At 34.9% G+C, this 144,179-nt stretch overlaps 1 protein-coding gene across 1 annotated transcript; it reads left to right on the forward strand.

The window, feature by feature from the left end:
- Positions 1-35,619: 35,619 nt before the first annotated feature.
- LOC149569226 (succinate dehydrogenase [ubiquinone] flavoprotein subunit, mitochondrial-like) lies at positions 35,620-112,760 on the forward strand. Its single transcript, XM_089821976.1, has 16 exons — positions 35,620-35,881; positions 35,963-36,130; positions 38,308-38,395; positions 38,811-38,957; positions 39,057-39,197; positions 40,724-40,809; positions 40,930-41,022; positions 41,113-41,176; positions 42,269-42,412; positions 42,886-43,073; positions 43,265-43,439; positions 80,245-80,415; positions 88,826-88,895; positions 89,050-89,170; positions 89,278-89,315; positions 112,299-112,760. Exons 1-16 carry the CDS (start codon positions 35,771-35,773, stop codon positions 112,399-112,401), a joined length of 1,908 nt encoding a protein of 635 aa, XP_089678102.1. The 5' UTR covers positions 35,620-35,770; the 3' UTR covers positions 112,402-112,760.
- Positions 112,761-144,179: the final 31,419 nt, after the last annotated feature.

The following is a 144,179-nucleotide window of genomic DNA, read 5'->3' on the forward strand; positions in this document are numbered from 1 at the left end:
CAAGTCAAGATTTTCTAATACTCTCTAGCAATTGTATTACATCTAACAATCCTATGGACTTAGGTTGGTTTAATAACCATTTGTAAATCCTTTAATAGGGTGGCATTCCAAGTGAATGTTCTAAAGTCCTTTAACCAAGCCCACTTCTAACAGGGTGGATAAATTCTCTAACAAGGTCACATTTAACAGTGTGTTGTAAGCCTTTAACAGGGCAAGCCTTTCATAGGGCATCACTTTAGAAGAGTGAGAATTGAGTAGCATGTTACCGATGGTTTTTCCCAAATTGGGTTTCCACATAAATCATTGTGTCATATGTTGATTTCTTATGTGTTATACTTGCATGTTGATTTATAGTAACTTGCTAATTAGATGAGTTAAAGCTTGGATGAATGAATGGTCGAATGGGTTCACTACACTTAGAGAAAAGTTTGAATAGGACATTTGGACCTTGAATAACTAATTCACCCCCCCTCTTAGTTATTCTAAAGCATTCCTAACATAATAAATAATGATTTATCATTTAAAATAGCACACATCAACAATCATTCTATGGAACCTCATACAAGACATGTCTAGAAGAAGGGCCCATAAATATATCAAAAGATTCACAATGTTGATAACATGTAAGAACTATACAGGAGAAGAGCTTTTAATAATGGCTTCCTAGTAATAGGTCATATCCTTTGTGATTTCAAAACTAGAATAACAAAAAAAATCATCCTTCTAAACCTCAAATGTTCTTGTCACAAAAAGGGAACTTAATAAACTAAATAGTAGAAAGGAGGTTCATAGAGTGCAAAAAGAGAGCATATGTCTACAAAATTATGAGTTCAAGCACAATTTTAAAATTACCTACAAGTATTGTCAAGAAATTACGTCACAAGTAATTCTTAAAGAATAAATAATAGATAAAAAAGGAGAAAATACAATAAGAAACACAATCAACATAATTGAAGGCCTTGCTTTACTACTTTAAAATAAATAATAGCATTTATTGTTTTGCATAAGATTCTTAGAGATTTACCATTAGCATTCAGAAGAAGGTACAATGAACCCATGGATGCAGGAACAAAAAGGCAAAAAAGCTTCTATTGTAGCTAATATACAGAGAACAAGGGAGTTAAGAAACCCTCATGGTTTTGTGTTGTAAGTAAAATGTACAATAACAAGAAAATCCTCTCAAAATATAAAAACCCTTGGACAACTAAAAAGTTTTTAAGAAATATCCCATGAAATGTTAAAAGCATTTAGAGAAAAATGTAACTATATTATAGAGAACCCTTTGAATCAATAGGGCTTGAGCAAAAAAATACATACAAAAGCATAAATTAGGGGTCAATTATATGTAGATTCACTAGTTAAATCCACAACAAGAATCTCATAGAAATAAAATATAAAATTTACAACTAATACTCGTAAGCAAGAAGAAAATGCAATCTTTCATCATTTTATTTAAAAATAAAATTTAATTCTTTGACAAATGCACACACCTATTAAGGAAGGTCTTTTCTTGCAATACAAATCCCCATGAAATTCCAAATCAAAACCCTAAGGTGGTGGCTTAATAGGGAGATGACTTTGGAAACACCAAGAAAAATGGAAAGAAGAACATAGTTATTTCATTTTTATATGCTAGATTATGATTTTCATTAAATTGAATTGATAATAGAAGTGATAATTTTTTTTCTTCTAATTTGTATAAAAATTATTAAAAAGACCATGTAATTTGATTTTAATACTATACATTATATTTTGTTTGTAACTTAATTTAATAGATATTTTTATTATCTATTAAATTAAATTACAAATAATTTATACCATTAAAGTTGATTTTTGTTTCATTTCATATATTTAACATTTGGGTACATATCAGTATTTATTAATGTTAAATATATTGAGTGATGTAAGTGTGATTATATTTAATATTAAGTAAACCTTATTTACCAAATGTTAAATTTATAAAATATAATAATGGTATAATTAAAAAGTCGTCTATATAAAATATTAGGTTATAAATATAGAGCCTAGGTTGATTTAACCTTGAGTTCAAGTTATAGAGCAGTTTACATTGATTTTTTCGGACTTGGAGTTCTATTTCCAATATAGGGAGGTTTAGTTGCTTCAAGTAGTGGTAGGACATTTGAGGCTGATTATTTAGTAGTTTGAGTTCAATTGGGCTTTAGTTTACCTTGAGTTCATGTTCACATGCTTGAGGAGCATTTGAGGAGGATATTATGTAGATTCTTTTAGTTTTGCATCTTTTTATGCATGATTTACATATGCATATAGATTTGGATCCTCTTTTCAGAGTTTTGAGGGGAAACTCATCATTCTAATCACTTTTAATTTGTTTTAGGCTCAACTTCCTATAAGGTTCAGGTCTTAGGATTTTTCTTAGTTCTTTCTTCTTTATTATTTTGCATATTTCAAAATTAAGCATATTGATTATAGCTCACTATTTTCATACTTCTTGTAGCAAGTTCCTTTGATATTGATATAATACAAATTGGTACTTCTCATATATGGTGTGTTCTTGTATTGATCTTAAGGGTTTTATTTTGTTTTTGTGTTTTTGAAAAGCCTCCAATTATTTATATCAAGGTATTTAATCTTTTGCATGTTAGGTTCATTGATTTATTTTGCATATTGTGTTGTCAAGTTTTAATAACTCCGATTGTGGATATCAATCCCTTTCCTGGGAGTTGCAAATCAACCTTTATTTAAATTGGTCTATGAATTTGATTTGTATGCTCACATACTTGAAGGTCTTTCCATGTTTTGTGGGATTGTTAGTTCTCATGCTTTGCATTTTGGGTCCAACTCTCATGACAACAATACTTGGCACACATGGTGAGACCTTGAACTAAATTTCATTTCTACTGATATGTTGTTTTATTGTTGTTTTGGTGTGAACAACAAAGTTCGCAATCATTTTCAAGGTATTTTACAACAATTGGTGACTCCAATTTTATGGTTTAGCAAGTCTAGTAATTGCAACTTACGATAAAGGTTCATACACACCAGTATAATGAACATTTTTAGTATTCAAAGTTGGTACCTATAAGAGACAGAGATTTAACAACAAGAAGAAGAGCTAGATTATCAAATTGAGTTGGAAGATCATTTGTTCTTGATACAAAAATTTCTATAACAAATTTTATAAATCTAATTTATTTTATCATAATGAGGAGTTTCCTACACATATACTAGAAGAATTTGTATTTTCAAACAATTTCGTGGTGTTGAGTACATCTGGATCAGAATTACTATTGGTAACAGAACAATTACTAATAACTACAATTCTTATACCAATGGTAAATTAGGTACAAAATCTTGTCACTAATGTAGTTATTCAAAAAAAATGAAATGGTTCATTAAGAAATAAATAAATTTCCTTTTTTCTTATAATTTGGGTATTCCACTAAATATTACAAATCATCGTGCGATTCTTGCTTCTACATTGAAAGGTTAATAAAAAATTTGGGTAAAAGATCATGTTTTAATTATTGAACATATTATGGAGGTAGCATCTTAATGTAGGTTGTGTTAGTCCACATATGGGTAAATATACGGGGGGGGGGGGGCGAGGGCGGAGAAGTGGCACAACATTGAATCAATATATCCTAAATAATATGAACTTTTTTTATCCATCTAACTTCACACTAGTCTACAGGTTAATGCTAGCCATAAATAACTAGTTAGGATTAAGAAAAAATAGTAAGGACAAATATAGCCACGTATAACATAATATTTGTCTTGTGGAAACCCAGTTAGGGTAAAAACTATGGTGTGTGAGTTGATCCTCACGAAGATTACACTCTCTTGGATTGTGCTCGATCAAAATCTTATCTCTATTAAAATATTAGAAAGATCATGTTAGGTGTCACCCAGTTAAGGGATTTGAATAAGACCTATGAAGATATTTCCCTTTTAGGAGTAGTCTGGTTAGAGGACTTAAGAACACAAGTTAATGTGTTACCTTGTTAAGGGATATAGTACAAAGAACCTGTTAGGGTCCACCCTTGATGAGATTTTCTATTTTAGAGATTAGTAATTAATAGAGGAATGATCTAATGAAATAGCTTCTACACTTAGCTTGAGTATAGATTCCTTTACTACTTCTTAGACCTATCTGTAGTTGTTCTCTTCTCTTCTTCATCTTTGCAACTTCAGACACGATCACTTGCATGCTTGGAATTACTCGCTCTTGCACACTTTCTCACTTGTAATGTTCAAGCTTACTAACTTCTCCTTAGCACTCTAATACTAGACACTATGTTCTTGATTTCTCACTGTCACACTTCTCTCTTTGAGATTACACCTTATCTCAAATCCCTTGGCTCTCTTTCTAATAATTGATCTACAATCTTTTTATATATAAATAGAATTCTCTTTTTTTGTCTTTTTGTATTCTTTTTTGAAACCCTAAATTTCAAATTCAAAATTTGATTTCTCAAGCCTATTCCTAGCTTGTCCTCCTATCACTTTTATGTGTCACTCTTGTCAGATGCAGCATGTTCATACAAGAGTTGTAGATGATCTATGATTTCAATGGCTTACATTGTTGGAAATAATTCAAATTTGAATTCCTCCAACTATTCCTCATTGTGACAATACTTATCATCATTAAATTCAACAATGAGTATACTTCTACCTACTTCATGATGTGACAGTCATGGGTATCCTACTACATGCTTCCTCATTCTGACTCAGCCAATCCCTTTTTTATGGATACTAGTCATTTTTATCTTTCTTGCATACTTCTCATCCTCCTTCACATTCTTACTTCACTTAGCATGACTCCATCTAAGTGGTTATCCTTTGTCATCACCTCGTGTTCTTCCCTTTCTCTGGTCACCCTTGTGAACTAGAGTTGTACATACAATTTCAATGTGCTTCATTAATCATAGCTTTGTACTAGTCATCATTCCTTCTTCACCTTGACATCAATGATAATTAAATTCACAACTGAGTACATTGGTCACTCCACCAACCTATCCTTAGGATTTTAGTTAGTTATTCCAATAGTTTGCATCAAGATATTGAGCATGATGATGAAATAAACCTATTAGATGCTTCTCTTAGGGAAAAGCTAATTAGTGGTTCACAAAGTTACCTATTACTTTAATTTCTACTTAGGATGAATCAGGGTAGCAGTTAAAGTGACAATTTGAAGATAAGTCTTATTATTTGTCTCTAGTGGTGAAGTTAACAACTATTAAGTGGAATACAAAGAAACTTTGTTTTTTTAACTAAAGATTTAGGAAAACATGGAACAAGATTCCAGTCTTGTTAAATCTATCAAATGAGTATGCATTTTTATTTTATTCAAAGGCACTTAACAATAATCTTTCACCACATATTCAATCTATGGGAGGAAGATCATTACCAATAGCTTTTGAGATTTATATATAAGATAAAAATAGCTTAATACAAGTTGGAAAGTTGGCTCCTTGACCTTCAATGCCTACTTTTGCAAAAATACAACCAATTCTACATATTATTTTGCAACCTATAGCTCAAGTTTTGGCTTTTTCGGCCTTTAATAGCCAATTAGCATCCTAAAGTAATGTTTCCTTAAACAATTTTGAAGAGTTTGAGACTATGATGGAACAAAATGAAAGGCTAGAATAGACAATTCAAAATTTTGGAAATGAAATGGTTAAGATGAAAAAGAAATTTCCAATGGGTAATAGGTCTTACCAAGTGCCTTATCAACCAAACAAGCCCAATTATCAAGCTCCAAATCAATTTCAAGAAAGGAATTTTAAGTAGAGGAGTAATCATCCCTATACTCCAAATATTACAAATACATCTAAAGATATTATTCTATCTCATAATAATATAGTACAAGATCAAGATTGGTGTAATGCATGCAACCAACAACCCTTTTGGACTGATTATGCTTAAACACTTTATAATTAGATTATTGGCCTCACTAGTAGCATATCTTCATATGTTGATCCACATCACAAGTGCCTCTAAGACAAAGATGTTAAACTAAAAACCATCTTGATGAATACAACATCTCCTACAAAATGGGGAACCATAGCATATAGAGAACTGTCATTTAGTATTTCAAATCATGGTGCCATGTTTCAAAAAGAAATGGAAATGGTATTTAGGGCCTCATGAACAATTTTTTAGTTGTATACTTAAATGATATTATTATTTTCTCTAAAAATTATTATGAATATTTTAAACATTTAGGGTAGTTTTTTGAGAGATAGAGGTAATATGGAGTTTCGTTGAACCCCAATAATTGCATAGGTTTTGTCCAAGCATGGAACAACAAGTGATCCTGAAAGGGTGTCATACTTGCCTTACCATTACCAACATACAAGAAAGGTTGGTAAATATTTCTTGGAAGGATATACTTTTTCATGAGGTGTATTCCTAGCATTGCAGCATTGCTAAAACCAATGGCAAAGATGCTTAAGAAAAATGTAGGTTTTAGTTGGACAAATGAGGGGAAGGATAATTTTGAATAGGTAAAGCAAGCGTTAACTTAAGCTCACACTTTAGTCAAACCAATTTTTGAAAATTATTTCATATTACATACATTTGGCATTGATGATTCGATTTCACCAGTGTTGGCTCATAAACATAATAATGGTCGGTGTAGCCAATTTCATTATTTTGCAAGGGACTGAAAGAATATGAGAAAATGTACACTTTTTGTTGAAAAATATGTCTTCACTATGATTAAAATCCTTAAGAAGTTTAAACCACTAATTTTGGACAGCACAATACATTTATTGGTTGTCCATCCAAGCATGAGAGATTTTATATTAAATAAGGACCTAAAGACAAGAGAGCTAGATGGATAACTTGAGTGATGGATATGATGTTTAAGTCAATTTTATTAATATTTTTAGAGCTAGGTTGTATGCAAATATCTTGTTACAAGCATTGATGACAGTCAACAAGATCAAGGTAATATTTTCCTAACTCATGATGTTGCATATCAGAATGCTATATCAACAAAATCCATGAGTTGGATAGCATAAATTTAGCATTGCCTCAATATTGGTGAGTGTACACAAGGACTGAGAAGCTCCAAACACATGTGTATTAGGATAAATGTTATTCCTTATGTCATAGTCGATGATATTCTATTTAGAAAGGGTGGTGATGGATTATTGTTGAGATGTATTGAATTAGATCAAATTGATAGAGTTCTAGAAGAGTTACATAGTAGACTAGCAAGTGATAATTTTATATCCAGAACTAAAACATAAAAAATCACGAAGGATGGTTATTATTGGCCTAATTTGTATAAGGATTCATTCACATGGGCAAGAAACTATTTAAAATGTGCATTGTTAACTAATATATGGTATTAGCAACATTACCCCTACATCCAATTCAAGTTGAGCAACAATTCATGAAATAGGGACTTGATTCATTGGTCCCATAAGTCATCCATCGAGTTCAAGGAATAATTATATTCTAGTAAAAATAAATAATTTTACAAAGCTATTACATTAAAGGATAAAAAGTAAAGTTTAATTTATAGAATTTATTAAGATTTGGTGGCACATTTTGGTACACCAAATTCAATAATTATTTATAATTTTTTGGCCTTTTTAGGCACAAAAATCACTGATCGGGTTTTTAGGTAATAACATCTATCTTATCACCTCATCCAATTATTACCCATAGGCTAATGGACATGTTGATCGACAAGCAAGAAACTAATTTTCATAATAAAGAGGACAATCATAGTGCATGTCACAACAAGGTGAATTTGGCCTTGCGAGCTAACAAAATTACACCAAAGTGGTTTACATGTAACTAACCTCATACATTGGCTAGTGTAAAACAAGATAAGTTGCATATTTTTGTTGAGTTGCCTAATTTAAGCTTGCTTAAAGATTTAGACCTAATGTACCAACCACCTATGGAGTATTGGAAGTTTACTTGGGAAACTGAGATACTGAGGGCAGGGGGTGAATCAGGATCTATAAAACTTTTATCCTTCAAAACAACTTTACTGCATTTACCATATTGACCATCTCATATCTAGTTTATGCATAACATAAATCAAATGTTGTAATAAATCTAACTATCAATCACTTCCATGAAATGTAAACATATAATACAAAAGATTTGGTTATCTAACAACCCTCCAAGGTGAAGATAAAATTGGGGTGGGGATGACACCCACATATCTTCACTACTGCAGCAACAAAGTTAACCTATTAGGGTTACAATTTTGATCACTTATGATGATCTATCCTATGAGGGGTCTACCCTTTAAAATATTTTAAGTCTATTAGGTCTTACCTTGATTAAAGGATTTTACACTTACAATGAAGTAAGGATTTTGTTCAGAGATTTACAAAGGTTTGTTAAAACCACTCTGTTAAGAGATTTTCCCTGATTCAATCTATTAAAACTGACTCAATATCTAATCCTTTGGTTTACACTTATAATTGTTGATTACAAATTTCCTCTTTCCAATCTCTAATCTGATCTCCAATTTGATATAGCTTTGCTCAGTCCTTCACTGCTTCATTAGGTTGCTAAACTCTATTCTTCACAACTTTCACATGCAACATGCAAAACTTAACACCTTCACACAATACTTCACTTCCTTCACACACTTCATAATCTCTTCAATGATAGCTCACTCCACACTTGTTCAAATTAAGGTTTGGATCTGCCTATTTAAAGACATTTGTAGAGTCTTCTAGCTACTTCCCTTTTTTCCTCTTCATCTGATTGGTTTTTATTTCCTCATAGGGATCGATGATCCATGTTATAATGCATAAAAACCTCTGTAAAAAACTCTATGATCATTAATTGTTGTATTTATGTTGACTCAAAATAGTTTACCTCAAAGTTTCTAACATTCCAAACTTTTATGTTCTCTTTGTGTTACTCGACACTCACTGTTTCTACGATCAATCATACCTGTTCTTTCTGTTGTTGCTTGGCCTTAACTATAATCGACTTCTTTTGTATAACTTGACATCAATATGCTTTATCTTCTCGGTATCACTAGGTTCAGCTTATACTGAAAGTACTCGGTGACCAAATACTTTCTCAACTCCTATAGAGCTCAACATATATATCATTATTTACAAGTCTTTACATGACTCGGCCTATATAGAGTAGCTCGATCATAGTGATGACCGACTAACTTTGCCTTATATATGACTAAGTGTTTGATACTAATAGACAACAAGACTTAGAGATACCAACATGGAGGTAAGACTCACTCAACTAACTAATTTAGAGGAACAAAGGAAGAATTTTTTTTAGAAATTAGAAGAACGTCATGACTAGATGAAGAAAATATTTGATAGAAAAGATGTTTCAAGAATTTTTATTGAATGTGACTTAGTGCTCAAACAAGATGAGATAAAAAGTAGGATGTAGAATTTTGAAAATATTTAAAGTTTTATATAATTTTTCATGGGTCATTTTTTATTACAACATGCAAGGAACACAATAATTTTTAGCTATCTATTATGGAAGGAGAGGATTTACCCATCCAAGTCAATTGGATACACTTAAGTACTACTTTTGAGCTATTTGATAGTTTTCAAAATAAGTGTTTCAAGACATAATCATTTTTTCTTTCTATTATTTGGAGCTAGTTTCATATATGTGAACATGCATTTAATCTATCACACTAAAATAAATGGCCATCCATAAAAGAGATTATGGAGTTAATTTTGTTTCTTTATATAATACATGGTCATCTATCTTATTATCATACATCATCCACATGTTCCTTTTCAAAATTAGTTGTGTACTAGTAATAAAGTGTTGGTGACATCACTCCTAAGATTTTCATAATGACCTAAATAAATATTAATCATATAAGGCATGAAATATACTTCATTGCCTAACATCACAAGAATTTATTCAAAACATTACAATTTGATGCAACAATATCATCTTGCAGTTAAGATTTTTTAATTTTAGTTTGTTTTTAGCTAGTTCTTTCAGTTGTGTGTTTGAATGGAAGTTAACTAGTGGAAAATACCTAACAACATCAAGAATATTCTCATCATATTAACTAGGATCTTATCTCAACTATTTCATACCATACACATTTTTTTCCATGTAAGGCTTGATACCTTCCTAAGTTCCATTTTGTTTTAGTTTTTTTTATCTTTAGTATTTTTATTTTAGTTTTTCTAATAGTTCTATAGTAGCAATTTAATTTTGGAGAGGTTTTAATGTGTCTTCAATTTTAATTTCAAGTGACTCTATGCCCAAGTGCATTCTAAAGGCAATAGGTATGATATTGTTTAGCAAACAATTACCCCAAGATTTCACCAAAATCGTTATCATTTTTTTAGTATCCACCTCAAATTGACTAGGTTGGGTAGTTGATCAACTTAGTAAGATACATTTTAAGTTTTAGATGTTTCCTTGTTTGTATTGAACTTAAGTGCCAAAAGTAATTTAAAATATAATAATTTTTTTTAAAAAAAGATTAATCATTTCTTTTATTCATAAGATAAATCATACAAAATTATGTAATTATGTTAAAAAGAAAATTCATAAGCATAGTTTAAGTCAAAATATTATTCTTATAGGTCTTTTCATTTAGAAATGAAGAAAAATATAATAAACTACAATAATACCACACAAGTCATGGCTTCCCTTAAAATCATGTAATGAAAGGAAAGAACTGAAAAATACAAAATTCAAGACATAAGGGATAAGATTTTAGATTCTCCATTACTTGGTAGTGGTGAGGTGTTGAATTTGGATGATTGATAGAGCCTGAGTCTCGCATCCTTGAGTTACTTGAAAGAGAGAGAAATTAATTAGTCATTGGTGACTAAGCAATAGAGGATCTAAATCAAAATAAATGAAGAAAGTAAAGTAGAAAGTAGATGTTCTTTAAGATAACTAGTTGCTTCCATGTACAATTATTGGTATGAAGATCAAGAAGCTATTAAAGGGACATATTTATCATTTAATATGTAACATTTTAGCTAACATTTTGTTATTGAGATACTTGGAGACATAGTTTTTTGAACGGACATGATTATTTAGTGTGCAACCTTCTTACCTACACTTTGTTTCAAAGTTGATTTTAGAGACAAGTTAATTTAAGGGACATACTATAACTATGTGAAACATTATAACTTACATCGTGTATTAGATCTAGTTAAAGACCTAAGTCATTTAAGGGACACACATATGTATCAAGTATAAAATCTTATAACTTTTATTATATTTTGGAACAAGAAAAGGTCACGGTTGTTGAAGGAACACAATATTTAATTGTGAAATCTTTCAGCCAACTATACAACTACAAAGAGATTTTTAAGAAAGCTTACATAGGTAGATATTATTTAGTATTGATGGAAAGGGACCAATAATTAAAGAAAACAACCAAAGAGCTATAAAATAAATCAACTATTATGATGAGATCCAAAAGTTCATCAAGTTGTTAAATATGGAACATTATTAGATCTATAATCAACTAATCAACAACTAAAAGATCACTAACATAACATTCAAAGTTTCAGCTATCTCAAGGACTTTAGTGCCAATAAATATTACATTAAATGCATTGGAATTAGGATGGAGTTTCATGAACAATTATCTAATTTCTAAATGCCCAAATGATAGATGCTCAATTCACTTATAATGATAAAGAATGACAATGAATGATTATTAAGAGAAATCAACGAGACATTATAAGACAATAGTCACACATATGGGATCAACTTCACAAATATACATCTTTAACAATCAAGTTATGTGTTATATGAACATGTATCCTATACATAACATGGAAATGATAGGAGCATGTATTAAATGATAATGAAGGCCAAAATAGTAGTACAAGAGTGAAGGTACAGTTTCAGGCATCAGGAGAGCAACTGCAACACCAAGAAGGGTTGGTAATAGATATAATACAAATATAAAGACATGAACCTATGAACCCATGAAAATTATTTGTAGAACAAAAGTTTAGGGGCCAAAGTTCTTTCTAAGTTCAAAGATCATGACAAATTTACACCATATATGATACACTAGAGCATCAAGTGTCAATGGTTAGAAACCAAATTCATTAAAGACCAATAAAGTTGTAGACATAAAAGAAGTTTTGAATAGTTATAGATTACCATGCTAATGAAAAGAATATTAAAAAAGGAGAGAAATTATTATTATTGCATTAAGACAAGTCTCTTTCTATCAAACACATTCATGCATGTTTTGTCAATTTTGAAAGGTAGTTTCCATCAAGTATTCAAAGCAGTGTTTCAAGGTAGTATTATAGAAAGATACAAAGCCTTAGGTCATGAGTATTTGGTGTCTACAAGAGTTTAATATTACAAGTCTTACATGGAAAAGGAAGTGAATGTATTCCTTAACAAGAGAACAAAGGCTTTTGTTATTTTGTATATGGACAAAACAAATAAAGATACGAGTTCTTACTAATAATAATGAAAAAGAATTTAGATAATAAAATATTACTATGTCTACCATATTAAATATTATATTTAAGAAATTAAATAATATTATATTAAAATAAAAAAATCATATATTACTTAATATTATCTGATATATTAACATATTTATATGATATTTAATAATATATAATGTGATATTCAAAAATTTATATTAATCAGAAAATTATAGATAATATAATATTTCATATTAATACACATTATAACATTAAGAAATATTAACTATTGTAAAATATTATATTATCTAAAATTATCAAAATGTTCTACTTAATATAAAAGCTAAGAAGGTAGTTAGTATGTTATTAAAAATGAATTTAGTTTAAGAGGGAAAAGTCGGGGAATAATATGAACATTTGAAGTTTTTGATTTATGCATGACACATCGGATATTTAATTAGGCTTGGTATTGCCAAGCCTAGTTGGTCAACTCGAAAAATGTGATTTTGCCTCGTTTAGGTGACTCATGGACTTCGAGGAGGTTTTGATGACTTTTAATCTAATTGAATTCATTGAAACAAAAAGGGTCTCTTAAGGATGTTCTCATCTTTCCAATGATATAATTGTTGTCAATATACAAGTTTGATAAGTAATTACTACTTATTTTTAAATGGAGATACCTATAAAGACATATTGATTGAAAAACAACTATAACTTTCAAACCATAAAATATTTTTGAAATCTGAAAGATGTGTCACATTCTATGATTTGCCTACTACAATGAAAAATAAATAAATTTAAATTTGGTAATGTTTTAAATTAGTTAAGGTGGCCAGACACATGTAATTTTTTTCATTCTGAAAACATTGTAGCAAAAAAAATCATATAATTAATCATTTTGTTGGAATAAAAATACCCAAAATATGTGTCACATCCAGGCATGAGTCTACTTATTATATCTAGAATCTTATAAAGAATATTATCTTTTGATTGTGATTAAGGTGGTTAGATATACACCTACTTTTCATTTTTGTTGTAAATTTTTTATATTACTCTATTAAGATATGAATTTTTGACCAATTAACTTTTTTTTTGAGATAAGGCCTAGTAGTTTAAAAACTATATTCAATTTTCTATAGATTCTATGCTTGCAAATTTTTGATATAAAGTTCATAACTAGTTCAAATTTGCATGTCAAATTGACATAACCCTGATCTATTGATTTTTCGCCACCACTTAAGACTATAGTTTGGGCCCTAATGATCTTGCACATACCCTCTTTTGTCTTGCCTCTAGAGGAAAAATTGCTTGCCACAAATCCAAAGTCCTTAGATGGCAAGAGTCAATAGCTAGTTGGATGGAAAATATAGGATGGTTTTGGGCATGACCCAAAACTATTATTCAACATCTAAACATTATATTTGTAATATCTTCCTCCACTAAGAAAATGTGGGTGTGGTTGTACTAAAATCTTGAAAGGAAGTGTGAAAAGTGGAAAACCCACCTTTTGTCCTTAGCATGTAGGGATTAGATTATTCAAAATGTTTTGGCCTCTCACTTCATTTATTTTGCTTCCTCTTGGCCTTTTTATAGCTATCAAATTGAGAAACTTGCCAAAATCATGAGGGACTTTCTTTGGTCAAATGATCTTGGTAATAAAAAAGGAACTCTAAAAAATGGGATTGGTGTTGTATGCCTAAGAAGCTAGAGGGCCTGGGGATAAGGGATCTTAAATCCCATGGTATGACATTAGCTTCATAATGAATTTTCAAATCCATTACCAGCAATGAGCCATGGAAGGCGCCCTTTAGAAATAATATTCTAATCTCTTCTATTAAAAAGAAAAAAATACTAGAGAAACCTATCATTTTGTGACATGATTATGGGTGACTTCAAAATTAAAGTTTTTGGTTCAAGGTTTTTTGCCTTTCTATGGAAATAATGGATATAGGCAAGGGGATTTTTATGTTTCAAAGATGTTGTTGATGTTCCCCCCTCCTTCTCTATTATTAATAGATATGTTTGGTGGGGTATCAAACTAAATAGAAAAGCCCTTTCTTTGACTCAGAGATGCTAAGCTAAACAATGTAATAAAAAAGGTATCTCTATGGTTGGGGATATGTGATCCAATTAAATGCAACATATACAGTGATTGTCAAAGTTATGAGCATCTATTTTATAGGAAAATTATTTCTAGGTATAGATCTTACTAAGATTATTAAATGGAAATATGGATCACCTTTAATAGAAACTATAACAAATAAAATGTATGGCATGAAAGGAGGATTCTTTTATTCTTAAGCATTTGAACTACAAATGGGGCCTTGAATAACCAAACTCCAAATTGTATTTTGTTCTTGATCTTTGTTGGCAACACCCAAATAAACCTAAAAATATCTTCTTTAGATGGATCCCTTTGCTAAAGAAACTTTCTATTGGTCATGTTTCAAATTCCCTTTGTATTTCACCTCCTTGTTGCTCTCTCTTCCTTATACCAAAAACCATCAAGCACAATTTCTTTGATAGCAAGTTTTGTATTTTGGTTTTGTATTTTCTAGGTAGATCTATTTGTTAGAACTCCAAGTCACATTTTTATTGGATATAAATTCTTGATGGATGCTTTGATGCTTTTGATGTTAGTCTTAATAAGTTCTAACATGTTTTTATAGTTGAAGTTTATGGTTTTCATTTGGAAAAAGAGGAATGATGAAGCCTTCCAAGGTATTATAAGGAAAATTACTAGGTTTTATAAAAGAAACTCCCATAATATCTTATCATGTCACAGGTTTTAGCTATACTAGAGATTCCAAAAAGAAGATCTATGATATCAATGCATGAAGGTGCACTCCTTCTTTACAAAGATGGTGTGCCCACTACTTCCTTACATATAATGAAAACCTTGATGATAAATAAAGAGAAGCACTTAGACAATTTGCGAAGGAGAAAAGAATCAACATTGAGGAGCAAAACATTGAAATCATAAAGACACATGGACTAGATGCACCTAACTAGGAGACTACTAACCTCTAATCTTTGATCCTCCCTTGGGAGCTTTTTCTACAGATGTTGTTGAATGCAACAATAATATAATTGGTCTATGGGACAAATGATTCTTTTTTTTTTCCAATTAGAAGATGCATGAACTAGATGGATTATTTCATTTGATATTGTAAATATAACTATGATAAACTCCTCATAGCATAGGCTACTTTACTTATGGTAGCATATACTTTCTTATCATAACTATATTATGTAGTTAATTTTTGGTTCTATCAATTCTTGAATGATCTCTAATATATATATACAAATAAAATAAAATAAAATAATGGTATAATCTATAGGTTTAGTGTTAGGGTCCAATTAGGGAAAAGGTTAAATTAGGGTTAGAGTTTATTTATGGATACAAGAGAAATATTTTATATATGGTTATAATTAAAATAAAATTAGGTTCCAAATAATATAAATGTTATACTCTAATTAGGGTTGGAGTATAATTGAGGTAATTATGTAATTTATAAAAGAGTTAGTGTGTACTTGAGGTTAGGGTATAATTCTAACCCTAAATGTAATATTAATCCCACATCTAACCCTAATCTTAGTTCTATCTATAGACCTAATTAGAACTCTAGCCCTAACCCTAACCCTATTTATAATGTTATATTAAGCCTCAACCCTATCCATACTCTAAATTCTACCCTTTAACTTGGACTTAACCCTCAACCATAAGACCAACCCTAATACTCATGATACTAACCATAGTGTAAACCCTTATCCTAATTGGAATCTTAAAATTTACTCTAATCATAACTATACGAAAAATCCTAACCCTAATAACAACTATAATACTAACCTTGATGTAAAACCTTATCCTAACTATAATCCTAATACTAAAATTTGAACCTATACCATAATCACAATCTCAAAGCCTAAACCCTAATTCTAACCTTAAAGAAAACCCCAACCCTAGTCACAATATTAACCATTCAATGTATACTCTAACTCCATCCATGATACTAACCATATTTTTTATTATAACCCTAATCTTGGCCCTGATCTAACCTTAACAAAAACCCCAACCCTAATCATAATACCAACCATGATATATACTCTTACTCCATACATTATCCTAACCATAATCTTGATTATAAACCTAACCCTAAACCCTGAAAATAATTGAAACCCTAACCTAATCATAATACCATCCATGTAGACCCTTAACCTTACAATACCACTAACCTTAACCCCTAATCCTAATTATAAAGCCTAATCCTAATTCTAATTATTAATCCTAATCTGAATACTAAACATTGACCTTGATGCTAAACCCAGACCTAGTCCCGATTCTAATCTTAATCCAAACCCTAACCAATCATAATTCAAACCATAACCTCAACTGTCAACCATAGCCATAACCCCAATCCCAATCCTAAGCCTAGTCTAACTTTAATTTAAATCCTAATACAAACCTTAACCCTAATCCTAAGTGTAAAAATAAATGTAACCCTAACCCTAATCACCATACCCAAAACCTTGAATCTAATCCTAACCCTAACCATGATGTATAAACATATCCCAATCCAAACCATAACCCTACACCCTAACTATAATCCTAATTCTAACCCTAACCATAACCCAAATCCTAAGCCTAACTATTTCTTGAACTAGGATTAACCCTAAATCTAGTTGTGTAACTAATTCAAAACCTTAACCTAACCCTATTGATTATTCATACCATAATCTTAACCCTATATTATAATTATAACCATAGTCTTACCCCTAACCAAATCCTAACTTAAACCCTAATCAAAATCCTTACCCTAATGCTCAATATAACGTGAATGATAATCCTAACCCTAATCATACTTCTAACCTAAGTCCTAACCCTAATGATAATTTTAAGCCATTTGCTAACTATACCTCAATCCCTACCCAAACTATAATCCCAAACCTAATTCTAAATCCTAATCCTAAGCCTAATAAAAAAACTCTCTCTATTCCTAACCATGATATAAACCCTATCCCTAATCCCAATCGCAACTTAAATACTCATTCTAGCTTGAATCATAACATAAACCCTAGCCCTAGTCATGATGTAAACCCTAGCCCCAATCCTAAGGCTAACATAGACACTCAATCTAACCCTGATCATAATGAAAACCCTAATATTGTCCCTAACCATGTTATTAACTTGATAATTATAATCCTAACATAAGTCTAAACCCTAATCATAAACCTAAACAAAATCCTAACCCAAATCATAACCTTGACAAAATCTAAATACTTAGCCTACTCCTAATTATAATTCCAATCTCAAAACTAATAATAGTTCCAACCCTGCCCTTAATACTAACCAAAATCCTATTTCTAACCCAAAACATATTCTAACTATGATCCAAACCATAACCTTGACTATAAACCTAACCCTAATAATAAATCTTAATATTGAATTCTAACTATAACCATAGCTCCTACCCTAACCCTAAACATAAACCCAAATAGGAAATCATAATCACAAATTCTAAAACCTAATTCTAAATGATAAACCATAGACCTAATGCTAATCCTAACTATGATACAAACCCTAACCCTAATCTCAACTCTAACTTTTAAGTCTAATAATAACCTTAATTATATTATTGTGTTTAATGCAACCTTAACAATAAACCCTAGCACCCCAACCATAAGTATAAACCCTAATACTATATCCTCATAATCATAATCGTAAACCTAAACCAAATTGTAATGCTAATCTTAACCTTGACCCTAATCTTAACCCAAAACAATAGCCTTGAACAAATCTAAAACCTTACCCTACTTTTGATTATCACTCTAATCCTAACCCTACCCCTGATACTAGTCAAAACCCTATTCTTATTCCAAAATTTGTTATAACTAGCTTAGATATCTTTATACATCTATCTAAAACACACCGAGAGATATCAATCTTGAGGCACCTATTTCAATAAATAGTTATTGAGAATAGATAGGCACCTTGAGATTGATATCTCTCGACGTGTTTTAGATAGATGTATAAAGATATCTAAGCTAGTAGCATCCACAGCGCAACATGTAAAACTAAAATCAATTAAATTTTTAATTTGAAATATTCTTTTTAAAGCATGACACTTATCATATCCATTATGTTTTATAGATATTGAAATATAGTATATACAATGAATACAATTAATCTCTTTCTAGAGATTTCAGTCGTTCCTCCTCTGCTTTGCTTTTGAGAACTTGCTTCCCTGTCTTCATCTTTTCATAACGATCATAAGAAAATGATGGTAAAATTCAAAGTCCATCCAAAGACTTAACTTGTGATATAGCAACAAATGTTAGTCATATCCTTTCTCTCAATCCAATGTCAACTGTTGCCTTGGAAAGTGTTAATCCTTGTGATTTATGGATAGTTAATGCCCAAGCCAAACGTAATGGCAATTGACATGTGTGACCTCTTTGTATTGGAGAAATGGGAATTAATTTTGGAGCTCTGTCTTCAAATGGCATTCCAGAGTAATTGTCAAATTCAACCATAACATATGTTGGTGGATCTGGTGGGGCATTTCCAGGTTTGTATATGATATTTCAAATGTATCCTAGAGCTCCATTGACAAGTCCTGCTTCAATCCATAAATTAGATGTTAACATGACCCTTGCATCCTTAGCAAGCAATAATTCAATATCTAGTTCATCATTTTGATCTCCCCTTGGATTAGTACTTCATTCTTTTGATGCAATGTTGCAGGCAACTGGTTTTTTTAGTGAATGTAATTTCTTTCCATTATGGTTATGAACATTATCATTTGTTTCAAATAGATGAATATTATTATCAAATTCCTCTTTAACATTTTGGGGTAATGAAACATTTGTCCTTGTCATTAATAATTTCCAATCATCTATAGTTGGAGTTGCATCTCGTATATTAGTGAGTAATTGGCGAAACCTTTGTTGGTCTTCACTTTCACCTTCTTGTTTGAACACCTTATCCAAAGTAAAAATAGTCTTAAACTCTTCCCATAATAACTTTGCATGAACATTACTATCATAAGGTGGTTTGTCATTAACAGGAGGTAGTTGTCCCAAATCTCCTACGAAAATAATCAATCTTCCTCCAAAATTCATATTTGAATTTTCTAGAAAATCTTGACATAATCTTGAATCTATATTTTGTAACAAATTTTGACCAATAGAACTCATTTCATCAATTAATATGTACCTAATATGTTGAATTTCTTCTTGTAATGTTGTGAGCCTTGTGCCTTGTAAGTTAGAAAAATTGTAAGAGGAATTCTTAGAGTTGAATGAATTGTTGATGCACCAATGTTAAAAGTTGCAATTCCAGTTGGTGCTAATAATAATAGGGGAGAACGTTGTGGTGTTGATGCATCATAAAGAGCTTGATGAATGGGTTGAATTATATATGATTTCTCTATTCTAGTTGTTCCTTGAATTATCATACATAATGGCATGACGTTTTCACCTTGATTATAATGTGTCATAATAATATCAAGTGCTTTCTTTTGCTTAGCACCTAAAGTTTCATATGATATACTCATCATCATATCTTCAGGTATAAGTAAATCATTTTGTTTCATAGCATTGATAAAATGTATTGCATTATTTTTGTATTCTTCTCCTCGATATTCTGTACTCCATGGATTTTGTTTGTCGATATCTCTTCTTCCCAGCATATCTATTTATGTTAGATCCATCATTTGTCCACAATGTAGTTTTGATATTATCTCCCACTCATGCTCAATTATATTTTGATTATTTGGTGATTCATTTTCATTTTCAGAATCATCATGAGTTTCAACATTATTTTCAGATTCATTTTCAATAGTCCACCTATCCACATGCCATGGATTATAATTAAGGGACTCCCAATTGGATACAATTGTAGTATCATCTACTCCAATATCTCTTTGTATATTATGAAATGGTTTGTATAATAATAACTCTAACCAACAAAAATCAACCCATTTCTATGAGTTTAAGGAATATTTGTAAATCTTCGAAACACTCTCACAATAGCTGCCATTGTCCTTGCTTGCCATTTATTATCCCATTTCTTCTAGAGTTATAGGTCCAAGATCTAGTTGCATCTATTAGTGTGACACTTTCCATTGCATATGGTCTATCCATATATCCTTCAATGAAATGTTTTAGGTGAGCTTCATCATCATTTTCTTCATTCTTTATCACTGGCTTGAACACCTCTCTTGAAACATTTAATATAACAAATACTCTGCTACTTTCTACTAATGGCAACTCTAATAACATATGGCATGTTTCTTGTGCACCAATGTCTCTTTCAATTAAGGTTTCAGTTAGTAGTCTCTTATATGCCTTTGATGTTGCTTCATCTAGATTTTCAATATTTTCAAGTCTTACCAACATTTGATGATATGTCTTAGAACTCTTTTCTGCTCTTTTTGCATACTTCACAATATAATTCATTACAACATATCTTGAAAGAATAGGTTGCCAATCTACATTTGCTCTCCACAACTGAAGTATGGTACGATTATGTGTGTTTACAAGATCATCATTTCTTGTTGGTTCATATATTTTATCTCCTGTTGTTGGATCTTCGAATAATCTTGATCCATCCAAATGTAATGGCCATGGTGCATTGTACCTTAAAAATAAAGAAAACTATTAGCTTGTACACCATTTTTTCATTTCTTAGTAAAAAAACATATGAATCTATATAATTATCTTACCTACAAACCATTTTCCCTCTTTTTTTACAAAGGCAAGCACCCTCTTTGCATATTGTATGGCGTTCAACACAATTGAGAAACTCTTCATAATCATGTTCAAAGTCTACTTGGTTTAGTTGTTGTGTATTTCAAAGGCATGGATGTTGTGTAAAATTTTGTAGGACCTATTATTGAAGATATAACATATTTTATTAAGTAAAATAAAAAAATAAGCATAATATATGTTGAATAGCTATAGAAGAATTGATATCATACCTGTATGTTTCGTTGATGTGGATCTCCCCTTGGATTCCATGCATGTATAATAGAATCAAAATGTTTTTGAACTATCTTGATTTCATCATGATTTCTCCAATTAAGATTGTCTATGTTAGGTGCTCCCTCTAACTATATGAATCCATGCACATGTGGTGATCCTCTGTGTTGCCATTCATATGTTGACCAACAATCTTTTACTTTAATTCCCTTTAGTAGTACTTCCTTTGAAAACATTTTATATCTTAGATGCATATAATATGTGGCTAGTCAATAATATTTTGTCGTTGCCATTTTTGTGCTTCTTGTGGATTAGATGGCTCTATTCCTAGCATTAATGCATGTAAGTCGGGCCAATACATATGCGCTGCACTCAAAGTAAAGAAAATTGTTGGTGTTCCAATTTGATGCAAGAGATCACTTAATTCAGCTCGACATTTTTCCCAATAAGACCTTGTACCCCTTAGAGTTGTACCAAAATGCATCAAGCAATCTGCTAGATGTGAGTGAGGGACATTTTCTATATGTTCTTGTAACTCATTGATTGTGATTGGCATATCTTGTAAGCTCTTTTTGGAAAATACTATTGATGAATTTTGTGCACGATGTCGCATGATCATATTCATCGTATAATACCTAAATCATGGGTGTTGTCCAAAGCGATGATCTCCATATCAAAGTAAATGCTTAAAAAATTCATGAAGATAGACTCTTCTCAATCTTGGTTCAATCCAATTGCATCATCCATCTAGAAATTGTGTTGGAAAAGCCATATCAAGTAATCCTTCTGTGACAAACTCTTTCACTGGAGATGTTCCAATTCGTGGCCAATCAATTAGTGATCCAGGATCTACATTTGGGTTATTTATCCATGCATGAATTAGTTCCATCTCTCTTCATGCATTTGGTGGTTTAGAGGCCATTGATGTAGTATAATTGAAAATATTTCCTTGATCCATCTCCATTATTGGACCCCCAAATACATATTCATTTGCATCCGAATCAAATTCCATATGAACTGAGTTTAACTGATCAAAGATGTTATCATCTGAATTAGATGTAAGCTCACTAAATGCGTTTTCATCAATTTGAACATCTCTATAGAACTTATCATGATTTATTTTTAATTGAAGTGCTCTGTAAACCCTCTCTTTATTGACTGTAAAATTATAACTTGTTCCATTTTGATCCTTCTTGCGAACAATGATAATAGGTAAATCTTTTATGTGATGTGGTAATTTTTTGGCTATTTCTCTTACTTCTTGTGGAAAACTTATGGTATGCCCTTTATATTTAAATTGACCTCCAGTTGCATGTGTAACTTGAAGAATGGGGTTGATACGTGCTATCAACATTTCTTCTATTTGTGTTAGATTAGAAAGCTCTAATGGTTGTGGACTAGGATCCATCTTCTTTGATGCTAAAAATTGATGTTCATTCTTTTCTTGTCGACATCGATGACAAATAGGGCCTTTAGGGACTCGTGCAACCTTCATTGAAAGATAACTTTCTTGACAAATGTAGCACATACTGGGCATAGCAAGTTTATCTAGTCCATTTCAAAACATTATTTGTAATGTCCTCAAGTCAATCCCATTATTTTGAATAGTATTGATTGTCCCCTTATCCATTCTATTTTTTGTTCTTTTCAATTGTCTTTATCTTCTTATTTGTGATGTGAACTCCTATTGTAAATTATAATTGCCCGAATCAACATTCATAAGATCCTCTACTCGATCAGTTGGTGTTTTTAGAACACGATCTATTGTCATAGACTTCATCCCATTGGAACTAAACCCACCGTTTTCATGAGATTGAGCCTGTCCTTGATTTGAGTCACGTTTACATAGTTGTATTTGTTATATTTCTCTTTCATTCAACTCGTCTAGGCTCATAGATCTTTTTGTTTGTCTTCTCACTATATTTTGGTTATCTTGAGATGTTTGTGTACAATGTGCTCTCATCTTATCTGCATGTTGTCTCGTTTCTTCTTCAATCTCTTCCACTGTCATAGTTGCCCTACGCTTGACATGTCTTTCTCTATCAAGTTGGTTTTGATGATTCCTTTCTTCTTCTCTTTCTACATTAGTCATTTGTTCACGTCGTTGTCTCATATAATTTCGTGCATATTCTATGTGTTGTATTTGTTGGTCACCATTTCTAGGACTTTTAACTTCCTCTCTTTGAGCATTATTCCCTTGTTCACGTCATCGTCTCATATAATTTTGAGCATATTCTCTTTGATACTATCTTCGTTGCTCCTCATTCTCAAAATTTAGTCTTGGACGAGGCATTTTAGAAAATCTGAATGTGATAACATTAAAAATAATAGGATTTAAACTAGTAATCTTTCACAAACAAATAAAACATAAAATATATTGAGCTATATATTATTAAAAATTATGGCAGTAAAGATTAATGTATTTCATAAATAAGTATGATTTTCTCATAGTAAATTATGGACAAAACCTATCTTTGTATTACAATTATAGACAATTAAAATGGAGATTAATATAAATCTTAATCTAAATCATATGATTTTCTCATAGTAAATTATGGACAAAACCTATCTTTGTATTACAATTATAGACAATTAAAATGGAGATTAATATAAATCTTTATCTAAATCTATCATCGTTTGAAAGATATAAACAAATTTAATATACACAAAACACTAAACTATACTCTAATTTTATTAACGTTAACACTAATTCAACTAAAACCTAAAGCCCAACTTAAATACGCCATAATTTAAGGAAGTTTTTTTTAACTATTAGTTTGACTCTTTTTTTTGTTAAAAGTTTGGTTTTTTGAGTGTTTTGGTTTTGGATAGAAATGTAAGAGTCAATAATATCAAATGTAAGCTTTGATAGCTTAGTTGGTTAGAGCACCCGTATACTTCCATTCATTTTGCATTTATTCACCATCATATACTTCCATTCATTTTGGCAATATTGTTTTCATTTTTCATCTTAGAGAGGAATTTATCAAGTTATGGTTGTATTTGTCACAAGATTTCAATCCTTTGCAATTAGACACTATCGGACAACTCCAAAAATATTATATAAGACATTGATATTTTTATATGTAGATAAAGACTGGATCAGACACAGATAAGACATGGATTGATCAACTGTTCCATAACAAACTAATATTTAATTACACTCATGTTTTCAGTTTTTTTTCAAAATTAATTTTGTTTGTTGTCTAGATGCTTTAAATGCTTGGATCTCTAATTGTGCTCCAGTCTATGCCTGGTAAAATCAACTGTAATGCCTTTAAATATACCCAATGTATTGCTAATTTGGGAGAGAATCTGGTAGTGAAGAAGTTCAGCTAGGATGTTAGGGATTCTAATCCATCTAACGATATGGAAAAGAGGGGTGTGAAAAGTTTCAAAATTAGATTTCCAAGCAAAAGCAAAATAGAAAATCCTTTATAAAATAGAGTGGGACCATAAAGAAATTGATTTCTAAGGTAGTATAAGCAACATACTATAATTTTATTAACATTAACACTAATACAACAACTTGTATATAACATCATTGATAGAGTGAATTCAGGCATAGACGTAACAGGTGGGCTTTTTATTTCCATACTCCATTTCTTGACTTAGTCTCATTCTGCAGCTTTTCAACATCACAGTCCTATAATGTTGAGGAATCTTGCACTATTGTATTAAATATGAAGGTATAAGTTTGCAAAATTTGAATGTATGTGGAAAACATTCAATGTGGTCTTCTTTTAAAATAGAACACCTAGTGCCCTTGCTGAGTGATTTTAGTCTTAAAGCATTGGTCCCCAGAAATCAAGATATTATGCTGCTAACTACGTTTATCAAGAAAAGAAAACTTCAATATCAAAGGTTTATACTTGCAAAGATGTTAGATAGAGCCGAGGTGTCCTTATTAGAATTTAACCACAGAAAACATTAGGCCAAGTAGAATTGTTATAGCAGCTTTAAATGGTGCAAACTTTGAATGGATTTGAAAAATATTTAGTATATGTTTTGTGTCTCGTTTTGGGTTGATCTTTAAATGTGAAACCATCTCCCAAAATTCCACATAATTTTTGGTCTTTTTTATTCAAGAGAGAAAACATGACTAAACGAAATGTAGAATTTTTCTTATAGCAGTGATGAAGTGAATATAATTAGAGAAAGCAACTTTCTGATCCAAGCCTTTGAGGGAAGAAGAATACAACTCACAAAAATTGAATGAAAGTTGGTAATTGTATGGAATATAGAAGGTATATTTATATATTAATTTTACTTAGTCGGCTTTTAATTTTTAATATTAAAAACTTAACATTAACATGATCACAACACTTCATTCTCCCATTCTGCCACTGTAGGTTACACCTCTCAGCATAATAATATAAAAAACTTAACATTAACATGGTCACAACACTTCATTCTCCCATTCTACCACTGTAGGTTACGCCTCTCGACATAATTATAATCCATACACTAACCTAACCATAATTTTACACCTCACCCTAACATAATTCTAACCTTGACATTAAACTCTAATTATGACCATAAACCCAACCTTAACACTAAACCCTAATCTTAATCATAACGATAAATTTAAACCAATCCCTAATCCTAATGCTAACCATAGCCATGTTATAAACCCTAACCTAATAGTACTTGTAATTATGATATAAACCCTAATCCCAACCATATTTATTTGTTCAATGTGTTATGTGTGCCGCAACTAACTCTAGCAAATATATAATCTATACATAAAATACACTGAGATATATTGAGGCATTTAATTTTTCATCATTCAATTTATTAGAAAATATTAAATTAAAGAAAAATCAACACTTCAATACATCTGAACATATTTTTTATATAGCTTATATACTTGCTTGTAATATATCCCCATCTTCTTCCTATTATTCATGCTACTTGTGATTTTCCTTTTTTCCCCTTGCCTATTTAATTTCTTATAACACTTTATCATCATTCTTGTCAATATTTTAAAGTTACTTTTCCATTAACATTTTATTATAATTATTGTCAACCTTTTTTTATAAAATGTAGTTTTTTTAAAAATAATGATTATTGTTTTTAATCTTTAGTTATGAATTATTGAGGCCACAAACAAGGACCTCACCCCTAGCATGAACACAAATGCTTGACCTTATTTGGCACGAATGCCCAACATCCAAAATCGTAGGCATGATAACCCAACAATGACAAAAGGCCCACTTGCACAAAAAACTAGCAAGAACAAGGAGCACAAGCATTAACTTCCACAAAAATTTTCACATGAATGATAGTAAAAGCATCAATGCTTAGGCTTAAACTTGTGAGTACATTCAATATGAAGACAAATGCCTACAATTATAATGACCTAGGAGTGATTAAAACCTTGATGACCACACCAATAACACCACCACTACTTTATCATCACACTATAGCTACATGAACTCAAAATTTTAATTAAAACTTTTTTTAATATATTTTTATGTTACAATCTTATCGATTGATACATCTACTTATCTTTATATTTTAATTATTATAATATATCTAAGTTGAATATTGTTTTGATTGTATTGTATCCAAGTTTCATTTTCTATCTTCACAAATATTATAATTACTTAAAACAAGAGCTCTAATTGAACTGGAGTCCCTGCCTTATGAAAATGGTGGAAGCGATAAGAGGGAACTAATATGAGAAGGCAAAACATGGCTGGAGTGAAGTATGTTATATAAACCTATAGTATAATATAGAGCAACAAAATTTATGAGCCTAAAAGCCTCTCAACTTCATAGTTAAAATAGTAACAGGGACTATCCAACCATATCATCTGATATAGCTATATGTTTTTTGATGCCTAGAAATACATGTGGTGTAGGAACTGTTACAAGCTAGAGTTGTCATTGCACCAAAAGATTGAATTGTTAATGCCCGATACAACCACTAGACTTATAGAACACAAGACGTGGTTAAGCCATGTCACGAATCCCGAAGGGGAACATTGGCGGTTAGTTTAACAATCCCCCCCTTAGCATTACCCAAGGAGATTCAAATCTATGACCAAGCTTTGATACCACTTGTTACAAGTTAGAGGAGTTGTTGCACCAAAAGATCGACCTATTAATGCCCGATATAAATAACCACTAGACTTATAGAACACAGGAGGGGGTTAAGTTATGTCACGAATCCCGAAGAGGAATGTTAGCAGTTAGTCCAATAGGAACAATATATTTACTACTTGATGCTTGTATAATACTCAATAAATAGAAGTTAATATTGAAACACATAATCACACTAAATATTTAGAAAGTTATAAACTTTAGACTTATTAATCTTACAAAGAATTTTGAACTTTAAATCTTTTATTTTAAATTATTTAATCTTACATGTCATAAATTATAAAGATTTGAAATATTCATGTGCAAATGATCATACAATCAAAATTATATGAAAATAGCATACTTAAAACATATGAATTATAATCAATTAAAAATAATATAAAAAGGTTATAAATATTTTAGATATATTAAATTTTAATAATCAAATATTGACAATATATTTTATCTATATATTTTCAAAAATTAATGTTAGATATTTAAAAATATAATTAATTTTTTAATGATTAATTTTTTATGTATTAAGGGAATTCAAACTCAAGACTTACTACATGAGAGGTTCACAAGTTACCATTGTGTTGTAGGCCCCTGGCTTACTTAAAATATATGAATTATAATCAATTTAAAAGAATATAAAAATGATTTTAAATATTTTAGATGTATTAAATTTTAATAATCAAATATTGACAATAATTTTATATTTAAAAAAATTAATGTTAGATATTTTAAAATATAATTTATTTTTTAATATAAATTGTGTTCATCTTTAATTATTAAATTATGACAATATATTTATATTTGAATAAATTCTAAATTATGTCACACTTTGAGAAAGGAACTGACATAAATTTAATTATATATATATATATATATATATATATATATATATATATATATATATATATATATATATATATATATATATATATATATATATATATATATATATATATATATATATATATATATATATATATATATATATATATATATATATATATATATATATATATATATATATATATATATATATATAATTAAAAAAATCAAATTTATAATTAAGCCAATAGGCTTCTCCTATGGAGCTATAGCTCTAAAATAGATATTTTGTTTTGTCTCACTACATTCAGTTGTCTCACATAATAAATACTCAATAGTCAACTTCGTAGGACAGTACATCTAAATTCTTTTTATCTCGATTCTCAATTATGGATAAGAATATATAGCCACATTTCAAGGGATAATGATTTGCTTTATAAAATAGATATTAAAGATTATAATAAATTAATATGATTTAATCAATGTGGCATACCATAACCATCAAATACGAGTGAAGGATATAAATGTAAAACAAAAAAGAAAAATGTCATGAAGCTCAACATCAATGCCGAGTCATTAAAAACATTTGTGTCAATAAGCAATTGTTGTTCCCATACAACAGTTAGAGAGGTTTTAGTAATTTATGCACCTACCCTCATCTTCTGTTTGGAGAGTAGGACTTTGTAACCTAAGATTTAGGACTAAGATATCAATGACAAAGATCTTGAAAGACTGCATAATGCGTACAGGTGCCCTAAAAAGAACAAACATGAAAGATCGCATAACACGTATAGGTGCCCTAAAAAGAACAAACATCTTACCAAAGACGAAACTTAGGTCAAAATATGCTTACTAGAAAGAGGGGGATTACAAGAGACAACTCTGAATTTGAGCCACGAAGAGCAATTATAATCCCAAGTAGTACACTGTACATGTTGAATGAGCACTAGGCTAACAAAAGTCACAACTAAACTACCAATTAAATTACCATGTGATGGTTGAGAAGCCAAATACGCAACTCAGTGACTAGAACCAAGGAAAAAATCACATATGTAGTCATTCAACACTCAACATTTTTATAGGTAATATGTCTTAGTTGCCCTTTTTCATTATTTGAGATCCAATGACACCCAAACCCTTTCATAACTTTGATCTATGTTTCCCTAGCATAATGGTTCGACATGCTTGGATGCCCTGGCTTTGTGCACTGCTTTCAACCTTCCTCCCTCTAATATGTGCACTATTTTTAATGCATTAATGCATGGAGAAGATGTGATGGGAGTGGTATTCCCAACCAATAGTCAACTTTACATTATTTGACTACATATAACTAGCCCACATCATGCCTTTGTTGTTGCAGTTTGCACGCGCAAAAGCTGGGATACTTGACCTGTCACTAAAGTTCATCTTTAGCTAATTAGAATAAATACATACAACTAATTAGATTAAATACTTACAGCCACTTCATCCCTTCAATTGCTTTCTTTTGTACATTTGTAATTACGAAGAATTCTTTGATTCAACAAAATTCATTTGGTATGGTTCTACTGTATTTTTTGTTTTCTCTTATTTTATTTTCTTCAAGCGATTGGTTGTTGCTTTTGATTATTTAGTTTAATTGTTGCCTTACTTTTCTGTGCAATCAACAGGTTTTACTCGGATCGATAGGTGAAACTATAAACTAGCATTTTAATTGCTTTTGGTCGGCAAAAGTTCATTTTTATTACGGTAAGCATTATCTGCTATTATATTGTTTGTATACGTGTTTGATTATACAATGTTTTATTTATCTGTTGGCTCCTATCGTTCTCATCCATTTCTAAGGCTGTGCAGAAGTGTGTTTGTACCTTAAACAACATTTGTTCATAATGAATACCTTTATGTTTAAGTAGCAACTTAAACTTGAAATGCATATACACCGTAGAGAATGTTTAAATTTAGGTTTGAATTGTTTCATTTACACTACCTTTACTACACTCCAAAACTTTCATATTTTGTTCTAAAGCTCACGTCCCTACTTGTTCATTTAGTTTTAGCACTACGCGATTTAAATCTGTAAATTCCTAGGACGTGCTTTTAGGCAAAATGTGACAGATTCTCTAACATGTAATATTTAAGAAGGTTCAAAATTTCTGAGAAATTGTCCCCAACTCAAATATAAGAACAATTCCACAATTATTACCTTCTCCAATTTTCTGACAACCAATGTACATGTTGGTTCAATACATAGAAAGAGCTTAAGGAGTAATCAGTTACGGACTCATTACCAACTATATAGTTTGTATAGATACAAAAAGATCACTAAATTAAATTTGTAAACCAAAATTTGAATTTTTTGTATTGCATTGTGGAGTTTTGGAATGTTAGCTGGATGAGGGGCTTGGAGACGATGGCCGACAGTGCAAATGCATGCATAAAACATGCACACATTACTCCAAAACAAGTTTTATTCTTCACTGTTTAAAACCAGTTCAGATCCAAGGGTTGAGATTAATTTGTTAAAGTATCAAGTTATCATTGTGGTGACCTAAGTTCAAATTACATAAAAAATTTAATGTAAAGGGGTTTTAGTGTAAAGATGGTATCTAAATAAGTTTATTTATAAGTTACAGCTCCTAGCCTTAGATATGCTGTTTCAAGTGCAGTTGTTCAAAATAAATGTATAGTCTTACAAAAATAGAAGATTAGCCAAATTTTTTTATAGCTCTAAAGAGATTGACTTCAAGAATATTTTGATGATTTGTTTTTATTTTATTTTTTGGTTTGTTGTTGTTGTTGTTGTTAAGAAGGAGATTTTGATTTTTTTCAAAATTTTATAGAACTTATACTACTTTCAAAAACAATTGAAATGTAAAATCTATAACTTAGTCCATCTATATAGACATTACAATTGTTAAACATTGAAAATTGTTAAAAAATATGCTAATTAAAAAATTTAGTTTTGTAATCATTATTATACTTCTTTAAAATCATAATTAATCAATTTAAATTTATTATTTAGAGGAATCTACAAAAATTAGAAATGAGAAGAAATTATAGTTCATATTTCAAATTAGAAATTGGAATAAATTATACTTCATAATTTTTGTTTTTAGTTATAATATAACTAAATAACATCACTTAGTACTAATGCAATGTTTTCTTATTATAATAAAGCTAAAGATAATTTATAAGTTTTAGATGTGGAAAAATATATAATATTTTAACTAACTCATTAATGTCTACAATGATAATTATAAATGACACAATATTTAAAAATTACTAGCATACTATCTTTTTCATACTTCTAAAGTAATTATTTTTTAGTTTTAAAAATGTAAAATTTTAGTCTAATCTAAAATATTAAAGTTAAAAATCAAAGGCTAATATTTTACATAGTAAAATTAAAATGTTAAATGTTTATTGTAATTAATGACTTATTTAATTCTTCACTCTATGTATATATGTAAAACATAATATACTTAAAAAAATACCTTTCTAATTAAATACATGAATAATGAATTGCATAGTAATATTAATCTTAAATATTCTATTAATTGATAGGTTAAGTTAGATTTCTTTTAGATGTTTATATTCGATTGATTAGGATTAAAGATAGAAAACTTAGGTCGATAGTTATGGTTAGGGTCAAGTTGGGGTCAAGGTTTTGATTACCATTACAGTTAGACTTGTGCTTGCATTTATACATATGGTTAGGGTATGTTTTACAATTATGATTATAGTAAGGGTTTATATTTTCATATTAAATTAATTAATATAATTTGGGTTATGATTAACCATTATATTTCCATCATAGTAATGGTTATCATCTACAATTATGATTTAAAGATGCATAGATGTCGATTGGGTATACTTGTAGATTTGTCATCATAAAACTGAAGGTTAGGAAGGTAGTACATCTTATTTTTCCATGTGTTATGGACATTTCAATAATCATATGTGATAATTTTGTGCCTTATAATAGGGCACAACAGTTATCTAAAATTACTCATTTTAGATCAATACTTATATATTGTATGGAAAAATTTACTTTCTATTCAGTTAATAAATAAATTATTGCCATTGTTGGGGTGTGATTAGAAATACAGATTATTTAGATATGGGTAAATGATGTTGTGATAGGTAGAAAGGTTGGTTACGCATGTTGATCTTCATATTCAATGTTCAATAAGTTCTTTTCATTACATTATTTGATTACATGAATTACAAGAAGCTATCTCAAAATGTTGTTTTTACATTTTTACATTTTCTTTTTCTTATATATATATATATATATATATATATATATTGCACTCCATCAACCCAAAATACTGTACAATTTCTATTCCATCATATATTTAACATTGCAAATATTTTATAGGTCATGGCACATAATTCACTTCAAGACCAAATTATAGATATATCGAGTAGCATGTTTGATGTAAGTATTCCACTATGAAGGGTATCCCGAAACAAGGATTGAGCATTACGCAAGTTCAATTAATCTGGCTTCTGAAATCAATATTCAACAACTGAAAGTAATATGTTGAAATACATGTGATGTTAAAGAAAGTGAAGTTTTGGCTATAAACGAGATGCTTGAAAAAATTCGTTCCCATTATGCACTATTGGACCACACTAAACATCATACTTTCTTGATAAATAATATTATATATCAATGGAAAAATTATGTTTAACCCTTTACTATACTATGCAATTTCATACAATGATAATTTTCTAAAATTACGCTATCGGCTTTTCCCTTGAACCTCTCACAGGTACAAGTGCTAGTATTAATTTATTGTTAAATTAAAGGAAAAAATAAAAATACTTTATTTTTATAAATGTCGAAACTTAGAATGTGGTTGCATCAATATTTTTAATTTTCTAAAATTGGTGCTGGATGAATCAAGGCAAACCGAAGGCAAAATCATAAGACGCATACTTTTGTTGAACAGACACATGAATGTCCTAGCTGGAGCCTGCCTGACACATATTTTCTCATAGGTGTTAATGAGAATTTGTTCATATCTCTTATTTTTCCTCATATTTTTCAATTGGAAAAAATTGATAAATGTCCAGGAAATTAGTTGAAATAAGGAATTTGATCTGTATAATTGATGTTAAAAATATATGTAACAAAACTTTAGCTTTTAACATTGTAATTTTTCCATTAGAATTAATGTGGAGGCAAATGAAACAAGGGATGTGATGCATCATAGTTCCTGCCATATGCTACAAAGGAGCTTGGAGAAGATTAGAACACACAAAAAAAAGTGAATACATGCTACTTATCTAGTGATTAGAATAGTTGTAGCAGCGAAATTGGATAGGGCGAAGCTTCTTATAAAACATATCAGAACAACAACAATATAAAGAGCTTGAAAAATATGAAAGCCATACAGAACTTAAAACTATAAAGTCCATCCAGGATCAATGATTTCGACATATGCAATCAATAACAAAATGCCTACATTGCTCATGTCAAGTATGAAATCTATGACAGAAAGAGGGAAGAAAAGGGAAAAGGAAAAAGTAATTGAAAACACACAGAAATGAAAAATTGCAAATTCAATTATATACACTATTTTCTTATGCAAAACCATAAATTTTAGCATACATTAGAATTTATGGGACATTCGTGTAAGATTTTTAATGTGGGTCTTCACAAGAAGAGTTTGTATGATTGTTGGCGTGTGTAAAAACTAAAAATAATTGAAACTGCTTAACACAAAATAATGATTAGCTTCCTCCTCAAGTCATATCTACATATACAAATTTGATGAGTGAAAGAGAGCATAGAACATTCAGAATTTGATATCTTAAAGTTCCAATAAACAATTTTTCCATGTAAGATGAAAGAATTTAATATTAATGGTCATACTAGGTTAGCAGAGATACAAAAATTTATTGAATAACTTTCATGTGGGTATTATACAGAAGTGTATATTATAGAAAAACTCCAATCACATATTAATCATGAACTTCCAACACCAGTCTTGTCTTAATGCAGTTGCTGCACAAATAATGTACATGTAAGTAAAACTCATAAATTATAGAAGGGAAAATGAAAGATACACCTACAGAATAGGTCTATGCATCTTGGCCAAGGCCTTCTGATTCTGGAGAGCAAGCTGTTATAGAGATAAAAATTAATGCCATAAATGGATTTATGTTCTTAAAATTCTGTATGCAGTTTCAGGTTGTAGTCCCCTTAATTATATGTGTCTATCTAGCTATCAAACAATACATTCATAAAATTATCATTACCCAGTTCCAAAAATCTGTGGAAAAAAAATCCTACAATACTGTTCTAAATCATCAATAATAAAATTGCTCATGGATTCCAGACTCAACGCAACTATTTTAGTCTAAATATGTGATCCTCCGAGTAGAAAAGTGAAAATATCACCGTAAAATAAGAGATTGTTTCTTCTAATTTACAGAAGGACATGATTCCCAGATTTCTATTCAGAAAATATGATCCGTTTTTTTCATTTCAAAGTCTCAAAAAAGTAAATTTTGATAAAAAAATTAAAAAATATAAAACAAGGCCATGGGGATATGTAGAAGCCTGTACTGTCGACCGTAGAAGGAGTGTGTTATGAGCCCAATTGTTAGATCCGCCATCACAGCGTGGGACTAGCTCCCTCCGCCTCTACCCTCACCAATTCCTCCGGTAGATCTCTAGTTGAAATCTTGATCTCAATGTAGAGCTTGAATGTAGGGAGGCTTGCATGCTTTTCCTCCTTCGCATTTTCTTCTCTCTCCAGCAAAGGGACCGACAAAATTAGCATTCCAGAATGCTAATGAGGTCTGCATTCCTAACAAAGATAAGGATAGTGGATGTGGCGGTGGGCATTCCTAAAATGTTTAAAAATAATAAACTATTAAACATACTTTAGAAATGGATTAATTCTAAAATGTTATTAGTTGGAGTAATTAAGTTTTATGCACCGAACCGAATGCGTAAGTATTCCTGCCTATGAATACTTGGGCATTACGCATTTCTTAACTAGGTTTGTGGAGGACAATATGTACACATAGGATGATTCCTCGTTTTAGTTGTGGGCGTGGATGACACTATGCCTACAACATCCTTTCTTTCTAAGTTCTCATCAAAATATTTGTTAGTTGGAAACCCATCATTTTTGACGGGCAACTTTATTGTGCCAAAACCCACGTCATCAAGTTGAAGGCAAAAATGTGGATGTTCTAATTACATGCAAACACTAGTAAGTGTGGCCACGTTTATATCCACTAGAAATGTAAAGACTCGTATATTCTTCCTAGTTGGCAAATTCAACTTCAACAGGTTTTAAACATATAATTTATCAGTAGATCTCACAAACGCACGGGCGTACTTGCTTACATTGTCGCAGCGCATGATCATTATTTTTTTATTGACAAATTGTTTATATAGACATAGCAGACCTGCATAATCTTTTCCTGCCACAACAATTTTTTTTGGCTGAGGATTTTGAAAGTTCAGTGAGAATGTGGCGAAGGGTTGCACAGAAACTTTCTTCTCCTTATGCAGTTTCGAGCAAACGATCTTATCAAAATGGATTGATATTTTCCAGATCGGCATCTTCAGATGCCTCGTCGGTATGTGCTCGTTAACCATTGTTAATTATTTTTGCTGCTATTTTGAAATGTGCGTGGTGGTGACGTTGATTTTTTGTACAGGCAGGAGGGCGTTCTTCTTACACGATCGTTGATCATACGTACGATGCCGTGGTTGTTGGAGCAGGAGGGGCTGGTTTAAGAGCCGCTATAGGGCTTTCCGAGCATGGATTTAACACAGCTTGTATTACCAAACTTTTCCCCACTCGATCACACACCGTTGCAGCGCAGGTGCATCGCTTGTTTAAATTTTGTCTTCACCACCTTAAATTTTTACTTTACACTTTTTTTGAGACACAGCGAGGATCACTTCTGGTTTGATTCGTGTTTAGAGGCTGTTGGTAACTCCCTGGGAAGTTTTTTAATGGTGGGTGAAGGATCTGCAAATCTTCTGCACTCAACTTATGCTCAATTTTTAGCTGCAAAGGATATCTCTAGGGATCTCCCTCAAGAAATTAAGATCAAAACTTCTAAGGACTGTTAGGTTCAACCCTTAGACTATGAAATCTTGTTTCCATCCTGAACATTTTCAAAAACAACAATAAAGAAACCTTTAGCTGCAGGATAGATTTGGACAAACCCTTCGAAGATTGGTTCCCAATGCATTGAAATTCAGCTGTTTAGGTCCTTCAAACTCAGCCAGAGACCCCAATAGCGTCCTATTAGACCCAGATTTGAAAAGACTGCTGCATTATGATTAACTTCAACCTCAATATCGTCCTTGAGCTCTACTGAGACAGCTTCGGTCAAGGGACTGTGCATTGCCCTTGATATCCCCTCACAGTTATTGCCGCCACTTGGAGCATCCAAACCAGCCCCACTGTCCAATTCATCCAGAAACCTCAAACCATTGCACACCATCCCACCCTTTGCCGATGACTTCGAACCATATCCCAGTTTTTCCTTTCTGCATCCTGTCGATTGTTCTTACTAGCTAGAGCATCCAAACCAGCCCCACTGTCCAAGTCATCCAGACACCTCGAACCATTGCACACCATCCCACCTTTTGCCGATGACTTCAAACCATATCCCAGTTTTCCTTTCTGCATCCTGTCGATTGTTCTTACTAGCTGGATTCATTAGCCTTGCATGTATCAATGTCCCTGCCCATGCCCTTTTCTGGTTTTCCCATCACACACTATTCACAAAATGGGGATTCATCCCGTGATTACTTCCACGGGTTCCACTGTTACAATCCTCATCTGTGGCCCCAACCAGCATAACTGTCTGTTGCATCGAAGCAGCAACCCTACCCTCCTGCCTAACATGATTCGTCCCCCATGTCACAGACAGTGCCCTGCCCTTGTCACCATCATTCATGCATCATGCTCCAGAAGTTTCACCTTTTTGCAAACCTTTGAAATTGCAATGTTTAAGTAAGTCTGCCAAGCCATCCCCATCGCCCTTGCATTGAGAGAGGGCTGAACGATCTTGGGATCCTTCACCCAAACCAGAAACCCTAGCCCCAGCGCTAGGAGGTTTCAAACAAGTTGGGAGTGCCATAAAAAATATAAATATTCCACCAGCAACGAGTCTTTATTGTGCATAGAAGTTATTCAAATTTATTTAAATTATAACTTCTAAAAATAATTCAGGATTATGAAATACTTGAAAACAACGTGAAAATATTTGCACATAAATTTGTATTAGGTTTGATTGGTCTAATTCCTTTATCAAGTGAAGGAAATAGTTTCTTATTCTGCAATTTTTAAAAGGTTATTTTTATATTATTGAACCAGGCCACAAATGAAGATCAGTTTAGGGTGCCCTAAGTATTTGGAATTGAGAGAAGCTAGAGTTCATTGCTTTCTATAAAGATGATGATTTTGTTTATTTTAGCTTTTATTAGTGATACCAGGTTATACAACAAATGAAGGCGGAGTAAATATTTGCAGTGAAATTTGAGATGATTTTAAAAGTTGTGCTCTTGTAGGTTAGACTGTAGAATACTCTAGAAATTTAGAACTTTGAGAAACCAGTATTTTCCATACAAATTGGATGATCCAATTTGTTTAATCTTTTCAAATGATGGTGGATTATGCAACAAGTTTGGGCAGAGAGAAAGGTATGGACGAGAAAACAAAACTTATTTTTGTACTTGTGCTTTAGTAGTTTAGATGCCCTAGATTTCTTGAATACAAAAACTTCTAGAACTCGAATAAAGAAGCAAACGCTCTGTATTTAGATGAATTCGAGTAGTGATCCATTCAGTCATTTAAAATGTAAATTTATTAATTTTGAACTAATTCTTAAGTCATGCTGTAAAATGCAGCCTCTGTCATATATGCATATATCTTTTGAAAATTCTAACTATACTCAAAATCTTGTCTATGCGCATTGTACCTGGCCAACACTTGATGTTTAGATTATATAATTAGAATATCAGTAACATCCAAAAGCATATGCAGGGTGGAATCAATGCAGCTTTGGGAAATATGAGTGAAGATGATTGGAGGTGGCACATGTATGATACAGTAAAGGGAAGTGATTGGCTTGGTAATTCCTAATCACTTATTTTTTCTTTTTAGAGTCCTCCATGCTATTTTTGAATAGTGGACAATGCTTTTTATTCTGGGAGCTATGAACCCATGTTTAGATTACAATTGAAATTCTTTGTACTACTACCACTAGTTTGCTCTGTATCTAGTACTTTCTCTGTTTTGCCCACAATCTGGGTTTGGAATGGTGGGCTTCATTGTTTTTGGGTAGCACGTCATTGTTGCACTTTGCACATGAATTTTTGTCTATGCTCTTAGATAAACTATAAAAGTTGAATTATTTATGTCTGTCATTCATTAAATTATCACAAAGAGATGCTTTTCCTTGCTATCCAACTTTTTGTGATTTTCAAATCTAGTTAAAGGCAAAGCCATAAGATTGAAAGTGAAATATGTTTCACTTGTGTGTGTAGGTGATCAAGATGCTATTCAATATATGTGCAGGGAGGCGCCAAAGGCTGTTATTGAGCTGGAAAATTATGGACTACCATTTTCAAGAACTGAAGATGGAAAGATCTACCAGCGTGCATTTGGTGGTCAAAGTCTAGATTTTGGAAAAGGTTTGTTTGGAGTTCTCTTTGTTGTCTTACTCTATCATTCATGGAAGCTTTGTTTCCGGGTCTCTTTGATATAATTATATTAAATGACTCTTGGTGCAGGTGGACAAGCATACCGCTGTGCCTGTGCTGCCGACCGAACTGGCCATGCTTTACTACACACACTTTATGGGCAGGCAATGAAACATAACACTCAGTTCTTTGTGGAATACTTTGCACTGGATCTTATCATGGATGATGAGGGTAAGACTTGTATTGATGTTACAATGAAAAAAATGCACCTTTTGTGTGTGCTGCAGGAACTTGTTACATAAAGTAATTCCTCCATTTTGGGTGGCATTTTTTCTTCTTCTGCAGAATAAAATGATTTCAGATATACAGTTTGGTTTGTTAGCCTGAAGACTGATTATAAGAATCATGGTCCTGGAAATGTATCCCATAAATGAGACAATTAGCCTGAGCCATTTTAATCTATCAAATGGTTTCCCAAAACTTTAACCTAGCATCATGTGAAGAAAGGACACTTGCTTTGTATGGTATTAAAAGGTCTAAAAGTATGTACTGGGTACAAGGGATTTGATTGGAGAATTCAGTGAATCTGTCCAAGGGAATAACTGGACATATGGGACCTTATAATGCAGAATTTATCATGAAATGTAACCTGAAAACTTGGAGGTTTGTTGAAAACTTTAGAAGAGAGAGGTGTCACAAACTTGCTCATCATGCTGGATGGGACAGAGGGCTTTTTGCATATGAAGTACAATAAAACAATTCTGGTCTGTAACAACCATGGAGATATGCACTTAGTCATAACCCTTTCTACTCCACATCATAACATTATAATTTAAGGACCTTGGAAAGTCTTTTGCATGGATGATACATCCTTTATCTTTGCTGTTTAGCAACAAGGTCAAGGTTAAACACTGTAGAATTGAGAAGTAGAGAATATTCTATAATCTTGTGCAACAATCTCTAGCCAACTTATAGCTCTGTAAAAGTTAAATAGTTCTTACTGCTAACGAGGACATTGCTCTTCTCATTTTGTGATCTATAAACATGGTCAGCACAGAAGCTGGGAAGTTTTGAGGAATTTCATAAGACAGTGATCCTCATCCTATTATTTGAAATCCATAGGGAGCCTTGAAAGTCACAAGTGAGCTCAAAATGAAATTGCATACTTCAAGAGAAGCTCCCGTATGACGATTAATTCCCTCCTGCCCTAGCATGCAATTTTCTGTTATTGGCCAAGATGTACTATACACTCAGTTACTGTTGCTATGTACATTGCTATAGCAATTCAAATTTGTCTCACAAGCTTATTTTAATTTTTTTAAAGTGAAATTATTCTATGAGGGAGTCACATAAGCCATATTGTGAAGCAAAACATATTACTCTAAAGACAAGCCTCCAACACTTGCTATCTGTCATCTATCTTATGAATAATGGATTTCAATGCCTCAAACATATGATAGATAGGGTTTACAGCTATGGGGTGGCTTCTTTTATTGTAGAGGGCAAATGCTGTCCATGAAAAAATGTATTTTGTATGTTCAATTTCTATTTGCTACTTTGATAATTGATATGAATTGGTTGCTTTTGATTGGTTTTTAAATAAATTAGTTCAATTTTTCAAACATGAATGCTAATCCCTAAGAGTCTAAAACTATTGAGAATCTTGTTGATTATTGATTCTTTTAAAAGTCTTTCATGTGATTTCTTGTATTTTTGATGAAGTAAATATGTTCCACATTGATGTTTGTTGGCTGCAGGTGCCTGTCGAGGGGTGCTTGCTTTAAACATGGAAGATGGCACAATACATCGTTTTCGCTCCCATTCCACAATTTTAGCTACAGGCGTAAGGAATTGGTTTAATGAATTGATCTTGTTTCGAGAGCTACTGAAGTAACAATTTCATTAATACTGCTCAAAATTAATTCGTATGCCTGCATAATTTCTGACATTGCAATTGATGCAGGGTTATGGCCGAGCTTATTTCTCTGCAACATCAGCTCATACATGTACTGGAGATGGAAATGGTATGGTTGCACGTGCTGGGCTGCCTTTACAGGTAATTATTATTGAATTCTCCATTGGATAAATACTTAGTACTGATTCCGCTATATCTTGCTATGTTCATGGTGTTCTTTTTTTTGTTCAGGATCTTGAATTTGTCCAGTTCCATCCTACGGGCATATATGGTGCAGGTTGTCTTATCACTGAAGGTACAAACCTTCTCATACAAGTAAATCATTTTACAGGCTTCATTCGTGTTTACTCCTAAACATTAGTTTACTAAACATATATTTTATCAGTTTCAATGTCAAAAATTTATTTTCATATAGTTTATTAGTTTCCAATTCCCAATTCCATGTCAATAATATGTTCTGTCTTGTTGAGTTTTTCTTTCTTGGAGATTCGTGGATGCAGTCATGGGCTGCCTTGAATGTTGTGTCGCTTATGCTTGGACCACATTGTCAAGATTTGTGCAGGAGCTTTTTTTACTGTCTGCCTTATTGTGGTAAATGGATTTGAACTAGGATGCTCTTACAAATTTCTCTCATTATAAATGACGCTATAACCCATTAGATGCCTTTATAAATTCCAAGCTTTTTATATTACCTCTCCTCTGTCTACTATCAGCAGTTCTGTGATCTTGAGTGCTAGGGTATCTTGTATGCAGAGTCAACTGCCTTCACTAGGATTGTCCAGCAATCCCGACTCACTTTGGGCTTCCTCCAATAAGCATTCTCAGATTTTGCATTGGTATGGCTAATGTGATTGATGATATATTATCCTTGGATCCTCCAATGTGTCTTGAAATACTGATGATTTTTTTGCCCCCCTTACTTGGTCTTAATTGGCTTACAGTTTTGACAAGGTCCTTCCCTCACATGTTTTTTCAGCTGATGCATGCCTATTTCTCTGTTTCTTTTCCTCGTTTTTTTTAAAGCTTTGAATTGATGGTTCCCTTCTTGCTCTAGTCCCTGGCTACTGTAATGGTTGTATGTTGCAGTCCATTTAACCTACTCTTGGTCACACTTGGACATTACTATAATTTTTTTCTTTCTGGAAAATAATTGGAAACAATCACTTGTTTTGGTATTGAGAATGTCCTCTCTGTATTGCTATAATATCTGCAACAATTGAGGATCTGACTTTTAAAGATTTGAAAAAGTTTATAAATTGAAGGTAGTATTCATTAGTTCTATGTTTAATTTTGTGCCACTTAGAGAATATGCCATTCTGATGATAAATGGGATTGGGTGATTTTTGTACAGAATATAATTTGTGGTTTTGATTGACCAAAAATTCAGGGTCACGTGGTGAAGGAGGGATTTTACGTAATAGTGAAGGTGAGAGGTTTATGGAGAGATATGCTCCAACTGCCAAGGATCTGGCTTCTAGAGATGTTGTGTCCAGATCTATGACCATGGAAATTCGTGAAGGCCGTGGTGTTGGTATGTGTAGACAAATATTTGTTGCTCTACTTGGCTAAAACCAAGAGATTCTTTAGATGTATGAACAATTTTGGTATCTTCTATCAATGTCATGTTTCTTATTTTGATGACGTGTTTCTTGGTGAATATCATTTAGATGCTAATCTAGTCTTTAAATCTCCATTTCTTATAGACGTAAAAAATTCCTTTTGTGTTGCTTGTATTTTGATATTTCCTGGACTACTTCTCGTCTGTGAGGAGTATTTAATCTTTACTTGTTTTGTTCTTTCGCTATCTTGCTTGTTCTTTCCGTGGACATCGTTTGGTGCTCCCGCTGCTGGCATTTGCTTTGTTGTACTCTTTCCAGTCCCTTAGACCCTTGTGTTCTCTTGTTGGATATAAATAAATTTATCTTATCTTATCTTATCTTGTTGATAACTTTTAATTTTTTTTTTGAATTACTTCTAGTTACTATTTTTATGTCTTTTTGTTAGGACCCTTGAAGGACCACATTTATCTCCATTTAAATCACCTACCTCCAGAGGTCTTGAAAGAGAGGCTTCCTGGCATCTCAGAAACTGCAGCAATCTTTGCAGGGGTCGATGTCACAAAGGAACCAATACCTGTCTTGCCAACTGTCCACTACAATATGGGTGGCATTCCAACAAATCACCTTGGTGAGGTAATAATGGATATCGAAGAAAGCTTATATCAACTCGAATAGCTATGGGCAGTTATTCTCTTCCTGTTTTGGGAAGCTTGACCTTTAAAGCAAAATTATTATGTATACACATTTGGGTGATTTTTCTTAGTGATTATCTTAAAGTAAATTTTCTTACATCAAGTTTTGTTGATTAAATTTCTGATATGCAGGTATCGCACATTAGCGGAAATAACCCAGATACTGTGGTACCTGGACTAATGGCTGCTGGAGAGGCAGCATGCGCATCAGTTCATGGTGCTAATCGACTTGGTGCAAACTCCCTTCTTGACATTGTTGTCTTTGGTCGAGCTTGTGCCAACAGAGTTGCTGATCTATATAAACCTGGTATGTTCTTGGCATTTCTGTTTATAAGGCTGTAAACAGTTTTTACCACAAAATTTTGCTGATAGGTTCCAGGCATCCACAGTTCCTGAAGATATTGTTTTGTACACATATTTCTGGAGGTCCATGATAAGGCAAATCTAATTGCATTACAATATATATATATATATATATTTGGCATTATCTGAATTCTAGCTCTATCTCAGGGCATTCAATTGTGTGGTTTTAATATATTTCGTGATATTATAAAAAATTGCTATGAAAAACTTAGGCTTTGGATGTTCAACATTTTTTTGGTTGTTTGTCTTGCATAGATACTGCTAATATTTCAGTTCTTTCAAACTTCTGGATAACTTGATGTAGCCCTTTTTCCAAAATATTAGGGAGGGCTAGCGGTTACTGGCATTTCCCTCCCATTGGTCCACCCCTGTTAATAAAACAAAGAATGGGAAATGCGTGATTTGTATGCAGTGCAACCCTCTATAATCACTCGGGAAATCTGAGAGTTAGCCTCTTTGCAAGTCTTGTAGATATGACAATGAGAAAAAGCTCCCACCTATACTCCCTGTATGGTCATTGACATTGTTCTATGCCAATAGTTGATCATAGTGTGATGATTATTTTTACAACTGCCTTGATACCTGGAGGCAGAGAGATCTTTGAGCATCTCACACCACAAATGATTGGAGAATTCGGGGCATGCAATGTTGGCCATCCTAGGAAAGTCTAAATTCAGAAGAGTGCCTTATATCATGCCAAGTAGATGTTTGTCCATACGGTTAAATGGGTTTCTGTGTTCTATTGAGTACGCTTAGGGCATGGCCTCAATCCATGTTTTTTCTGTTTGGACAATATTTTAGGGGTCATTGTATACGCATAATTATCAATAACTTCCATCATTATAACAATATTAATTGCTGGAAGTGCATGTGTTTATCTCATAGTTCCTAGAATCACGGTGATTCGGCAATTCAGTTCAAGCCAAACAATTTTTTGTGAATCGGTGAATTGAATCAGCGATAAAGGGTTTATGAAATAAGTTACTCACTAAATTTCAAGGGTTTTTTAATTTGCCGATTCGTGGGCGATTCGATTCTGATTCATGGCCGATTCACGATTCGATTTGGCCTTGCCGATTCCAGTCCGATTCCGATTCTTGTTACTTCGGTTTATCTTAATCAAATTGGCATAATATATGCATAAAACAGAAAATTAATGAAATGTTTTCCTTCTTGGAATGATAGTCTGATAGAAATGCAATTTTTGTTAAGATTGATGTCAGTTTTCCATGAGTTTTTCTGGATTATAGCGTTTCGCAGAATTTTATGGCCTTGTATAATCTAACCAGGAGGATTTCACACTTATCAGAAACTATCCTTAGACCAAGCCTCGTGAGGTGAAGTTATGAGGGGTTCATCTCTCACAAATGTATAATTGTAGTAGAGGTAGGAGAGTGTAGTGGGATGGCTATAAGTCCCTAACTTTCAGCAGGGATACAAATGTAATTGCAGTTAAAGTGTAATTAGATATTATCACTTAGGTTGTTCTCCATTTACTAGCTTATCCTTTAAGTTGTTTAGCTTTGCGATCCTTTTATTTTCCATAAATGAGGAGAGATGAAAACAATGATAAATTAAAAAATAAATGAATTAATGAGTGTACTTGTGCCTGTATCTTGTCAATGGAATTCCTAGGCTTATTGCTACCTCTTTTCAAGAATAACTTTAGCTATTTCAGTATGTTTTGTTTTTCCCACTATACATTTTGATTTATATTAAGTGGGCAAGACTCATAATTAGAATGTTGGCATTAGCATGTCAACTTACAAGAACAAGCAACTCTTCCACGTGTATGACTTTATAGAACCAAGGAGAATTCTATAAAGATCTTGATAGGAGAATTAAAGGGAAATGATGTATAGACTAGGTCACCCTCATGCAACTTAGGCACACCCGAATTCTAATTATTTGTCATTAAATGCATCTTAGTTTGGCTTACTGGTTTGTAGATCTGTATACCTCTTTTACAGTAGTTCAGATTACACTGCAACTAGAGATGTGAAACTGATTCATATCCTCTGAATTAATTCCCTTATGATTTCCATTCTTCATTTGCAACCTGGGAATACCAAATCATGGTTCTCTGAAGATATATTAGACAAGAGCTCTTTTAAGATTTCATACAAGTTTGTGTTACTGAAACATGTGGACTGGTTGGACCTAGTCTACACTAATCTGTTGATTTTTTTTTCATTCATCTATTTGAGGCTGTTGCTTATCTGCGTCGGAAATAGAGCCGTGGTCTAAAGCACTTGCAAATCTAAAGCAAAGAATTAACATTACATCTAGGTTCTCATATTCTATCCCAATATATTGCAAAAATTCAAGAAACTTCAAAGAAATCCCATATGCTAGTCGTAAAAGACTCTTCAAAGACTTTGAAAAGGTAACAATGGATAAGCCCAAAGACATTTACATAACAGTCAATAACATATACATAATATCTATAACAGTCAATAACATATACATAAAGTTAATAATGGATAAGCCCAAAGACATTTACATATCATGACAGTCAACTAATCAAAGAGAACAAGAAGTTAGCAAGTATAAGCCCAAAGACATTTACATCCCTTGAAATTCTTAGTCAATTATGGAGACATCTCAATCATAGAGAGGAAATTGCTAGCTGACACCCTTTAAATTTTACAAAACAGTGAATGCCATGGAAACTGCATAATTGATATACTCTAAGTTCCCAGTTCTGTTACAGATCCTTGTTCAGGTTCGTGTATCCAGTTTGTGGTTTTCTCTAATTTTTTTGGGAGGTTTGGGTTCTTTTTTGGGTTGTATGTACAAAAATTCACAAAAATCCTCTCTCTCTCTCTCTCTCTCTCTCTATATATATATATATATGCAGACAGTATTTTTATCTGTTTTAATAAATGCTGATCAGTGTTTATATGTAGCAAAGACAAATATGGGAAATCTGAATACATCAAATTATCATGTATGTTGCAGCAATTCCATCAATAGAAAAATGCTGCTATAATATGACAGCAGATGCAACTAGTAGATACATAACAACAATTAATTATGAAACCATTACATATCTAAATGATACGAACTGACATTGTACCAAGGTACAACAACAACCCTCTATTATTAATAACATTCAACTCTAATTTTAACTTAGATCCCTGCTGTAATGTAAAAAACATTTTCTGGTAAGTTGCAGAGCCCTGCAGGGACCCGCAGGCCAACAGAACCAGTACCTACATCCAGTGTGAGCTGAACCCAGAACCTGCCTGGCAGGAGGTGAATCCGGTAACATAGGATACACATGATTTAACTATTGGAAGCCTCAGACAAATTTGGCCAAAAGATTTGTGTTTGGCTTAGAGAGCAACCTTTTTCTTCTAAGAGAAACTTGTAATGCGGTGCTGATATACATATAGTACTTAAAATGCGAGTTATGAAAAGGCGCATGAGAATTACTTTTCAAATGAAACTTTAGCAAATTAGTAAATAGGAAAATTGCAAATACTAAATAAAACTTCAATTTGCAAATGAAATTGTTGAATTGAAGATTTCTATCATAGTGAAAATATAATAAACATAAATACAATTGTCAAAGGGCCCCTGGTCTACTGGTGAAGTTGAACAGTTCATGAAGAGCCCACTAGAGATAAAGTCTTGCTGATTGCAAGGCCCCCAAAAAGGGATGATGCTGCGATCATGCCCTAGGCAAATTTGGCAGAATGGATACCCCTCAGTCCTTGGTTCTTAACTGAAGAGGCAAGCCATAAGGTGGAGCCTTCAATAAAAAATAATATAATAAACATGATTACAATGAGTTGTGTGATATTAAAACAAGTACAAAATGTCAAAATTGTAATGTTGCGAAGGGAGGTCTCTAATCATCTCCTAAGGAAAACTCCTTATCAACTAGAACTATTGGACTCCTCATGGTCAAGCTCCACTAAACTAACACTAATGAGCCTTGCATTTGAAGTTGCAACATTCTCATCAATTTGTGATGGCTCCTCTAGCTCTGCATTCTACTGTGCCGCTGGACTCTTTGTACATGTGCACTATGTATAGCCACAAGCTTCCATGCTTTCGTAGAGTAGAGTTTGTATCTCTTAAGAGAGTGGATGAAGCTATGTGTATTTTTTAAAATTTGACATAAATCATCCTTTCCTTAATTAAAAACATCTTGTAACTTTTTTTGGTTAGTATAAATAAAATCTTTCACCAAATGTGGAAGGTAAATGAAATGTTATTCTATTTCATCTACCCATTTTTTGGATTATCTTCTAGAGTATTTCTATCATTTTTTGAATATTGTAATATTTAAATCAACTTATAGTTCTCTATGTAGCAATTACATGTCTATATTGCTCTTAATGTAATGAAAATATCCTATAATAACTTAGAAATTTGTTTGAATTATATTTTTATGAATGTCGTATCCAATTGTATCCATATCAATGTAGATACAATGTGGCATGGATATTGAAGTCGTGAGTCAAATTGAGGAATTGAGGGTGTTTTATATGCTTGCAGGGGGGCATGGATGTGGCCCACCTCAAGCTAGGGTTTAAGCCTAACCCTAACAAGCACAGTAATTTTTTTTAAAATTTCACTTTGCACTTGATGTATCCTGGAGAATTGTAGATGTCCCCAAAATGCTCAAAGGATGCATGGGCATCCTTGAGATGCCTTAGAGACACTAAGACATCTCCATTCTATCCGGATGTCTTGTTGGAGGCAAGGGGACAACTAGTCCCAGGCTCCACATCTTGGGGACACCCCTATCTCCGAAATGTGGGGTTTGAGGGCTGAAATGCGTACCTATGTATCACTGTAATTTTGTCTTCCTCGTTGTAGCAAAAATTAGGGTAATAAGAGGGTAGAGTCCTTGCACGTAGTTGTGGCTCCTTGTTTGGTCTAGAAGACTGCACCTATGGCTCTTCCTTGCTGCTAGGTGGCAATGACAAATAAAATCTAATTGTTGTTATGAAGAGGATTAGTTAGCAAGAGTTGTCTCCCATCTATTATGAAGGGTTGCAATCCTTTCTAATAGCAAGATATAAGAAGACGTTCTCCATCATTCAATTCATCGAATAGGAAAAAAGGATATACTAATTTTAATACTTATTGGTCCTGCTGGAAATGTACGGGAGTAGATCCATAATTGCAGCAGATGATATAGGTCTGGAAGAATGATGATTGATTAGACTTTTACTCCTCACAAGGAAAAGATTAGAAAGGAAATGAATCCAAATAAATCTTTTAATTTGTTGGCAAGCATTGTGTGATGGCTGGTGTGCTTTATCTATGAGTTTATACTGATTATAGAATATTATTGTTACTAGAATAATATCTGAGTTATGTATCTGAATAATTTCTATGACATATTTGAATGATTTAATAAATATCATAATAATAATATCAGAATTAGAATACACACACACACACACACACACATTGACACAGTCCTATTACCATTTTAAAATGAGAAGAGGAAGACATAGGTATTACCAAGCAGGGGCTTGTATAAATCCAAGCTATGGATCCATATCCCAAGAGAGGGTAGGGGTCAGCATTCCGATAGCTTTCATGATACAAACTTTTACTTGTAAACTTTAAGGGAATTCGTTATTGGTTTTAGGCAACTTGGATAACACCTACTCCCTCCTTCATTGAGTTGAAATAGTAATAAGGTTGGATATGAGTGTTGAACATAACTTAAATCTAATGAGATAAATGATTAATCCTATCATGGACATTACAATCCACACTGTATTGGGCACCCCTGGATGTCCCAAAAAACTAAACCAATTTGCTGAAAGGAATTTTGTCAAACAGTTTGCATTCAACTTCTTATTTCTCCGTTTAATGTTTTAAACCCCTTATAACTCCGGAAATCAAACGTTTATTTGTTTGTTGTGTTTTGTGCATGGAATTGGTATCATACAACACAAACAAGAAAAAAACTACAATAATATGCAAAGTGGAAATGAACTGCTGCTAATAAAATGTTATTTTCAGAATACATAAAACCAAATACATGGCAGATTTATCAACTCACTAATTACTTCAGCAGTATTGACATAATATTCCAGCCCATGCTTTCGAATTTGCTGCTACAGTGCTTTGTCCTTCAATCAGTCCACTACCTTCGTAATATCATTCCCTCAAAGCGGCATAAGCGTCGGAAAAGTAGTGAAGAAGATATGAGCAAAATACCAAATCTGCCTGTAGCTGGAAATGCAACTAAATTGCCTGATAATGAAGCCAATAACAAAGAATTCCAAATGCCAAACCCTAAGGGAATGACGTCTAGAATGTTACAAGAGAGGATAGACGTCCTCAAATGCCAAGAACGGAGCTGCAACTCACACACCAATTTCTTCTCATATTCAACCTGGCTAATGAAGCCACAAATGCTTCCTTTTATTCTATTTCCAAAGGTCCGTTCAACTCATATGGGCAATGTGGGATAAAAGATGTGTAGTATATAAAACATATATTAAAATACCCCTTATGTCTCCCTTGGGTACACATCCCCATAAAATAAATATTTAAGTAACACTTTAATATTTTACAATTAAATTAGACGTTACTTTAATAAAACTTCAGGCATTAAAATGTATTAGCAATTGGACTTCGAATAATGCGAGTGATAGCTCATCGGAAAGCTCTCACCGAAGAGTATCAAATCCAATCACCAAAATTGACCTGCACTGTGTCCTGCCAACTTACTAAAAATAGTAAGTATGCCTGAAACTGAGTAAATCAACTTCGTTTTGGCCCAAACTGGAAATGAGTAGGCCAAAACACTCCAGGATCCCATTAAACCCTTCGTTAGCCCTCGGGACCATGTAGAACAAGGCTAACACACACACACACTTGGTCAACTGCTAAAATGGGGACATTACACAAACCCTAATCAAGAAATGTAAGATAAATATAGTAAAGTCCCGACAAGAGTCATTATAGGATGGGCTGTTTGTCCTTTTCAAATGGCCTCATAAATGTACACTATTGGGTTTTACTCCCCATTCATCAAGTGCAAAACCCTTACTAGTGGCTTTATTACCTACAATGTTTAGAGTACAAACAAATTTAAGATACAACCTAACGAAACAAATATTTGTAAAGCTCAAAATTAAAGGATTCAATTTGAAAGTTAAATTGAATTTTGAAGTTGCCCTGACAATTTTTAAAGCTCTCTTTGCAAGGACATCATCAAAAATTGTTTTTGTGACCCTCTCTCCAACAATCTTCTTTAAATAAGTTGAGTTTAGCCATGCTTGACTCACATCTTCTTCGAGACAGTCAATAAACTAGAAATGCTTTGCCATATTAGACAATTAGTTGAGAGCCATGTGGCACCTGATCACACAATCTCTCTCTTCCTCTGTTGTGATCTTTCATCAAACTTAGAACCTGTGGGTGATTGAAGATGTTTTTCTCTAATATTTTGTGCATATTATATAAAGTCTCACCCAATCAATTTTGCTTATATCCTTTAAAACAAGGTCTGCACAAGTGGTTCCAAAGAGCGTAGGATACCTTATTTGAAGCAATCTTCTGTCTTCCACATATGTTGTGTTGTTGGTAGCAATTTTAATGAGATTGTTTTTATGTCTACCTTAAAAACAACCTCCTTCAACATTGTTGTCCTGCATTTTGTCACCACAAAATGTAGGTAATAGTACAAAACTTTTCCAACATAGTTTTGCATTTTTCTAAGCTAGTTCATTATTTAATTGGCTAACATTGATCAATCAATTGACTCTAATTGATATAATGAATCCTTTTGCTAAAGGCTTTTGTCAAGTCTTTTTAGTTTTTTTGTTTGTTGAGCCCATGCTTGATTTTTGAAGCCTTCACCGTCCTTTTAAGCGTTTTTGAGTGTGTTTGTTAGCTTTTGGTCTTTTGGTTTTGCTCAAATCATTGCTTTTGGCTTTCCCTTCAATTCAGTCTATCTTAGGGCTAAATCGGAGTTGGCAATCAAAAGATATGACCATTTTAGTGCCCAAAAGGTAGACTGTCCAGATGCAATTGCATAATTTAAAATATCATCTTATATTTTAATGTTGACATTCACTTTTTGTAAATATAACATAAATTGACTTTATGTTGCACACTTGCTCATAGATATGCCATGAAAAGTGCATTTTACCTTTAAATATGATGAAAACTCTCATTTTCACACATTTAGATTTTCCGCAAACTCCAAATTCGAATTTGCACTTGAAAGCGACTTGCTTATTGACATGTTTGAGTCTAAGATCAAAGGTATGTGTTTGTTTTGTGCTTGCTTTCAGTTTTTGTTTGCTTGCTTTCTCGTTTTTCTTCTTTTGGAAGAAGTTGCAAGTTCTTTCCCAAGAACTTAAGTGCATTTCACTTCACTCCACTTTTCACTTTTTCATGAAGTGCATCATTTCATTCCATATCCACCATTACATGCCATAACATATTGCATCTCATTCTCCACATGCCATTACATGTAATCTCACCCTCCATCCGCACTTACATGTAATCTCATTCTTCATTCCCACTTACACGCAATTCCATCCTCTGAACCTAATTGCATGTTCAAATCAAGTCACAATTACATGTAAATCACTTTACATGTAATTGCATCCAGAGAACCCGATTTGGCTAAAGGTCACTCTTTAAAAGTCAAAAAACATCATTTGCACGCATCCCTATGCACCTATCTTGCAATTCTTGGCCATACCCACAAAAACCAATTATTGCTATTACATCCCAATTTTCAACCCAATTTAAAATGTTCATATAGCCATTGAGGTTCACATGAAGTTAGTTGACAGTTAAATTTGTTATAATCCTGTGAAATGGTAAGATGGTTAGTTGTTATAATTTCATGTGAAGATAACATGCTAGATGATTATTTATCATGAATTCATGGAATTGAAGAGACGGTTAGCCGTTATGATTATTTATGATTAATAACTTGTTATGGTAATATGATTTAATTGCGGAGAACTTCCTTGTAGGGAGCACGTCAAAGGGGTGGAAGCATTTTCAGAAAAGATTTGGACACAGGAGCATCATCATCACTGGGCAAATGGGTATGAATTGTGAATCACCTTGGTTGAGGACCTAGCGAATTCATAACGGGATACACCCATTAGTCACGCATGAGCTATTAAATAAACATTTAAAATATTAATCATTTTAACTTAGTTAATGCATACCTCAAATGGCTGTTGGTTGACTTTTCCACCACATCATTTAAAAGTGACATCATAATATTATTTTTATACAAGATTTTATTTATTTAATACGTACATTTAAATGCATGTACAAGAAGATAAAATAAATCTTCCAAGATGAAACATGTGTTTAGATATACATATTTAAAAGGTACAACTTTGGATAAACATTCAATATGTGCCATTTTAATAAAATATATTTACGTGCAAGTAAATAAATATGTTTATATTATTATTTTGATTTGTAACCTTTCAAATACTTTTTCTTATTTATTCAATTCTTTATTTGAAACCGAAACGCACATTTGGCATATTATTTGGTGTCTAAGAGCCAAGTCTCTTCTTTTTATGCTACAACGTCTTGGAAGCCAAAGAGACATATAACCTCCTTATATTATGAAGTTGAGAGAGGTGGAAGACATAATTTTTTCATCACCCGACTTCCTTGTTTTCACCCCAACTTCTTTCATAATACCCAACCACGGTTTTCATAACACTCAATATCTTTGCAGCATACCACTTAGTAATCATTGCATTATTTCCCTTCCACAATGTCCTTGCTATGCTGATGTTCTGCTGAAATCGTGAACAATAATCACACTGAGCATTAGCGTTCAATATCTCTTCTGTAAAGAGTGAGGCAGATTGTTAGCGTCTAACAAAACTCCATTTTTTTTCTAGATTATACCAGGTTATGTGGTTATCCAAAATCCAAGCATTGCAATACGTTTTCTTTATCAGTTGTTACAACATTTCGATTTATATAGCAGTAAGCTACAGTTTATATCATGATGCAAATCATCTTGCTTAATATCATAAGTTAGACCTTCTCTAAGTTAGAGTTGTTTATGGAAAATACAAGCCAAGTAACCATGTTATGAAATCATAATATTATCTATCCCACTGAAAGTTAGAATCAAATGATATTTTTCTGCAAGTCTTTAAGAACAAATTCTTCAAATCAGAGATTGTGATAAGCTGGAAACATATAATATTCATGAATCAGTTGAGGATCAACGGACAAAGTTGATTGCTTTGAGATTCAGACACCTGGGACTCACCCGACTGTATAGCCAAGGAAGAGGTGAGATAGAAATCTGCATTAAAAAGAAATGAAAATCAGATATGACATAACAATACTAAATTATTTGAAAAAGGAAAATCATTTAATAGTTCATGCATGTTCATACTTATTGTTCCCCTGTTGTCAAGTCGAGTGGTGTGATTAAGTACTAGGAATGCACAATGGTTGACAAGGTGTTCCATGTTAATTTCGGGTAGGGAGGGCCTTTCTAGTTAGAGAAAGTGTGGGGATAAGTTTAAGGTCCGTGGTTGGGTGGTTAAGCCTCTGACAATGTTTCTCCTCTCCATGAGATGTCAAGACATGCATTAGATAAAGATAAGTTGAGCATTCAAACATTTATTGGTAACACGCATTTTTACTTTTATGATATTTACACAAGTAGAAGATATGATGGATTAATTTATATCGTTGAATTCAGTTATTTCCTTTAATGAAAGAAACCTGTCTTGTCAATGTATTTGGTAACCATTTAGATCGGTTGACCTTCCAACTGAATATGGAATATATCTATAGAATTGTTATTTTAGTTGTTCATTTATAAGAATAATGATCATGAACATATCTTCCAATCTTATGTTATTGCCATAGTGAGCAATAGGAAGAAAAAGAATGAAACAAAGGTATCTAACGCCCCAATGATACAGTGGTATTCGATGCTCTAAATGATACAGTGGTATTTGATGCCCCAAATGATACAGTGGTATCTGATGCCCCAAATGATATAGCGGTATTTGATGTCCCAAATGATACAGCAGTATCTGATGCCCTAAATGATACAATGGTATCTGACACCCCAAATGATACAGTGGTATCTGATGCCCTAAATGATCCAATGGTAATTGATGCCCTAATTGATACAGCGCTATGTTATGCCCTAATTGATATAGTGGTATTTGATGGTAATTATCATTTGATTTTGATATAGTGTTATTGAATGGTAATTGTCATTTGATCCTAAGTGATATTTGTGAACTAACTTGGGTGGCTATAGAAGCATCCCTAGATTGATTTCGGTTTTCGAATTCCATGGTATGCAGATTTTAATTTCCATAGTAAATTCATTGATGGTGTTTTCAATTCTTAGTTATGAAATTTCGTTTAAGTGATTGTAACCGTTAATCCCATTCACATGAAGTAACTGATATAACTATCTTCCTATGAAAATGAAGTAATCACTGTATTTCGTTGATATGTTAGTTATTAGTTAATACCTAGGAAAAAGAGGTTGTTACAATTGATCACATGCAATCCATCCTTCTAAGTCCGACTTTGGCCATCATATGTGTTCCATAAGTGTCTAATCCATATTCTGAACACTCATCCCTCATGGATTTGTCATTGTAACTCAAATCCAAAAGTTTTCATGGATCCAATCTCATTGGAATATGTTTTCATCTTCATGTTGCTGCGCACTTTTCAAAATATGTTAGAACTTCTTCAAAGAAAAAACATGCTTTGATTCTTAGGATGCAAGTAATTCATTTGGTCTCCATTTTCCCAATGGCTATTTGAGAACTTGAATTTGCTTGAGAATATGCCAAGCACTTTGCATAAAAAAAAACAAAGAGTTGAAGGTGTTGATAGAAAGTTGTTTTGAGTTTACATCCGGAGACCATTGAGAAGGTTTTCAAAGTGTCAGAGACTCTAGTTTGTGCTAATCTACAAAGAGAATTCATGACAACTTGAATGAGAAAAAACTTTGCATAAAAAAGAGAGAGTTGAAGGTGTTGATAGAAAGTTGTTTTGAGTTTCATCCAAACACTATTGAGAAGGTTTTCAAAGTGTTAGAGACTCCAGTTTGTGCTAATCTACAAAGGAGAATTCATGACTACTTGAACGAGAAAAAACTTGATCACATTAAGATTTCAAATGACAATGAATAATTCATCAAAGAGAGTCAGAGGCTATCAAAAGACAGAACACCATGATTATCAAGGTGAATGCAGTGACACAAAAATATAGGAACTCCCGATCTTGTGATTATTTGGGATTGCATCATCAAGTACAAGGCCCTTCAGAGCAATCCTTGGGATTGTTTCAATTCTCTTCTGTCTTCTTCCTTCTTTAGTTTTCATGTTTATAGTTGGAGAGAATGGATTTGATGCAGGAGCATCCAGAGGTATAAAGGCAATCCTGTGTCACCCAAAAAAAATGTACTTAGAGTTAGTTTCTGTTTCATGTCTTTACATTTTTGGATACCCATTTGGGTCAAATAAAGGTTCCAACTCTCACAGTTCCACTATCAGTGTGTTTCCACTATCAGTGTGTTTGAAAATCCCAAAAAAATAAGAGCATGCAATTTGGTCATCATTTTGGTGACCTAGAAGGTGTGAATTGGCCAGATGAATGTAATCGTGATTTAGAGCATTCCAGAAAAAGAATCAGGTCAAAAGGCCCCACGGTTTGAAAGTTATTGCAGTTTTTCGAGTTCTGGAGACCTCCTAATAATGCTTCGAAGTCAGGTTAGGGGCATTAAATGACCTCGAAAAGGGCCGAAAAATGGGGGACGAGCGAAGCTTGTCAATAAGGCTATAGAGCGCTTCGAGAGCTTTCCGAAAATGTAAACGGTTCGTCGATCGGAGCTACGGTTCAAAAGTTATGCCTCCCGGAAGTTCAGTTACCGTTTCTGGATTCTTCTAGATTTGCACCGACTTCTAACGCAGCTTCCGGAACCTTCTATTTGGTTAGTGGATGCCTACTAGCACTTTCTAGAATGTAAGCCTAGTCCTTAACCCTCCGGGGTCTATTTAAGGAGATTTCTGGCATTGTAAAAGGCAGTTCGGAGTGGAGTTTGAGAGGAGGTACCATAAGGAGAAATTATCTCTAGATTTATGCTATTGTAAGCCCTTAGGGCATGTTTTGAAGTTCATTTTCCTGTACTGTTTGTACTAGCTTATTTTCTCAGTTAATATAATTTCCCTTTTCTGTTGTTTCCATTCTGTTCTTGGGTTGTGTCCCCATCAAGTGGTATCAGAGTGGGTTTTCCTGAGTGTGTAGACAGAGCGCCGACTGTGAGGTAGTTTGCACTAGGACTGTGTGGTTGTGGGTTCGAGTTAGAAGATGCCTCCACGAAGAGAGCGTGGCGGAAGGGCCAGAGCTATTAATCCTGAGGAGGTTAGAGCCCTCCAGAGGCAGGTACAAGCATTGCAAGAGGAGCTTCGTAGAGGAGCAAATGTTGCCGCAGGTGACAACAGTGAGGATGACAATGAAGAAGAAGTAATGGGACCAGAAGAGGAAGTTGACAGAGAAGTTCCAAATCCTGTAGAGGAAAGGCTTTTTAGGGCCATTACTAAGTTTGAAAAAAGACCTACAATTGAAGTGGGTGTATTTTCAGGAAATCTGAAACCAGATGAGTTGATCGATTGGATCAATGAACTGGAAGAATACTTTGAGTATGAGGATATTAGGGACCCAGATAGGGTTAAGTTTGCAAAGGCCAAACTGAAAGGTCATGCCAAAATCTGGTGGCAAGAGGTTCAATTGGAAAGAAATAGAAGAGGAAAGGAGAAGATCACAAGATGGGATCGCATGGTGGACAAATTGAAGAAGCAGTTCATTCCTGTGGACTACGAGCTGGATCTGTTTAAAAAGATGCATGCGTTAAAGCAAGCAGGAAGATCAGTCCAAGAATATACAGAGGAGTTTTACCGACTCTTGATTAGAGCGGGACATGCAGAAGCAAATAAGGAGAAGGTTGCTCGTTATATCAGTGGGTTGCGATCTAGCATCCAGGAGGAATTAAGCCTGGTAAGAATGACCGGTGTTGAAGAGGCATACTAGTTTGTCCTACGAGTTGAAGAGAAGTTGAATAAAAGGTTTGAAGGAAGACAAAGAGGGCGCGGTCAAGGAGGAAGGGGAAGCGGTAGATCATCTGGAGGCCGCTATGAAACCCAAAAGAAAAATGAAGATGTGGGTACTAGTAGAAACCAGAGGAATGAGGGTTTCAACCACTCCCATGATAAAGACTTTGGAAATCAAAGAGGAAGAGGTAGAGGATGTGGACAAGGAAGAGGAAGCTTTCGTGGTACCTGTTTCCATTGCAATGAAGAAGGTCATCGTGCCTTTGAATGCCCCCAATGACAAGGAAGGACAGATAGGAGAGCTGAGGGCCAAGCTAGGGTTGCTCATGTGGATGAGGATGCACAATCATCACATTCAGAGGATGCAAAAAGAGGAGAGACCTTGGTAAATGAAAGAGTCCTACTAAGTGGTGAGAATGAACCAAGACAACGGAGGAGTTTGTTTCATACTAGATGCAAGTGTGAGGATAAATGTTGTGATGTGATCATTGATGGTGGTAGCATTGATAACCTGGTATCAGAAGAGATGGTCTCTAAGCTGAAGCTCAAGAAGGAGAAACATCCCCAGCCCTATCGGATTTCTTGGGTAAAAGATGATCATAAGGTCCTAGTAAGTGAACAATGTTTAGTAAAATTCAAAATTGGAAGTTACCATGATGAAGTTCTCTGTGATGTTATTTCGATGGATGTTTGCCATCTATTGTTGGGTAGACCATGGCAATTTGATAGACATGCAGTGCATGATGGACATGCAAACACATACTTTCTGACAAAGGATGGAGTTCGCCACAAATTGAAGCCCATGAAAAAGGAAGGTGAAAAGGTATGTAGCAGTGCTAGGATTTGTCTTGTTGATGGAAGGAAGTTTTTAGATGGCATGAAACGTAAGCATATGTGCTATGCTTTGATTCCGAGGAAAGATAAAGAAGGTAGTAGTGAAATACCACTTGAAGTTTCAGATTTACTAGGGGAGTTCGGAGATATTATCTCTGATAATGTTCCAGATGGATTGCCACCAGTAAGGCAAATTAGTCATCAGATAGATCTGATTCCAGGAGCTAGTTTGCCGAACAAGGCTGCTCACAGGATGACTCCTACTGAAACAGAGGAGCTAAATAGACAAGTTCAGGAGCTATTGAGGAAGGGCTTGATTCGAGAGAGACTGAGTCCATGTGCAGTACCTGCAGTACTCGCACCAAAGAAGGATGGAGAGTGGAGGATGTGTACAGATTCCCGAGCTATAAATAGGATAACCATCAAGTACCGGTTTCCTTTGCCAAGGATGGATGATCTTATGGACTGTTTGAGTGGAGCTCAGTACTTCACAAAGATAGATCTCAAGAGTGGCTATCATCAAATACGGATTCGAGAAGGAGATGAGTGGAAAACAACCTTCAAGACCAAGGAGGGTCTTTATGAGTGGTTAGTCATGCCCTTTGGATTGACGAATGCCCCAAGCACCTTCATGCGGCTCATGAATGAGGTACTTAAGAAGTTCTTGGGAAAATTTGTTATTGTCTATTTGGATGATATTTTAATTTTCAGCAAGACTTTGGAAGAACATTTACTGCATATTCGTAGTGTCCTTGAAAGGCTAAGGGAAGAGAAACTGTTAATTAATCTAAAGAAGTGTATCTTTGCAAAAAAGGAGTTAGTCTATTTGGGGTTTGTTATATCACCTGAAGGTCTTAAAATGGATCCAGAGAAGGTAAAAGCCATCTTGGAATGGCCTACTCCAAGGTCTGCTACTGAGGTAAGATCATTTCATGGTCTGGTTAGTTTTTACAGGAAGTTTATTAAGAATTTCAGTGGCAGATGTGCACCCCTAACTGATACAATAAGAGGGGATAGAAAAGAGTTCAAATGGACTACAGCAGCTGCGAGAAGTTTTGAATTGCTGAAGAAGAAGGTGACAGAACAGCCTGTGTTGGCACTTCCAAATTTTAGAAAAGTGTTCCAGGTGGATTGTGATGCTAGTGGCAGCGCTATTGGGGCTGTATTAAGCCAAGAAGGTAAGCCTATTGCATATTTTAGTGAAAAATTGAATGATGCAAAAAAGAAGTATTCTGTTTATGATCAAGAGTTCTATGCAATAGTTTAGGCCTTAAAGAAATGGAGGCATTATTTATTGCCAAAGGAATTTGTTTTGTATACTGATCATCAGGCATTACAGTACCTAAATAGTCAAGGTAAATTGAATTAGAGGCATATGAAGTGGGTAGAATTCTTGCAGAGTTATACATTTGTGTTGAAGCATAGAAGTGGAAAATCTAACAGGGTTGCAGATGCACTAAGTAGGAGATAGTCACTACTTACAGTAATGCAGGTTGAAGTAGTTGGCTTTGATGAACTCAAGAATTTGTACCCTGAGGATCCGGATTTTGCTGAAGCATGGAAAGCTTGTAAAGAGCTTGTTGCTGTAGATAGAACCAAGTGGTTAGATTGTTTGATTCAGGATGGCATGTTGTTCAAAGGTAGTCAATTATGCATTCCAAGGAGTTCCATGAGGGAAAATCTGATTAAGGAGAAACACAGTGGAGGGATGGCAGGACATTTTGGTCGAGATAAGACCATTGCCATTCTTAGAGAACATTATTTTTGGCCTCAAATTTCACAGGATGTGAAGGAGTTCGTACAAAGTTGCCAGGTTTGCCAAGTTGCCAAGGGGTTTAGTCACAATACTGACCTATATCAGCCGTTGCCTGTTCCATCAAGGCCATGGGAGGACATAAGTATGGATTTTGTTCTTGGATTGCCAAGGACACAAAGGGGTAATGACTCAGTATTCGTGGTGGTTGATAGGTTCTCCAAAATGGCACATTTCATTCCATTCCACAAAACTCATGATGCTGTCCATATTGCAGACTTGTTTTTCAAAGAGGTGGTAAGACTACATGGTCTTCCAAGGAGTATAGTTTCTGACAGAGACACTAAATTTGTGGGGTATTTCTGGAGGACATTATGGAAAAAGTTGAGAACATACTTGAAATTCAGTTCCACGCATCACCCACAAACTGACAGCCAAACAGAAGTGGTAAACAGAAGTCTGGGCAATTTGCTGAGATGCTTAGTTGGGGATAAGCCCAAGGGATGGGATTTGATTCTACCACAAGCAGAGTTTGCTTACAATAACTCTATAAACAGGAGTACTGGAAAATCACCATTCCAAATTGTATATGGGAGTAGCCCAAGGACTGCACCAGAGCTGAGGAAGATAGAACAAGGGGAGAGGACAAGTGCTGAAGCTGAGGAATTTGCTGAACATATCAAGCGTCTACATGAGGAGGTTCAAGCACACATTACAAAGATGAATCAAGAGTATAAAGCTAGGGCTGATCAAAGGAGAAGACATAAGGAATTCCAAGTAGGAGATTTAGTCATGGTGCACTTACGAAAAGAAAGATTTCCAGCCGGTACTTACAACAAGCTGAAAATGAAGAAATTTGGCCCCTGCAAAATTTTGAAGAAACATGACTCAGGAAATGCATATGAAGTGGAGCTGCCAGATGGTATTCAGATTTCTCCCATTTTCAACATTGCAGATTTAACAGAGTATCATGATGATGGTGCAGATGAGGAGCTGGTGTTAGAGCTATGTCCAATTCCTGCTTCTAAGAAGGAGGAGATAGAAGACATTCTAGATCATCGTGTGGGTAGGAGTACCAAAAATAGGCAGTATGAAGAGTATTTGGTCAAATGGAAAGGATGGCCGATCGAGGAGTCAACTTGGATTTCAGCAGCTGAGGTTTCCCATTTGGGATTTCCTCTACCATCTATAAAGTGACAGGGTCACTTTTCAATCTACCCTGGGTGTCTGATGCAGGAGCATCCAGAGGTATAAGGGCAATCCTGTGTCACTCAAAAAAAATGTACTTAGACTTAGTTTCTGTTTCATGTCTTTACATTTTTGGATACCCATTTGGGTCAAATAAAGGTTCCAACTCTCATAGTTCCACTATCAGTGTGTTTGAAAATTCCGAAAAAATAGGAGCATGCAATTTGGCCATCATTTTGGTGACTTAGAAGGTGTGAATTGGCCAGATGAATGTAATCGTGATTTAGAGCATTCCAGAAAAAGAATCAGGTCAAAAGGCCCCACGGTTTGAAAGTTATTGCAGTTTTTCGAGTTCTGGAGACCTCCTAAGAATGCTTCGAAGTCAGGTTAGGGGCATTAAATGACCTCGAAAAAGGCCGAAAAATGGGGGACGAGCGAAGCTTGTCCATAGGGCTATAGAGCGCTTCGAGAGCTTTCCGAAAATGTAAACGGTTCGTCAATCAGAGCTACGGTTCAAAAGTTATGCCTCCCAGAAGTTCAATTACCGTTTCTGGATTCTTCTAGATTTGCACCGACTTCTAACGCAGCTTCCGGAACCTTCTATTTGGTCGGTGGATGCCTACTAGCACTTTCTAGAATGTACTCCTAGTCCTTAACCCTTCGGGGTCTATTTAAGGAGATTTCTTGCATTGTAAAAGGCAGTTCGGAGTGGAGTTTGAGAGGAGGTACCATAAGGAGAAATTATCTCCAGATTTATGCTATTGTAAGCCCTTAGGGCATGTTTTGAAGTTCATTTTCCTATACTGTTTGTACTAGCTTATTTTCTCAGTTAATATAAGTTTCCTTTTCTGTTGTTTCCATTCTGTTTTTGGGTTGTGTCCCCATTAGGATTGCATGAAAATATGTAATTACATGTAATTTGATTTGCATGTCCTTATGACATGTAATCCAATTTTTTCTTTCACCTAGTTTGATCAACTCAAAGTTGGTTGAGTTGCTCCCACTTTTTCCTCCACTTTTTTCTCAACTCCTTTGTCTATATAAAGGAGTGCCTTCTCATTGTAAAAATCATCTTTTGTTGTATGTAAGAAAGCTCTGCCAAACTTGTGCAAGCATAACTCTGATTGTGTAGTACGAATCTGGGAGAAAAGTGAAGAAAAGAAGTAATTGGATTCGAAGCTTTGACTGGAAGCAATTGTGATAGAGCAAATTAGAAGGCTTGACTGTAGTTTGTGTCTATTGTCTTTGATTCATGTTATTATTGTGTGTTTAATAATAGAGCATAGTGATTGAAGAAGCAATTAGAGCTAAAGCTTTGACTGAGAGCGGTTGTGGTAATACCATCTCAAATTCATGAAAAATAATTAGAATTTCCCTATTTATGGAAGTCTTTACGCCCCAATGGTAGAATTTTTTTCTTATAGATTAGACAAAAAGTCTTAGAGCCAAACCAGGATGCTTTCAATCAGCCTTTGAGTTGGTGTTGGTTTATCAGTATCACCGTTTCCAACTACTAGATAAAGGTGTTGTTAGAGATTTCATCTTGCCCATAACTTGCTCCGCGAGTAAGTGAATTCTTTCTTGAAAGTTAAGAGGAAAGAATATTGGTAACACCCCCTATGGATCTCTCAATTTCTTGCTTACCTTGAGTTGATCCAAGTAACAGTGAGAAGGAGGAGCCTTCCCTTTAAGGTAGGAGAAACTTTGTCTCATATGCTACAGTTGGTCATCTTATTTTGCATCTGGATTTTCACAAAAGTGTTGGTTGCAAAATATCCACCCAACAAACATCAAGCTTAAAGTTTTTGCATTCATATTTTGTTGGAGGCATAAATTGGTTTTGAAAAAATTAATTTGCCATTTGAAGGCACTAAAAAATGTCGACTATGCAGTTCCTTCCTGATGTCCTGCATTTTGTCACCACAAAATGTAGGTAATAGTTCAAAACTTTTTCAACGTAGTTTTGTATTTCTCTAAGTTTAGTTTATTATTTAATTGGTTAGTATTGACAATCAATTGACCCCAATTGATATAATGAATCTTTTTACTGAAGGTTTTCGTCAAGTCTTTTTAGTTTTTTTATTTGTTGAGCCTATGCTTGATTTTTGAAGCCTTCAATGTCATTTTTCTTGTTTTTGAGTGTGTTTGTTGGCTTTTGGTCCTTTGGTTTTGCTCAATTTATTGCTTTCAGTTTTCCCTTTGATTTGGTCTATCTTAGGGTTTAATCGAAGTTGACAACAAAAAAATATGACCATTTTAGTGTTAAAAAAGTGAATCTTTTAGGTGCAATTACACGAATTAAAATATCATACTATATTTTGAAGTTGACATTCACTTTAAAAAAAATATGACATAAATCACTTTATGTTATGTTTTTAACTTTATCATTTTAATTTTTCACTTAAAGTAACTATAAATATAGAGCACTTTATGTTAGATTTTTAAGTTGAGTTACTTTTTAATTTTTCAGTCAAGTGACTATATTAACTATATAGTTTGATTTAATTTTTGAATTTTAAATCAAATGTTCTAGTAAATATTACTTTTAAAATGATATTTGCACATTATGTATTTATTTATATAGTCAAAATATTATTTATGACCCATTTGAGTAATATTTCTTCAAAAATTAAATTGACATGTGCTTAATTCATCACTTAAGTTGTGTATAATGTCTACAAGCACATTTTCATTGAAATATGCAATTGCATCCAGAAGGTGCGATTTTGAATGAAAAACCAATTTTTAAACACATAAAACATGTCATTACATGTGTTTTAAAATATGCAATGACTCCCTAAAGGTGAGACATGCATATTTGAGTGTTTTAAAAACATGTAGCTGCACCCAAAAGGTGCGATTTTGCTAAGGAGTCATTTTGGAAGATTTTAAAACATGTAATGCACTCTAAAAGGTGTGATTTGCCTTTAATACATGCATATGCCCTCATAGAACCCGAAATTGAAGATTCAAGGGCAAAAAACTTTATGTTTTCTTCCTCCAAGAACATGTTTTTCATTAAAAAAATGCTTAGATCTGCCCATATAATGGCTTCAAATCTATCACAAGGGGGGCGTTTTTGAGTTTTAATGCATATACAAGCATTTGGGGGCCATGATTTTGCATATCTAAATAAAAAATGGCTCAAATACATGCATATTTTAGCCACGTTTTTGTGAAAAACGTCCAGATTTGGGGTAGTTTTGATCACTTTTTGGCTCAAATAGAAGTTGTTTTGAGGTTTCAATACATATATATGTTATTGAAGAACACATTTTTGCCATAGATGTCAAAAAAGCTTCATTTCATGCCCTCTATGAATTACGTTTTTGCTTAAAGTGCCCAAAAATTTGGTTTTTTCATTTTGGAGACACATTTTTGCATTTGGATCCATGTATTAGCATTTGGGGAAGTCATTTTTGATTCACAAGTCAAAAATGATTAATTTATATGCATTTGTAAACCACGTTTTTGCAAAAACGACCCAGATTTTTGCATGAAAAGGGCACGTTTTTGTTAAAAAAACTAAAAAAATGACATTTTCAGCCCATACATTTGGATCAATAAAGGTCATTTTTGAGTTTTAATCTACGTTACCCCAAGTTTCCGGGACGGGGAAACGGGTTTCCGGGATGGATTTTTTTTTCTCAGAGCAGGGGACGGCAGGGGACGGCAGTGGGAACAGCTATATAAAAAGTAGGGAAAATTTAAAATATATAGGGAAATTTTAAATATTCATATAAAAACATGGATTATGCATGCTTATATAAATTACAGAACTTTAACATATAATGTTTGTGTTAAATAATTTAACTTTAGAGTTCACATGAGAGTGGAAATCAAACCAATTATCAAAACTGAAACATTAATTTTATGGGACAGCCAAGGGAAAGGTTTCCGAAAGTTTCCGAGTTTCCGAGACGGGGGGACGTGGGGACGGGGTCAATTTTTGCCGGAAACGCGTCCCCGGGTAACATAGGTTTTAATGCATGCTATTGCCTTTGGAGACCATGTATTTGGCATATTCATGTCAAATTCGACCCCTCATTGCTCATTAATATTTGTTGAATGCAAATACGAAAGAAGTCAACTTATTGTTTAAGAATTTGGATTTGGAGGAGGATTGGTCTTCAAAGTTTATGATTCTTGCTATTTTGGCTCTTTGATCTCCAAGTAGGTGGACATTTTCAAACTTGCTCATAAATTCATGCTTATCTTGCTTTTTCCATGCATATTATGGCCTAATATTGCACATGTGTCCAAATGTATGCCATGTAAAGTGTAATTTTTTTAAAAATAGGATGAAAACATTCATTTTTAAGTGTTTGGAATTTCCTCAAATTCCAATTTCGAATTTGCACATGAAAACAACTTGCTTGTTGACATTGTTAGTTTAAATAATTAATTATTATTACACTTTACTTAAGTTTACTTAGGTTAAATGCATTATTTTATTATTTATCATATAGACACCTAGGAGTATGCGTAGTTATATGAGTTGTTTTGATGACAACACAGAAGTTTGTATAATCATCTGAGTTGTCATGTAGACAACACTATTGTTTGCACTCTAATTAAGCACATTGTGACTACAACATCTCTTTATGAGAAACACCTCGGTTTTCTTATCCTTTCATCATCACACTAACTTTTGTGCTCAATGGAGGATATTCCACTCTTGGTGGACATGTGCTTAGTTGTGAGGCTTATCACTTTGCTAACTCCTAGTCAGCCTAGAGGCCATTATATACAGACACTTCTAGTGTGTATGTACACATATGATATTCTCATTATTGTTATTTTGATCATCCATTATTGGTCCATATTGTGCTAGTGTTTGAGCTTCTTGATCTTAGTGTTATATTGCTCTAAGGCAAATTCTTACATGGTATCAGAGCTGAGGGAACTTTTCTCATAGCCATTGGAAACCATTTTGCTTCTCCTCTCGGAGGACCTTGATTCAGATCCGGAGTATTTGCAGCTATTAGGAGCGTCTAGAGCCAAAGCGGACCTCACCATTGCGTCTGAAGCGTCGATTCGGTGAATTTTAACTATAAATTTGCCTACCTTAGGCCATAGTCAAAATTAAGGCATTTTTTTTTTGCAAATTGGAACTCGAAGACCTGATTTGCGAATTTGGTATGATCTTTTAGATCTGTGCAATTTGATTTTTCAGATCTGCATATTTTAATTTGCATCTCTGTATTTTTCGGATCTACAATATCTCTGCAATTTTTTTGATTTTGTATTTCCGAATAATTTTTGGCCATCAGGCCTATAGAGGAGAATTTTTTCGTAGGCTAACCAGGTGGTCACATCTCGACGCCCGCGGAAAATTCCGTGACATATTCCTACCAACCGGTGGCATCTTATCACATAATTGGCAACATTTTCAAATTCCACAGTGGCACTCACAAACTGGCGAACTTCACTTGCAAACCGGCGTCACAACATGGCGAGCTTCAAAACGTCCGGTGGCCTTAAGCCAATTCACCCTCTGCGGGTCCTAGCTTTTTAACACTATGGCACCTTGTTTCATGGTGCATGTAGGATTAAGTCCCACATCGCACTTGGTGCCCGCCAGTGACTTCCCTCCCATCGGCGAACTTCTCGGTGACCACCGAACTTCCTCCCGCCACGTCCGCAGAGGTCCAGATACGTCGCCCGCCACGCGTCATCCACGTATCCACTGAGACAGAGCTCCATGTCCGCAGAGACCTCGACCATGTAACCTACCAACTCAGCTACCATACACGTCAACGTAGTGCCCAGTCAGCGCCACGCGGAGACACGTAAGCTCCCCTTACAACTGCCTTCACCAGACACATCATCAATCCGTACGTTGCTGATGTCATCAGCCATGTCAGTCCGTACTGCCACGTAAGCCAGGTGACCCTTTTTTCACTGACGTCAACATTACATGAGACTAAATTTGACAGTCGTTTGACTGTCACTAGAAGGTCAAATTGCATTGCCGCGACGACCGTTTGGACGTCAATTTTAACAGTGTTTTCCTCTGCAGACCCCTCACCATATATGCAGTTTCGATTTGACAGTCCAACTTCGGGAGACCATATCTCAGTCATCCGGACTCCAAATCATATGCAATTTTTTTTTTTTTGATTTAGGCTAAAATATCCTAAATTTTTCAGTGGTGTTATTATTTTCTGGTTTTGGTGCACGGATTTTTCAGAAAAATTGTTTTTTGGCAACTGTACTTGTCCAATCTTGCATTTTGCAACTTCAAATGCTCCGTACAGGCTCATCTGGACACATTTTCAGGTTCTGTTTTTTTTGAAAGTGCTTAATTTTTCGTCTACTTTCCAGATTTGCAATCAGATTAAAGGCTTGTGTGGATAGAAATACCACTTTCAGAAATAGGTCCTTTTCTGCATTGTATTGCTTTGATCAAATTTCAAAATTGTTGTACATCTGAGCTACATTGCTAAGTACCAGATTTGAACTCCAAGAGGAGGTTGTTAACAACAAAATCAGAAGTCCACTTTTGTCCATTTTGACAAGTGGCCTATTGTAAACGCACTACATATAAAGTGCCTAAAGCATTCATTTTTGGGGGGGGGGGGGGGGGGGGGGGTTGTTCTTTGATTGAGTGAAAAGGGGGGGTGTGTCGTGTTCTTATGTCTCCTTGATATTGTGCTTTTTCTTTTGCATTATGGGTTCTTTTTCTAAGTTAACACCACATAATTATGCTACTTGGAAAGAAAAGATAAAAGAACCATTAGTTGAAAAAGGTTTACTGCGTTATGTCGCAAAGAAACTTGATGATGATGCTAATGAGTCTTGTAAAGAAGATTGGGAAGCAAAACAAGAAATGGCCCTATGAACCTTGTTAAAGAATATCTCAGATCCTGTCAAATATCACATCAGGAACATTACCAATCCAATAGAAGTTTGAAATAAACTTGAAGCTTTGTATGGGATAGTAGATGAAGATATGGCCTACACCATTGAGGACAATCTTCTCAAATTGGATCCTAGGAATTTCGACACCATCAAAGATTATCTTACCCAAGTAGACATGTATAGGGCACAACTTAAGGATTGTGGTGAACCCATCAAGGATGGAAAGTTGATCAAACATGTGATGACTCATCTTCCTCTTGAATATGCAGCTTTTGTTTCCAGTTATAGTACTCACAAGTTAACAATGGGTAGTGCCTTCGCTAAGCCTTCATTCGAGTCATTTTCAAGAATGCTAGTCTTAGAACATAAAAAGTTAGTAAGTATGGGAATTCTCCAGTCTTCCAAGACCAAAGCCTTGGTAGCCAATCAAGGGAATCTAGGTGGTAAAAATTCCAACAAGAAGCAAAAGAAATGGAAGGCTAAGCCACAAGATGACACACAACAATCTTCCTCTACACATAAATCTTCCTCCATACAACAATCTTCTTCACAACAAGGCAAGTCTTTTTCCAAAGACAATAAGAAGGGAAACAACTTCAACAAACAGGAGAAGAAAACTTGTGCCTATTGTAAGAAGAATGGTCATGATGAACATGAGTGTAAGGATAAGTAGATTGATGAGTTGTTAAACTTAATGAGGAAACATAAAATTGATGTACCAAATGCCTATAAGGATAAAGGATCTTCAACCACTTCAAAAGGTAAGGGACAAGCTTTGGTAGCAAGTACAAACAATTATGAGGAATGGGTTCTTGATTCAGGAGCTACACATCATATGGGTTGCTTCAAGGGAGCATTTTTCCTCTTTGAAACCATCAAAGGTACTTTACATCTATGTGGGAAATGACACACAAGTGGAAGTTGAAGGAAAAGGAAATGTTGAGTTGGACAATGGAGTCTTTAAGGATGTTCTTCATGTTCCCAACCTTAGCACCAACCTTCGTTCAATCTACCAAATAACTCACTATGGATGTGGCAACAAAGTGGAGTTCGTTCCTGATTCAGTTGTGGTGAAAAATCTAAAAGATGATTCTATGGTGGCAATTGGAAAGGCTAATCATGAGACAAGACTTTATTCTTTTTCTCATTTTGTGCCTAAGTGCACTTCCCTTGCCTTGTTGAGCCACTCAAATTCACAAAGTAAACTATGGCATGAGAGGTTTGGACATTTCAATTACTGCTACCTTCAACAACTTAGCAACAAGGATATGGTCATAGGTCTACCTCATTTCAAGTATTCAGAGGGTGTATGTTCAGGTTGTGAAGCAGGCAAGCATCCCGAAGAGAAGTTTGACAAGGGGAAGTCTTGGAGAGCTACTGTTGTTCTTGAATTGGTTCATAGTGACGTAGCTGGCCCATTTCCAGTACCATCATTTGGAAAGGCTCGCTATGTTCTCACCTTCATTGATGACTTTTCATGCTACACTTGGGTCTTCTTTCTTGCTCATAAGAGTGAAGTGTTTGATAAGTTTATCGCCTTCAAAGCTCAAGTTGAGAAGCAATCAGGGAAAGCCATCAAGATTCTACGAACAGATAATGGAAGGGAATATGTGAACTCAAGGCTTATCGACTTTTGTACTCATGAGGATATTGATCTTCAACATTCAGTTGCATATATGCCTGAACAAAATGGTGTTGCTAAACGGAAGAATAGAACACTTAAAGAGATGACCACTTGTATGCTTCAACATAAGTCTCTAGATCAAATTTTTTGGGTAGAAGCCATGAATTGTGCCAATTACATCCAAAACAGAAGTCCCCATAAGGCCTTAGATGGAATTACACCTTTTGAGGCTTGGTGTGGCAGAAAACCAAATGTAAAACACTTTAAAGTTCTTGGTTGTCCAACATGGGCAAGGATACCTCCACAAAAATGGAAGGCTTTGGAACCTCAAAGCAAAACTTGTATATTTGTTGGATATTCCAACCACATTAAGGCATACAAACTTATGGATCCAGAGACACATGAAATATTCTTTGAGAGGAGTGTTCACTTTGGAGAGACTTGTTCAAGTTTGGCTCCTTCAACTCCTCCTTGCTCCGTCATGGAAAGTGATGATTGTGACTTGTAAGATGATATTCCTTCAACTTTGACTCACAGGACACCACCTTCATAGGGTCCACAAACAGTTGAGGATATTCCTCTTTCCACTAAACCTCGTTGGGCACAACAAACACTTGATTTAGCAGGTGCATTGGTGGGGAATCCTTCAGATACTAGGAGGACAAGGTCACAACACAAATCATTTCCACATGCATATATTGCCATTGCTTCTGATCCATAGTCATTTAAGGAAGCATCAAGGATTCCTGAATGGGACAAGGCCATGGAGGAAGAATATAACTCTTTAATGAAAAACAATACTTGGGATTTAGTTCCTCTTCCTAAGGGAAGAAAGTTGGTTCGGTGTAAGTGGATCTATCAGACCAAGTTTGCAGTAGATGGAAGTGTGGATAAATACAAGGCTAGACTTGTTGCCAAAGGTTTCTCACAGGTTCCTGGTATTGACTATATTGAGACCTTTGCACCGGTAGCTAAGATGAACTCCATTCGTTTGACACTAGCTATTGCTGTAGCTCATGGTTGGATTGTTCATCAGATGGATGTGAAGAGTGCATTCTTGAATGGTGATCTTCTTGAGGAGATTTATATGGAGCAGCCACAGGGGTTCATACAGGATTCTACTTTGGTTTGTAGATTGAAAAAGTCTATCTATGGTCTTAAGCAGGCTCCTCGAGCTTGGTATGCCAAGATGGATTCCTTCCTACTCTTGTAGGATTCACCAGGTGTCATTCAGATTCGAATGTCTACATTCTTCAGAGGGATGACTCACACTTGATTCTCGTGCTTTATGTCGATGACTTGATCATTACAAGAAGTACTTCATCCATCATTGCCAGTGTCAAGACTTCTTTGCAGGACATATTTGCTATGACAGACTTGGGTTTACTTCATTATTTCCTTGGTATTGAGATCACACAGTTTTCAGTTGGGATCACACTTTCTCAACCCAAGTATGCTCTTGATCTACTTGCTTGATTTCGCATGAGTGACTGCAAGCCTGCACCTACTCCCTTTCTTTTAAGTGTTAAGTTAGAGGCCAAGTGTTCCACTCTACTTATTGATGCTACATTGTATTGACAGTTGGTTGGGAGTCTCTACTTGACACATACATGCCCTGACATAGCTTTTGCAGTTAGCATGGTTTCTCGCTTCATGCAAGAGCCACATGAGCTTCATTGGAAGGTCGCCAAATGCATCTTGCACTACATACAGGGTACACATACACATGGGATACACTATGCAGCAGGTACTGGACTTCAGTTGGTTGGGTATACAAACTTAGACTATGCAGGAGATCTTGATTCTCGCAAGTCTACTTCAGGTTATATGTTTCATCTTGGTTCCGGCCCCATTTGTTGGCAGAGTAAGAAGCAAAACACTATTGCTCTTTCTTCAACTAAGGTTGAGTATCGAGGAGTTGTCATTGTGGCTACAAAAGCTATTTGTTTACAACATATTCTGAAGGAGTTTGGATTTAACATACCTAAACCCGCAGTCATCTATTGTGATAATCAGAGTGCTATTGAGATCTCAAAACATCCAGTTCAGCAATCAGAGGACCAAACATATTGAGGTTCATATGCACTACATCAGAGAGCTGATACATGAGCAGGACATTGCATTGCAATATTGTCCTATAGCAGAGCAAGTTGCAGATATCTTCACCAAACCCTTCACTGAGGTCAAGTATATTCATTTGCGAGATCTCTTGGTGGTGCGGGATATTTCAGAAAGGGGAGTCCCTTGACTTCTCTCTCATCTTCTTTATTGTACTATTCTCTCTTTTTGGAGGAGGGTTTTTCCCATGAGGTTTTCCCTCTACTCTCCATTTTCAGAGAGATTGCATTGCATTGCATTGCATTGTAGAGCATTGCATTTGTACATGGGTACCTAACATGGCCTAGTAGCCAGGACCCATCATGCATTTTTATCATAGCTTTTGTGAGCTTAAGTGCATTCCCCTAAGTTGCACTTAAGGGGGGGGTGTTAGTGTAAATAATTAATTATTATTACACTTTACTTAAGTTTACTTAGGTTAAATGCATTATTTTATTATTTATCATATAGACACTTAGAAGTATGCGTAGTCATATGAGTTGTCTTGATGACAACACAGGAGTTTGCATAATCATCTGAGTTGTCATGTAGACAACATAGTTGTTTGCACTCTAATTAAGCACATGTTTCTACAACATCTCTTTATGAGATACACCTCGGTATTCTTATCCTCTCGTCATTGCACTAACTTCTGTGTTCAATGGAGGATAATCCACTCTTGGTGGACATGTGCTCAGTTGTGAGGCTTATCACTTTGCTAACTCCTAGTCAATCTAGAGGCCTTTATATACAAACACTTCTAGTGTGTATGTACACGTATGATATTTTCATTATTGTTATTTTGATACCATTATTGGTCCATATTGTGCTAGTGTTTGAGCTTTTTGATCTTGGTGTTATTTTGCCCCAAGGCAAATTCTTACAAATCCACTCTTGGTGGACATGTGCTTAGTTGTGAGACTTATCACTTTACTAACTCCTAGTCAATCTAGAGGCCTTTATATACAGACACTTCTAGTGAGTATGTACACATATGATATTCTCATTATTGTTATTCTGATCATCCATTATTGGTCCATATTGTGCTAGTGTTTGAGCTTCTTGATCTTGGTGTTATTTTGCCCTAAGGCAAATTCTTACAGACATGTTCAAGTCTAAAACCAAAAGTACGTATTTGTTTTATGCTTGTTTTCGTTGTTTGTTTGCTTTCTTTCTTGTTTTTTTTTTCTTTTGGAAGAAATTGCAAGTTCTTTTCCAAGAACTTGAGCAAAAGTATGTGTTTGTTTTATGATTGTTATTGTTGTTTGTTTGCTTTCTTTCTTGTTTTTCTTCTTTTGGAAGAAATTGCAAGTTCTTTCCCAAGAACTTGAGCATGTTTCACTTCACTCCACCTTCCACCTCTTCGTGCAAGTGCATTGTTTCATTATATATTCGCCTTTCCATGCCATAGCACATTGCATGTCATTCCCCACATGCGATTACATGTAATCTCACTCTCCATCCACAATTACATGTAATCTCATCTTCCATCTGCATTTATATGTGATTCCATCCTTCATATGCATTTACATATAAACCTATTTTCCAAACCCGCTTACACGCATTTCCATCCTCCGAACCTAATTGCATGTTCACATCAAGTCACAATTACATGTAATTCACTTTATGTGTAATGACATCTAGAGAACTTGTTTTTGACTAAAGGTCACACTTTTAAAAGTCAAAAGTTATCATTTGCACACATTCCCATGCACCTAGCCTTCATTCCTCAAGGCATCTTTATAAGAACTCATCCTTTTCCCATACACATTTACATGCCATCCATCTTCCTAAGTCCCATTTTAGCCCTCCGCTTGTACTTTCCATATCACATCCAATTCATTGCATATGTTCCATGAGTATCTAATCAATACTCCGATATACTGTTCCTCAAAGATCCATTTTGCCAATATTCTCATGGAGTCATAATCCATCTCTTCCAATGATGAATTCAATCCCATTGAGACTCTCATGTTGTAGCAAGTCAAGATATGCCATAATCTCTATAAAGGGTGAAGACATCCAGTAAAGAAGGCGTGCTTCTAATCAAAGAAGCGGTAATTCATTTGGCCTCCATTTTCCCAGTGGTTGTTTGAGAACTTGAGTTTGTGACGGAATGCACCAAGCACTTTGCTTCAAAAAGAAAAGAAAACTTAAAGGTACTGATTGAAAGTTGTTTTGAGTTTACATCCAGACACAATCAAGAAGGTTTTCGAAGTGTCAGAGACTCTAGAATCTGCCAATCTTCAAAGGAGAATTCATGACAACTTGAATGAGAAAAAGCTTGATCATATCAAATTTTCAAATGATAACAGACAATTCATCAAAGAGAGTCCGAGGCTATCAAAAGACGCAACACCATGATTATCAAGGTGAATGCAGTGGCACGAAATACTAGAACTCGTGATCCTGTTATCATTTGGGATTGCATCATCAAGTACAAGGCCTTTGCTGACAATTTATAGGATTGATTCATTCAGAATCAACAATTTTTAATTCTCTTCCGTCTTCTTCCTTTTTTAGTTTCCAAGTTTGCAGATGAAGAGGATGTATTACATCAAAATGTGTAATTACATGTAATACGACTTACATGTGTAATGACATTTAATCCAATAATTTCTTTGCATAGTTAGACTGGGTCAAAGTTGGTTGAGTTGCTCCCACTTTTTCCTCCTTTTTCTCAACTTCTTTGCCTTTATAAAAGAGTGCCCTCTCATTATAAAAATCATCTTTTTTGTATGCAAGAAAGCTTTGCTGGACTTGTGCAAGCATAACTTTGATTGTGTAGTACGAATTTGGGAGAAAAGTGAATAAAAGAAGTAGTTGGATTCAAAGCTTTGATTGGAAGTAATTGTGATAGAGCAAATCGGAAGCTTTCACTGTAATATGTGCCTATTGTGCCAAAGCTTTGACTGTGAGTGGTTGTGGTAATACATAGGCTAGGAGCTTCGACTGTAGCTTGTATTACCATCTCAAATTCACGAAAATAGTTAGAATTCCCTACTTCTAGAAGTCTTTGTGCCCCAATGATAGAGATTATTCTTATAAAATAGGTTAAAACAAGACTTAGAGCCAAACTGGTATGCTTTTAGCTAGCCTTTGAGTCAATGTTGGTTTTTCGATATCATCCTTTACAACTTTAGATAGAAGTGTAGTTTGAGGTTTCATTTTGCCCATTACTCGCTCCGTAGGTAAGTGGATTCTTTTGTGAAGGCTAAGAGGAAAGAATATTGGTAACACCCTAAGTTATAGGGTTCGGACCTTGTTGCCCGGATCTGGGTCCGGGTTCGCTGCGGGTCTGCTCGGGCGTGAAGTCCAAATGAAGGACCCTTCTCGGACCCGCAACGAATCCAGATGGACCCATGGCAAATCTAGGTGGGGAACTTACAATAGATAAAATATCTATTTTGTGCTGTGATAAAGTGATGCATATAGATCCAAAAGGATTAGATATTCATTGCATAGATCTTGATTTGGATGCATTTTGAACTTCTTCTAAGTGCAATTTTAGCAAAAACCTCCTCAAGCTTTGAATCATCAATCGGCGCGAGCCCGGGCGGACCCACGGTCCAAATGAAGGACCTTGCTCGGACCCGTAGCAAATCCAGACGGACCCATGGCGAATCCAGGAGGTGGGGAACTTACAATAGATAAAATATCTATTCTATGCTATGATAAAGGGATGCATATAGATCCAAAAGGATCAGATTGTCATTGTATAGATCTTGATTTGGATGTATAAAAACTCCTTAAGCTTTGAATCATCAATACAAGTCAAACCTTACAAATGTTTCCTTCTAGTTGTTTTCTCTTCATTATCTGTAGGACATTGTTTATGAAGAAGTTTATAGTAGTTGCAAAGATGGCAAAGATATGTCAAAACTTAGTATACTTACTGGACCATCAAGTAATCCAAGCACCTTCACATCAAACTCTACAATGCACTGAGAATCAGGTTCTAAACCAAATCCATTATTGATTATGCTGGAATAAATTATGGCTTTTGGATTTTCCTTACCAGTACTTTGAAGCTCCAACACAAATATCCCAAGTTGCTTTGAAGTCTCTTATTTTTTTGTATATATAATGCATATATATAATTTTCTTTGTATGTGTAATATATATATACACTCATACTCATGAACCCACCCACGAACTCAAATGAGAATTTTTTTTTGCCCGAACCTTAAACCCAAATCCGTCCCCGAACTTGAATCGGCAACTTAGGTAACACCCCTTACAAAATCTTTCAATTTCTTGCTTACCTTTGAGTTGATGCAAGGAATGGTGAGAAGGGGAAGCCTTCCCTTTAATGTAAGAGAGACTTGGTCTCATACGGTATGGCTGGTCTACTTGTTTTGCGACTGGATTTCACAAAACTGTCGGTTGCAAAATATCCACCCAACACTTCCATCTATCCATTTGAAAGAATTGCCCATCTAAACTTTTGCCATTGGTTCTTTTGATCTTCAACAATTTGTTTTGCATTTACAATAGCATCTCGGAACAAGCTGCATCTTAATTCCCTTGATGAGGGCATCTTGTTCCTTTCCCCACAACTGTTAAAGCTATCACAAACCTGACATTCTACAAAAATTAGGAACGAGTTGCAAATTAGTATACTTGAAATTAAAGAGAGCAAACTTGATGCAAGTACAAAATTTTAGAAATTTGTTCTTCAAATTCCCTAAAAAGTCTTCCCAATTCTCTCTAGAATGCTTGCTTGCTGTTGTCTGTGTTTAATAATGATGAATCAAGGTTCAAAAGATTTTCTCACATGTCTTGAATTTTTTTCCACATTCAACATGTGTCACTGTGGAAAAAATTGAGTTTTACTATTGTTCTTACATGCTTAACAAACTCATGGGTGCTAATCAACTTGTCGAGTTTGCAATCTATGGTATGTATAATCAACCTTCGTGACCTAGAACTTCTATGTCGATGACACTTGTTGCAAGACATTTTTATTGAATTGTTGCAACAACCTCTTTGAAAAAGCATTAAATCTATTGAACTCATGTTGCACCCTTGTTAACGTTTGCAGAGGAAAAATTCAACATTTGCCATGTCTTAATTGTGATGTCTACATCATTGGTACAATAGAATGTCTTCTTGAACCAAGTCAATGCAGAACGAGGGAAACAATCTCCCTCAAATATCTATGCTTGTTGCCTATGAGTGCTTAATTTTATTGAATTCTATTGTTAATTAAGATGCAAGGTAGTTTGTGCTTCACAAGGTATTTACTTTTGGGTTTAGAAAGAAGTTATGGGCTTTGCCTTTTTTCTATATTTCCTTAGCTACATCCTATAAATTTTAAACACAACTCCACAAAGCAATTTTATCTTGGCAAAGCTCCACCTTATTGCTGATTAGGCATTCAAGATTTGACCTCTTTTTAATGGATCCTAAAGGCACCAGTAAAATTTTAAGCTCCTACTCTATTTGTTTTTATACTATTTTCTTGATTTCATTCATCTCATATCACTTTCAATTGACACATTACTTAAGTAGTTTGTGAGATGATCTCACAAACTAGGTTGATTGCCACAAGATCAACAACCAAGGGTGAATTGAGAAGAACGCATGTAAAGGTCATTACTATTGGCCAATTTCACTACAGTGCAATAAGAGATGAACATGTTGCCAGTATTACATCACTAATGGCCAACAACATAGTCAAGCTTTTGGCCAAGTAAATTGGGTGAACCAGCCAAACATGCCACCTAAGAGCACTTGACAATACTAGACACGTCACCAATAACAAGCCCTTACAAAACACTTGCACTGAGAAATCATGTATTGGTCTTTTGACCAATGACCATTGACCACCAGAGCCATGTCCTCCTTTTCATTCATTTTTCTAAGTGGAGCTTTGTACCTTTCATTCACTTCAGCCAAAAAGAATAAACTGATAGCATGCCCACTGAATATGTCTCCTCAGACCACATGGCAATTTTCCGTTCATTGTTGCATGGTGGACACCTTAAAGGTTAGCACATTTGCAATTACAACCAATAGGAGTTGGCAAACATTGCCAAAGTATTCCACCATATTCCCTTTGAAATTCGAATCAGTAGCTGCAATCAATGGCCATTTATCAAAGATGTAAATGGCTAGGACAATACGCGAAGGCCCTTAACTTTTTTAGGGATAGGTGGCAACATTATAAATTAACCATCTAATCTAATCTGCACGTTAAAACTGCTCCCCGACAAGCAACATGCAACCTGCATAAACATTACCATCAAATGAAAGTTGTGCAAGCATATGTTCAATCATTGACCAAATGATTTCATCGCATTTATCACCCTAGACAATGTAGCACTTGTCCATTGGTCCACATAGCAGGGATTGATGTGAGTGCTCCACATTCTCATTCAATGACAAAATGAGTTATGGCACATTTGGGGATGTGTGCATTGAAAGTGGCCACCTCATTTTTTTAATTATTGCTACCTAGTTTGTCAAGTGGCATGTAGTTCAATAGCTCACATTGATCAGCTAAGATCAATGGCTAGGAGTGAAATGCAATGGCCAAAGATGGTAGCCACTTTTCAATGTTTCACTTTTGTGCAGTAATAAATGGTCACGAAGCTTGACTGTTACATTCTATGCTCCATGGCAATGCCCCATGCCAAATAGATAATTTGGGCCCACTATATTTAAATCACGAGTCATTTGTCAGACATTGATTAGTTCATTATTATATAGGGTGGTGCAGTGGAATATCCCAAATGGGTATTTGCCCACATTTACTCACAATTAATTTTCATAAAAATAACATATGTCTTTTGCAAACGAAACCAACAGAATATACCAGCAATGGACCAGTAAAGGCTCTTTGAAATACTTAATTAAAAACAACTTCAGATTTGCTATTGTATTATAAAACCAGCAATACAACAACACAATGTTTTCCAGTATTAGATACAGCAAAACAGTCAGATTGGACAATAAAGATAAGTGTAAGTACAAGTGAGACACCTGAAATAATGTCTCCCATGAACAATGGGTTCTCATCCACTGTTGTCAGGCTAGAGGGTTTCCGTCCTCAAAGCTGGTTCTGAAAATAAAAGCAGCCTGCCTCCAAGTTTCTCCAAGAGAAAACAGATCTGAAATCCAATAACCAGGCATATCCAAATGAATTCCTCAGTCTTCTTTTAAGGATCCATCCTGCGACTTCAGATTCCCTTTCTATCTTTTGTCTTATTTCCCTTTTGTTACCCTTTCCCCTTTTTAATTAAAAGAGACTTTTAAAATAGTTTTAATTTAGCTCCAAAGTCATGTTATAATTATTTAATAAGTTGGACTTGTAATTTTCTAATGTCTCCAAAAAAGGGATAGTACATGCAGGGTTTGATGCACCTGGTTTGTGACAAATGATTAATATACACATCACTGTGAATTTTCCGTAGAATGCCAAACATTCGTCCACCATTTGAAGGTAAAACTATGTCAGGATTTGACAGACTGCATTTGACACATGATCAATAGTGGGGGGTGAAACAGCAGCCACCAAAGTTTATCCCTATACCTTTTGCTGGTTTGCAGCAGAGCATAGAGAAAAGTTGCAAATGTATATGAAGAATGTTAAAATACTGGTGCCAAGTCATCAAATAAACACAAGGAAAACACTTAAGTAATGGGCAGTAGCAAACGATAGGTTAACATTCAAACAGAATAAAATGTGCTGGTAAAGGGCACAAGTCTCAGGCACTTTTAGAACCAGGCTGCCATGACTATAAACTTGAAGCTTGGTGGAACACCAAAAATGGAGATTTTATACGAAAGCCAGAAAGATCGGTGGTAGAGCTCCCTTTTGTCATTCTTGGCCATATTAAATAAGAACACTAGCAACAAAGTTCTAGAGGCATATGAAGGGCCTGAATACGAGGCTGGAAGGGAATTTCACAAAATGTCGGCTTACGAGGCACAACACAGGGCACTAGTCAATATTTCTTAGATTTCTTATAAACATGAACGTCCTAAAGCAATACTACGAGGCGTATTTAGGTTATCTCGGACCAGGTGTCAGCATGTTGTATTTGTTATACTTTATTTAGTCAATTTTTTTAAGACTGCCTACTTTGTTTTGTGGGAATCAATTTAGATTTCTTATGTTTTCTATGAAAATTAATTTGTGTGGATATTTTGTTTAATTTAATGTCAATATGATGTTTATTGTGGACTGTGTAATATCCCCGACACTTGCTACTCATTTATTATTTTCATCTTGTTTTTTGAGTATTGGGCTGTCATAACCAGAGTACATTAATTTTTAAACCTTTTTGACTTGAAAGAACAGGTCAAAGTCAGAAACCTTTGCCAAACAATGCCGGAGAAAGCACAATTGCTTGGCTGGATAAATTAAGGAGTTCAAATGGTAGCTTACCTACTTCCAAGATTCGACTGAACATGCAGAGAGTGATGCAGAACAATGCAGCAGTTTTCCGCACTCAGGAGACTTTAGAGGAAGGTAATTCTAAAATAGGAATCTTATTTTGTTAAATTGTGAATAGTCATTTTTATTTTATTTGCAAACATGCTCTGAAAAAATGTTGCAGCACAATTCCTGTTGATTCCTCAATCTCATTTACAAATTCAGTAGCATTACCTTTGAAGTTTGTAACTTATGCTGACAAAATGATTTTAAATTAATAAGAGTTTCCACAATACAGAAGGAAGAGTCAAAGTGGAAACACAATTTGAATGAAAAATGCTGAAATATGAGTCAAACAAATCATCAATTAATCATCTTATTATTTTGTAGAACTCAAGTGCTTCAGTTCAGTTCCTTGGAGATTAATGAATGAATTAGAACTTTTCTCCTAGAAAGTTAGGAATGTGGAATAGATAATTTGATTTTTATAAATATATTCCGCTTTTGTAAGTTTGTCAAGGAATATATGGATCACTTTAAGTTAGTATAAGAGAGATAACATATATCTCCATCCCACACCCATGATAATCTTCCGTAGTTGCATTTCTGCCTCTAAATTCATCAGTGTAGTGAAGGCGTCCCACTGTTATTGGTTTCTTATACATTAATGTTGTAACAAGAGACCTTGCTAAAAGTACAAAAATGTTTCAGAGCATCGTAAACTAATTCTCCATCTATAGTGGAAGTAGAAGGAATTGTTGACATATTGGCCCCTGATATATTGATTGTGAGTGGGCCCATCCAAGTTAACACCTTTTATTTTGACCTGCACTATTTGAGTAAGGAGAGTGGAACATTTGTGGCAAGTCTCTATATGCTTTGGATCAATACCATCCACAAATTTATCTAAACAGGTCAACCTCTTTCTGAATTGACATTGTTAATGGCGAGACAGGCTGGGATGCAAGTCAAAAGTCTATCACTGTAAAGTTATAAAGAGAGTACCAAGGCCAGGAGCTTTGAAATAATACAAATGAAAGACAAAAGCTTTTGTTAGAAAAAGTTGATTTCATGGAGCACCATGTTTAGTACTTTAAACACAACTGTTTACTTGGGTATGTTTCTGTTTTTGTGTATGTTGTCATTATTGGTGTCAAAGGTCAATAATTAAGGTTGTAGTAATTTCAGAGGATTACTCAAAGTAATAAAGAATTGGATTGAGCCGCTTGGTTGTCTCCTTTAGCTGCTTGGGCTACTTGGTTGCTTGCTTGAGCTACTTGGTTGCGTGCCTTAGCTGTCTACTTGAGCTGCTTGCTTGTCTTCTTCAGCTGCCAAGTCAGATTATATTCCACATCATCAGTTGAATGTTCAAAGGAATCGAATTAATCTTTTATGGGCTGCACTAGTTTTTCGGCATTTGGTGGCCAAATTTATTATGCATTCATTATACTTTTTCAATGTTTTCTGGACAGAGTCCAAAATTCAAGCTTAGTGGTTTTGTATGAAATAAATTCATTTATGTATTCTATATTTGAACAATGGCTTTAGATATTGGTTGCGGCTTATAGCTTGGTTGTATAACTTCTTTGAAGGAAGTCACACATTTTCAACATGAAAGTGCATGTGATATAGATGATTCTATTCTTGGGAGTTGAGCAGTTATTCAAAATTGAATTTTGTGATTTGACATGAATGCTTTGAGTGGAGCTGTTTTAAAAAAGATTTTATTCTTGGGAGTCGAGCAGTTATTCAAAATTGAAGTTTTTGATTTGACGTGAATGTTTGTGTGGAGCTGCTTTTAAAAAGTCTTCATGCATACAGCTAGCTTGGTGGTATAATTCATATTATTGAAATGTATGAGACAATTGAACTATCCTTGTAAGGTATCATGCATTATTTATTTATGCATATACTGGGTGGATCTAGAATTTTGGGGCTGCAAATTCAAACAGATATGAGTCCGATGTGATTGATTTGTTATAACAGTTGGCCGTTTTGGACATTATGGGGTTGAATATGCATTTTTGAGTTTGGAGGATGTGTGTTCCCGTTAGTGTCAATGGTTTGTGGGCATAATTGATTATGAAGGCACTGTTTTGAATAAGGGAGAGTGACGTGACAAAGACTATGCATGGTATTTGCTGTGTGTAGAAATTGGCTGTTCTAAATTATTTGATGTGCTAGGGTGAAAGAAAAAGGGACAATGTCTGATTTATGGCCAAAAGTGCTTTATGGGTCATTCTAGGTATGTTTTGTCTAGGTAGTCTGATTAGTAAGTGCAGATGTGTTTGGAGTGTATGATGATTAAGAAAGTCAAGCAGGTCATAGCTGTGGCATGGTATTGTTAGAAGAATTGATGTGTGGTTTTCTGAGGTTGCATTAGTGTTGAGTATTGATCCCGGACGTTTGGAGTTGGGCAAGAGGCTGAGTTAAGGTTGTTTAATCAAGCATATCATTGTGGTTGAATATATAATTGAAGGCTAGCACATTATTTGAATATGAGATGTTATTGAGACGGTGTGATACAAAGTGTATGGTAAAAGGAGTTGTTTTAGATTTAGCAACTCTGAGTTCCTTGCACATTTTCTTATGCATTTTTATTTATAGAACCAATCGCCATGGGTATAAGTGATCTGTATCCATCCTTGGGCTGAACATAAATCAATACCTATCATATAAGTGATACATATCCATTCATGGGGTGCACATAAAAAAACCAATCTTTATGGTTATAACTTATAAGTTATCCATATCCATACATGAAGTGCACACACAACCATCCCCATGGTTATAAGTGATCCCTATCCATCCATGGGGTGCACATACAACCCAATCCTTATGACATAAGTGATCTGTATCCATTCAGGAGGTGCACATAGACAAAGTTGCCAGTAGGCACATGATTTTTGATGCAATTGACCAGCAGGGTGTACATTTCAATTCTATCTTTTGTGTAATTCATAGTAACACCAACAATCTTACTAGGACTAAGTAATCACGCCCCTCTCTCTCTTCCTCTCTCTACGTCTCTCTGCTATCAGCTAGATAAGATTAGATCATGGAGTTTGTATTGTCGTTGGCAATGCTCTTGTTCTTCCTATGTGATCACTTATGCTCTTTCAATAGCTTTCTAGATATGGTAATAGTGAGTGAGGCGTTTAACTAGTTGATTTGGACATTTGTCTTAGTACTAACGCATTTTGTGTCTTTATATCTTTACTTTTTCTTTGCTTGTTTTTTTTGTTTTGTTTTCATGCCCTTCTGCATGGAGGTGGAGTTAGGATCCTTAGTTTCGTGGCTTACATCCTTAGACTTAGCAATATCTTATCTCTTTGCAATTCACCGTAATCATCGTCTTTTCTCTCTTTTATCTCTTCCTTTACCATGAGTATGAGCTTGTCTCAAGCTCCTGCTTAAGTAGGGGCTAAAGCATAGTTTTAAGAAGTAAGCACTTTTTTCTGAGACTATTTTTGAGCCCTCCTCATGCGTTTCTTCTATTTAGGATTTCACATTACACTTAATTGCATACATTATTTAAATCAAGGTCCTCTTTCTTCCTTCAATCTTGCTCAAAACTCTATGCACAATCTCCCATTTATCCATTCATTTACCCAATTCACTTTCCCTTTTCACCCCATTTTAGCCTTCTTGCTTGATTTTCTTGCTCATCTTTTCTTTTTTCCTCGAAACCTTAAATGCTTCTCAGATTCCACATCATATATATCAGAATTAATCATTCTAGGTATAGGTCATACGTGGGGGGACCTATGCTGGTATAGTTCACACTTAAGGTGGCCTATACCTCAGGGGTTTAAATTCAGTAAGTTTTACAGCCTGATGCAAAGCATTTTTCTTTTCCCACTCAGTGGAGTTGGCCGTAGCAAAAATTCACACCGAAATCACTATAAAAGGAGGCTCCCTCTCGTCATTTTCACATCTCATCTCAAGCAATCATTCCAAGTTCTCAAGCCAGCAAGCTATTATGCATTTAAGGAGTTCAAGCAAACAAGCATTCATTGAAGGCATTCATCCCTAATCTGTCAAGCATGCATTTCCTTTTATAGATTTAACCTTTCTTCATTGGAGATGAAGGAGTTGGCCATCAAGGGAGGAGATCTAAATTCATCCATTCAAGTCCTCTTCTCTTTTTCCATTCAACATTGAGGCGAATTACAAGCATCTACAATGTGAGGTTTTGTCTTACATGATTTCCTTTTGGTTTTTTGTTGAGTCAAAGCTATTGCATGAAGATACTTGATCACATGCTAACTTTAATTGCATTTACATACTCGACCACCACTCATGAAACATGGCTTAATGGGTTTGACATAATAATTACATAGGTGAATCCTGATAGCAATATCTCTATTGCCATCAAAACCCCTTTTGACTAGTTGTTCCTATTGCTTCCTTTTATTGGATGACCACGCTCTTTGCTAAGCTGCTTCCTTACTACGCACCTAGACTATGAGGTGCGCTCAAAAAGATATTCTTGGCCTCATGGGGTCTAATTGTCCAATTGGTTGGAATCTTCTTAACACATCTTGAGGTACTTTCGTTTGTGTATGACATCGATAAATATCCCAAATGCATGTTGGGTTTTTAGGCTTATAAATTCATGTATGCTCAAACCTTACATTTAATCTACCATTTGAAGTACAATGTCTAGTGCATGACTACCCAGTGTCAACTTGTATTTTATGAGGTCTTGTTTGCACTGCCATGTGTTGCGGTGAACTTTTGATGATATCGCTCTCCTCTTGTGTTAACTCCTACTTGCACACACTTTGATGATATCTCTCTCCTCTTGTGTGGTGGTGAGAAACCTCAACACATATGCTTATGGAGCTCCTTGTAGAGAGTATGCCAAATACCCTTGTGAATTTTGTGGGCTTGTAAGAGATAATGTTCTAGTGCCCTGTATAGTCAATGTTGGACTCGTGAGTCATTCTATTGTATTGAACTACCATTAGACACATGCATTGTTAGAAACTGCTCAAGTTGAAGAATGGAAGCCTTATACTTTGTCTTCCTCAACATGACAAAATGCATCTTTCAACAAGTGATCATCCTGCACACTGTGCTACCAACTTTGACACTCAAATCTAATTAGGTTTTCCCATATGAATGAATCTACTATAACCTTGTTGCCTTTTGGCTTTCCTATTGTAATTTGAGGCTGAAAATGTCTCTTTCCTTTGATATTGCTTGCCATGACCCAAGCTTGTGTTGTTGGCAATGAAAAATAAATACTCAAAAAATGCTTGTAAATTATAACACCTTATCAAACCATTATGATAACCGTCCCATGAGACTGAGACTGTAGCTCACTTTAGAGGATTGACCATTTGGAAGGATGAAGTTGCACTCCAAGGCATTGTAGGAACCATATGATTTGGTACAAATAATGCTGTATTATATTAGATGAAAATACCGTAATGTGGTATTAATGGTTGTAATTTGTACAATGCTGATGTGAAAATACCATAACAATGATTGGTTACCACTGTGAACATGTGTGCATACAATGAGTGCTGAACCGACAAAATTACCAAATATTGTATGATGTGCCCAATTTGTTGTATAGTCCATATAGAGTGATGAGAATGCTTCGAGTGCCACTGGACACTGGGACCAAACTGCGGTATGGTGGTTGTGTGTTGAATTGAGTGAAAATCATTTTCTTAGATTGACATAAGGACCATAGGAAATCACAGTATTGATGTAAAGGCCATACCAAATTGCTATGCTGGTGCAAGTGCAACCAAGGACAATGGTCATACAGGCTAAGGTGGATGCCATCTTATACTTTAGCTATATACAAGCCTTATGAGTGTTGGAGGGTGCTATACTTGAAGATATAGATATGGTGTAGATCGTACGATGATAAGAAGTTGTAAGGGTCATATGGTATGATACAATGGTACAAAAAGTTCTGGTTGGAGTGAAAAAGTGTTGTTGCCAATGTTGTAATGTTTTGCTAGAGTGACAGATGATATTGCCAAGAGCTAAGTTGCCAAAAAGTGAGAAAAATGGTTTGAGTGTGGATTATAAAGTGTGCAAAAGTGAGACGCGATCTTTAATCTTTTCAAAGTTTTAACTATCCACTATAATTTTTTAATGTTTATGTTCTTCTTTTTATTTCCCTTGATACATTATAATATTTAATTTGTCCTATTTAATAATTTTTACTTTCAGCACTCGAACAATATTTTTAACTTCAGTCTTTTGATAAAATCTTTTTTTTTTTCATTTTGCCAATTTTCGTTCCCTATAATATTTTTTTGGTGTCGCGTCCAACCACCCAGTCTTGGCATTTGTGTTTAAAGTCAGCCACCATAAACTTGCCAGTAGAATTTGACATGCTATAGCATTTGGTCCCATGTGACCTCCAGCCAAGCCTTTAAGCACTTCCTTTGGCACTCTAGGTATCTCTTTCTGTGTGACACATCTTTTCAACACATGGTCAAGACCTATTTAATACAACAAACCATTTATAAAGTGAGAAGTTACACACTTCAGAGTTAGTTTCCTCTTCTTGTTTGGTGACATATCCTTGGGGAAAGTAGAGGTGGATATATACTCTTCGATGCTCTTGTAACATGGTGGTAGTTTGCAATTTGGAATGTCATCTGGAAAGTTGTTATTCAAATGTCAAGTGGCTCTCTCGATTTGATTCTTGATAACTGATTGGCAACGGCATGGCTTTTCTCCAACTGTTCTATGATATTAAATGTTAATGTTTAATATATTTAAATATTTAGTATCATTTTACTTTACTTCATAATCATATACTTTTTTTGATCAACAAACGGCCGAAGTTGAGGGTTTCAGGTAGTTCAAGAACATCATATTATTTGTTAACCCATCATTTTCTTTAGAAATTCCCAAGTTCCAGATATTTTGTATTATCCTTTATATTTTGGTAATAATATTTTTAATGATAGTAATAAATTCACGTTATATATAAAAGTGATGCATTTTTAATTCTGTTTTCTTAAGTTTTATTATTGTATATAGACAAATTTTTAAATCAACTCTTTTATAATCATACAGTTCAAAATTTATTTTCTATTTTGAAATGATTTTAAATCTGTTTAGTAACATTAATTATTACTATAGTCTATTATAAATTGATAATGGTAAATTATTGGAATGGATATATTTATTTATTTAAAAAAAACAAAAAAAGCATAAGACAAATTTAATGTCAATTTTTTTCTGAATTTTTTCCCTTGTTAAACTTCATTCAAATTTTGTTGTTGCCAAACACGAACTTGGATTCAAACCTTATGACTTATAACTCAGAGATGTGTTGTATGTATTGAAGTTTGACAGCAGCCTTTGTAATACGTTTTTATCACTCCAATAAATAAATTGCCCAGGTTTATTGGTTTTGCTTGCCCTTGTTGAATTCATATTGATTTATGCTAAATTGCATGTCATGGTTCTTTGTTGAGTTTTACTAAGATTTCTCTGTGTTTTAAAGCCTGCTTAGTTTCTTCCAACTTCTTATTTACAGTGTCAGTTATTGGATAGTAAACTTCAGTTTCAGAGTCTGTTAAATCCTTTTTGTTGCATTTACGTCAAAAGTTATGATCATAGAATTTTTGATGAATAAGCAGCATTTAAATTGATGTTTTATTTCAATATGCTAATCTTTTTAGAAATCACAATTTGTCTCCTTCCAATAACAACTAATAGCTTAATTTATGTAGTTTGTGAATAGTTGAGTATTTGTAGAGAAATACTCTTGAGAGTGATTCTTCATGGACTGTTAAAGGTTATAAATAAGAGAGATTCCTTTTAGAATCTCTAAACCACAACTTATGGTGACTTCTTGAGGCTACTGCTCTGACAATTAGTTTGAGGTATTAGTGTTGTTGATAACAGTCCATTTATATACAAGTAATCTTTTCTCACAGATTGTAGGTGGTTAATTTAAATGATCATTATTTTATGGCTTTAGAGGTTCCTTTATATTTATAATACAAGTAAAATTTTTGGGACAGGGCATCTTTATTAATTCAAGATTTGAGATGTGTTTCTTGGGATGGCTTTTGTTGCTTGGCACCAGTAAGCATATTTTGGCATATCCTGACATTTTGTCTGATACTTTTAAAATGAATTTATTCTTGATTTGATTCGGATTGCTGATTAAATCAATGCCATGTATATGTTACTTACAGTACGTGCAATATGTTTATTTATTTTTGAATCACAGCATTTTTCTAATTCTGTTGTTGCAAAAATTATAGAATCTCATGTTTCTTGGTATCATTTAAAAATTCTCTTGCATATATATGCTGTCATCTGCTGGTACATGCAAAAGGCCTTCTAATCATTTACTTGACTAAACAACATTTTATTCCAAGTTTAGCCATATTCATATGCCTTAAATTTGTGGGACTCCTATTTACATGATTTAGTTAAAACATATTGCATCTATGGATGTGTGTATTATGTGTTGTTTGAAAACTCACTGGATCTTTCAATGCTTTATTAGGGTGTAAGTTAATTAATGAAACATGGAAGAGCTTCGAAGATGTCAAGATAAAAGACAGGAGTCTCATATGGTAAGATGCTGAATCAATATAGGATGTGTGTAAGGTGTTTTGTTGATTAAGGGAGAGATGTGTTCTTGGTAGCACCTCTATTCTATTCTTGAAAAAAATGCCCGAACCATTCAATTGAACTCAAACCATTCACTTTTTCATGTTGATTTTGCAGGAATTCAGATTTGATAGAAACAATTGAACTAGAAAACCTTCTAATCAATGCCTGCATCACCATGCACTCAGCAGAGGCTAGAAAGGAAAGCAGAGGAGCACATGCCCGTGAAGACTTTACAGTAAGAATTTTTTAATCTTCTTATGTTGTTTTTGCAATGTTTTTCTCTACTTTCTGTTCTTGTGCATGCATGAGTGATGTGATTTTCTGTTGGCGGTTTCTTTGCAGAAAAGAGAAGATGGTGAATGGATGAACCACACCCTTGGGTTAGTATCTGCATCATTTATGGATTATATTTTTGTCTGAAAGGAAAAATTATATGACCACTACCAATTCTCTAGTAAAGTCTATCAATTTCAACATTGTCTTTACTTACAAAGATCTATTATATTTTTGATGTATTTAACCTTTTTAAATTACCATAACATTGGTCGTGGTTGTCACTTGACTTTCTGTTCAGTCATGGACAAGTTCTTCAGCTGGCATTTCCTGTAGCATCGTCTTATTTTGTAGGAAACTCCTATAGTAGCTTAGTCTGAACCTGCTTTGTACATGTCAGTAATTTTAATATCTAAGTATTCTTCAAAGTTTTCCCGATAACCAAATTACAGAAAAATATGATGAACAATTTTATGGTTTTCTTCTCCAAATTAATTGACTAATTGTTTCAGCAATGTATGCAAATTAGATATATAGATAATGTGGATGATTTGCTTCATTCTTTGTTCTTCATATTATATGATATTCTGAACAGCATCCATGTTTGAATGCCTGGTGTTGTTAATGTTACTGTAGCTATGGTTGGATTTGTCTAGGCCGACATAGTTAACATAAAGGTTGTGATAATATTATTTTTTATAATATAATGATTATATTATTATTGTGATAATATAAATTATATTATAAATGATGAGTTATATGATATATAATTATATATTAATTATATAGGTTATTATCATATATTAATTATACAATTATATTGGTCCATCTTGGAAGAGTGGTGACCTAGGTGACGGGGCACCACCAATAGATATAATGGAAGAGTAAATCTTCCTATCCTGGTAATGAAATACATATACACAATCTGCTTCATTGAGAAGAAGCAATGCTCGGGGGAGACAATCATGCATTGTCTATGGTTGGGAGGGCAAACAATTTCTCATGGCTATACAAGGTCCAAAATCAACATGTTATCAGAGCAAAGTTTGGGAGGAAAATCTCAGTAAAGCCTCTGTTTGGAAGAGCAAGATGGCAGAGGGAGAAGATATCCCCTTGAGGATAACCAATATTGAATTGGCAAAAATAGTGAAGGAGCAAATGGCTGAGAGCAGGGCAGTTAGAGAGGAGAATATAGCCATGAGGAGAGAAATTTAAAAGTTGAAGGGACAAGTGTGAAAAGGAGACCATGAGAAGAAGTGGAAGATGAAGATGACTTGCCTAACATGCCTGAAGGTCAGAGGATTATGGTAGCAGCCCTAAAGAGGGTAGGAAGGAAGGGTAAAGGGGACTTACCCATGTTTGATGGGAAGTTGGAACCAAAAGCATGTATGGAATGGCTAGAGGCCCTTGAAAACCATTTTGAAGCTGATGATATACCTGCATATCCAAGGGTGAGAATGGAAAAAGCCAAGTTGAAAGGGCCAGCCCTAAGTTGGTGGAATATCCTGCAAAATGAGAGAGTAGAAGAAGAGAAACATCCCATTGCTACATGGAAGAGGATGATGGCAGAAATCATGAAGCAGTTTGTCCTTGAGGATTATGAAGTAATGCTCCACAAGAGGTTACATTATCTTAAGCAAAAGGACATGGATGTAAGTACTTATACCAAGAATTTCATACCTTAACTCTTAGGTCTAAATTGTATGAAAATGAGAAGCAAAAGCTTGCAAGGTACATCAATGGACTTAGATATAACATATAGGATGAACTAACCTTGGTGTCAGTGGAATCAGTCCATAAGTGCTATTAATTTGCCCTCAGAATTGAGGAAAAGCAAAAGAGGAAAGGTGAGCAAAACAATAGAGGAAGAGGAAACTCCTTGAGGGGAAGAGGCATATTTAATGGAAGGGGAAACTATCCAAGACATCAAGGAGAGGCTAGCAGCAGTCAAGGGGCAGAAAATGATAACAGCAGCAGAGGTTCCTTTAGAGGCAGAAGATCAAGTTCAAGAAACAGATTTGGAGGAAGGGGAACAAATGTATTCACTGGCAGATGTTTCTCTTGCAATCAGGTTGGGCATCAATCCTTTAGGTGTCCAGAGAAGATAGGACCAGCTGATCAAGGAGAAAGAAGAATCCAACAAATCCAAGATGAAGATTGCCAAAGCACAACTTCATTCCATACTGTTGCCTCTTCTTTAAAACATGCAGGTTCGGAAAGTGGAGAAAGTTTGATGTTCAATAGGTCACTCTTGATGCCACTCAACGAGGAATCTCTTCAAAGGAAATCCATCTTCAAAACAACATGCAAGGTGAAAGGAAAGGTATGTAAGGTGATTTTTGATTCAGGTCCTACTGAAAATTTAGCCTCTACTGAGATGGTGAATAAACTAGGCCTAAAGAGAATCCCACACCAAATCCTTATAAAGTTTCATGGCTAAGTAAGGAGCAGCAGGCCTTAGTTAAGGAACAATGTTGTGTTGAGTTTCAAATTGGAGAGTATAGGGATAAGGTAATGTGTGAAATTGTAGACATGGATGCTTGTCATCTCCTTCTAGGCAGGCCTTGGCAATATGACACAAATGCCCAACATGAGGGGAAGAGTAATGTATACACCCTAACCAAGGATGGGGAAACTTTCACTATGACACCATTGGTAGGAGAGCCTAAAGATAGAAGTACATCTAGTACTGTCATGTTGATAGGTGAAAAAGAATTCTTGAAAGGACTAAAAGAGGATAGAGTGCCATGTTTTGCTGTTGTAATGAAACCTAAGGAGAACATGCCTAGGAAGGAGAAACACAAACAAGAAACCTTGAGAAAAGTTGGCCCAAAAGAAGTTGCATATTTTCTAGACAAGTATAAGGGAATAGTTGCAGATGAAAGCACAGATACCTTATCACCTAAGAGGGAGATTAGTCACTGCATAGACCTTAGTACTGTCTCCACATTACCCAACAAGGCTGCCTACAAACTGACCCCTGAACAGAATGCTGAAGTTGCAAGACAAATCCAAGGTCTATTAGAGAAGGGTTTCATACGAAAGAGTATCATCCCTTGTGCTGTTCCAGCAGTACTAGCTCCTAAGAAGGAAGGTACATGGAGGCTATGTACTAATTCGAGAGCTATCAATAGAATAACTATCAGATACAGGTTCCCAATGCCTAGAATGGAGGATCTCATGGACTGTTTGGGGAATGCAAGATATTATTCCAAGATTGACTTGAAGAGTGGTTACCACCAAATCAGAATTAGAGAGGGGGATGAGTGAAAAACCGCTTTCAAGACCAACGAAGGATTGTTTGAATGGGTTGTGATGCCCTTTGGCCTATCCAATGCTCCAAGCACCTTTATGAGGTTAATGAATGAAGTCCTTAAGCCTTTCATAAATGTTTCCATTGTTGTTTATTTGGATATCTTGATTTTTAGCAAGGATAAGGATGAACATCTAACACATCTTGATATGGTGCTAAAGGGGTTACATGAGGAACAGTTGAAGATCAATTTGGACAAGTGTGTGTTTTTGCAGAAAGAGCTTGTGTTTCTTGGGTTTGTCATCTCCAAGGGCAACCTAAAGATGGATGCCATATTGAATTGGCCTACTCCAAAATCTGCTGGTGAGGTCAAGAGCTTCCATGGCCTCGCTAGGTTTTATAGGAAATTTGTGAAGAATTTTAGTGGAATAAGTGCACCCATGATTGATACTGTAAAAAGGGGAAGGAAATGTCAATTTAAGTGGACTAAGGATGCAAACCAATCATTTTAATTTCTGAAGACAAGGGTGGCACAACAACTTATACTGCTTTTACCTGATTTTAACAAGGTTTTCACTATAGAATGTGATGCTAGTAAAAGAGCAATTGGTGGTGTCTTGAGTCAAGAAGGCAGTCCTATGACCTTTTTAACTGAGAAACTTAATGAGGCAAAGAAAAAATACTCCACGTATGATCCAGAAATGTATGCAATGGTTCAGTCCCTTAGGAAATGGAGACATTATTTGCTACCTAAGGAATTTATTGTTTACATTGACAATCGGGCCTTAGTTTTTTGAATAGGCAGGAGAAATTGAATCATAGACACATCAAATGGATGGACTACCTACAAGCATTCACCTTCTCCATCAAATACAAGAAAGGGACAACCATCAAGGTAGCTGATGCCTTGAGCAGGAGGAACTTAGCCATTCAAAAAATTCAAATGAAGAGTGTTGGTATTTCTGCCTTAAATGACATGTATTCTAATGATGAAAATTTTAATGAAGCTTATCAAGTTTGTTTGGAATTAGGAGATAGGTACCACACTAATTTTGCATATTATATCATCCAAGAAGGTCTCTTATTCGAGGGAAGTCAATTATGCATACCTCAGTGCTCTATGAGGGAGAATATAATCAGAGAAAAGCATTGTGGAAGCCTAGCTGGTAACTTTGGTCTTGAGAAAACTTTGGAGTTGGTAAGGAGATTTTATTTCTGGCCTAGAATGCAAACAGATGTTAGAAAGTTTGTAGAGACTTGCTTGATCTGTCAGAGGGCCAAGGGAACAAGTTCCAACCAAGGGTTGTGTACACCATTACCCATACCCACGAAGCCCTGGGATTCAATCAGCATGGACTTTGTTTTGGGTCTTCCAAGGACCAAATCTGGCTATGACAGTGTATATGTGGTTGTAGACAGATTCTCCAAAATGGCACACTTTCTACCTTGTAAAACAACACATGATGCTTCAAGTATTGCAGGCCTATTCTTCAAGGAGATTGTAAGACTCCATGGGTTACTTCTCACCATTGTTTCAGACAGAAACCCTAAGTTTGTAGGACATTTTTGGCGTACCCTGTGGAAAAGACTTGGCACTAATCTTGCTATGTCTTCTGCCTATCACCCACAATCAGATAGGCAAACTGAGGTCATAAATACGTCTTTAGGTAACCTTCTTAGGTGCCTTACCAAAGACTATGGTGCTGTATGAGATACTATTCTACCTCAGGCAGAGTTCTCTTACAATGACTCTATAAATAGGAGTAAAGGACTTAGTCCTTTTCAAATTGTGTATGGCTCTCATCCAAGGGGTGTGTTTGAGCTTAGAGCAGTAGAAAATATTGGTCAGAGGAGTGCCCTTGCAAATGATCTTGCAGAGGTGATCATAGATATCCACCAACAGGTTAGAGAAAGGTTGCAACAGAGCTCTTAGAAATACAAGCAGGCAACAGATGTAAAGAGAAGAGAAGTTCATCTTAAGAAAGAAAGGCTTACCAAGGGAAAGTATACTAAACTGCTTATAAACCTTCTAGCCCTACTGACATTGGTGTTGCGGGTTCTACTGATCCTCCACTTACAGATGTACTTCAAGATCTACCAAAACAAGTTCCACCAAGCATTGAGTGTATTTTGGAGAAGAGGATCAACAAAAGACTAGGAGGCACACATATCATGACTATGTAGTCAAGTGGCAGGACAGACCTTTGGAGGAAGCAACTTGGATGACTCCCAAGGACATTGAAAAGACTGGTGTCAAGCTGTTAAACTTTCCCACTCAAGGGACTTGAGTCTCTTTTAGCCAGAGGAGTATGGTGCAGGGCAGCTAGGTGACTTGTTCGGTGACATGACACAATGGAAGAAGGCATATGGTGATGATTCAACTTAAATAAAGGGATTGCATAGAGTGATGATTCACTTCATAGAATGATGTTTGTTTATGTTTGTTTGTAATAAGAATGATCTTATTGTATGGTCAAGGAACTTAAGGTATTCATATAAACCTAAGTTCACTTAGTCCTAAGGATCTTGCATTTTGAATATTTAGATTAATAATATGACTCTTGGTGTGTTTTGTGAGTCATTGCATCTTATTAGGGTCTTAATAGTTGCAAATATCAAGTTAGTAAAGTCTTAGGAAACAACATTTGAAAATTTGCTTTAAGCAACAATTATTGCTGACAACTTTTGCTAAAAAGTTGCACCTTGCTATGTAACGGTTCTAACCATTCAAATGTTGGTTAGGACTGTTAGAAATGATGTATTTAGATCCGAACACCCTCGAGGAAGTTAGAGGTGTGATGTGGTGTATGTTCAATCAGTTTTGCATAAGGAATTAATAGTTTTTCTGAGCATTTATTGTCTGTACAGAATTGTACGGATTGGGAGATTGAAACCATTGGCATGAATTCATAGATCTCTGAGTCCTTGTTACATTGCAGTTGATTTTGTTCAGATTGGTTAAGTTTGAAGGGAGATACTGCCTTTTTGCTGTGACTGGGTTAGCAAACCTTGAAATTAAGGGTTTTAATGGAGTTTGGTCCCTGACTTGCATTTCCATGGTTGGTTTTTCACGGCCTCCTAGGATTTGCAAGGTTAGGGTATCTACTTTTAGGTTCCTAAATGGTAGATTTTTCTCAGGAGAACTAAGGGTTCTATGCAAAGTAACGAGAATCGGAATCGGCACGGCCGAATCGAATCGTGAATCGGGGGTGAATCGGCGATGAATCGGAAAATTTGAAAAAACCCTTTAAATGTAGAGATTTTAACAATTTAAGACTAATTTCATGCACCCTTTATTGAATATAACTTAAACACACTATAACATCATCAAATAGAAGTTGAAACTTAATATATATAAACATGGAAGTTTGTGTTTACCACATGGGGTAAAGAGTTTTTATAAGACAACTTCACATCCAACACCTACTCCAAGTGCTTCAAAGCATATCACCCCTCTCGAAAGGCTTGCTCTATTGTTCTCTCCACCACAGACACTCCATGTCTGCAGCAGCTTCACAGCTTCAGGTCTCATCAACTGGTGAGACTTCCCACGACTGATAACCGCAGCGACTGGGGGTCTAGGGGGCAACTCCCCCAGCGAGGTCGAGGGGCAGCGCCCCCGTTGCCAAAACCAAATTTGCACTTTGAAACCCACACAAAACTATATGGAACACAGTGTTTTTGTGATTTTCTTCTGATCCCACACTCTTTCTGGGAACCACTGATGTTTTACTACCTGATTATGTCTTTCCCTTCCCTTGGGCATCATCCGTTATGCATTCTAAACATTTTTTATTTGTCGTCGTTTTTTTTTTTTTTTTTTTTTATAACCTATGGTTCTTCTTTTCTCTTCTCCTCTCTTCTAGTCATGCTTAACAATTAGAAGGCCCTTTAGGGTTATAACAAAGAGGAAAGGTTAAAAAGAAAGCAAAAAACATAAGTGATTTTTTTATTATTTCCAACTAAACATGCATGCTGTTGCCAGCCGATTTTTGGTGATTTCTAATGGCGATTCAGGCGATTTTTTGAGTGAATTGCCGATACATGCGATTCACCCGATGAAATCGCCGATCACGATTTTCGACTCCAAAAAAATCGGGGTGCATGAATCTGATCGCTGAATCGGCGATTCACGCGATTTCAGCGCGATTCTCGTTACTCTGGTTCTATGAATGTGCCCTAGGTTGAATATCTTCATGTATTCAGCTAGTATTTTGAGGATTTGGAGGGCAAGGCTTGAAATGAAACCATAGAACTTGGTGGATGGTCATTTAATGATGAATTAAGTTAGAGAAGGCATTTCAAACCAATTTCCAAGACCTAGGTACTCATTCTTGTTCTTTACCGAGTGTTCCATGCCTAGTTTGGCCAATTAGGCTTGTGAGGCTTGTGTGGGTTTAGGGGTGCAGGAGTAGGTTGAAGAGTTGGCATTTGGGTGATAGATGTAACTTCCAAAAGGGTATTTGAAACGCTAGTTTGTTGGTCAAGTTCTATGGGGAAATTCTGAGTTACTATCCTAAAACCAGTAAAAGTACTACTAGAGGATTTAGGCCTCTTAAGTGCATTTTTGCATTGTGAAAGTTGGGGAAGTGAAACTATTGTTGAAACTTGGTCCTTGAAGGTCCCTTAAAGTGTTCCAAGTGTTGGTTAGGTTCAAGGAGTAGATTAGTGACCATTTCCTAGTTTGTGCTCATTATCCAAGGTTGATGCTTAGAATCATTTCCTAGTGTGGAAGGTTGTGAAGAACCTTGTGACTATTTGGTAGATTGTTCAAGGGAGTCTTTTAGACTCTAGGAAGAGTGGTTAAGGTAGAAGTACCTTAAGGCATTGAAGATTGTGGACTCATTCACCTTTTGTTGTTGATCTTTGCATCAAATTACAAAATACCACACACGACAAACAATTTGCTAACGCTGAGAAATCAAGTACTGGCATCAAAGTCGAGGACATTATAGCAGTTGATGTGTATGCTGACGTAAATCACTCATTTTCTCATTTCCACCATAGGCAATAGGTAGTGTTTGTTGTACACAAGGCCATGAGAACTGCATTATTTTTTAAGGGACATTGGATGAGTTATTGGATAGGATGTATTTAATGAATTTTGTACAACTAAGTTGAGCAATATCCGTATTAGGAGTTTCCATTGCATTGTGGGATTTTTTGAAACCTGTCATCTACACACGCCAATTTTCCTGTCTCCTGATGTTGAGGCAGGGAGACTCTCTTTGTGGTTCCCAATTAATTTACGAGATCAATGTGACGTGCCTGGGTGCATGTTTAAACAATAAGACAAGGGCGATATAATTGATTTATGACCTATTGAGTGTCCTAGTAATACATATTTCTTTGATAGAATACAATACAAATGAATTGAATGGTTGGTGTGGATTTAATGAACAAGTGCCGGATTTGGTGAAGACCCATTCCCACACTTTTAGCATTCTAGGTTATAGATTTAGAAAGAAACCGAAGGAGTTGTGAGTAGCTGCCTTCAAATTTGCATCGTTGAAATATTTGCATAGCAGAGAACCAATGCAAATAAACTATCTTGTTATAAATTAATAGTATTGGTGGGTCCAATTGAATAGTGACGAAAGTCAGTAGTATTAGAGATGCAGTTTAAATAATTTATTTGCTACTGTGCAGCAAAATAATTACTTGAATGGATATTCTGTGGCAATGCATGAAGTGCTTGTTGCATGCGTATTTAGAATTTTTTTATTTGTGAACAACCTATGTATCCTTCGAGTGATGAAGGTTTTTGTTGGTTTGTTCCAAATGGCTCATCCATTCTAGGGAGTACTTCATTTACTGGGTCAGTCCATGTGTGGCATATCTGGCTGTTATCATCCCTGCATGTTCATATGTGTACCACCCTATGCCTCACATTATTGGAGATAGGCTATGCCTACACTTAGAGTGGACCAACGATGCCTCATCTTCAATGTTGTGTGGTTCAGGCTGATCTGTAGATGTCACAAAGTTGTTATGTGGAGCCTAATTAGACTTGGAGGTTAAGTTTTCCCCACTTTATTCGGCACATTCCCCCCCCAGATTTTTCTACGGGGTTACTAGATTTTAAGGGGCAACGCCCCTTGCGTTGTCCTTGGGCAGTGCCCTAGGTGGGGTCAAGGGGCAGCACCCCTTGCAAGGTCCTTGGGTTCGTGAGAGTTAATTTTTTTTATTGGATAACATATTCTAGCCCTAATCTTGTAAGTGACAAAAGTCTTGTGTAAAATGGCTCAGGGTTAGGAATTTTATGATATATGATGATTTCATAGCTTCTTGCAGCGGTATTGAGTTGAAAGGGATTACAAATTGTAATTAGGTTGAAATCACTGGATAATAAGAATATTGGACTTGCTGTTTGGTGGACGTAGCCCAGGGATTGGGTGAACCACATTAGATCTTTGTGTCTTGTGTTCTCTTATGTGCGCTTTATTCTTTTATGATATTATTGGTTATATTTGCATTTAATTGTTATTTCTATCTCACTAATGCTAGCAAAAGTAACTACAGACCAAACAATACTTTTATGGTAAACTAAGGCTAATATTAATCTAAATTTTGATTAAGTAGAAATTTGAATGAGAAGAACAAGGTTTTCGGGCATGTGAGCATTGCATCACCGATTAGACATATTGCATCATATCAAGCTATCTTGTGTAATCTGATTGGAGCATCATCCTTGATCACAAATTGTACCAATTTTTGGAAAGCTTGTTTCTCCATGTAGCTGTTCGAAGAAAAAGGGTGCAATATATATTGCTATGTGAATATTATCTACAACAAACATAAATTTTCCATTTATTTGTTGGTGGTCTTATTGCTTATACCTATATAATGCTTGTCAAGATTCTGGTATATATATCTTGATACCAAGAATTGTATTTTGAAGGATGAGGTGCAGAGAATGAAACTGAAAATAAAGGCTAAAATAGAAAGAGAGATGAAAACATTTATAGGCCACCCTCTTGATTTAGGGCCACATGTTCCCCTTGCAATATCACATGTTATTGTCGTAAGTGGAGTAGGAAAGGATGCTGCTATTGAGAGAGTGCATCAAACTCATAAAGGACAACTCATTCTTGAGCTATATATTTGAATATCATTGTTGTCTAGTGTGAAGTTGGAAGAGTGGATTTAATGAATAATTATATGATAGTTTCAGATCATTCTATTATAGATGGAGTGATAATAAATCCATTCTGAATGTGCAATAGTGTCATGGGATTGAGCTGAGACATTTCTCGAAGAGGAAAAGTCTATATTGATTGTGATCACTTTCTTCAAAGAGGAGTTAAAATAAGAGGAAGTTTGGCAATTCATTAGAGGCAACCTTGGACAAGGAGGTTAGGAGTTTGATGCAAGAACTTGAGCTTCAGAGGGAATAGCTAAATGATTTGCTTTGGTTGACTTTCAAGTATCTTGGTCATATTGGTTTAGAGGGAGTGGATCATCTGAAGATGGTTTCTCTGGTGATCAGTCGTGATATTCTCGATAGAGGGATATTAGTTGAGCTTGGAATTCGTCAAGAGTGATGCAGCCTACAACCTTGTATTTCATGACAGGTCAAAGTTAGTGGAGATCAAATATGGCTATATTAGAGATATGGTGCATGTTAAGGTATAAGGATTGCTACAAATGTAATAACACTTCCATTCTTTCTGTGTTCCAAATGCAGATTTGAATGTATATAGATATGTGTAGAGGAGACATGTCTTTATGGTAATTTATAAGTTAGTAATCATTTAGACAACATTCACATACACGCGCGCGCGCGCGCACACACACACACACACATATATATGTGAGTTTGTCTAATTGATGATTAACCAATAACCATATAAGGATTATCTCTAGGTCTATTCAATCTGACTGAAGCTACAACTTTAACAGTCCAAAGCAATGTTATTCAGTTGAGGTACATTGACACTGACAATCAAATGACTGATATTCTCACCAAGCCCCTTGCGAGAGTAAAGTTTGTGCATTTTCAAGACAAGTTTGGATTTGTGGAGAATGAAGCCCTTACTGTGAGGGAGTCTCAACATTAGTGATTTCTTGGGAATTACTTATTAATTCTTTTTTGTGAGGGAGAAGTTTGAGGCGCGATCCCTTTTTAATGCATTTTTCTTCAAGAAAAAGAAATTTGAGGTATTTGTCCATGTATGCATTTTTCTCTAAGACAAAGAAATTTGAGGTATCAGTCCTTGTATGCCTTCAGAATATCAACATATGATATTCACCAAAACTCTCAGTAATGTTCTCCAGAATATCACCACTTGATATTCACCATGTAGTCAATAAGGCAATGGTCTCCAGAATATCAACATATGATGTTCACCATTTTGATATCACATTTGAGCATTGGTCTCCAGAATAACAATATATGATATTCACCACATACTCTGAGTAATAGTCTTCCGAATGTTTAGATGTAAGATATTTGTAATGTCCCCAGTGTAACTGGTTAATTTCCCACCTTTCTCTTCTGCACATGTAAGGATGTTAGTAGTCTGATGGAATTACACATCATTATTTATTAATTAAAGGAATAAGTAAGTTCCTAATCCCAAATTCTTCCCTTCTTAATGAGAGGCTGTGATAAGATACTTAGCTCCTAGAGGATAGTTCCTTATGGTTTCCGCCAGTTAGGATAACATTCCAGTAAGTATCGTCTTTTCACTATATGTCCGCTTGTTAAGACCTATGGATAATCATCTCTGATTTACCCCTCCTTCCTATAAGATTTCTCTGTCTAGGCCTTGTGGATGACCTTAATAGCCTATCCATCCTTTCATATGCATATGCCTATAAGTTTCAGTATACTGACCTTCAGAGATAAATGATCTTTGCCTTAGTTTATGTTTATTTGGGTTCAAAATTGTTCTGATCCCCTTATTTTCTTGTTTGTTAATGTGATTCCTAGCTAAATATATCTCAGGCTGAGCCTATTGAGTTGATAATATATTCTAGCTTTGTGGGTGAATCTCTAATTCTTCAGTGATGTAACAATCCACTGTATATTGCCCACTGTCCTTGTTTGCCTTGCTGCCGTGTGAGTGTTGTAGTGGAAGACTGGAAGTTTCTGGTTTCAATAGTAAATTGTTTCTTCTTGTTTGCAGAGGCTTCAAAGCCTATATGATATCTGCAATTGATGCTTGTCAGGGGAAATAGTCCTTTGTTACTTCTTTAAATTGCTCCAATCGATCTTCTCCTAATACGTATCTTCTTATTGGTGCTCAGAGCGTCTATACTTTCCTTGATTGTTATTGCCGAACTTGGATGATGGTGACGGTATCTAGAGTGGCTTTTACTATCAAGTATTTCCTTCCTTCTATGTCCATCGGGTCTGATGGGACTGGGTTTCAAATGCTCCTGTAGAAGATAAACTGACCATATTGTTGCCTTGTCAATGCTAATTGGTTCTTCCTCTGATACTGAGATTGCTGTTCTATTTCCCGTTACAATGGTGAATGCGTTTAGTCTTTGATACTTGGACTGTGTCTCCTTTTTCCCTTTTGATACCTCTTCTTCCATTCACGATGGCTCTTTATATGTCGAACGGGGATCTACCTGGAAGGTCGCGTCAATGGATGGTTGGCTTCCTTCAATTAGTTCAATTGCATGTTGCGATTAAATACTTATGTTAGCCTTTTGATATGATAATCGTGTTTTCCCTATTTCTAATTTATTATTTGATTACTTTAGCCTTAAAAGAAAAACATTAATAAAAATAACCATGATTGCCTTTATTTATTTATTTATAAATGGTAAATTAATTATCCAATAAATCAATAACTTTTTTGATTAAAAAATATTAATGATAAATTGATGCATAATTTCTGAACATTTAAAATGTATTTATTATTCTAATTAATTATCCTAAAAATCAATAATTTTGATTAAAAAATAGTAATGATAAATTGATGCATAGTTTCTGAATGCTTAAAATGTATTTATCATTCTTGACTTGTTTGTTTAGGGTTTATCATAGTCTCCCCTGCTTGAATTTGCTTGTCCTCAAGCAATCTGATAGTCTCTTCCCTTTCCCTGGTGGCATCCTCCTTGGGGAGATTTCTCCATTGGATTAAGTATTCTTTAATGGTCCAATTCCTTAACTTTCTTTCCCAAGTATCTAAGATGACTTCAGGATCTAAGACCAGTTGACCGTCATCATCTAAGGGGGTTAATTCTACACATGGTTCTATTTGTTTTTACAATACTTTTTTGAGTTGGGAGATATGAAAAACATTGTGGATCTTACTTCCTTTAGGGAGTTGTAGTTTGTATCCCACTTCTCCAATTTTCTTCAATATTCTATATGGTCCATAAAACTGGGGCTTTAATTTTTCTATTCCATTCCTTTTTATTGAAGTTTTTTTATATGGTTGTAATCTTAGGAATACCAATTCTCCCTCATCAAAGCTTCTTTCAGTGCATTTTTGGTCGGCATAGATCTTTTGCTGGTTTTGGGCCTGTTGTAACTTCTCCTTAAGAGCTTTTAGAATGTCGGTATTCTGTTGAATAAACTCTTGCGCGCTTGGTACTCGACTATCTTGTGGAAGTAGGCTTGCAAATGTAGGTGCCTCATACTCGTATAAAGCTTTGAAGGGCGTCATTCCAATGGACATGTGATGAGTTGTATTATAGCAGAATTCGCCTAAGTGCAGCCATTTAATCCATGTCTTCTATTGTTCGGTTACGTAGTTCCTTAAATAGCCTTCTAGCCACTTGTTCACTATCTCGGTTTGTCCATTTGTTTGCGGATGATAACTTGTGCTGGGAGTTAAATTTGTTCCTGCTAGCTTGAATAGCTTTTGCCAAAATTGATTGATGAATTTTCTATCTCTATCACTGATTATATTTTGTGGGAGTCCATGGAGTTTGATTATTTCCTTAAAAAATAGTTCAGCTATCTGATGTGCTAATGATTCCGTGGTAACTAGAAAAAAATGAGCATATTCGGTGAGTCTATCCACTACTACATAAATATTGTTCTTCCCTTGTACTTTGGGTAAACTCATAATGAAACCCATCGAAATGCTCTCCCATTTCTGTTTCGGAATAGGTAAGGGTTGTAGTAGCCCTGTTGGATGTGTATGTTCAGCCTTATTTTGTTGACATGTCATACATTCTTGTACATGCCTCTGGACATCTTTTCTTAACCCTTTCCATGAAATTTATTCTCTTATTTGTTTATGTGTTTTGAAATATCCTTGGTGGCCCGACAATGGGTTATTATGACATTCCTTTAAGGTGGTTTCCTTCATCCTTGATCTAAGGGTCATAAATACTCTCTTTGTAAAGTATAATATCATTTTGTATTTTGAAATCTTCATTCAAAGTTTTCCCTTCTAATATTTCACTGGCTTCAGGGTCTTTTGCATATTCGGCAATAATATCCTCTTTCCAATCTTTTGAAATACAAGTGACCATATTGAAGTGAGCGCATCTGGATCGAGCATCAACAACTCCATTATTCACTCCCTTAACGTATTCTATGTCAAAATAATACGCCTGTATCCGACTTACCCATTTTTGTTGTCGATCATTAAGATCTTTCTGGCTTGGGAAGAAACATAAGCTGTTATGGTCTGTCTTCACAATGAACTTTCCACAAACTAGGTATTGTCGAAACTTGGCCAAGGCATGCATGATAGCCAACATTTCTTTATCAAATATAGAGTAGTGTTTTTCTAATTCTGAGAGTTTACGACTCTCAAATAATATAGAATGTTTCTTTTGCATGAGGATTGCTCCAATCCCGTCTCCTGATGCATCACATTGCAGCTCGAAAGGTATTGTAAAGTCCGGTATGGCTAAAACTGGACAAGAACTCATAAGTTCTTTTAGTTCATCAAATGGTTGTTATGCTTTTTCATTCCATGAAAAAGCACCCTTCCTGGTTAAATCTGTAAGGGGAGCGGTAATCTTAGAGAAACCTTTCACAAACCGTCTATAATAACTGCATAGCCTAACAAATCCCTGAAGTTGAGTAAGAGTTTTGGGTTTTGGCCATTCTTTCATAGCTTTGATTTTTTCTTCAGCCACACTTACTCCCTCTGCATTGATCTTATGCCCCAAGTAAAGAATCTCTCCTAGTCCAAACTCACATTTGGAGAATTTGGCATAAAGTGACTTTGTTTCTAAAATATTCAGGACTTCTTTGATGTGTTGCAAATGTTCCTCTCAAGTTTTGCTGTAAATCAGTATATCGTCAAAAAATATAAGGAGAAACTTCCTTAATTGCTGTCTAAAAATATGATTCATGCACGATTGAAATGTAGCCGGAGCATTTGTAAGACCAAATGGTAGTACTAGGAGTTTGAAATGTCCATAATGGCATTTGAAAGAGGTTTTGGGAACGTCTTCTTTTCTCATCCTGATTTGATGATATTTTGATCTTAAATCAATTTTTGAGAAGTATGGTGCACCATGTAATTCATCCATTAATTCATCTATCCTTGGAATTGGGTACCTGTTCTTGATAGTCTTCTTATTTAGAGCTCTGTAATCGATGCACATCCTCATAGTTCCATCCTTTTTGATGAGTACTACTGAAGAAGCAAATGGGCTGCAGCTTGGTTGGATGTGTCCCATTTCCAATAACTCTTTGATAGTCTTTTCAATCTCTTCTTTGAATTTATGGGGATGTCTATAAGGGGTTGTTATAACAGGTTTAGCTCCTTCTAATTCGATGGAATACTCAAATCCCCTTTTTGGTGGTAAACCTGGAGGAATATCTTGAAAGAGTCTCTGGTATCTCTTCAGGATGGGATATATATCAACATGTATTATATGTTTATTACTAGGTGATTTATCAAGAACCAAACATTCGGCTATCCATTCTCCTTGATTGTGTCTGAGGATACGTTCAATCCTATTGCAAGATACCATTCTAGGGGATCTGTTAGGTAATCCTTTTAAAGTTATATCTTTCCCTTCGTGTTTGAAGCAAACTTCCAAATTGGGGTTATTGATAGTAAAACGCCCTAGGGAGTCAATGCAAGGCATTCTGAGGATGACATCATTTTGTAATTTTACAACAAAGAAATCTGCTATTATTGTGTGGTCATTTAGAGTAATCTCTAACTGTGGAATGATCTCCGTGCATTGATCAAGGGTACCATTGCCCATTATCACCTTAAAGCCTTTGAATTCTTGGGTTTCTAGTCTTCTTTTTGTCACAAGGTCTTTGCTAATAAAATTGTGGGATGCTCTAGAGTCTATAAAAGAAATCATTCTTTGCCCCTTTAATATCCCTTTGACGCGAAATGGTCTCTTTTTGCTCTCTCAGGTAACTATTGCTAGTATCCTAAACTCTCTCTCACATGTCTTTACTCTTTTAGTTGGTTTTTCATTCGTGCTTGCTTCTTCTATCCTATGTAGTTGTCCTCTCTTATATTGGTGGTCTCGTGCCCAAGGTTCTTTACATTTGAAGCACAATCCTTTTTTCGATAATTCGTCTCTTTTCCCAATAGCTTCTTTTCCTTGACATCGATGCCTTGGATTCCATGACTCTCTACAAAAGTAACATGTACTTTCCTTATTTTCTTTCTTTGGTCCTTCATACTTATTTTGATTTTTTTGAGTGTAGGTCTTGGGTTTGTCCTTTGATACGTTTGATTCCACCTTCGGGGCCTTTTGAATGGCTTCTTCCATCGTTTGAGGTTCTAAAGGGTTCATTATGTTTTTAACGGAATCTTTTAGACCTTCAATGAATAGGTAGGTAAGTCTCCTTTGGGATAAGCCGGGAACCATGACTTAGAGTTTTTGAAACTCGTTTGCAAACTCTTCGATTGTTCCATGCTGTTTTAGATGGGCCAGTTCCTTGAAGTACCATTCAAGTTCGATTTGATCAAACCGTTTAATAAGTTTTTGAGAAAATTCTTGGTACGAAGTTATATGCTGATGGCCTAGGGAAAGAAGTCCATTGTGCCACCACTCATGAGCTATCCCTTCTAAGTGAAGAATGGAAAACTGAAGGGCATCCTCTTCAATTATTGGGCTAAGTGTAAAGTAGGAGTTTAGCTTTTGGAGCCAAGCATGGGTTGCCAATTTTCTTGACCCGTCAAAGTTGGGTAGTATCACCTTGTTCACTTTATGCTTCAAATCTATATTAATATACCTCCTTGTTCTTTTAGGGGTTTCATGTTTTTGTCCCTCGCAAAATTCCGCAAAAGTTATAAGTTCCCTGATTTCAGGTTCCAGGCTTGCATAGGCTCTTGCATTATCTAATGCACTATTATTGGGTTGGTCTATCCTTTCTTCTTCTCTAGGTATTTCTTCTCTTGGCAGGAAAGGGGGTCTAGGAATTCGTGAAGATGATGATTCGTTACTATTAGGTTCATTTGAATTTATATCTCTCCCATGGGATGAATTATTCTTGAGGTTATTGATGGAATTTCCCGAGTTTTGTAAAGCGTTAAGAAGGGCCTGATTGGATTTTTCTAATTTTTCATTTTGACTGGTGATGGTCTGATTAGTATGTTCCATAAAAGCCCTTAGTTCATTTGCCATTTCATTCATGGTGGTTTTCTTAGTTCTTCGTTCGTAAGTTTGAATGAACTTGTTCTTTTAGGATGGCAAGATTGATGCTCTGATACCACTTTAGTGTCCCTGGTGTAACTCGTTAATTTCCTGCCTTTATCTTCTGCACATGTAAGGATGTTAGTAGTCTGATGGAATTACAAATCATTATTTATCAATTAAAGGAATAAGTTCGTTCCTAATCCCAAATTCTTCCCTTCTTAATGAGAGGCTGTGATCAGATACTTAGCTCCTGTGGGAGAGTTCCCTATGGCTTTCGCCGGTTAGGATAACTCTCCACTAAGTATCGTCTTTTCACTATATGTCCTCTTGTTAAGACCTATGGATATTCATCTCTGATTTACCCCTTCTTCCTAGAAGATTTCCCTGTCTAGGCCTTCTGGATGACCTTAATAGCCTATCCATCCTTTCATATGCATATGCTTGTAAGTTTCAGTATACTGACCTTCAGAGATAAATGATCTCTGCCTTAGTTTCTGTTTATTTGGATTTAGAATTGTTCTGATCCCCTTATTTGCTTGTTCGTTAATGTGGTTCCTAGCTAAATATATCTCAGGCTAAGCCTATTGAGTTGGTAATATATTCTAGCTTTATGGGTAAATCTCTAATTCTTCTATGATGTAACAATCCACTGTATATTGCCCACTGTCCTTGTCTGCCTTGCTGTTGTGTGAGTGCTGTAGCAGAAGACTGGAAGTTTCTGGTTTCAATAGTAAATTGTTTCTTCTTGTTTGTGGATGCTTCAAAGCCTAAATGATATCTGCAATCGATGCTTGTTAGGGGAAATAGTCCTTTGTTACTTCTTTAATTTGCTCCAATCGATCTTCTCCTAATACGTATCTTCCTGCTAGTGCTCAAAGTGTCTGTACTTTCCTTGATTGTTATTGCCAAACTTGGATGAGACGGTATCTATAGTGGCTTTTACTATCGAGTATTTCCTTCCTTCTATGTCTATCGGGCCTGATGGGACTTTCTTTCGAATGCTCCTGCAGAAGATAAACTGCCCGTATAGTTGCCCTGTCTATGCTAATTGGTTCTTCCTCCGATATTGAGACTGCTGTTCTATTTCCTGTCACGGTGGTGAATGCGTTTAATCTTTGAAACTTGGACTGTGTCTCTTTTTTCCCTTTCGATCCCTCTTCCATTCACGATGGCTGTTTTATATGCCGAACGAGGGTCTACTTGGAAGGTCACGTCAATGGATGGTTGACTTCCTTTAGTTAGTTCAATCGCATATTGCGATTAAACACTTATGTTAGCCTTTTGATATGATAATCATGTTTGCCCTATTTCCAATTTATTATTTGATTATTTTAGCCTTTAAAGAAAAACATTAATAAAAATAACCATGATTGCCTTTATTTATTTATTTATTTATAATTGGTAAATTAATTATCCAATAAATCAATACTTATTTTGATTAAAAAATATTAATGATAAATTGATGCATAATTTCTAAACATTTAAAATGTATTTATCATTCTAATTAACTATCCTAAAAATCAATAATTTTTTATTCAAAAATATTAATGATAAATTGATGCATAGTTTCTAAATGCTTAAAATGTATTTATCATTCTTGACTTGTTTGTTTAGGGTTTATCACAATATTCACCAAGTACTATGAGGAATGGTCTCTTGGACATCAAGTTGCATGATATTCACCAAGTACTCAGTGTAATGGCCTCCAGAACATCAATTTGCATTACATTTACCATGTACTAAAAAATGTTTATAAATTATGTGCACAAACATTCTCATAATGTACCATACAAGCATTCACCATGCAAAGTATAGTCTATCATGATCTGCATAGACATCGTAAGATATCAATCATAATAGAAAATTAAGTTATTGTAAGCTCATCACTTTTCAATAACTTCTGCAAATACAAGTGACATCATTTGGAAGTCGTCACCTACTCATGATGTACATAGGGGAATGCCCATTAAAAATCACAGTCATAAGATATATTCATGAGTCATAGCCCTCTTGACTGCTACAATTTATTGTCACCGGAGGATCCATCTTGTTAGTTTATTAGGATTGTTGTAAGTGTAATGACATTGCGTGTATTGATATATACTTTCCAAATGCGGCGATCAATACATGTATATGGAGAGTGAGTTATGATTAGATATGTTTCTTCAAGGACACATCTATTTCTGATATTAATCATTATAATTATATATTATCTCTTTCTCTAATATATAAATAATAATAAATGTATATGTGTGTGTGTATATATATATATACACACACTAGAGTTTATCAGACCGAAGCTACAAACCATTAACACTCCCTCTTAGCTAAGAATGATAAATGCATAACCATATAAAACCTCAATGTAATATAAGAAAAATCGAATGTCAACTCATTTGACATTCACTAGGTGCCATTTGAGTAGTGGCCTCCTGAATGTCAAGTTTGCAAGATATTCACCAAGTACTTTGAGTAATGGCCTCCTTAAGTCAACTTATTTGACATTCAACAAGTATTATGAGTAATGGCCTCGTGAACATCAATTTGCATACCATTCACCATGTAGTCAAAGTGTTAATAAGGTATGCACACACGCATTCTCATAATGCATACCATATAAACATCCACCATGCAAAGTATCATCTACCACGATCTGCATAGATATTGTAAGATATCCATCATAATAGATTAAGTTATTGAAAGATTGTCACCTTTCAATAACTTCTGCAAATACAAGCGAAATCATTTGGAAGTCGTCACTTCCTCATGGTATACAAAAGCAGGCCCATATAGTTCTGAAGAATATTCAGGAATCACAATCCTCTTGACTGCTACAATTTATTGATTACTAGAGAATCCATCTTCAACATGGTCTACTCCCTCTAATCAATACATCCAAGATCACTGAAGGTTGACACAACTATCTCCTTTATCTGCTCCCTCTCTTTCAAGGTTGCATTTGTTGAATTTTTTTTGGCTCTCTCTAAATCTCAAGCTCCCTCTTCCAGCAATAATCCACTCAGTGGAAAAGATCAAGGCACATAGCTCTTGAAAATAAAATAAGAGAGAGAGTCTACAATAATACTCAAGAATAATAAGAGTCTACAATAATACTCAAGAATAATAAATAGTTTTGCATTATTATATAAAGATCATTGCAATAAAATACAGAAAAATATCTAATTCAAATATATATTTTGAACATATACACATATATTCAATTCTCAATATATATATTTAATCTATATTTTAAACATATTATTTGATGATAATATCTCAAAAAGAAATTAAAAAATAGCACATTAAACATCATACTTACCTTTCAAGAATCGAGCACCACTTCATAACTTGCCCTGCAAAGTCACCTCCACCACTTCTTAACACTCAATTGGAGCAATAGTGATTGGACATTCAATTCCCCGATTCTGTTCTGTATTACCAATGCTTGCAATCAGTAAATGAAATTTCCCTTTTATCCATAAGATGGTTTGGTTTCACACGATTATCAATGGCATTCAAATTGAATCTTAAAATAAATATAAGAATTTATTACTGATTATCGATTCTCAATTGGTTCCTTCACTCAGAGACGCATATGCTCTATCATTGAATCAATATTTTATTTTGAAAACTGATATCATTTGAATCTTATGCTACTATTTTCACAGTGGAAACAAAATAAAATATTTTCATTAGCTACATATTAAAATCTGCATCTCTAAACCCGATGAACAATCTCTTGAATAACATTAAATCATACACAATCGATTCAAAACCGATTTGACAACTTGTAACCAATATTTGATGAATCCAATAAAGAACCATCCAAGATGAAATGGATAAGAAGCCAATGTAAATAGATTCAAGTCAGGGCAGCTAACACACACCATTAATTAATGGTTAAACAGAACTATTGAAACATTCTCATCAATCAGAACTTCATTATGCGATTCTGTAAATTACAAACATTAAATCTGCATACCACACTCGTATATATTTTGATCAATATATTATTATTGTCTTTGATGTTACTCTGTATCTTGTATGATTGTCATGGTTTCATCACAAGGACCTCACAACCTCTGCTATAATACATACAGCAATCTGAAACAATATCCAATGTCTTCTCCTTTTCTATCATCTGATCTTCCTCCCAATCTGGCTCTGATACCATGTCGAGGATCATAGATCAGATGTGGTATGATAGTGAGGGCTGCTACTAATGATAGTATTGTAGTATATGTTTTCCAACTGCAGACTCCCCTTATATTTATAAGAGAGTGAGAGAATAGACATGTCCCATGGAGGGACATGTCTGTTCATTATCATAATTAAACTCGTATATATATCTTGATGTAATTTATCCGAGTAAAGCTACAAAATATCAACACCCCCTTGAGGCGAGGATGCTGCATCTAAGTATCTATGCATTAAGTTTTTTTTATTACTAAAAGCTATCTAAAGCATGCTATAACTTCCGATGATCTGTTCAATTCTATTCTCACAGTGGATCATTTTGTCTATTAAAAGAATCATCATTTCCAATATACTATGAATACTTTTTTTTTTCAATCAGAAAAGGAAGAACAGAAATTCCATTAACACTGAGCATAACCAACCAAGATCAAGAGATCTTCAAAGATTGTATAATTTGCGATAATGATAATATTGTGTTTGCAAAATCCCATCCAGCTAAGGTAGTTGCTTCTTTTAAATGATATGGCAAATTGGTATAATATTTCCTTATCCTATAGTAAATTTTCCCTTTTTCTGTTTTATACAATAAAACACTTTTACAACAGTACCATATTCTTATTGTACTTAAAATGGGTGGGGCTTAATTCAAGTTAATTTCTGTTATCTGGAATGAGCTACTTCCATAGCTCACTTGGCCATGAAAACTTGCCCTGAAAGTATAAGTCTTGAGTTCTTAATTACAAGCAAGTGATCAGTAAGTTAGTAGACCTAGATATTTTCGAAGTTAAATTTTTATAATTTGGTTCAACATAACAGCACTGGTTATAGTTGCAGACTTTTATGCTAGAAAGTATGTAGCAATGCCAAACTTTTCACTTCTGATAAAACATTTCAAGTCATATTATCAATGTATCTGCTGCGGAAGGTAGTATGTGCATATAAGTCTGTACATATGTTACCACAGAAAATGCCTATTGAAATTTGGTTCTGTATGTGTTGATAGGTTTTATTAAGATAGTTAAGATTGCAAAAATACGAAGAAGATTTAGTTGATGAATGTGGTAGTTGACCATAATCTCACGGTTTTATATTCTTGCAGGTATTGGGAAAATGGGAAGGTTCGTTTGGCCTATAGGCCTGTACATATGAACACTTTGGATGATGAGGTGGAAACATTTCCTCCAAAAGCTCGAGTATACTGACACAACACACAAATTACTTGCTTTCTTTTTACTTACCAAGGAGTTCCAAAATCCTTATTTGCAGATTTGATAATGCACTTATAAAAATGCTATTGTTTGATGAATAAATGTAAGTACATTATTTGCATTTACCATGCAATGGGGATTTTCTGTATTTGCCATAGTTTACAGGTGATACAAAAAAATGAAAATGGGCCTCAGCTATGATTCCCCTAGTGTAGATGGGAATCAATCTATTGATATCATTGAAGAATCAAAATTGATATCTTTTTAATAGAGCTGTATGGCTACTTAGTAATTTAAAACTGAGATTTCACGAACAACTTTTCAATGTTGAAACTAAATGATTCTACTGTTCATTAATTGAATTTCATGCATGCAATAAAGAACATAACAGATATCATCTCAAGTACAATTGATAGAGTTATATTTAGTTTCATTTAGAATGTTTGCAGTCTGATCCACTGTAGGAATATATTGCAAGTCTATTGTTCTGTCTTTAACCAGTTGTCGTATGTAGTGAAAGTGGATATCGACATGCTTGGATCATTCATGGAAGTTTGGGTTCCGTGTTAATTTGATAATGTCTTCATTATCAACAAACAAATTGGTCAGTCTTGCTAGCGACATCTGCATATCCCCAAGCATCTGATGAAGCCAAACAACTTCACTACCTACCTTAATTGTCCCTTTGTATTTAGTCTTGATGGAGGAGAGAGAAATTGCCCATTGCTTCTTACGGGTCCATGTGACAACATCGGATCTCAAACTGATCACATTCAAAAGTTGACTTTTTATCAACATAGCATGCCCAATCTGAATTTGTGAAACTACTAAGTTTAGGATTAGAACTCTAAGAGTAAAGAAGTCCATAATCTGTTGCGGCTTTCACACAACGAAGCACATGCTTTGATGCCATCCAATGATTAGCCTTAAGAGCTGTCAAAAAAGGTGAGATGTAGTTGATTGTGAAACAAACATTAGGTCTAGTAGCAGAGAGGTAGATGAGGCTACCTACGAGTTGCTTGTATGTAGTATCATCAACGGGAGCAGAGTCAGACTTGGTTGATAAATTCAAACCTATCTCAATAGGTATAGATGTAGGCTTGCAATCTTGCATACAAAATTTGTCTAGCGGAGCCCTGAAATATTTGGACCGAGAGATGAATATACCTAAAGATTGGTGCCAAACCTTAACACTTAGGCAATAATGCATGGCCCTGAGATCTTTCATATAAAAAAACTAGCATAAACTTTGTTCAATGCCCTGAATCAAAGATGCCGAACTGTTAGCGATGACCAAGTCATCCACATAAATAACCAGAAGGATGATGCCATTGTCAATATTCTTGATGTACGAATTTGAGGCTAAAGAACTCCTTTGGAAGCCTTAATCACTGAGACACATATCAATTTGATGATCAAGTTATTCACATAGATGATGTCACTGTCAATAGTCTTGATGTACAAATTTGAGTATGAAGAACTCCTTTGGGAGCTTTAATCATCGAGGCACTTATCAATTTTAATGTACCATGCCCTAGGGGCATCCTTCGAGCCATAGAGATCTTTCACTAACCTGATAACCTAATGTTCTTTACTAACAACCTTGTAACCAGGAGGTTGCCTCATGTAAACCTCTTCTTGTAGGTCACCATTCATGAAGGCACTTTTGATGTCCATTTGATGGACCTTCTAGCCAAACTGAGCTGTCATGGCCAAAACTAATATGATAGAGCTCATCTTTGTTGTAGGAGCAATGACTTCATAATCAATGCCTTGACACTGAGAAAAACCCTTTGCAACTAAACAAGCTTTGTACTTATCCAAAGTACTATAATACTTGTATTTTATTTTGTAAACCCATTTGCAGCGAATGAGTTTCTTCCTTGGTGGAAGATGAGAAACGACCCAGGTGTGATTCTATAGCAGGCTTTGGTTTTCATATTGCATGGCTTGTTCCCACTTTAGAAATCTTTTAGCCTCTGATCATGTTTGAGGTTCAAACACACTTTGATTGTTGGCCATAAGAGCAAAATTAATTGACTATGTAGGTTTTCTCTTTTTTTGAGCAATTCTCCCATTGATGAGCTCATCATCTCGAAGATCAACAAGTGTCCTAGCCCACCACTTAGGTCAGAGAGGAGAAGGACCAACAGTAGCATCAAGAGATGCTCTATGATCAGGTTTCTCATAAGAAGAATCTAGTTCAAACTCAGGTGAAGCATCTACAAATTTGGGTGATCCTACAGGGGAAGTCAGAGGTCTGTACAAGAATCACTGATCGAGTTGGAGTTATGGGAGCCCTTCCATCAAGTGGGCTTGATGGAAGTTGAACTCCCAACTGACAAGCCTTCATAGGCAGATCCGTCGGATTAGGAACAAATGAAATTGGCATGAATGGTCATTGTTGTTCATCAATGACTATATCATGACTGTACAAGAGATGAGATTTCTTAGTGTCGATTAAGCGATAGGCTTTGTGAAGACTATTGTATCCAGCAAGCATGAGTTTCTGACTCTTGACATCCAACTTGGTGTATGATGCATCAGGGATCAAAACATAGGCAAGAGAGCCAAAAATCTTCAGGTGACTGATTTTGGGCTTGCGACCTGACCACAACTCTTCTAGAATCTTACCTTTGACTGCCACAGTGGGTGATCGATTGAAAAGATAGACTGTAGTGTTAACTGCTTCTACACAAAACTTCTTCGGTACATTTTTGTGTTCGAGCATGGATCTAGCCATTTCAATGATTGTTATGTTCCAGTGTTCAACTACATTGTTTTGTTGTGGTTTGTTGGGTGTGGTTAACTGGTGCTTTATGCCATGAATATCATAGAAGTTAACAAAATTAGTAGAACAAATTCCCCCCCCCTATCTGTCTTAAGAGCAATAATAAATTTTCCACTCTTTTTCAATCAGAGGTTTAAACTTCTAAAATATTATAAACACATCTGATTTCTTCAAGAAAACATACCCACATCTTTCTACTAAAATCATCAACAAACAACAAAAAATACCTGACATGAACAAGTTGAAGTACTTAAGAAGCGCACCATGATTCGCCAACAGAAAAAGGTGTGCAATGTTGCTTCCCATCTTGATATGCATCGAAAACTCCAAGATGAGTCTGAATCTCTGGCAAATTGAGGACAAGTTCTTCTCAAGCAAGTTGAGAAAGATAATGCACATTTAAGTGCCCATACGACTGATGCCAAAGTGAGCTGACAGGAAATTGTCGAGCAACCATAGCTAGGTCCTGAGAATCACCAGAATCAATAAGTCTGAAAAGACCATGATCCTCAAGGCCAATTGCAACAACAAACTTTGTATCCCTATCAATGATGGTGCACTAATGAGCACTAAAGGTGATAACAACTGTGGAAAGTGTTGCAACATATGACTGAGTGAGAGTAGATTGAGTTCAATCCCTGGAACATAGTACAAATTGAGGAATATGAGATTTCTCCCAACATATTGTATCTGAATGTTGCCTTTGCCGACAACAATGTACTCTTCCCTGCCATTAAAAAAAATCAAATTTGAAAATGGCTGGTAGTCAGCGAACTAGTCTTTGCAGTGGGTGAAATGGCCAGAGGCCATCTGAATCGATGTACTAGGAAGATGACATGTTGTGCGGGTCTTTTAGCCATGAAGGCGTAAAAGATAAATTCTATTTTCTCAATGTGCTTTGTGTTGTTTGCTTTGGGTTGCGAACCAGATTGCTTAGCTTGGGCAGCTAAGTATTTCCGACATTCAACCTTTGTGTGACCATACTTGTAGCAATAGTTGCATTGAATGTTCTTTTTCTTGGAGCATTTTGATGTTGGAGCAGAGGACTTCGTTGAGAAGACTGTTGTGAATGAGACTTGCCCTTCTTCTGCAAGGATTTAGCAACAAGGGCTTGCTCTGTGGAGGTGGAGCTAGAAATGCTACCAAATTGCTATTTCCATTGATCTTGCTGAAGCAAAAGTGCGCAAAGATCTGTGAACTTTAGAGCAACACCAGTAAAAGTGATGTTGAGAGTCTAGATAAAATGCTCGTAGCACTTGGGTAAATATTTGAGGGTTATTACTACAATGTCCTCTTCCACCATCTTGCGTCCAATGGCAAGCAACTGACCATGAATATCCTGAATTCTATCTTATCTTATCTCGGAGCGATTTTTGCTCATCCATGACAATAGAAAACAAAAAGTTCTTGAGAAAGAAGGCCTTTCTTTTGTCTAAAATCTCATGTAGTTTCTTGAGATGCTCCCATATCTCGACAACTATCTTGCTACATGGAATTTGAGGGAGTTGGTCATCAACTACTGATAATTTGAGAAGCATCACCGCCTCCCGATTATTATGATCCCATGTATTCTGATTAGTAGCAATTGTAGTCGGATGCTGTGTAATACCCAGAACAATCTAATTAGTATTCTGATATTCAAAGATTGTTAGCATCCGTTGCTTCTATGTGCCATAATTCCAACCATTGAATTTTGAATTTCTCTTGAGCATAATATTTGTCAAAGATACCAAAATATGCGAAAATCTATGAGGGCACGTACTTCAAGGCAAAAAATCGTAAGACCTAGAAAAAATAAAGAGGTGCCTAGAAGAGAGCTCTGAAAACCTAAAAGGAATATTTTGTTAGATTTTGGATCCACTGGCTCGAGAATAGAGGCATAAAATTTGAGTCACCTAGAAAAATGAACAACAACTCAGTTGAGCTCTCGAAAAACCCATCAATATTTTGTAAATTTTTTTGATTGAGTACTTAAAATTAGGGCTTCAAAAAAAATGCCTAGGCTGCAAAAAAGCCTTCAAAACAATGGCGAATATGCATAAAAAAATAGTTGCTGGGTGTGGATATGAGATTGAGGGTTTGCGAAACTCTTGACGCCTTCAATAGAGCAAAAAGAGGTGAAAAACAACTATTTTTTTTCAAAAAAAGAGAGGAAAGAAACTTGATCGCATGAACACATGCTATTTGCAAAAAACAACACCCAGAAGAGTCATTTTTGCAAAAGAAATAGAGCTTAGATGAAGTCATATTTTTGCAAAAAATCATGGTAGAAATTATCCGTGATTTTGCAGAGAAAAATGTAGGCAGGGAGGGTCGTACAAGCTGTTGAAGAAAGCTACAAAGTTGTGTGGGTTGCAGAAAAAAGAGCTGCTCAGTAGTGCTGATGCCTAGAAAAAATCCTATTCAGGTTTTTTAAATCACAACCTTGAAAAGGATGCACGAAAAAAAAATCATTTAAAAAAAACATGATTTTTTTTTTCAAAAAATAAAAGTTTTTTTTAGTATTTGTTGTGATACCATATTACAAAGTAATTGGTACAATACTTGCTTGTTATTAACAGTGGTCAACATATCAATATATATGAATGAATAAACAATGTTTCTTTATGAAACAATCATAAAGAATAGAAGCATTCTATTCTAGCTAATAGTTAACTAACAACTAACTAAATATTAGAAACATTTTAATACTTACAATAGATTACAAATAGATAACCATCAAATAACAATAGAAGCTATCTATTGTCGTAATATGGATCTGCTGGATTTGGTACTAGTGCTGTAGGGTATGGCATAGGATCTACTTCTACATAATCAACTGCTTTTGCACAACAACTACTGGTGCATCAACACAATAGACAATATCCACTGCTTCCACTACTTTCTATTAGAGGTGGCCTATACTATCCATACCTTTACTACTTTTATTCTATTGGCTATTAATCTGGTGATCTGGAAATGGGTGCAATTAGTTAGGACTTTACTATAGGACCTGTAATTGCCCTTGCTTATAATAAATGAAGTAGCATGGAAGCTGTTGTCAACGAGATAGCACACCTATTTTAACATGGAGCTCTATAAACTAGCTCATGCTTTTTGTCTTTCCTTAAAATGGATATATGACTAGTGGTTATCTTTTGTACAACAAAAATGTATCGTTGATTTAAGTTTGGGCTTCATTAAAATATGACACTCTTTTATGATAATAGCAATAATAATCAAATAGAAGATGATACACAATTATGCTAGTGATAGTTGAAATGGGAGCCAAGAGAAGGGGAGCTAATCCTAGCAGCCACACACATTCATTTTGCAATAACTTGACAAATCCGATAGCGTCAGAACTTCCAACCATCACTGTGCCTAATTTAAATATACAGCATGGAAGCAATAACTGTAAATACTATCTTCATCAATCAAAATCAGATTACTCGCCTCACAAGAATACAATCCAGTAACATCTCTCTTACAAAAAACTACTCTTGTTTGTATTCATGTAACTCAAAATCCTTACAATGATGATTTCTTAGTCCTGTATCAAAACAAAAGCATTATTTGTCCAAGGAATGTAACCTCAGAAAAATGTACGTCTAAGTTAGGATCTAGCTGCTTGTAGGCATGTGTTATACTCCCATTGATGATCACGTGGCTTCTGGAAAACTACCAGCTCCCTTGTGCTCATTCGAGACTTTTTTTGTGGTTTATCATGCTAAGTGAATATTAGAACAATGCTACAAAGATGAAAGAAAGATATAAATACCCTCATACAACCCATCACTATGTACTCTGTATACGAGTCTAAGAATATTTGTAGAAACCATCACTAGTTATGACTATAATGTATACCAAGATGCCATAAATCAGCCTTAACAAAAAAATCTCAAGCCATATAATGCTAAGAGAATTGAACTAGGGGCTTGGTCTTTGGAAGGAGTAGGAAGATGCTTAAAGAAGATCTGCCATATAAGATAATGCCAAGCAAACTGAAGTAAAGGCTTGTAGTTACAAGGTTGCATGGGGCCGGGATACTTGGGTAGAACGGGTACAATTATGACTATATTTCAAAGTAGGGGATAAGGGTACTTGGGTATGTCTAACTTTTTCTAAATTTTAATTTAGTATTGTATAGAAAATCTGAAATTATGAGTCCTGACAATGGTTTTTTAAAACAAGAACAATGATAAAGTTTGTACATGTAATGCATTGTTTTATGTTTCAAACTTTCTCTATGTTTGTAATAATAATATATGATAAATGTTTAGATGCATAACAGAGAAGGAAGACTTTAAACATGGACAAAAATATCATAAATCATATAACAATGACATATTGCAAATGATAAATGTCTGACTTGAACAGTGATAAAGTTTACTGTTAATCCAAATTGTATCAAATTTTCAAACTGATTACATATTGAAATAAGCTTGATAAACAAGAAGATGATACACAAATAAAAAACCAAAAGAAATAATCAGAAATCATAATCAAGGTCCTTGTCTATGATGCTCTTCACTGAGTACTTAATACTTGAGTACGTGGGTATGCATACTAGGGGTGTTGGTATGCGTATCATGCAACCTAGCTTGTAAGCCTTTGCAAGGAGTAGTGAGATGCTCAGAGAAGATGTGTCACATGTTCCATATACTATCATTGAAGGAACCTTACATAGTCCTTCAACACAGTCTTGAGAATTTGTAACTGCAAACATCAACATACAACTGATGTCACCTTGATTACAATAGTCAACATGATGTGGAATCGTAATTGTCCTTTCCCAGAGCCAATGAAACAAGTCAAACAATTGGCTGAAGAGCATATGCCACTAGGCACAAAATAAATTGATTAAATTGTTTAGGCATTAATAATTATTCTGTTCACCAATCTAAATGCATAACTTGATAGTAGAATTTGATGCAAGCTTGATGTTGTTGAAACTCTAGTGATGTGATTTGAAGCAATTCTTAAAAGACAAGTAATAACTTGAAAAATAACCAAACAAAATAGTTATCTTGTAGCACATTGCATATATCTTATGGTTTATCCAACTATACCTATGAGTGCCTCAACATCAATATCTGTAGCGACCTCTAAATTTTGTAGCACAACATGCCACTAAGGCATAAATTTTATAAAACAAGAACGAGTCCTTGTAGAATTAATACTTAGGTTCTAAGATAGAATATATAGCTCATTTGGCATTTTATGTGGCAATATTTTTTCATCAAAGACTATCTTGTAGCAAATAGATTTAATGTAGTGCCTCTCCCATTTGACTTTTGTAAGTCGTCCTGATGGATGCAACCTTGCTGATCTTTTGTTGTGATAGATCATGATTGTGACCCTGAGTGGTCTACACCATTGAGGTGTTTGGGTTTATATTTCTTTATCAGTTGCTTTGATTATGCTTTTGACTGATCTTTGAGATTATGATGTGATTTTTGGTTCACGGAGGTTTGTGCTAGTGGTTACCAGGATCGATGTGGTATCATGAGGTTGTTCTGTGATTACCTTGAGATGTGTGCAGAGATTGCATTATGTTCTATTACCATGCTACATTAGACTAGGTTCCTGTAGCAGTGGTTAGTCATGTTTATGACTGTGTTTGCTTATGTGTTTTAAATGCCTTTTTAATGTAGAGTAATCAATAATTATTAAATGCTTAAGTAATTAGAATGGATTGTTCTTGTTGGATTATTTGGTTATGTGCTGCGGACATTTACCTTGTTTTATTTTGATCTGAGAGATATCTGTTCTTATGTGATGTTTTACATTTGAGATGACCTGAGGGTCAAATGTTACTCATTGATTCCAGTATCATAGATATTAGACTACTATGCTGTTTAGTTAATCATATTGCATGATGATGCCATTTTGAGATGACAGTGTGTTTTATGATGATATCTAGTTATCTGGTATTTGGACATACCTTTGATTTTGTTATGGGATGGATTTAATGCTATGGTTATTTACTTCATTCTTGCGTTGCTATGCCTTTTGCGAACATGAGTGATGTAAATAGATTATTTTAATATAATTAAATAAATGGTTAAATTAGGTGATTTAATGCATTTATTGCTTCGGCTATGTTATTATATGCAATTGCACTTGATCGTGTTGTTTAGTGTGCATGATTTATATCCCTGGCAGTGGCACATGGAGTTAGTGATTCAACCTTTCATATGTTACCAATGTCGTCCTTATATGGTCGATGTATCCTTTATTAAAGTGTTTAAATTAAACCTTTCGGTGATTATTAAATCCGAACTCATTTGCATTATGTGAGTAGACTAGTAAGCGTGTTTGTGCATTTAGAGGTTCGCATTGTCGCGAAAGTTATTAAGGAGATTTATGTGTTTTTGGGTTTTCGGGCTTTTTAATTGATTTATTTTAATTTCTAGCAGCTTTGCCATAAATGAATTCCTATTTATAAGAATAGCCTATTTTCGTTTGGGTCGATTCGGGGTTTAACTAGATTGGCTGGTTAAATGCCGTAATCGATTATTCACCCGAAAAGTGAATAAGTATCCAAAGAGGAATTTAATTCCTCACTTCTCACTTTCAAATTGGAAAGTTGAAGAGTAAAACCCAAAATCCTCTTCATGAGGATTTACTGTTTTGTTCGTTGTGGGAGCTACGGGCGTGGGATCGTCGCAAGGTTGAGCTCGTTAGATCCAGCTCGGGGAAACATTGGATTGCCGCAATTTTCAGCTACTTCTGCGAGCTATTTATTTTATAGTGTAGATTCCCGTTTTGCCCATTTGGCTGTGAGGTAGGGCTTTCCTGTTTTATTGTTTCTGCTCCGTTTTTGCTTCTATTTTTGGTAGCCGTTTGTTTGGAGGCTGAGAACTAGTGTTCCCCTCTGTTTCTGTATGCTAGTTCTACCCGATTGGGCAGGTATGAACATTTTCCTATTTTTTGGGATGAGGGTTTGGAATTTTACGCCGTTATGCTGGCCGTTTTTGCATACGGTGTCCGATTCCATTTATTTTTGGATTTTTGGAGTTTTTGAACCGAAAGGCCAAATGGGTTTTAATTTTGAAGTTTTCCAAAATTTTGGAGTTTTTACCTCATTTTGCGTGCCGCCCTATTTTCTCAATTTTTTTTGGCACAATGTAGGTCGTGGACCTGGATGATCCGTTTGGATATCAGTCAGACCACTATTGCACCTTTTGTTGCATTGGGATGCGTGTTGCACCTGTACTCCCGACTTTGTGTTCGGTTGAGTGATTTGTTACCTGTTATGGATTCTTTTGGACCTTTACTTTTGTTTCGTGAATGCTATGATTCGTGTAGAATCCATACTCTCGGATTGAGGCCGGTTGAGTAAGTTCATGACTTTTGGTCTTGTTGCATCATTGAGATTCGTGTAGAATCCATACTCTCGAATTGAGGCCGGTTGAGTGATTTTATAATGTATGGTTTTATTGGCTTTGGGATTCATGTAGAATCCGTCCTTCCCGTGTTGCTTTCAGTTGGGTGTTTTTTTTGCATTGTATTCTCATTCCTATCCTTGTGTTATGATCTTCGTGATGATGGTGCGCCACACACGAGTATGTGCGCGTACATTTTTCGGGTGACTTGCGAGGCCCGATCTTCCATGATATTGCCGAAAGTTATGATCATTGGGGTTGGGATGAGAGTATGCATGCCCACAAGCACTTGTCGTAGGATGAGCATGGGTAGGGTAGTGTAGCATATGGAGGGGGCTTCTATCTCGCAACCTGGTGACCTTAGTCCCATAGGGTTGGCGAAGGATAGGAAGTTTTAAATAAGTGATAATTAAATAAAATGTGTGACTGGTAATAAAACTTAAGATAATAAAATGGTACTTTTGTGTATTGGCCTTCCATTGAGGGAGTTGAGCTACACGGTGTATTGGCCTTCCGTTGAAGGAGTTGAGCTACACAAATCCGAGCTTGGGCTTTTCGATGCCAAGCGACTCTCCATGATGTTAGTCCCTACTTAGTAGCCTATTGAGTGTCTGACCAGGACCTGTACTCCTTGCATTGTCTTAGGTTCTTGGTTGCAACCATCATACTGTCTGGCATGAGTGTTAGCCTTGGATGTTGTGCTTTTGTGTGTTTTTGGTTGGATCATTATCTCCATCAGCATGGCGGGTGTGGACCTATGGGTGCCACGTGATTGGGAGGCGTAGCTACCTTCACCACTGCTAGGGATCGGTGTACAGAGACGATCTTTTGTCCTAGTGCGACTGTTGCTGGATGTCTTCACTTGGTACTTCGGGTTTCGGAGTATGCTTTCTTGTGATTTGTGCTTTCATTGGGATGCTTGTATATCATGTTTAGATGATGTTATTTTATTTGGCGCATTCCCTTATTATGATGTTTAGCATATGATTAGATGATGTGATTTGCTTTAGTAGTATATCTGTTGCTTACTGCTGTTTAGCATGTGATAGGTGATGTTATCTACTGTAGGATTATCTTATGCGTTATCACTAGCATGTTAGATTTTCTTATGCTGTTATTGTTGCATGTTTTTAGTAGTGACGTCCCTATTATGATAGTACCGACGATCTGGTCGGTGGCTTGGGATGTTACGCACGGGGGATGGCTAGGATCCACAATGGTCTTATGATGCTATTGACGGTTGGGAGGAACCACGTACTTAGTTTGGTTGTTTTGTTTCTGAGATGTATTTATGTACATTGCGATGTTGCTTTTGTTCTCTGCGATGTTTATATTCAATGTGTTCTTTGCTACTGTAGTTTAGATGGTTTGATGTTCTTCATTCTGTGTTGTTCTTGCACTCGAGTGTTCATTCCTCGAGCCTTTGTGGATTCGGTACTCCCTGGTGTGGAGGTTCTTTGCTCTCTTTTTGGTCTTTTATGCTTCTGGGAGTGTTTTCGTGTTTTTATGGGCAACATTTTGTCAGCATTGTGCGACATAAAAATGTATCGCACGCCCATACAAACTATGTCGTACGACATTGTAAAGTGTCGCACTCCTTGAGAAATGTCGTACGACACTGGAAAAGTGTCGCCCTTCTTGAGAAATGTCGCACGAGACTGTGAAGTGTCGCAGGCATTCTTGAGAAATGTCGTACGACACTGGAAGAGTGTCGCACGTCTTAAGGAGAAGTGTCGCCCTCCCTTAGTAAAAAGTGTCGCACGATTTTTGTGAAAAACCTGCGCGTGCCATTAGCGGGAACTTTTTTTCATGATTCGATCTTTTTGAGAGTGGTTTTGGATACCCTTTTGGGCGTTCTTCGACCCTGTGTTGTTGCATTTTGAATTTTTTCGATTTCTCTTGAAATCGAGTTTTCGTGTTTCTATTTTAGTCTCTTGGGGCTTAAAATATATCATTTAAGTATAAGATTCTTATACTTAAGATATATTTTAATATATGCGACAAATCGTTTGAGATAGGTTTCAGACCTCTCGGAGATAAGTTATGGATTCTAGAAAATTTCAGGGCTTCAGAAATCCAGACTTAGCCAATTTTTAGGGCTTTAGGATTTCAGGCTTAGCCAAATTTCGGGATTCTGCATTTTACCCCAGCTTGGTGTTTTGTTGATGAGTGGTCATTTCTTGTGCCCTCATCTTGTTGTGGTGGTTGTTGGCTTTTGTTTGGGTGTGTCAGTTGGGTAGTGGCGTTCGGAGATTCGTTAGTTGTTGGGATTGTGTTGAAGCCTTCCGTTGCGATCTTTGTGATCCTTGTATGATGTTGTGTTGTGCATTCATACTTGTTAAAAAAAATATATCTTGGCTTGATTTGAATCCTTGTTTCCAAGGATCTCCGGGCGAGACATTACATTTAATCCTATAAAGATCTGTAGGTATCCTGTAGCATAAGGGTATGAGTTTAATAGAACCTTTTACCTCTCTATATCAACAGGGTATGAGTTTAATAGAACATTGTAACCTCTCTATATCAACACTTTGAGAAACAAGTTGATATAAGCTTCCAAGTGAAGAACATAACAAACCAAAGGAAACTTGAAAATAGAACCTAGAGGCTAGTAGTATATTTACCGACTTTTTGACCTCTTTGTGAATAGCCCCAAGAAGCTTTCAGCTTTGCGAAATTTGATGTTTTAAAAACACGATATGCAATTTGTTGGCTTGTTTGACAATAATTTGACAACATGCAACTAGCACTTGCACCTTAGAAGGGTGCAAGAGTTGAGCCTATAGTTATATATATATTAAATGGCGTCATTGTGTTGAGTTTATTATATCATGTCACTACATCTTGTTTAAAAAGAAGGGCCCACTTTCGTTCAAACTACTTGTCTTTGTTATATTTATATTTATATGATTTAACTATTTGAATATTTATTTATATTTAAATTCAAGTACATATTTTTAGATCAATTTATGTATTTTATTTTTTATGAATTGTATAATTGTTGTGTATAAATGATTGAAAGAAAATCATACTATTTTTTTTATTAAATACTTGTACTTACCTTATATAATAAATCATATATTTTCATTTAAGGGAAGAGCCTACAACACAATAGTAACTTTTGAGCCTCTTATATGGGAGGTTTTAGATTCAAGACTTTCAACAAATAATAATAATTAATCTAAGTTTTGGAATAATAATAATTAATCTAAGTTTTGGCCCATTATCTATAAAAATAAGTGAATACCAAACCATAATTGCACAATTGGTATAATTTTATTATTTTAAGAAATGGACATTTATAGAATAGTGAGTTCCCCTTAATGAACGTTTATCTCAATCTCAATGAGTTCTAATAAAATTCATCCTTAAATCATTTATCTTACTCCTCTCTTTACCTTTCACCCTTCTCTATCTATATTCTGTTTCCTCTACTTCTCTTTGATCTGCTCTATCTATCTATAACCTCAAATATCTTTATCATTATATTTTCTCATCTCTCTTGCGTCCTCTTCCCTTACATTTTTTTTCTCTCTCTCCCACTCTTTGTCCCCCAAGCCTATATGTGCATATATATATTTGCATCTCCATCCTTATTTATCTATTATTCTTCCATACATCCATTTGTGTGTATCCTACCATCTCTCTCTCTCTCTCTCTCTCTCTCTCTCTCTCTCTCTCTCTCTCTCTCCCTCTCCCTCCCCCAATAAATATTTTTCTTATACAATTAAAATTTTGGTCAAAACAAATATTTATCAATCACTACAAAAAAGATGGTATTATTCCTAAAATGTTATGCATTAAAAAGTATCATTTGGTACAAATACTTATGTATGAAATTTTACTTTTAACTCGGTTTAACAAAATTGGCATATTGAGATGCAAACTTAGAAATATAACATATAAATTATGATGAATATTGAATGTTTCTAATATAAGACCAATTTTCTACATAAAACCAATAAGATGTAAATGATTGAAAAAGTTATTATTATCTTGACTATTAAGATGTTTAATGTGTACGTTTCTTATTTAAATGACAATCAACCAGTTTCTTGACTAATTTCTTCTGAATTGATTTTCTTTATTCTTATTTAAAAATGTAATAAATAATAGAAAATAGTATAAATCACAAAATTTTAAAAATGTAAAAAAATAAAATATTGTCATTGTACAATTAATTATTCAAAAAATTATTTCTATTATAAGTTATTAAAAAAACATTTCTATTACAAATTATTAAAAGATTAAATGTTTAATTATATTTTTTTGCTGCAACCAATTACATTTTATAATTTCATGCATTCAACTATTTTTTAAGCATTAAATTTTCATTTACCCAGGTTTTTTTGAACTCCATAGATTTTAATTTATCAATAGCTTTTATTTACATCATTTTTTTATCGGTAAAAGGCCGAAGCCCTTGATTAAATAGATAGAAATTACAACTAATCTTGTTCAAATGAAGCAATAGTTTAAGATCATTTGGTTAGACATTGTTTCTGTCTTATAGCATTTACATATTTAGACTCACGAGATAACTTATTTAATCAAGATCCTTGCTACAAGCTTTCCAAATTCTGGGTACAAGTTAGATTATATCCATTCCTCACTCATTGATATATCATAGTCATATTGCATGATAAGCCTTGCAAAACCCTTGGCCAAGATCCTTGCTAGTGACAAAATGGTGAACCCATAGGCTATGTTTAGTGGTTATAAAATATCATTTCTTATTCGGGACAAATTATTTGAAAATACCTCTTATTTGTTAAAAATGCGCCTTCTTATATCTTCTTGTTTAATTCACCACATATCTTCCTTATGTTTAACATTAGCTTGCATAATGTGCTTGGAGAGAGTGATGTTTGCTTTGTAGTTTTACAACCTTTGTTTTGTTCTCTTTTGAATAAGCTACTAAGAGTCTATCATCATTTATTATAGATTCATTATTTTATTGTCCAAGTTTGTTGAGAATTGAATTATATTTTTTCTATGTTCTGAATTGGTCATTACTCTTTGAATCTGGTTATTTTCTACTTGAAGTTAGTTGCTAGTTTACACTAGAGATTGATAGTAAATCAAGAATAGCGATCCATGAAGTCAAACACTCTTAAAATCAATATGGGAATCTTTTCTAAACATTCAGATAGTCACCACATACTCAAATGATTAAAATAGAACTAAAAACCTCTTCTCTCCATTTCCCTTATATTCTTTTTTTCTAATCTCCCAGATATACTGTATTTTAGCCATGAGTTCAATCAGTGATTGTTATTATTAATTTACCATTTAGGTCTACTCATTCTGGATTTATTAATCCTAGGATTCATAGTTCATTGCTTTAAAATCTTGTTCTATATCATTATAAGTTTCCTTGATTATCCCTAAGTTTGCATTTAACTAAGAAACCTTCTTTAATGCAGAAAAGATAAGATAAGATAAATTTATTAATGTCCAACAAGAGACCACAAAGGTCTAAGGGACTAAAAAGTGAACAAGATAAAACACCACTAGTAGTTAGGGCACCAAACGGTGCCAAGGAAAAAAAGCAAATAGAAAAAACAAGAGAAACAAGAAGAAGCCAGGAGCACAAGAACGAGGCAAGGACTAAGGGTCCTTCGTTGGAAGAAAGAAGCCAAGCATCGAAGGGTACAAACTAGGGTGAGCAAGAGCCCTAAACCATTGTTGAGAAGAGATGGAGGGGTGTCATTGATGAGTATAACCATTACGAGGTCTCACAGATCTATAGTGACTAGTGATGGTGGCACTGGAAGGCTGCTTTGTTTGCAAAGTATTTGCATATTACTTTTTTCACATATTTATGTTGTGTATTTTTGTTAAATTCATACCTACTATTTATTTATGACACATCCCTGATTTAGGGCTTCAAAAAACTTATATATTTTTTGCTTACTCCGTCTTAGTTACATCTTGCTGCGAGAAGAATATTGTGAATGACTTAACTATATTAATTGCTCTTACAAAGAGTCCTTGTGTTAGAGAACCCTAATAGACACAGTTAATGTGTTAAAATATTATTTTGTATACTCATGGTGATTCACAAAGAACCAACAGATAAATACCAAAATGTAGAAATAACTAGGCTAATTTGTTTTTTTAAAATACTACATCTTTTTCTTAATTCTAGAGATCTAAATTAATACTTTTAGGTAAAAAAACAAAGATCATTAACTATCAATGCACCATTCTTCTAAAACAACATCAACCTAGATGAAGAAAGTGTCTATATATTAATTAGATTTGAGTAATTACAGACTTATTTACATACTAAACCAAGACAGAGGACTAAAAGGAGGAGTAGGAGAAAGTGAAGAAACAAAGGGGGAACAATGACGAGACAAGAAAAGGAGCCAATTGGGACAAGAGGATGAAAGCGAACACCAGAGAACACCCAAAAACTAAAATGCTAAGAAGCTAGATTACACAGATAAAGAGCACACACAGAATCACGAACAAAGGAGAGAGCCAAAACAAAATTTGTCAAAGGAAAATCTTTCGTTAATTTAAAATCTTAAATACTAGAGATTCTAATTTTCAAATAAAAATAATCAAGGAACATTCAATATTCTCTAGCTTTTTAATTGTGTCCACATTTAAATTTGTCTATTTCGTTTAAAATCTTCTTTAATTATATCCATTAAATTGAATTACTGCTTATATATCTGTCAATATCTTTACTTCATATTTTTACTCTAACTCATATGCTCTAACATGTTTTCACACAACATGCTACTTTAAAATGCATGTTGAATAAAACAAATTTTAAAAGAAAAGCGGTGGACATATAACATCGATATATATATATATATATATATATATATATATATATATATATATCCTCTTTTGCAAAAGTATATAATATCCTGAATAACACCATTTAAGATTACGACTGCTAATGGTAATTGAGACTCATTGTCATTGCAATAAAATATTCTTGAAGAACACCCCATCAATGTCCACATATAGTTTTAAAGGAGTTGTAATGATTTTCAGGTATACTAAGAAAACAAAGTATACAACATTTAAAACCTATTTAATAGGGATTTTGATAAATAGTTTGCTGTCAAATTATAGGAACAATTTGATTTATGATAAAATTGATAAAGTTTGAAATAGATGATCAAACTATTAGAATAAGGAATAATCTCTATTGTACATGTGGCAACTCAAGTTTGAGTTGTTGGCAACAAGAGTCTAGTTTAATTGTAGTTGTGTCATAGAGTTTTAGTTTGAACAAATGACTAACTATAGATCTTTCTCTTATATCCAGTTAGCTATCTAGAGTAGTCCACTTGTCCATTACTCTTGTTGTGTTAACAAATCCTCTTAGTGTATCCTTAAACTCTTAATAGTTTTTTGTTAATCTCTTTTACAATATTTTAGGAATGTAGGTTGTTCATTTAGTTGTATAAATAAGCTCCTTTTTAAAAATAATATTGAGTTGCTAGTTCTTCTTCTCTTATCTTCTTCTCTTATCTACTTTCTCCTTGTGTATTACAACTCTATTTTTCAATATGGTATCAAAGCCAAGTCTGAGATTCATTTAGTGGTGTTTTCAAAATTCTTTGGAGTGTTTAAGACACAATATTTTTGCAAAAGGAACTACTACAAGTTATATCAGCTAGTGTGCTATTATAGTTTGTGTTATTTGGGAAGAGTACTCATTGTGATAGTACTCTAAAGTGTAAGAAATTTTTTGTTTGTTTGTAAAATTTCTTGTTTGTTTTCTCTTATTTTTTGAAGACCAATCTTGTAGATTTTTATCCAGCTGAATCAAATAAGTTAGATGGTACCAATTATGTTAATTGGAAGTTCAAGATGCAAACTCTAATGCAGGGGCATAATGTTTGGGCCATTGTAAATGGAAAAGAGGCCAAGCCTACATCACCTAAAACACCACCAGTTTTTGTCCAGGATTGGGAGAAAAGAGAATCAAAAGCCAAGATTCCTTGCCCATGTTAGTAAAATACTTAGTTATCCCTCACATAAGAGACATTACTACTTCTAGTGGTACATGGTTAGCTTTGAAAGGTTTGTATGGGATCAAACTCAAATAGAATTTTGTTTTTATAGAGAAAATTATTGTCTATCAAAATGGAACTAAAATAAAGTGTTAGTGAATTTCTATCAAGAGTTAAGGAATTGAGGGATAAGTTAGCTAATGTTGGTGAACAAGTATCTAGTAATGATCTAGTAACAATTACTTTGAATGGAATGGCTAGTGATTATCAAGTTTTCATTACTCATTTGGTTGCAAGAGAAAATACACCTTCTTTTGAGAATTTGGCAAGTATCCTTCTACAAAAAGAGGAGAGAAAGAAGCATGTGGATAACACATCTCAAAGTCTAGAGTCGATTTTGATTGTGAAAGACAAGAAGCCATATAAAGGAAATCAATGGTCAAAGAAAAAGGATGGGGTAAATTTGACAACCAAAGGAACAAAGAAGAAGAAAATTATCATGATGGGGAAGCATCAAAATCAAATATAAAGAAAAATATAAATTGTAATTATTGTGGAAAACTTGGTCATTATGCATATGAATGTTACAAAAGGAAAAAAATGAGTCCAACAATAACAAATATGAGTGTAATTTTGTGAATAGTGATGATAAAATTGTTGGAAATATAAGAGGAGTAACTAAGAGGGGAGGGTTGAATTAGTTACCACAAAAATAAATACTAGATCGCTTAGATGTCAATAAAAATCAAAATGAAACTATGCTAAAAATGAAAATACTGTTGTAACTCGGTTAGCACTGAACCACTTGGCAAACACTAAGCATATTTATTACTCAGTAATTACTAAAATAAATTCTTATTAAGATTTTTAATGTTATTAACCATAGTTAACTTGGTTGTAGAAACAAAAAACAAATAACATGAGCACATATGACACCAGAATTTAACGTGGAAACCCAATTTGAGAAAAACCACCAATTGCAAGTAGTTACTATTTTTCACTCTTCTGAAGTGAGCCGTGCTAGGAGCCAACCCTGTTAAAGGTTAAAAAATACACTGTTAGCTGTGAACCTGTTAAAGAATTTAATCACCTTGTTAGGAATGACCTTGTTAGAGGTCTTTAGACACTTCAATCTAGAAATGCCACCTTGTTAGAGCATTTTCCAAATAGCTGTTAAGCTAATTTTTTAAAGAGATTTGATACACTGCTATTAGAGAGTAATATCGATATGTCCTGATTGCTAATGCAAATGAGATCTTTGTTCTAGCTTGAATACTTGATCCTCCTTGATCAGATAAAACTTTGCAGCTCAGTCAACTTAGGATACTCTACTATCCTTCCAATTCACTTCCTTGGTTTATCTTTTCAATCCCATGCTTCTTCCTTTCAATCCCACAACTTGACCTTATACTTATTTCTTTTTCCTAGTCAAGTTGGATTGAATACACATACAAATATTCAATATTCATCCCTCAAGTCGGCTATACTTAACAAAAAAATTCATCAAACTAAATATGTTGATTCAAGAAAATCCTTCGTTAGCTAACCCAACTCAGTCAACACTAACTCAGAAAAGACTTTCTTCAGACTTCCTTTGTTAACCACGTGAACTTGGTTAACACTACATCCTGAACTAAATTCCTTTGGTAACCAAGTGAGCTTGGTTAACACTGGTTTCATACCAACTTCTCTTTGGTGCCCGAGTGAACTTGGTAGACACTGTCTTCCTAAAAAAATTCTTTGGTGCTCGAGTGAAGCTTGACACATACTATCTTTGAACTTGGTTTACTTTGGAATGCTCAAAAAATGCTAGAAACTATCTTCATCGCCTGAGTGAGCTCGACAAACACTAACTGGTAAAGACTTGACAGTTTGTGTAACATCAAAGACAATATACAATTGAACAATTATTTTCAACAATCTCTCTATTTGGCATTGATGGCAATGAAACATATCATAATAAAATGAAATTTTAGAGAAAAATAAAAGTAAGGATAATATCCTTAGTTTCAGTCTAATTCTCATCCATGAGAACTCCCTCTGTCAGTGTGAACTCGCTCTGACATCAACCTCTGATTATTGTGACTGCAATATCAAACTCTCCCTCTTTGATATCAACTCAAGTTCATTCTCCCTCTTTGACATCTTTGACATATATAAAAGTATCTGTGATATATGACAACAAATTCTCTCTATCGGACATAATTTTTTTGATGTATGACATAACTTTCCCTCTTTAACATCTCATTCCAAAGATATCATTAAGTGAACTTCCATGTACCTAATGTACTAATTCATATGTGATTTGCACTTTTCAATACGACATCAACTTGATTGATCTTCATGAGCTTGGTTGATGCATCACTAAAATTTGATTAGTGAGCTTCAGCTAGGGGAATGACCCCTAGCTTACCTCTTAGATTCAAAAATGCATCCTTAGGTAATGGCTTGGTGAATATGTTTGCAATATGTTCCTTTTTATTCACATATTCCAATCTTACTTCCTTATCTTGCACCAATTCTCTTAAGAAATGATACTTAATTGAAATGTGCTTGGTTTTGGTATGCATCACAGGATTCTTGGAAATATTGATTGCATTGGTGTTATCACAGAAAATAACATCTGGATCCTTGATTTATTCCTTCATACCTATCAATAGTTGTTTGAACCAAATAATATTTGAATAATTGATTGTTGCAGTAACATATTCTGCTTCTGCTGTTGACTGAGAAATACAATTTTGCTTCTTGCTTGTCCAAGATACTAGCCTCTTTCCAAGAAAGAATGCTCCACCACTAGTGCTCTTCCTATCATCAATGCTTCCTACCCAATCATCATCAGTGAATGCTTTCAATTCAAAGTTGCCTCCTTTCTTCTAACAAAAACCATAATCTTCAGTACCCTTTAGATACCTCATGATTCTTTTAATTTCTATCATATGATTTTATTTTGGATTAGTAGATAATCTTGCCACCATTTCAACAGCTAATGTTATATCAGGTCTTGTATGCACCACATACTGAAGTTTTCCAATCATTGATCTATATTTAGTCTGATCTACCTCCTTTGAATCATCATCTTTGGAAAGCTTATGTCCAATAGACATAGGTGTTCCAATTGGTCTAGAATCTTCCATTCCAAACTTCTTCAATTTCTCCTTGATGTATTTTGATTGAGTAATATAGATACCATCCTTCTTTTGTTGAATGTGTAAGCCAACAAAGAATTTGATCTCTCTAAAGATTGACATCTCAAATTCCTTACTCATTTCCTTAGAATTTTTTTTTACAAATCATCATTTCCAGTAAATAATGTATCATCCACAAAGATTTGTGCCAACACAATCTTCTTTTCTGGTCCTTTGATGTACAAGCTATTGTTGTCATTAGTTCTTTGAAAACAAATTTTTATGTTATACTTGTGCAATCTCTCATACTAGGCTCTGGGGGCTTGTTTGAGACCATACAAAGCTTTGTGTAGTATGCAAACCATGTCCCTTTTGCTAGGATCAATGGAACCTTCAGTTTTCTCAATGTAGACTTCCTCTTTTAAGATTCCATTCAGGAATGTTGATTTCACATCCATTTGATACACTTTGAATCCTTTGTGTGTTGCATATGCAAGGAGTTTTCAACACTTTCAAGTCTAGGAACAAGAGAAAACATTTCTCCATAGTCAAATGCCTTCCTCTTGAAATACTTGTCCCATGAATCAGTGGTTTGATGATGACTGTAAAATTTTTCACCGCTCCTTGCGCTTAGCTTTTGATACTCATTCCCTCACTTTCACAAATTTATGACTCTCTTATAAATGCTTTATTCGCAATAAGAAGCGATTATTTATTGATTCACAGGGCAGATCCCTCCGAGACATGCTTATTCAGTATCCCAAGTTGTTTTGGTGCATCATGTTCCCCAGGCATAGCCAACCCCAGTCCACCCCCGACCTTCATCTCCTTTCTTCGCATATCTCCACATTGTATGACATCCCGAGTCAGCTCGCCCCCCTTCCCAGCTTGCTCCCCCATTGTCACTTATTCTCCACCTCCAACATTTACAAGGCCATCAGACTTTTGATATGTAGCAGGGCGGCTGATAAGGAGGGTTTTCAGGCGGAGCTCTTCAAACTCGATACCACGATCTTGGGCCCTTATCTCTCTATGCTCTTTAATAGAGTGGTTTTTTTTGGTTTTTTGAACTCTTAGTCGAGACACATTATTCACCCGATCCATAAGTTTGGGTTGACCTTTGATCTCGAAAACTATAGGACCATCATGATTGGGCATACATTTTCCAAACTTTATGCTACAAATTTGAATACTATTTTATCCAGTGAGCTTGATAGGAGGAATTGTAGGGCTAAGGGTCAAGCAAGATTTAGGATAGACTACTAGACCATAGATCATATCTTTTTTACTACGAGCTATTATCAAGGAGGCTCGACATCACTCGAAGAAAGTCTATTGTTGTTTTGTGGATTTTTGTAAGTCTTTTGATTCCATCCCCAGAGCAACCCTTTTTCAGAGACTGAGAGATATTGGTATTGGTGAGATCTTATTGATGGCTATTATGAGGTTATATGAGACTGTGATTGGTAGACTTAGGACCACAGAGGGCTTCTTTGATCCTATCTAGAGCACCATTGGGGTGAAGCAGGGCTGCCCTCTCTCACCCACCTTGTTCGGGATCTACATTGATGAACTTGAGGCTTTTCTTAGTGACTCCTCGCTTCCAGGTGATGGTTGTCATCTACACCAAGTATTGATCTCCATCCTTCTCTTTGCTGATGATGTGGTTCTTCTTGCTTCCTCTCCCGAGGGTCTTCAGAGGTTTTTAGATAGACTTGTATCTTTTTGTGATATGAGATAGCTGGTTGTGAACCTTGAGAAGACTTGAGTTATGGTCTTCAACGGTCTAAAGACTTCACATCTCCATTTTCACTTCCAGGGTCGGGAGGTTGAGATTACATCATCTTACACATACCTTGGGGTTAATTTTTCTGGATCTCGTTTCAGCTTGAGATCAACTATTCAGCCTCGGATCAGTAAAGGGTTGGGTTCCCTTGCCATGCTCGAGAGACAGTGCTTCAGACACCACTTTCAGGGTACATAATTTAAGCTATCCCTCCTGGATTCCTTAGTAAGACCCATAGTGCTCTATGGTTTAGTGGCTTGGGTTCCTCTTTTAGACTCGGATTGGGCCATGATCGAGCATACCCAGATTATGCTCCTCCGTCGAATTATCAGATGTCACGGCTCTACCCCCCACAGTATTATTTTGGCCGAGTTCGATGCTCACCCATTTAGACTTGTATCCATTTTTGACTTGATCTGGTTTCTCCACCGTCTTCGTGGCTTTGTTGACTCGAAGGGAGGCCAACACAGATACCCTTATTTAGCCTACTGCTCCTTAGTTGCTATTGCTGACGTCAATCCTGCCACTAGAGCCCACAGTTGGTATGCTCAGGCTACTATCCTACTAAGTTCAGTGGGGATCGACATTGATCATCTTCCTTCCTACTAGTTCTCATTGGATGCCCCTACTCATCTACTCCCTTCTCCGCAGGAGTTGAATGGGCATGTCAGACTTGACATTTACAGGAAGTATATCACACGAACTTGGGTGGATCCTACAGGGGGACTATGTCCAAGGATGGATTTCTACGCTGAGCACTTCTTAGTTATTTGAGATGGGATTATTGTATGCCTTGAGCACTTACATGGATACTGGACTCACGCCCTACGTATCTCCCTTGGCTCCTTTAGGGTGGGCTCACACAAACTCCAGATTCAGGTCGATCACCATATTTCTAGAGAGGATCGGGTGTGTACACTTTGTACCTTAGCAGAGGTAGAATGTGAGATTCATTTTTTTTTTAGATGCCCCATATACTATGAGATTGGAGGGAGATTTTACTGTTTTTTTAGAGATTGCAGATCCCTCTCAAATTTTTTCAGGTACACCGATCAGTGTTGCATTGCACTCTATCTCCGCGAGTCCTTAAAGCTTTGTGACCATACTTTATAGCTTTCATTTCCCAGGAGTTAGACCCAAGCACAACTTTTTACAACCTTCTCGCCCTTAACTCCAGCTCAAGGTGTGAAGCGATCGTACAATTTCCCTAACATGGGCTGTTCTAGATCGGTGAGACCCCACAGAGGACCTTTTTGCCAGCGACACTCCTCTCGTGGCACTTAGCTTCATCACAGGGCTTTTGGTAGCTGCACAGATTAGTCACTATTGGACTTTTTCCTTGTGAAGATGGATACCTAATCTTTTCTGTGATGTTTCCTGCTTTCTTCTTCTTTTGTTGTGCTTGTTCTTTTTTTGGACACCGTTTGGTGCTCCATTTGTCTGCTTTTTCCTTGTTGTAAGCTTCCAGTCCCATAGACCCACGTTGTGGTCTTTTGTTGGACATTAATAAATTTATCTTATCTTATCTTATCTTATCTTATCTTATCTTGACCATAACCCTTGCAAACTAGCCTTGCTTTGTTTCTTGAAACTTATCCTATTATTTTGCCAATTACATTCTTATCCTTGGGTCTAGGAACAAGAGTCCAAGTCTTATTCCTTTCAATATAATCAATTCCTTCATTCATAACTTCAATCCAACTTTCATTTTACAATGCATCTTTGATTGTTTTAGGTTCAAATTCTGTAAGTAAACACGTACTTTTAATTTGTTCCTTGTCATTGTACCAACTATTTGATCTCCAATGATTTTCTTGGGTGCATGATGCCTTTTGACATATCCAACAAGTTTGGGCTCCTCCTTTCTAAAATCACTAGGTTCATCATGATCTTCTCTGTCATGCTTGGGTCACACTCTCTATGATTCAGGTCGATCGAATTGTGACTCAGTTTCCTCTTGTTGAAACTCAAGTCCTTCTGATGACTTGAGTCCTTGTTGAATTGGAGATTTTGGGGATTCAGATGGAGAAGGCTACTGATTGCCACTTGCTTGAACAATAGGAATAGTATCAGGCTCATAGTAAACAAAGTTTTTGTAGTCTTTAAGTTCCTTATTGCTTTTTTCTTCACTCTTATCTGCAAACTCATCAATCTTCACATGTGCACTTTCTATAACTTTATGAGTAGATAGATTCATAAATTTATATGATTTGTTCTTATTTGAATATCCCAAAAATATGGCTTCATCACTTTTCACATCAATTTTTCCTTTTCTATACTCCTTTAGAATATAACATTTACTACCAAATACTTTGAAGTAACACACATTAGGTTTATAGCCATACCATAATTCAAAGGGTGTTTGATTGTAGTGCTAGTTTCTTCCTTCCAGTATTTGATAGCAACATTCTTTTCTATGATAAGGGTCCTTCCACAATCCATGATTGATCTATTCCTTCTTTTAGCAATGCCATTTTGTTGAGGTGTGCTAGGTGCAGACATTGCTTTTTGATTCCTTTCTCAATGCAAAATTTATTGAATTCATTAGAAATGAATTTTCCTCCTCTGTTTAATCTCAAACATTTTAGTTTCTTTCTCCACTCTACCCAGATACCATTTGAACTTTTGAAAAGTTTTTGATTTATCCTTCAAATACATAACAATCATCATTCTTGAATAATCATCAACAAACAAAATAAAGTACTTATCTCTTATATAGATTTCTATGCCAATAGGTCCACAAAGGTCTATATGGACCAACTCCAACACTTCTTCATAATGATAGTTTTTTCTTTTAAAACTTGTCTCGCTCATCTTGCCAATTTGACAATTCTTGTACATACCCATGTCAGGTTTTTTTCAGGCTTGTAATGTCTCTAACCCTTTTGTTATTGCTTATGTTTACTAGGTTATCAAAATTCACATGACATAACCTCTTATGCCATAACCATCTTTCTTCTACTTACATGAACTTCCATTAAGATCTAGGTAGAAAATATTACCTTTTGTTTTCTTCCCAGTCCCAACCAGATTTCCTTTCCCATCCAACAGATTGGCCTTTCCATTCATGAATTCTACCTTGAATCCAATGTTATTCAATTGAGACACGCTAAGTAGATTATTCTTTAGTCCTTCAACCCAATAAGAATGATCACATCTGAGATCATTGGTTAGTGCAATACAACCTTTACCTTTCACAGAACATGGTTCATCATTGCCAAATCTAAAACTTCCACCATCATAGTGTACCAAGTTCTCAGTTTTAGATTTGTCACCAGTCATATGGTGAGAACAACATCTATCAATAATCCATGTATCATTCTTAGTAATATGTGAGATAAGTGCCATTTTATCATTCCCATCATCTGATTTATCCTTAACAACAATGTAGACAGTTTCATCTTCTTCTTCACTACTTTCATAATCTTTAGCAATGTAACAAAATTTCCTACCTTTGTCTTTGTAGTCCTTGTAGCTTTTGAAGTCCTTCCCATTGTACTAATTTTTCCTTTGTACTTCCCTTTTCCCTTGGGAAATCTTCTTGCAAGTAATTCTTCAATGACTTCAAGATCTTCATCAAAATTGTCTTCATCCTCACTGTCAGATTTCCTTTTATATTTTGTAGCTTTCTTCTCGGGTGATAGCTTGGCTTGAAATGCAGACTCAAGGTTTCTAGTGTTAGGAACATAGTTATCTAACTCAAATTTCATCAACCTTCCCATTACTGCATCCAATGTTATCTCATTCTTAAGATTAGATCTCATCTCTTAAATTTCTAACACTCTAATTGCATATATAAGAAGAAGTGTTCTGAGAGCCTTTCTTACCAATGTCTCATCTTCTATCTTTCCTCCCAAGGCTCTGATTGTACAAACACTGGCTTTTATTCTTTCACTATATTTTGCAATGTTCTCATCTTCTCTCATCCTCATTTGATCAAATTGACCTATTGGTGTTTTAAAAGGAAACTAAAAACTATTGAACAACAAAATGCTCAATACCAAGATGACATTACTCACACAATCTAAAGACCAACCAATTCTTATTAACAATTGTATGTGCAAAGCATTTGGGCCCAACTTCAACAAAACCAAGGGGGGTTTTCTACTCTTCTGGCTCTGCAAAACCAGGATGGGTATACCTAGGGATGATACAAGACTGGGAAAACTGTATGAGAATTATTTTAGTTTCATTCTGATTCTCATCTCAAATCCTCAAATACATACACAATTCTTGATAACTTGATAAACACATCCCATATAACAGATATGGCCAAAATTCTTCTATAGATCTGCAAGTGTTCTCAGCGATAGTGGCTAACTAAAGCTAAAGCATTCCATGCAAACAAGTACTGACCAACTTTTAAGATCTATAGAAAATAAAAGTAAAAATGATTTAATTTTGTATTTTTGACAACCATTTGTGACATATTTCTCTTTCAGCTGGATCAAATTTGATCAGTGCCTAATCCATTGGGGTTCAAAGTCTACTACAAATTTCTAGATCTAATTTGTTGCCTTACAACAAATTTCATCAACAATTTTTATCAGAATTCATTATTCAAAATCCTTTCCACTACTACATCAACCTTATCAAATTCATCAAAGCTTTTACTTAATTCATTGAACTAATAGAAATGATGAACATATATACAACCTAACTAAATTACATTCAATTGCACAAGCCTTTACTCATACAACATCAAGATAACCAAGTAATCAAAAGGAGATAAAGTTCAATAAGAACTGATATGGGGACAACTCATAATTTGTATTCATTTTCCTTGAAAATTGTATACAATTTACAGTAAACTCAGAATGACCTTCAGAAAGAAACACAAATCATTATATATTCATGAATTCTCAAGATCTGACAGAGAAAATATACCACAAATTTTTTGCTCAAAACAATGGACCAAAATTAGACTAAGTATATCACTTAGAAAAATAGAATTCGAACCCTTCTTTAGCCCTAGAATCTCACTTAAATAGAGTGAGATGCAACAAGCTTCAGGCTAAGAGAAAGTGACAGGTGTCCTTTACAAGAAACATTTACATACACCTATCACAAAATGACAAAAATGTAGGTAACAGAAGATATCAAAGCATTCTTTTTTGGTGGGTTAGCTTCTGTCACATCTTCTTTCACTGCTGAGTTGGCTATCATTCTGATCTCTCCTTGTATGCAACTACTAAATTAGCCAACGATGAAACTTGTTCTGATGATGGCACGTCAACCTCCACCTGTAGGCTTTCACCGTCTTTATCTTATATGGTGGGAGTAACTTCTACCTTTTCCCCTTCTTTGGTTGTATCAGCATCTTGTGGTCCCAGGTCTGCAACCGAAAGTGATAGATTATTCTTGTCTCCTTCTTCCAGTTGGGCCTGAGTAGTGACATGGATTGAGTAGTGACGGGGTCACTGATTTGGATCTCCTCACCTTGTACTTCATCACTGTCAGTTTCATCTTCATCAAACTGTTCATCAGGAGCCATTTCTTCTCCAATCCTCAAAGGAGATTGAGTGGGTGAATGTTCCTTGACTTGAGGCCTCTCTTCTCTTATTACCTTCTGCCTCTTGGGACTAGGATCATTAGGTCTCTCCTCTAGGGTTGTACTGGTGGATCCCATTATTTGTTTGCCCTTATCTATAGGAGCCCTTTTATTTTGAATTACAATATAACTAGGCTTCCTATGTACAATTATTTGACCAGCTCCTATATTAGGGGTGAAAACCAACCTCTTCATGACGTCTCTGGCCTTATCAAGATGAGAATCAAATAAATTTTTTTTTCTTCTCATTCATGGCTTCCATTATTGCAGGGAAGTTACTCATGAGTTTATTTATTCTGTCAGCCTTTGTATGAGCACTATCTAAAGGACTATAATTCTGATCAAAATAATGAATGAATTCTAGGACTCGGGAGTAAACTCTCCATTTTTCTTTTTTAGTTTCTTGTTCCTGTAATGAGAATTCATTTCTCATAATGTCCTCTGGATAATATGAATCATGTTTGACCGGTCCCAGCTTAATCCTATGCCTCAAAGTCTGATTGAAAAACCCCTCAGAATCACAAAAATGGGAATGGGAGACAGCAATCATATACTGATCCAAAATTTTATACAAAAAGAGCCAACCCCCTTTGGTAATTATGAACTGATGGGCCACTGTACAGGTAGGGAAAATTGACCCTAGTTGCCTCTTCAACAAAAAACATTTCTTCTATTCCTCCTAGTTGCCACAAGACTTCTACCATTCCTACCTTTAGAGGTACTTGGTAAGGTAAGACATGAGGAATCCCCTTAAAACCATAGATTCTGAAAATAGTAGAAAAATGGTAAGGAATAATATCTCCCCAATTATGTGAAACTTTCAAATTATGGGGGCTATCCATAGGCCTGATGAGACTCATCAGTACCTTAGGGATTCTGGGATTGTCACTCAATATGAGACATTTCAATTTAGAAGCAAAATATCTATCAAATCTAACAAAAATGGCATTATTTGCATCCCAGGTCATATCTGCGCTCCACAACTAGACTGGCAGTGTTTCCCCATTTTCCTCTTTGTTCAATTCCATCTCATTACTGAAATATGTCACCCCCTTGAACAAGAACATATGCATCAATAAAGAGTAGTGGCCAAAAGTTTTCTCCACTTTGCCTCTCACAATTCCAACCAAACCAATGTGAATTTCTTCAGCTAAAAAGGAGGCAAAATCAAAGATAACATCTAAATCGAAAGAAGCAATTTGAACCATCATATACATTAGGCCAATGAGCATGAAATCTTTCTCATCCTCACCAAAAACATGACACAGGGTCCTGTATACCTCTACAGCCCAGGAAGTGAAAAGACTCTTCTTAAAAGGTTCTCTAGAGGCTACAGTAATTACTGGCAGAGTTCCTACAATACCAATGTGTGCCCTTAGTGCACCTCCCCTAATTACATCTCTTTGCTTTGTATTCTTTTTCTAATTCTAGCAAATTGATTGGCACATGGTAATCTGATAATGGTTCTAAGTGAAAAACTTCTCTAATTTCTTCAGGGCTAATTGAAACCAGAGGCACACCATCATTTCTTCTCACAACCCTAATGGCTTGATCATAATTTTTGACAATATCTTCTAGCAAATCATAATCCATGAAAACACTTGGGACTAATAGCTTTCCCAAATCAAAATTCCAGATATTAGCATGAGGGGCAAACAACTTCCTTTCTGAAAACCACTTTTAAAATAAAACAAGGCCAGTTTGAGTTGTTACTGCATCCCTAACCCAGTTCCCCTTGTCATATAAGCCATCAACTATTTTAAGCCTAGGGTTTAATGAAATTAACCTTTTAACCTGTGCAGGCTCTATAGTGGATCTTGGGAGTAATTCTAACAAATCATCGTGGACATTCCTATCCATATAGTTAACTTGCATAGAAAATGCTTTCTTAGGAGGCATCTTGATTGTAATAATGAGAACTGGAATGTCACAGAGGTTATGTGTGAGTACTTACTTGATTCGCTAGAATTATCCTTCTTTGAACTTCTGTAGTTTTTCTAGAACAGATGTGGGATTGCTTCATGTCTTTACCAAGCTTAGCACAATGTGATTGATAGGTTCTTATGCCCAGAAAACATGAAATCTTTGTTGGCGTGGGACTGGAATAAATGAAAATCATCTATATTATACTCTTATTTTTCACACGTGAAGCTTTCCTTCATTATAAATGCATAGAATAGAAAAAAAAAGTAGCATCACATTTCCTTTTAAATTTGCGCCATTGATCCTTGAAAAATCCTACGATCTAGGAATGAAAACTAGGTTGATTCAATGTTCCTTTTAGCATGGTGGTAGTCAAACCAATAAACTACCTCCATCTGTATCTTTTCTTCAAAGCTGACATTTCAAACTAGACCCACGGATGACCAAGGACACGTGTCATCGACTCGCTAACTTGCTATACTTATCTTTCGAGCACCTTTCCCTAGCGAGCTAGCAATAACCACTGATCTTGCTTTGATCGTATGGCAGATATTTGAAACAACTTTTAAGAAAATAATGGTGGGTCCCTTGCTCATTAACTTGCTATACTTATTCATCGCACATCTCTTCACAGCGAGTTAACGAGCACCGTCGATCAATACTTGATCTTGTGGACAAAAATTTCCTGCAACAGTGGTGGGCTATCGCTCGCTAAGTTGTTATATCTAAATTTCAAGCATTTTTCCATAGCGAATTAACAATGGCCTTTGATCCTGGTTTGATCTAACGATCAGAATTCTTTGTGTGCTTTATACATGGGGAGTGGGTCCATATACTGCTATCCCTAAGATGGCTGAACATGCTGGCACACACATGTACTCTTTTTTAATATTTTAATGATATCACATGTTGTTTGCCTTGCCGCATTTGTGTCTTCCAGGCAGGTCACTACATCGCTACTAAAAAAACATTAAATATCCGTCAAACAATACAGCGACCTCCTGGTAAACAAACGTTGGGAAATAAAGCTCAACTTGCGCATAAGTAAAAGCAAAGTCTGCACAAGATTTTCTTTGGGATCCTCAAAATCATTTCTAGTTATAAAAGAATGCCATGTTTTGCAATGATCGAGCCCTCGCTATGTCGCTATTGAAAAAGTGGTGTTATTCCATCTAGCAATATAACAACCTTTGATGGATTCTCAGTTCTGGTGATAGAAAACAAAACACACATTGATT

The sequence above is a fragment of the Cupressus sempervirens genome, chromosome 3 (assembly GCF_028749045.1).
Source record: "Cupressus sempervirens isolate cs-2001-9-10 chromosome 3, ASM2874904v1, whole genome shotgun sequence".
Taxonomy (NCBI): domain Eukaryota; kingdom Viridiplantae; phylum Streptophyta; class Pinopsida; order Cupressales; family Cupressaceae; genus Cupressus; species Cupressus sempervirens.

Excerpts from the sequence above, each read along its gene's own strand:
- LOC149569226 (XM_089821976.1), top strand. The coding sequence starts at position 35,771 with ATGTGGCGAAGGGTTGCACAGAAACTTTCTTCTCCTTATGCAGTTTCG. Across the intron at positions 36,131-38,307 it reads CACACACCGTTGCAGCGCAG|GGTGGAATCAATGCAGCTTT; the intron begins GTGCATCGCTTG and ends AAGCATATGCAG. Across the intron at positions 41,177-42,268 it reads AGGTTGTCTTATCACTGAAG|GGTCACGTGGTGAAGGAGGG; the intron begins GTACAAACCTTC and ends CCAAAAATTCAG.